Consider the following 138741-nt stretch of genomic DNA (forward strand, 5'->3'; position numbering starts at 1 on the left):
AATAGTAGAGTCACCTTTTTTCTAGTATTCAGATATTGGACAGAAACTGAAACCATCATTAAAGCTGAAAAGGAACTCCTGGGTGATAGTAGTTTCCTTGAATACATTGAACGATGCTGAGTTACCTGTTGGACCAATATTTGGAACAAAAAAATTTTCATGATGTAAACGTTCCTGATCTAACACATCAAACATCCGATTGAAACATTCTTGAGATAGCTTCAATCTTATCCAGCTGTTTAACAAATAAAAAGTGAAAAAAATTAACACACCAATGGTGTTTAAAATTGAAAGAAACCAAACAATTTTTTCCATGAATATGGAAAAAAAAAAGCTGTGAAATTGCTGTAAAAAAAAATAAAAGATAAATACAACTCACATTCAGGTCCATCAGTATAAGGTGCCAACCCATCATCATTTTCCTAATACTGAGTTCCATAAACCAAAGTTACCTTTCACTCTCAACCTCCATGTTTCTCTCCAAGGCATAATGCACTTGATTGGATCAAATAAAGTATGCATCTTCTTTAATGTTCCCTCACAATGCTGAAGAAGTGAAATAAAATGAAGAGCAAAGCAGAGATGAACCTAAGTTGGCAATTTTTCCCTCTCTTGCTACATATATATAAAGCTTCTGCTATAAGTTTGCTTAGGGTATGACAAGACTTGACTTTCCCTTCTTGGGAAAGAACAAAAAACTTCAAGTATAATTCACCCACTAACCTGCAAAAAATACCAACTCTATATGTCATAATAAAAAAAAATTATTTTGACAAATTAATAAAAAGTTAACAAAAAAAAAACTGGTATGTTAACGCCTTTTTTTTCAAGCAAGAACTAACTTGAAGAAATTAAATTGAAAATTAAAAAGTTAATAACAAAAATAAATTATAAAAGAAATATTTGCTTAACAACTTTAAAAAAATTAAATCAAGAATAAATATAAGAAATGATCAGCCACAAGATAAAATCCTTTAAAATGAAAGAACTTATATGCTAAATAATATACTTTTGTATCGCTATTGATTGGTGAAGAATCACACGCGAAGGCTTTTTGTTAGTTCTCTCACTGACTAACCTGCAAAAATACCAACTCTACATGTCATATTGATAGTTAATTAAAAAATTATTTTGACAAATTAAAGAAAAGATTAAAAAAAATTGGTTCACTAAAATTTTATTTTTATTTCAAGATAGAACTAAACTGAAAAAACTAATTGAAAATTATTAGTTAATAATAAAATAAAGTATATAACTTAGTATATTAAAGAGTCCAATAATACTTAATATTTTGGACCCTCATTTCTTATATTAAAATAGAAAAGTGCATGAAATATATAATTAAGAATTATAAAATTAATAAGTATTCATATATTATAATCTATAACAAATAAATAAACATACCAAAAATTTTGTTGAAAACTTCTGTAAACACTATATTTTCAGTCAAGTCGTCTTCAGGTCTATTTTCATCACATAAGAGTATCTCAATCCCTTTTTATACTTAACACGTGATATAGCAACATACAATTGACCATGAGAAAACACAGGACGACGTAAGAATAACCCAACGGTTGATAAAGTTTGTCCTTGACTTTTGTTAATTGTCATAGCAAAGCAAAGCAATAAAGGAAACTGCCGACGTTGAAACTTAAAAGGTAACCCAGAATCACTTGGAATCAAATTCATTCGAGAAATGAAAACTCTATCACCGACGTTACTTCCAGAAACAATATCTGCAGTAATTACATTTCTTCCAAGGCTATGCACAATAAGTCGAGTTCCATTACATAAACCACCTGCTGGATCAATATTTCTCAATAAAATAACAGGAGCACCTACTTTCAACTTTAGAGAATGATTTGGCAATACTGAACATTTTATTTGATTTAGAAACTCAACATTAATCCAATTAAGATCAATGTCAACATTAGCATCGGTACCACATATACAATCTGAGCTCAAATACTCTTTCATCTCACCTGGTAGTAAATTCACAATATGATCATTGATCTCCTCAACAATTTCAATAGTTGCAGCGAGAATAGCCCTATCTTGAAAATATGTTGAATTATTCAAATTTTAGAAAGATTAGGATATATGACTGAAACAATATCAATAATTGGATCATCAGTGATAGGAATTAACAATTCTGAAGCAATTTTAACAAATACTCTATCATCAATTCTTGTACCACATTTACCTTCTCCAACTTGAAGAATCCACTCTGAGAATAATCTTAATTCATCCATGTCTGAATTTTGAGCTGCACTTTCTAAACGCATATTCCTAGTTAAATTAAAAACTTCACAATGCTTCCATAAATATGAAGAATTAATTGAAGCCATAACAATCTCAGCACGAGAGGCTTTTGGTATAACGGGTAAAACTTGTCTGAAATCACCTCCTAAAACAATAACTTTATCTCCAAAAGGCAAGTTTTGATTAGAAATAGAAGTAACTTTCATCAGATCTCAAATGTTCTATCACAGCCTCAAAAGCAACTTGTTGTCATTGGAGCTTCATCCCAATGATTAGATCTGCTTGACGAATTAAATCTGCCTTTTGCGAATTAACTCTAATTCTACAAACAGATTCTTCATTCAATTCAATAGGATATTAAACATGAATGTGCAGTTTTTCCACCCGGCAGCAACAAAGAAGCAATACCACTTGAAGCAACATTGATAACAATTTTCTCTCAGATCGCAACTTAGTTGACAATGTTTTATAGAGAAAAGTTTTACCTGTTCCACCAAAACCATATACAAAGAAGAAACCATGTTCTTTGTTGAGAACACGACTAATAATGGCATGGTATATACTCTCTTGTTCAGCTGTAAGTTGAGCAAAATAATCATCATGCTGAGCCAACATCTCTGATACATCATATTGCATTTCACGCACAACCATAGAATTAGAAAAAGCAGAAATCAGATCCACATTAGGTAGCGGCATCCCAGCATAATCTTTCAAAGATTTGCCATTATTTGCAAAAGTTTCTCGATCTCAATCAAACAAAAGGTTTGTAACTCCTCAAGTGTCATTGTTAACGCTATTAGAAAAAAGAAAAAACTAAAAGTTACAAAAACAAAGAAATAGTTCCAATGAGAAATTATGTTGTTAACATGTATGAAAATAATTGAAACAAATAAAGTAAATTCGTTTCTTTTAAAAAATACCTGGATATTGTAGCTGAATCCTTCTATGATAAAGAATGTCATTAGATAAATACACCCAAGTTTGATTCCAAACAGATAAAGGTCTACTGATTGAAGCTGACAATAATAATGTTACAAATAATCGTCTGAGTTGCAAGCCTGTTCCTAACAGAGCAGCTTCTTTAATAGCTTCAAACAAACTCATTATCATCAGTCAACAATCCTAATGCAGAACATGCTTCTTGAAATGTATCATAAGTAGTCCCATTAACTGTTCTAATGCTCTTAAAGCTAGTACACCCTCTTTGTACATTTAATAACAAACGCATATAAAACAATTCACCCGCAGTTGGGGAACAAAACTCAATCTACCGATTGAAAATCCCCTTTGTCTTGGTTTCCATTCCCTATTATCAACAATATAAACAAAATGCCGTGGGAACTCAACATATGTCAAATCTTTCCCTTCGGGATAGACCCTATTTGCTAACATCCAAGCTATAAACATGGTAACCAACTCCTTATTCCTCACAAGAATAGAACTTATAGTGTCACGATCATCAAAGATAATATGTTGCTGGTTTGGCAAATGGAAAGTTAACCTTTGAACAGATGGCCATCTATGATGAATATCATATGCAAAAATTCTCCATACAGACTCACATGGAGATAGATATCGACAATCAAAATACTCTTTAATTTCATCAAGAACACGAGTATTTTGGTTCCCAACATGAACATTGCTAACTGTGGCTGTAACACGATCAGGACCTTTGTTGACATATTTGAATAAATATTTAATCACATTTGACTTATTGCAAAACTCCAAATTGATGTGAGCACGATACTTCATTAAAAGCAAAGGATTATAAGGACAACAAATCTATTATCAATCTGAACACCATAAGCTTCATATGTAACACCAAGATCAGACGTCTGTAAATAGGATAACCTTCTTCATCAAAAGAAGTTTGTTCACTAAACCTCTTTGGATAAAATTTAGAACACCTACCACACGCATACACGGAGAATTAAACCTAAGTTGACCACAAGGACCATGAATCATACATTTTGTTACCACATCATAAAGCTGAGGATATCTTGTAGGATTAGGAAGCTCAGCACATATAAGTTCATCTATTATCTCAGTTGATTGTAATCTTGACCTTCCATCAAGCCAAAGTACAATATGTGCATGTGGTAGTCCCCTCTTTTGGAATTCAATCGTATACATACCTAAATTAAAATGATAAACCAAAATTTGTAAACAACATTCACAACTAAATTTTTAAAAATAATGTAAGTAACATTTATGCACCTGCATTAAGTGGCCCAAAGAAAACACCATCTTTTAAATCAGTGAGTAAACACTTCAATTTTGCATGGAAAACTCGACACGAAATATCCGGACGATCAGCAATAGGAATACCATCAATACTTGTATATCTTTGAAATTCAGGCCAATTTGGATTGCAAGTCATTGTCATAAATAAATCCGGATAACCAAAATGCTTACAAATAGCCATTGCATCTTGACAATTGTTAAACATGTATCTTTGCCACCAGTGAAAGAAGAAGGTAAAATAACTCTTGTACCTATTGATGAAGCTTCAATATCACCACGCTGCATAGCTTCTTCAATTCCGTTTAAAAATTCTCCGCGAATAGTATTTTGTTTTTGCCTTATCTCATAAAGCCTTTGTGACTCAACCATAGAGAAACTATCAACAATAAATTGTTGGAACAACCTTCTAGATTTGTGAATAATACTTTCTTCTATCTCTCTCATTTGCAAACGAAAACATATGAACTCACGCAATGAAACTTTTGTCCTTCTACCACGAATATTGATATTCTGAACACCTCTATAAGGTATGTTCTTTTCGAAACCATCTTCACCATAAGGAAAAAGTAAAGGATATTGCAATGACCAATATAAAGGGTGAGTTTCATAAATTCGTCTCAATTGACCATCTACAGATCGAAGGATTATATCCCTTCCTTGATCAGAACTATCAAAATCACCAACTATTAAAGCAGCTATTTCATCACATGATGGAAAATTATAGACTCTCCGATCAGATCTCCTTTGACAAAATAATCTAAGAGAGTAAACTTCTGAAGGATGATACTCATGGAATTCTCGAACTCTTCGAAATGACTTTGCAATAACATTATGTTCATCAATCATTTGTAGCAATCGAACAATCAATTCTGTATCTATATCAAATGTATGACTGGCATAAAAAGAACATAAGAATCATAACAACACACATACATCTTAATTTTTTTTAAATTCAAAGTTTAAATAAAAATTAACACATACCTAAAAATACTTTGCCGATTAGTAACCTCGTGTGCCGTGTCATAAACATATAGTTGTGCAAACTTAGGCTTTTCGCCAGCATTAGGCAGCAAACTACCAATTCTGTGATAATTTTGTCCAGTCACAATAAACTGTGGCGGACCACTCCCATCATTGATAGAATTAAGAATTTTACCCCCAAATGAGGTGAAAGCGAACATACTGTTGTATGAACGTATATTCTTTTGGAAATGTCGGCTTTTGGCATCAATTCCGTTAATTAGTTCAACTAATAAATCAGGTGCTCACTCCAAAAACGGTAATTGAACTTTATCTTTAGCACAGCAAATTGTAAAAACAGGTTGCCCTTGTCTTGAATCTTTCTCTAGTCGTTCTAAATACCAAAAAGAAGCTCCACACGTGGAACATGTGCAATCACAATCTCCAATATCAAGACAATCTAAAGAACCAATGTATGATGTAAGATTGGTTTATTTAAAAAAAGTTAAACTTAAAAAAAGTAAAAATGTCATACTAAAGCACTTACTACTTGTTATTATTACCCTTTATACTAAAAAAAAACTGCTTTTAAACAAAATTTACATTTAATAATTTTTAAAAATATAGTTAAATAGTTAGAAGTTGTTACTGTAACTTTATTTGCAAGAAGAAGTATATATTTATTTGTTAAAAAAGCTGTTTTAGAAAAGAAATTATCCAAAAAAATTTTATATTTTTCTAAAAGATATATTAAAGAAGAATTTGTTTTAAACAACTTATGATATAAGATTGGTTTATTTTTTTAAAAAAAATTAAGAGTCTAAAACACTTGTTGCTTGTTATAATTACCTAAAAAAACTGCCATTGAAAAAAAATTTACATTTACCCATTTTTAAGAGTACATAACTTTCTAAAAAAACTTCATATATTTTCCTAAAAGATATATTAAAGAAGAATTATTTTTAAAACAATTTAGATATAAGACTGATTTATTAAAAAAAATTAAAAAGAGTAATTAAAAATATAAGACTAAAACACTTGTTGCTTGTTATGATTACCCCTTATGCTTAAAAAAGTTGCTTTTTAAACTTTGTTTGCAAGAAAAACTTTTTCTTTCTTAAAAAAGTTGGTTTAAAAAAGAAATTCTCGAAATAGTTAGAAGTTGTAACTATAACTTTGTTTTTTAAGAGCCAAACTATAACTTTGTTTTTTAAGAGCCAATGAGTAATAGCTCAAATGGCATAGTTTCTCCATACTCAAATAAGATGTTGCAGGTTCGAGTCTCCTATCTTTAATAAAAAAAAAAACTTTGTTTTTTAAGAAAAACTTTGTCTTTCTTAAAAAGGTTGTTTTTGAAAAAAAATTCTCTAGAAAACTCCTTATATTTTCCTGAAAGATATATTAAAAAAGAATTTTTTTTAAAATGATTTATGATGTAAGATTGGTTTAATTTTTTCTTTTAAAAAAAGAAAAATTTTAAAAAGAATAAAAATATTAGACCAAAATACTTGCTACTTGTTATGATTACACTTTATGCCTTAAAAAATGCTTTTAAAAGAATTCCGTTTAAAATTTTAAAAATATAATTAAATAGTTAGAAGTTGTTACTATAACTTTGTTTTTAAGAAAACATTTTTTCTCCTTAAAAAAGTTGTTTTAGAAAAAAAAATTCTGTTGCAAAACTTCTTATATTTTTCTAAAAGATATATTAAAGTAAATTTTTTTTAACCAATTTATTATGTAAGACTGGTTTATTTAAGAAAAAAGAAAAACTTAAAAAAGGTTAAAAATGTAAAACTAAAACACTTGCTGCTTGTTATGATTATCCTTTATGCTAAGAAAAGCTGCTTTTAAAAGATAGTTTACATTTAATAATTTTTAAAAATATAATTGAATAGCTAGAAGTTGTTATTATAACTTTGTTTGCAAGAAAAATTATTCTTTCTTAAAAAGTTGGTTTAATAAAAAAATTATCTAAAAAAACATATATTTTTTTAAAAAATATATTAAAAAAGATTTTTTTAAAACAACTTAAGAGATAAGACTGGGTTATTTAAAAAAAATAAAAAATTTAAAACACTTGCTACTTGTTATGATTACCCAAAAAAAGCTGCTTTAAAAAAAATTACATTGTTAAAATTTTTAAAAATATATAACTTTGTAAAAAACTACTTATATTTTTCTAAGAAATATATTAAAGGTGATTTTTTTTAAAAAAATATATTAAAAAAAATTTTGTTGACACTGTTGAAAAAGATGTTAAAAAAAATAAATGGAAGAAAAGTTAGCTAGACTTATGTTAACATATGAATTAAAAATAATTTAAAGTTAACCATAATTAATTTAAAAAAAGATTGAACCTAAGCATAACTTAAAAAGATGAAAAAATTGAATAACCTAACCTTGCATTTCACTTTGTGCAAATAATGGATGATCAGCAGCAACATCATCAACAGGTGAAATACTGATAGAAGGATCTAAAATATCTAGTAATTCTTCTACAATTTCAAACCAAACAAAAATGAAATCAAATCACACAAATCAACACTATAAAATTATTTATCATTTCTTATAATAATACCGTGAATAATATTGAATATAGTTATGACAACTAAATAATTTATCTATATTGAAGTAACAATAAAGTTAACCAATAAACAGGAGAATTACAAACAACATATACTCATTAAAAGTAACACATTCTATGAAATAAACGTATAAATATTTACCATAATTAATTCCAGTAGCTTTATCTCCAAGTTTCCTTTTAGCAACTAAGAACGAACCAGCCATGGATAGAAGAAATAAATAGGAAATAAAAGTAAAACCAATCAACTTATATTAATAACTATGACCGACTCTAACCTAGTAAAAAGAAGGACAACACACCTTTTATATTCCCAGATTTCAATGCTTTCTTCCTTTTCAAAATGTTAATTCTTTTCAACCTCGAAGCCGCAGCATTGGAAGACATGATTTTAAAGAAAATAAAAGACAGCAATCTACAAAAAGACAGAATGACGCATCATTTTATACGTAATCGAGAAGACTGTTGAATCACACACACGCTTGCTCTGTATACTTATATACGTAACACAAAAAGGTTGAGATATAAATCAATAGGAACAAAAAATAGTATATAAGCACAAATACAAAAGGATAGTAGCAAATTTGCAATAGAAATGAAACATTCGATCAATTACAATACAATCAAATGAGACTATTACATTGAAATTTACTGTAACCATATGATATGTTGAATTAAAACACATGTTCAAAGACAATTATGGAGCATAACAACAACTAATCATGAACAACACAAATGAATAAAAGACAGCATACGAAAAATACAAAAGAATTAAGACTAATGAAGCTATTTCCTTCCATTAATATTATAAAATTCACTACACTTGCTTGCTTACATTCACAAAAGTGACATTATAATTCCACACTCTGACTATAACCTATGTCCTTCTAAATACATGACAATATGTCCAATCTTTAGCAAAGTACATTTGAAATTAACACATACCCTTCCTAATTCAAAAAAGCATAACAATACTTACAACAGACCAACCAAAACACAAAAACATGAAGGGATAAGGTGTGACTCTCCTAACAGTTGGACATGTCTCAAAAAAAAAGGACACACTTCAAATATAAGTCAGCATGAGAAATATGAAATCTAATTCGGAATTTAAGTCATATAACCCTAATAAAGCTGCTAACTTCAGCTAAATAACTATCCATCCAAATTATCTTCAATCTTGATCATCTTTGATGAAGGACCAACAGTTTCCTCCAAGGCTTTCTGAAAATCTGATTCAAGGTTTCTCTTTACTTTGGAACGCACAACATCATTGCAAATAAAAGAAACATCATTGTTGTCCGAATTATCCAGAAGATGAGATAGGAAGTCCTAGACAGATAAAAAAATAGAAAACAACACAACCAATGAATAAAAAGAGAAAATGGAATGCAATAATAAATTGAATAAGAGATTTGATTCAATAGAAAATTTAGACTGTGTGACCTGAGTTTCTTCAACACCTGAGTTGAGCAATGAGCCAACTTCATCACTAAAGACCTGATTCTCATCATTATCGCCAGAAACTTGAGGAACAACAGATTTCCTATTAGCGTCCATATCTATCGAAATGTCATTAAGACCAGGAACACTTTCATCCTTATCCAAGACTGAAAGCTTAACATCTTTTGAAGTAGGCTGTGTATAAGAGGGTTCACCTATGTCCAAACCAATCCCAGGAACATGTGCATCCTTCGATAAAGAATGAAAGAAGAAACACTCAAGCAAGAGCAATGTAATAAAAAAAATAAAAGAATCAAAGAATAAAGAAAAAGCAAAGAAGAATAAAAAAGAATAACCTTGACAGGTGTCACTTCGTTCTCATTCTCAGCAAGCTCAAACATAGAACTAATAGTTGGGTCATCACATATCCTTTTTACACGAAAGGTTCCAAAGTATTTGTCTATACCAAGGGACTTGGTATCTACTTTTAGTAAAACTTTTTTACCCTCTAAAGTTTTAAATGTAATAGGATAGCTATCTCCACACAGAACCTATAAGGATAAAATCAGAGAGGTCACCATCTACGTCATAATGAATAATATCATAAAAAATGATAACTATTTATAGCTCAACATTTAGATGGACGTAAAAAATTATACGTACAGTTGGCTCCTTTTGGACTTCATTAAAAAGGTCAGCACATGCTTTTTTAAGCAAATAAGCTGTTTCACGATCAAACAAAACGAATATGCCCTGTCCAGTATGATCAGAAACTGCTACTTTAAGTCTGAACCTATAACAATATCACGATAAAATAGAAAAATTAATAAAAAACCTTGTTAGAATTTAAGTAAACAAAAAGAGCAAGAAGTAATAATTTAAAAAGCTACAAATTATGAAAATAGAAACCTTGGAATCACATTTGTCACATGATGCATGCAAACATCACAGAAATAGACCCCAGACTCAAGATAAACTGCCTTTCCACACACACAAGTGGAATACCACCAACAGCCCTCTTCAACAATATCAGTGATAGTACCCATAATAACAAAACTCCCATCCTGCATACCATGCACAACAGAAGAGGGCAGAATTAAAAAAGTAAAAATTTATAAACATCTTTGTTATCATGTAATTGATCTATTGTGGATCGCCTAGTTAGGCGCATGAAGTCATCCTCCAATGAAACGGATTTTCCCTCATTCGCAATGAATAAAGGTTGAGTGCCATTAATTCCTTGTTCGACCATGCTAAGATTTAATAAATACTATTCAGTTTCACATCAACAGAATAAAAGAAAAACAAAGAAAGGACCGCAACATAGAGATAATTTGGGAGGGATAACACAAACCTTTTTCGAAAATCAATAACTTCTGACAAATCAGGATTAAAGTAAATTTTTGTTGCTTTCATAACATTCTGGAGACCAGGTTGACCTATGGGTAATAAAAGAATGTCAACAGATCTAAAGATCAGGATAACATAACCGTACACATAATAAGATAACATTCAGTTATAACACCTCGAAAAAGTTTAATCTTAGCAAGTTGAACAATGACAACCGGTTGCTCAACATAACCAGAAGCAAGAAAATCATTTAACTGGTCCACGTACTCTCCAAATAATGCGCATCGCAGCATCATCCTACACATGAAAAAAAGGAAAACTCAGTAGAAGCTTTTTTCAGAATGGAATCCAATACAAATAAATATAGAAACAAAAACAAAGGATGAGAGCAACTTACTTTTGTGAAGAAAGTTTGACAACAACCATCTTAACCGTTTTACCATCCCTGTCATAGTTTTTCTCTTCCCCAACCAATGTCAAAAGACCAATTACATCTACATTGATATGTTAATAGGAGTAAAAAAGATGTAAGAAAGAATTTTCAGAAGAAAAGAAATTGAAGAAGTAACTGAAAGACACGAGGCCAAGACTCACCAACTAAATAGTCATGATCCTGACTCATTTGCAATATGTCTTCAAAGGGATATATAGAAAAACAAGACTTGGGTATTATATCATCAGGAATTGTTGTCACTGTTGTACGAAATAGAAAAATGAGTTTGAACTCATGCTTTGTAGCTCTATAAGAGCCTTGGTTTGAAACAACAGCAAAATAACTCATCTTATAACAACTGCCTTCAAGAAGATGATCTTTAAACTTGTGTATTAGCTGCTTCCTTATAGTGCGCATCGCAGCATCATCCTACACATGAAAAAAAGGAAAACTCAGTAGAAGCTTTTTTCAGAATGGAATCCAATACAAATAAATATAGAAACAAAAACAAAGGATGAGAGCAACTTACTTTTGTGAAGAAAGTTTGACAACAACCATCTTAACCGTTTTACCATCCCTGTCATAGTTTTTCTCTTCCCCAACCAATGTCAAAAGACCAATTACATCTACATTGATATGTTAATAGGAGTAAAAAAGATGTAAGAAAGAATTTTCAGAAGAAAAGAAATTGAAGAAGTAACTGAAAGACACGAGGCCAAGACTCACCAACTAAATAGTCATGATCCTGACTCATTTGCAATATGTCTTCAAAGGGATATATAGAAAAACAAGACTTGGGTATTATATCATCAGGAATTGTTGTCACTGTTGTACGAAATAGAAAAATGAGTTTGAACTCATGCTTTGTAGCTCTATAAGAGCCTTGGTTTGAAACAACAGCAAAATAACTCATCTTATAACAACTGCCTTCAAGAAGATGATCTTTAAACTTGTGTATTAGTTGCTTCCTTATAGTGGCCTGGATTTTGGTAGACTATGAACATCCAAAAGAACAAAAACATACAACTCATCAAAAACGAAAACAAAAGCACAACAAAAAAATATTGGAAAAATTAATAAGAAGAAACTGAGTATATGAACACAACAAATAAAAAGAAAAGATCAACCGCTCACATTTTCATCAACCAGAATAAGTTCCATTGAATTTGGAACATCTGCATTACCAAAGCTAGGTACAGTCCAAGCCCTTAGTACCCTGACTTTGATCCTCCAGGCCTCACGTGGAGGAATGATCTTACTGATAGGATCAAAAGGAGGACTCATTGCAAATAATCAAATCTCAATATCACACTTACAAAAGGCAGAACAAACTCAACAAAGAACAAACAATAGAAAAGAGAGCAGAAAGTCAGAGAAGAGATGGGGGTTAGAGAATGATGTGCACAATATTGAAGAGAGGCAATAGCCTTTTATAGGCAAAAACTAAACAACAACTCAACATTTGAATTCAAAAATTTTGCGATAGTGGAGGGAAATCAGCATTGCTTACCATTTGAAATCTTCCTCATATCCAGGGATGATAACATCAACCACTCCACCCCTTCTCTCAAACATCAAATCAACCATCACCTTCACTCCTGTTCTCAACCTTACCTTTTATTAGTAGCTCTAGTTTTTAGTTTAGCTCTATAGGAAGAAAGAAAAGTAAAAAGATGAAAAGAACAAAGGAAGAGAATGTCGTAATCTATCTAAAAGAAGAATATATTGTAATATTATATACCAACTAACATGACATGAACAGCATTCCAACTGACATCAAGAAGAAAAAAAAAGTAAAAATGCATACCACACATCACAATCTCCTACCTAAACTATGAAATTAGCTCCAAATTCAAAAACATCACTATTCATCAGAATTCAATTAAATGAATGAACATAAACCCTAAAATGGGACAAGTTCAGTATAATTATACATAAACAATTTAATAGTAAGAAGAAGATATAAATAAACAAATAATCGAATACATGTATTATGGTTCATTACAAAAACATGGATACAAACAATTAAATAGTAAGAAAAACAAAATCTTACTTTGAATTGATGAAAGTAAGAAGATGACGGCTGTCACTATGTTGCCATGAGTCTCCATATCCAACAGCCACGCCAATTGCTTGCCCTAAGTAACATGTTTTGTATATAAATAATCAATTTAAGCTAAATGTTATCCTGAACCTTCTATTGGGCTTATAACAAGTGTTGGATACCCACAAAAAAATTTTGAAAAGTGGCCCAAAAATAAATACATTGAATACAGGTTCTCATTGACTAAGAATATACATTGAATTCTTTAACTTACTGAACCCCTTATATATTAGGTGAAGAATTAGTTTCAAGGTAATAGATAGAGTTATAGCTCTCAAATCAAACAGTGGAATAAAAGCATGTGATTCATTCTTGCTTTTTATTTTTAGTCTGCAGTTTTGCCCCAAAAAAAGTAAAGAAAAGAAAAGGTGGATTGGAATTTGGAAGCAGCAATAATGATAAATACCTACCCCCTTAATCAGAATTTAAAAGTATTTTATTTTTTATAAAAATCAAAATTTTGAGAAAACGCCATGTAAGCACTAACTCTTCCAAGTTTACTAGTATAGAAAGATTGCACATAAAATTACTTAGGAAAAATTTGCCATTCCTACCAATTACATTCGAGAAAATACTCAATTTGGTCCCTGAAGTTACACTCGAGCCTCAATTTAGTCCTTGACATTTCAATTGTCTCTATTTAGTCCCTAAACTTTATAAATTTTAATCAATTTAGTCCCTGCGGTGGTTTCTGCCACAGAGTCATTATCGGAGAGATGATGTGTACAACAGACTGCTACACTGGACGTCTAACGGATATATTACGTGGCATTTGAAATTTTTGCATCAATTTAGTCCCTGTGAACTATTTAAATCCCTAATCCCCAAATCCATTTGAAGTCCCTTAACTTCTTCGTCGATTCTTACTCCCCTTTTGGGAGACGTTTTTATGAAGTCCATGATAGGTAGCAGCAGTAAATCCGTTGGGAGTTCCAGCAATCAACGCTCTAATGGAGGTTGGAGAACCACTCGAAGCAGAGAAGAACTATTTCCAGAGTGGTGTGGGTGTGGGTTTAGACCCGTTTTGAGATGGTCAGGAACATATGTAAATCCAGGAAGACTCTTTTTTGGGTGTCCAAACTACAATGTAAGTGCAAGATTATTCTTAACTTTTTCTAACGCTTGTAGTGTCTGATTCTTTCTCCATCTCCGCTGAATCTGTTTGCAGAGTGTTGGCAAGAGGTGGTGTGTGGGTTGTTTGTTTGGGCTAATGAATTCTATAAAGAAGGAGAATCAAGAGGCAGAGTAGTACCAAAAAATGAAAATGATGAAGAATGGAGGATGAACTTTGCTTGGAAGATTGGAAGTTTGGAATCTGATGTTAGGGCTTTGAAATTAGGAGGGACTTTATTGGTTTTAATAAATTTGCTTGTAGTTGCTATGTTATTATGGAAATGGTGAAGATTGGCCTTATGTTTTTTGATAAATAGCCAAATTTTGATGGTTTTGATTCAGATTGCAGGAATATTTTGAAGAAAAATTAACGTATGTTGTTATATGTATTGTTGTATCTGTTTTTATTTTAAGTCTCAATGAATAAAAATTGTACCTGTGTTAATATGAATCAAACAACACAAAATAAAATATAACAATGTCAGATAAAAAATATCATCCAAATTCTTTATAATTCATTAATAAAACATTCACATTGATACTGAATTCAAACACAACTAGCTAGTTTAGTGTGATGCAACACACAAACAAAACAAAGTAAATTATCCAAAAGGAACCATTCCAAATATAACTAACCAAAAGTCATCATTACAAAGTTATCCAAACTTAGAGAAACAAGATAACTAATCCAAAAGATAACTAATCCAAAAGTATAATCCCCTATTACATATAAAGCTCCTAAAGACAGAATGATCAACAATTCAATTCTTTTTTCTTGGAGGTTTGACTCCGGGAGTAGGGACAAATTTCATGAAACTAGCTAGTCGTGTGGCTGTCCCTGAAGATGCACCTTGCATTGGATCAACTGGTACATTGGTTGCTGGTGGAGTACTAGATGGTTGGGACACCATTCTTTTGGTTGCACTAAACTAGTCTTCATCTATAAAAAGTGTGAAGTTAGTGAAATTTGAACAAAAAATAAATTTGCATATGATTAAAGTTAATGTATAATTTAAAATATACCATTACCGGTAGAGAATCTTCATTTTGAGACATAATTGGTTGACTCATGCCAAGTTCAACCTCAGCCTGACCTTCATTCTGAATTTTTTGATGTACACCAACTTGAGATGGTACAGCAGCAGGTGGAATAGCATGAGTAGGGTTCACAACTGGAATAGCAATGGTATGAACAGCAGGGTTGGAATTACCACTTTTAGCTGCTATAGCAGCTGCCATTTCTTCAGCTTTTCTTTTTGGGCAGTTTCTCTTGGTGTGGGCTTTTTCCCCACAATAGCGACAAGAACCTTCTTTATAAGACCTCTTCATCTTGGTCTTTTGCTTGTTGCTTCCATCGTAGGAGTACATACAGAGTATATAATGAGTACATAAAGCCCTCAAAATATTTTTTCTCTCTTTGGTTAGACTTGCTAAAACATAAATTGCATTGTTGTTATGAGACAACAACAGACCAAAACAAGTTCATTTAGAAAATTAGATCAATTACTCCATGTTACAAGATGCAATAAGCAATTGACTTAATGAGATTAAGACTTTGATGAAAATGCACCTCTCTTTTAAATAAAACAGAGCAAGAATCAAATGTAACATATTGCATATGACAATTTGATTCCATCTTTTTATTTCTTAATCCATTGATTATCAGACAAACACTGGAATGCATAAAAAAGAAAAAAGTGGAGGAACCAAAAGTGAAGCAAAAAACCAAAGCATCATCACGGGTATAGAAGTTTTTTTATTCAATATTTTGCTTACCTCGAACTTAGTCAACGTTGGTGAAGAAAAGACGACCGGTGCAATGTGAAGTGATTGAAGAGAAGAGAATCGCGACTTCAACGAATCTGATAAGTCAGACTCGCAGCGCCATTGAAGAGAAGAGAAAGAAGAAGAACAGTTCTATTATGGGGGAGAATACGGTGTGACTTGTTTAACTAAAACGTTTTCCATCTCTATAACATGATACAACGTCGTTTTGGGCTATTTGAGCGCCAAACAAAAACGACGCCGTTTTAGTGGAGTCCAGCGTGGCAGTCCGTTGTACACATCATCTCTCCGGTAATGACTCTGTGGCAGAAACCACCGCAGGGACTAAATTGATTAAAATTTATAAAGTTTAGGGACTAAATAGAGGCAATTGAAATGTCAAAGACTAAATTGAGACTCGAGTGTAACTTCAGGGACCAAATTGAGTATTTTCTCAATTACATTCCTATCGAACACACTTGAAGGAGTAAGTTTTGTGAATAATTGTGGACATTAAACTTTATCAAATTAACCGTTTAATTAAGGTAATCAATACTTCATAAGTTTTATAAATTTAAAATTGATTTTTTTTTCCTACAATGGAGGCCAAACACAAGTAAGTAAATATACAAATGGGTCATGACCAGAAACACACAAAAAATATCCAAATGGGTAAAAATAATACTATTTTGATCTTTAATATTTATGTTAAGTTTTAATTTAGTTTATAGTGTTTTAAACGTTCAATTTTAGTTCTAAAAAATTTTAAATGAGTTTAATATTGTTCCATTGTTAGTTTATTTAAAGAGTTAATAATATTTGATATTATAAAGTAAGTAAAATCGACCATTATCAATATAAAAGCTTTTTTTTATTATGGAGCATTGATGATTGATTGCTAAGATTTGAGATTCTGTAAAAGAAGAACGAGAATAAGAAGTGTTACAAAAAATTTTTTGTTATGTTTCTTTAACACACGGAAATAAAAAGATAATTAACTTAACTAATAACATTGTTAATATCTATGTCATTCATTCGGTTAACTATTCATATTAAATTTAACAGGAGGATAATATTAAACTTGTTTAAATTTCTTTAGGATAAAAATAAAATGTTTAAAATGTTAAGAATCAATTAACATTTAACCAAAACATTAGAAATCAAAATAATACTTTACCTCATTCAAAGTGAACATCAAAGAATTTTAGATCGGCTAGTTTGATTTTTAGAAGAGAAGAACTTATTTTTAAACTTTTTTGCTAAATAAAGAGTTACTCTTTTTGTTAATTAAACAAATTTTAATTCTCTATTTATTATAGTTTATATCATCAATGGTTTAGATTTAGGATTAAATTTACAATTTATGATTTTTTTTTAACCTTTAATATAGCAAGTTAATTTTTAAAGTACTTGTATTCTTCACTTTCTCACATTTAGCATTCCCATCAAGATTGATTGGTTCCACTTTTAAGAGGACTAATATATCTTACAATGTATATATTTTTTGAACTTAATTGTCTTTTAGTAAAATTTGATAGAATATTTGCTTTATATATATTAAAAATTTAATTTAATTTTAATGTATTGTTAGTATAAATTAATTTTATACTTACATACAATTAGGTAATGCATATTAACAAAACTAATTACTTTTAACATTAATTGAATAAATAATTATTTAAAAAATGGATATAATTGCATAAGTGTGTAAAATGCATCAGAATTAAACTCTTAAAAACTTTATTAAAAGCTATGTAAACATGTATGAGAGTAAATCTAAAATTCACTTAGACCAATCTGATGTTTACTTTTAACTTTTTATCTTTATTTTGCCACTCATGTGAGAATCTTTGTTGAGAAAAAGGTTTAACTGTATTAAGAGTGAATGTTAAGATTATTATTAATAATATTTTTTTGATATTTTGTTTTAACAAATACATCACAAACATATATATCTCTTAAACTTTACGTATTTTTTATAAAAAAACTTAATTAATAACACAGAAGATTTAGTTAAACTCAATAAAACTCGAAGATTTATTGATGATGATAATGATAATTATCATAATAATGACACATTGTTTTTTGGTGCAATGAGATACATTTGTTGAGAAAGAAGTTTGCATGCTGTAATTGCTTGGAAACTATAACGAAATTATCGATCTCTCTCTGAGCAAAATAAATCTAATAAACTTGAGAGCAAAGCGACATTAATACCAATCTCATCGATGTTAGAACATATTATGACATTGCTTCAACACTTTTTAATTTTCTTTTGGTGTTGGAAATGGAAAAGACTGAATCTCAAATCTCAATTGCGTCATTGATATGGAAGCAAATGCAATCAAGTGGCTCTCTTCATTACTATTCACTAGCTAGGAGAAGAAGAAGGGGACCACCTCCCTCCATATTCATTATTCATTGCATTTCACCAAAAGAACTTCGTAGGACCCCCACAAAAGAGAAAAAAATTGTGGCAGTAATTAATTGATGCATGCATTAACTTAGGCCTATACTATATACCATACACTATACAGTAATAGTAGCAAGGTGCCCTTGTTTAAGTGGTTATAGCCTTGTCCACATTTTGGTCTTAATCAGCACATAAATTTGAAATATACATCAATCACATACACTTCTCTTATCCTCTTAGAAGATGAGGTGAATCTCTAGTGTTGGATTTCTTGAGCTATTTTGGCCCTTCACTATAGATATGTGTGGATAACACCATACAGTACTCATTTGTCTCTTTTCTAATATATATATATTATAATAAGAGCAATTCAAACCTCACAAAATATCTTCATGCATCCCTCCTTGTACTTTTTTTTTCTTTTTATATTATTTGTGTTTGTTTGCTTTCCTCTATTCATTCCTTTTCTAATTTGTTCTCTTTGATAATTTGTCCAAACTCCAAACATACAATTTTTTTCCCTTTTTTCTTCTCTTGCAATAGCACACAGTACAATAATATAATAATATGTATCACAGTCACCAGTATCCTCTTCCTTGTTTGTATTGCCACCCACACAGCTATATCAGGATGGTATATATAGATGTGTTCCTTATTCTATTTTTTCCCTTCTTTCTATTTGTGTACATTTTGGACATTTGTTCTAATTTAGTACTAGTTATTATTTTATATTGACATGCATGGAAAATAATAATAATGCAGGTTCAGAATCTTATAGAGAGATGCTTGCTATTTCATATGAGTCAAGATCAGTGCATAAAGGCACTAGCTGAACATGCAGGAATCAAGCCACTTGTTACACTTACAGGTCCATATATATTATATGAACCATATTATTATTAATGAGTTTTCAATTTCATCACTATGTATTTATTTGCATGTTGTGAAATTAAGTCTATGTTACAAATTTGTGCAGTGTGGAAAGAACTGCAAAAGGAGAATAAGGAATTCTTTAGGGACTATTTTCAAGTTACTACTCCCACCAGAAGGCCATTCTTCAGTAAGAGATCTGATCTAATTAAATAACCTCCCATTATATAAATTTAAAAAAAAATGTATAGAGATTTATATATGCAGGCTATAACTGAGGTTTTCTAATTCTTATCATTATTAGTGATATGAGAATTGGAAGATATATATAATGATCTGATGGTGCGTTGTCTAAATTTTACATTTCAGGCAGATATTGTAAAAGGGGACCAAGTTCAGCAAGAAGGAAAAATTGGAAATAATAATGTATAATTAATAATCACCGGATAATTATAATTAATCCAAAAAGGGAATGAAGGAATAGTGATTTATATATAGCTGATGATGATGAATGGTAAAAATTAATTAGTTAATGATGGTTTGATTATGTGCACTATTGCTGCTTAAGTAAACAGCTATATATATAGTTAGTATCCAATTGAATATTGATTGATGATGATGTATTATTATTTGTAGCAAGAAATTAAAAATGATGAATAAGATATCTATATACCCTACTACTTTGTGAAATTACCACGTAATATGGAGAAATTTTTGAGAATTTTTGACATTATCAGAACTCAGAAGAGAATTTGTGTGATCCTAAGACAAGTGAGATTGGGCGTACTAGTACTATAGGAAAAATTACATAGCATTTTCTAAACTCAAAATTTCTAATAATTTCCTTTTCCATTTTTTTTTTTAAAGAATGATTCGGAAAACATCTTTTTATTTCTTCACTTGAACGGTGCATTTATCATAGAATTCTCTAGATTCTTTCTTCCACGTCGATCTTCACCTTCTTCAATATTCACCTGTCAAATTAACATTTAATTCAAAATAACTAAATTAAAAGTACTATTATAAATTCATAATTAATTAATAATGACTCTATATGATGATACCGTGTAAAAAAATTCATACAATCATATAATTATATTTGAGTTTAGATAATTCTTTAAAAAAAATCTTTTAAAATAAAAAATTGATAAAATAATGGATTAAAATGAGAAGTTAATTATTATTGAATTTATAATTTTTATTATATATAAATTTTATTATCTTAATTTAAAATAATTAACTAAATTCTATTATTTTACCAATTTTTTTATTTTAAAAAGGTTTAATCTAATTTTTAAAAGTGAATTTAAAAATTGACTTTTTTGTTAATACAATAATATCTAATTGATTTTTGTAAATTTATTAATAGTAGATTAAAATTAAAAGTGAGATTCGAATTCGAAATCTAAATGAAAATAAAATGACTATAGCATTTGAGTTATAATTTGTTGCCTAAATTACCAAAGATTTGATATATACCAAGTTTCAACTCATATTTCAAATTCTGCTTTTAATCGTACCTTATTATTATTAGCAAGTTGGGGTGTGTGGGTAGAGCGCTCTTCGTCAATTTCATCATCTCCTCTTCTATACTCAGATGGGGGAAAATTGGCCCACTGAAAAAAATCATCATCACCATCACCAAATTCATCTTTCAAAATAATCTATATATATACTCCAATTTAAAATGCCTGTCATGCTTGTCTCAAATCATTTTTTTGAAAAAAATAAAATGATTTATTTAAATTCAAAGCATGGAAGGTAATTTAAGAGTGATGAGTACATTTTTTGCAGCAGTACTGAAAGCTTCCTTGTGAGCCATTTCAGGGTTTTCAGCTTTAAGCCTCTTAATCTCTTCTCTGCATTATTAATGAAACTAATAAGTTTCAATTCGACAGAATTAGTGAATGATAATTCACAAGAAAATCTCTGTATATTTAAATTAAAGACTATAAACATTACTTGATGAAACAGTTATAAGCCGACGGTGTTCGCTGTTTCTTTTCTGGCGCTGTAGATCCAAAAATCATCTCGTCATATAAAAAAAACAGTGCAACTAGGTATTTTTTAAGGTGAAAACTCAAATGCAGTCAGACACGTGAAGTTGATAGCTGAGAGTCGTAAAATGAAAATTTAGTCAAATTAGTAAAACCATTTAACAGCTCTCACCTATCAACTTTACCATCCTTTAAATTACGAAATTATATTCATGTTTACTCACGTTTATTGGGAGCAGAATCAGTTGTGAATGGAGTAGTTACATTATTATTGGCTTCCTCACAATCATTATAATTATTATGAGCGTTCAAAGTGCTAATCTTGTTGCCATCCTCAATATTTAGCTGCATTATTAAGAATTCATGAATTAATGAGCATATGATGATGACAAACAATGCAATTGTATGTACCTGATTGGAAGGGGTTACCAGAGAAGGAAGAAAGGAAGGTTTGATCATGTTGACAGAGAGAATGGTTGAGCAGTGGCCGCATCTGACACTGAGAACCGCCATTGACATGCTGGTGCATGGCACACACACCACTAAAATGGATGAACACAATCCACATTGCACGTAACATATCTCTTCAGGAACATCAAACACATGCCTCACTAGTGTTCTACTTGATGACATGCTTAATATTAATTAATTATATCAGAGTGATGAGGAGATAGAAAAGTAATGGAAACGAATTGAAGCATTTATATACTGCATATAGATAGATATAGTTGAAGAAGCTAATTAATAGTTTAATTTGAAAATGGACAATAATAATCATATATCATGTGCATCTTCTTCCTTTTTGTATGCTGCTTTAATTTCCACTGCCGCACTCAACTCCAACATTCATCCTAACAATCAGGAGTCAGGACACACTTTCTTTTTCCCTTCTACTTCTTTAAATGGATATAATTTTACAAATCATTTTTAGCTGGTAATTAATTAATATTCATGTGTAAACAATTGAAAACCTCCATTAATTAATTATTTTACTTGTTTAATTTGAGAAGCTTAATTAATAATATAATCTGCAGCTAATCAATTTCATCAGTATAACAATAATTAGGGTATATACAACATTAATAAATTTATTTACAAAATTAATTTATTTAAGACAAGATGACACGTTAATGTACGCAAGAAATGTAGATACAAAAAATATTATTTATGGCAAAGGGAAATGCTAGGGAGATAATGATTTTATTGAACAATATGAACAACCTCAATCAAATAAAAACACACTACACCTCTAAATTAACCTTCTAAATTTTAATATTAAAATAACCATCTGTTCATTAGAAAAATAAACATCCGATATATTTATTATTTATATTGTTTAATATTTTCATTGTTCACCTATACTTTTCTTATGGCAAAATGTTAAATTTTAGTCACTGTGACAATATTTCGTGATAAGTAAAAAATACGCTTATTTATTTTTACCACGATTTAATATTTGTAGTTAAAATTTGGTAACTAAATTCCGTTTTTGTAGTAGTGATGGTTCTTAACTCGTGATATTCCCATAAAAGGTTGAATATTCATTAGTATTATAAAAAAATTTGAAGATATCTTAAAATTGATGAAGATAATATGATTAGTAGAATTTATTATTTTTTATCGGTAGATAATCATCAATATTAAAAAACGTAGAGTAAAAATACGTTATTAAATTATTAAATTAAAGAAATTAGATTGATGAATAAAAATAATGGTAAAAAACAATAACTTCTATTTATTCTTTAATATTGTTTTATTGAAAATATCTTTGGAATTGACATAGGAACTTTTTCACGGGCTTCCAACATATGCATTATTTACAAGCTGAGGAGGGAGACTTTAATAGTAAATGAAAACTGGGCATGTTAGCATCATTGGAGACAAGTAACATCGTTAATATTGTTGCAATAATAAGCTTAATTAGCCATAGCTACGATCTAGCTGTGTATGTGCATGTGTATGTGAATGGGAGGGCCAGCTGTTAGCACTAAGCATGTGAATAAGAAACTAACAAAATGAATAATGATATTGTGTAGTGTTTAGGGTTCAAGAACCGCATAAACATGTCAAGTAGTAGTGACACATACACATGCATAATACAAGTACCCTTTATTTCAAAATTTCTTCAAATTTGACGATTTGGCTTTATCCTAAATCATGCTGTCTGTTTATTTATTACGCGTCCCCAACCTAGTAAGCATAAGACATGCAAGTCTCATTCAACTTTTTTGGTTCATTAGCTAGTGTCTTTGAATTTTGGAACAATAATTCTTGTATGGAAATCAATTCAATATATAATTCCAAGTTTCGGGTCGGGATTCCATTTTCCAAAACAAGTAGCAATAGTGAAGTAATTTCGACATAGTGAACTGTTCTCAACAAATCTCGTTGGTATTTAGTTACTATACTAATTAATTAAGTGACTAATAAACAATAGTCAGATATATATGATGAGTTCTATATATCCTAATAAATAATAAGACTAATAATGCAGTTTGAATTATTATTTAATTGGACAAAAATAAAAGTGCAACAATCCGGAAGCTTCTTTCCACATTTACACGCATACACAGCAACAAATGATATACCCAAGGTATTTATTAATTATTAGGCCTTGGAACCTTTTGAGTTTTGACTCGATCAAACTTTTGCAATTTACATAAAGTTATGAGAAAAAGTGTTAAGTGGACCCATTTTATGACACTTAAACTGCGTTTTGTTTACAGATACAACAAGACACTAAAATAAAAACACTGAAATATATGATTATGTTTGGTAGAAGAGATATAAACAGAAATAATATATTTAGAAATGTTAAATTAGTGTATTTTATATTTATTCTGATAGAAAAGATACAAAAATATTAATAAAAGATATAATTTATTTTTTATTTTTTTATTATTTTTATTAATTTTTTATAATTATATTTTTTATTATTATATTTTTTATCTCAAATTTTTTGAATGAAAAAAAAATAAATTAAATTTTTATAATTTATTCTAGTTTATTACTAAATATAATACAAAAATATACATTTTTATGTCTCTATTTATTAGTATCTTGTTTTATTCTATTTTCAATCTTGTCCTGTACTGATATAAAAATCAAAGGCAGCCTTAGTTATGAAGAAAATATTTTGATATTTTAAGAATATTTTGATGGAGGAAGGAATCCGTTTTGTAAGTGAAACAAGGAACGTCGATGCATCTTCCTCGGCTGTTCGCACTTCGCAGCCTCAACTCTCTCCCTCTCACAGTCTCACCTAAAAGCCTTCTGTTTTATGGGTTTGGCAAAATAGAAATGGGGCAACTATTTTTTTTCCCTTAAAGCCCAAAGTTTGTAAACCGTCCAAAAATCGAAACTCTATTGTGCACTAAGACTGCGTTTGTTTAGTATTATGTTTATTAACGCAAGACTAGGATTAAAATTTCAATTCCTTCAATATTTTCAAACAAATAGAGATACAGAAAATTAAAATTTTTTAAAATAAAAACTAAAATTTTATTAATAATTTACTCCAAAAACACTTTCATTCCAAATTTCTAATTTTAAATTTATCCTTTCTTCTTTTATTACAATTTTAGGTCAATAAATATAATACTAAATCTCAATTCTTTAATTTTAGTCTCACTAATATCTTAAAATAAATACGGTTTTAAAGAATTATTTTTTAAAATTTTTTTAATTTTAAAATTTAAATCATAAATTATAAATGGTATCTTAAATACTAATTCTTTAAATAATGAGTTAAAAATATAATTTTCTAATAAAAAATTTAATATATATCGATTAATTAAAAATTAATTTTTATATTTTTATTGTAGTAAATATAGATTTTTTTTGGTAGATGAATTCTTTAATTGTGGATTGTCAATATTGTATGTTAACGTAAGAATAATAGGCTAATCACGTCATATTTTCTATACTAACCTCTTAATAAGTCTTTGGATAAATTACTATTTATATTTATAAAAAATACAGATGCTGACAAATGTACCTATATAAGAATAAAACGATAATTATAACTACAAAAGATAGCTTCTGTGTGTCAAGAATACCCAAACATTGATTACACAATTAATCGATTAGGATATTTTTGGCAAACAAAAACTATCTTCTGTAAATACAATTGTCATTATATTCTTATATAGATACATTTATCAGCGTTTATATCTTTTATAGAAACAAATGGTAATTTATTCTAAGTCTTAATTAAAGGATCAAGCGATGAGATACATATCAAATTATTAATCACGGTAACTAAAGTCTATAACTATTTTCAATAACATGGCAACTTCGTTTTGTTGAGAATTATGATTAAAAAAATCACAAAATTTTATATTTATTTTAATTCTAAGGTACGATAAAATTATTGTTTTAGAAAAATATTTATTTTTATATTTAATTATTATAAAATTGATGATAATATTTTTGTAAAATATAATAAAATTTATAAATTTTTTAATTAATAATAATAAAAAAATTTAAACTCTCTTAAACTAAAAAAAGGAAAAAAATAAGATTTGACAAATAATTTTTTTACTTAACTTGTTTTGAGTGAAAAGAATATATATATATATATATATATATATATATATATATATATATGTTCCATGAATAATCCAAAGTCAAGTACGACATTAAATGGTTATGACTTTATGTTATTGTGTGAATAGGTACAATGTATCATTATACATACCAATCATCATATATGTAAATATACAATTATTAACAATTAATTAACTCAAAATCGGTTAAAATTTAACCATTCGCTTAAATATTAATATTAATAAAATTAATATAATAAATAAAAATTTGTAAATATTCTTTATATTTAACGTAGTTGCATCGTGCTACCAACAAAGCTAACTTGGCTTAGATGATCAAACATATTATGAGAAAAACGCTGAATAATATTAAGTTTGTCGTCGAAAATTATAAAAAAAAAAATTGAATTATCGTTGGATTTACCGTCCAAAATAATCAGACGATATAAATTTCGTCGGTAAATATTTATCGTTAGATTTTCTTTATCTGACAGTAATTACTGTCGGATTTTGTGATAGAATATAGTTAGTATGAAAATAGATCGTATTGGATATTACTGTCAGAAATTTCTGACGGAAACATTAGCGTCACATCGTTCGTTTTCCCGCTATATTACCAAGGGATCATCCGACGGTAACGCCGACGGAAATATTTTTTGAAATTTTTTTAAAATTATGTTACTATCAAAAAGTTTCGACGGTAGCATTTTCACTTTTTTTTAATTATCTTTTTCTGTCCATCTCTAGTGTACTGGAATAATTAACAATTGAAATAGTGCTTCAAACTTGATGTGAAGTACGAAAAATATAACTTACAAATACCGAATGATGGTAACTGAAATATCTAAACATTCACAGAACTATGTTTACAGTTACTAAAATATATATTACAAATACAATTAGGTTTTTAAAAAAATACATATTACAGAACTATGCTTACACTAACCTTAATCCGATTCATCATCTTCTACCTCTGGTTCACCATCCTCCTATTCCGATGTAGTTTCCTGATTATCATCGAACTCATCTTCTTCTTCTTCGTCGCCATCGACCTCGTCTTCTTCTTGAAGATCGTCGTCCTTTGGTGGAAGTGCGTCGGCATCTAATTCAATGTCAATGATATCATCATCCATAACAATAGACCTAAGGAAGATTGCCTCACCAGTATCAAGCACCATTTTCGAAGGAGTTGGGTTTGTCATGCACATTTTGGGACTCAGGTTATAAGATGTCACGACTACGGGCCAATAAGAGTACGTATTATCGAAATTGAAATTTGGTGCGAACTTGTCAGAGCACAAACCTAGTCTAACATTCTTGGGCTCACTCGCAGATATAGGATGGACCCGATCAAAATGCTTTCAAACTTCTCAGTGTGACAAATGCGTCATGATTCCATCGTCTCTCTTGTTGCTACTATGCCAAGTCATGTGAGGGGTCAAATTCATCGATGGATACAATCATTTCAACCTAGGGACTAAGGGCAAGTGATACATCTGTTAAGTGGAATTCTCTTTAATCGACGTTTACCAATCTGTTCTCTCTCGACTTGAAACCTCGGTGATCTACAAAATCTGCATTTATTAAGGTTTGCATCCGTCTTGTAGTATAGCATACAATCATTCAAACAACAATCAATTTTTATCGCATTTAGATCCAATTTTGAAATTAGCTTCTTTGCTTCATAGTGGTTTCGGAGGATGCTAGATGACTCTATAGATACCAATTCGTTGCAAAGGGTGGCTCACTTACCAAAAGACTCTTAGGTATGATTTGACTCTAACTTAATACTTATCATTTTAACACACGCAGATAACTTCGAATGAACGAATCTATCGCACAAAGGTTTCGCAGCAGCTTCTAGCAGATGATAAAATCTCTTCGCTTCCAGGTTAGGCTCTTCTTCAACCTCGTCCAATTCCATCACACTTGTTGTATCTCTCTTGGTTAGCCTCCCAAGTCATTTCATCCATGTTTAGGTCTCTCATCACCCGAACCCTCGTTGATTGACAACTGGACCTATTCAAATTAGAGGCAGACCGGTTAATTTCCTACTCATCCACTTCTCCGTGTTCCATCTACATCCAATACCCATCCTTAAACTCATTATGATAGAGGTGAAGCATTATATCCGTAGGTCCTAATCACTTAGTCAGCCGACACTTTTGACACGCATATCTAGAAATCCCTTCAAACATAAACGGTTCCATGCTTAAAATATGCACGACAAACATGTTAATCCCCTCAAAGATTTCGGGTTTCAAACCCCTCGGCCATTGTTATCCCTCTCATACATCTATAGATGACAACTAAGAATCATATCGAAACACACACCCTAAAATTCAACGAACAATATAAATTACTAATTTTTTTTAGAAATTTCGGCAGAGTGTCCCCTATAATTAGAATCTCCCACCGAATACAGTTATCATGTTCTGCAAACCAAACACATTTTAAACAATTTAAACGATAATTCAACAGAACTTCTCCTTAATTCAGCGACATCCATCGAACCAATACAACAATTTTCATATAGGAAATAGCTGTAGGCATAAATCAATAACATACAGGCATTTAATAAAATATCACATCCTAACCGTTCTAGTGCGCAACCTCTTATAACTCCATAATTTTTCAGCAAACAAGGGTTTTGAGAAGGCGTCACTATGCGACCTTCTCTCACTTCCGTCCCAAAACTCTATCCTAAGAAAAGCAAGTCCAACATAAAATTTAAACAATTTATTGTATTTAGAGATAGAAAATCGACCTGAAATATTATTGCGACAAAAAAAGAAGGAAACTCCAACTGAGCTCAGTGGAAATAACATCGTCCTAATAAAAAGGATTACTTATTAAATTCACAAGTTCAAACTAATTCGAAAAATAATTTAAAAGAATAGGTAAAACTCATTATTCTAATTAATTAAAATCTAATATTCTTATTTCAACCAAACCAACAAGAGACATGACAAATTTATCTTTTACTTACATTAAATTAACACAACAATTCCTAATAACATACTTTATTAAACAAATTTAACCACTAATTTAATAACAATCTTGACAAAATGTTAAACTCAAAATAATATAAAAAAATATAATAACTATACCAACAAACCAATATGATGATAATGGCTGCGGTCTCTCTTTAATATCGTGGTGACAGAGGCAGCCGTGAGAACGACGTGAGCAGCAACTGCGGCGGAGGATGCGACAGAGACAGCAACAGCAGATTCGATGAGCACGTGCAGTAGCGGTAACAACGGGTGCTCTAGGCGCGGTGGCGGAAAGCTTCGACAATAACCACGGTGATTGTTGTTTTCAGAGGTGTGAGCAGATATGAGAGAGAGAGAGAGAGAGAGAGAGAGAGAGAGAGAGAGAGAGAAGAGAGAGAACGGCGTCGGACAATTGAGGGAAAAGGACTTTGCATTTGAATTTAGCCCCAAATTTACCGTCAAATTTTTTGTCAGATTGATCTGACAGTAACATTTTCTGTGTGATAAAAATGCAACGTTTTACTAAACAACGTTACCATCGGATCTACCTACCGATAAGTCCAACAGTAGTAAATACGTCAAGTTTTTTTTTTCTCTCTAAATATTACCATCAACGTTGCCGTTGGAATTGCTGTTTCGACGGTAATATTTTAAGGTGATGAATTTACTGCCAAATTCAACGGTAAATCTGACAGAAAATTCGTCGTTAATGTCCGACGCTAAATCCAACAATACTCAACGTTTTTCTTGTAATCACATACACTAACTAGATTAAGATCAACTACGCATAATTTCATTACGTTAATTAATTAATCAGAAATAATCCATGATGAAGATTCTTAATTAATAAATACATGTATGTATTGATAAGATAAGCCTAAATGTAGTTCCTAAAGTTGCACTCGAGCCTTAGGGTAGTCCCTGAACTTAAAAGTTACACATATTCATCCATGAAGTTGCACTCCGGAACTCAGACTTGTCCTTCTGGCACATTCTGTCCATCTGGCGCTACCGGAAAGCTGAGTTGGCATCCTTCGTGACACGTGGGCATTACAGAAATGATGCCATATTGGCTGTGGTGCCAAAATGACATGAAACAACATCGTTTCACGCTGAAAACCTCCCTCCCTCAACGTTACACTAACGTATTGTCTCCCCCATCTCAAAACACAAAACAAACACAACACAAACTAAGGTTTCTTTTTCTCCGATACACTCACCAATGGTGCCTGTGTGATTGGATTAACCGCACCGATTTTAATCGAAAACTTAGGCTCTAGAGCATTGCTTTTGTCATCTCCTTCATACACAGAGTTATGAAGCCTGGTTTCTCTGAAACAAGTAAGGCAAAAATGAAAAAATATGTTATTTCTCTATTTTTTGATATTGTTGTTAATTTAATATTAAAAAAAGTTTAGTCCATCTTTTTCGATTGTAATCTGTGGGAATGAACGTCTCTGTTTTGTGCTTTGTGTAGGGGTGGAAAAAGGTCAGGCGGCCTGCCAGGGGCCTGCAGCCTGACCTGTGTTTGACCTGGCCTGGCCTGGCCTGTTATAAAATAGGTACAGGCCCAGGCTCTTTTAAAAGCCTTAATACATTAATAGGCCAGGCCCATGCTTACTAATTAGCCTTATAGGCCTGTCAGGCCTGCCTGGGCCTATTAAAATATAATTAAATATATAAATAATTATTTATTATTAATAAAATTATGAGATATTTTAAATTTATTATATTTTATTATAAATATTTTTGTATATTTTAAATATGTTAGAAGTTTAAAATTTTTTATAAATATTAAATATATGACATATTATATATAACAATTTTTATTAAAAAATAAATTTTTTAAATAATATTTTTATTTTTGTAAAAAAAATTATCAGGCCTTTTAACAGGCTTCAGGCCAGGCCAGACTGAATAACAGGCCAGGCCTAGTACATTATAAAGAGCCTATAACAGGCTGCAGGCCAGGCTCAGGCCAATCAACTGTATGACAGGTCAAGCCTGTTAAGAGCAAAGCCTGGCCTGTCCTGGCCTGTTTCCAACCCTAGCTTTATGTTAGGGTTTGATCAAAACTAGGTTTCTTAGTGGTTTGGCCAACAAAATTATAAACTGGGAGTGTTTCTTGTGTTTTGTTGATATGAAAACTTGTTCTTTATGTGTTAGGGTTTACTGCAGTTAGTTATGGAGTTTCCAAATTATTAATGTGTTTCAGAACATGACTCTGATCAATGATTTTTTTTTTAAATTGCAGATGGGTGATCCGTTGATTACCATCATATTTTACCATGGAGAGTCGTTTATCACAGAGGCTGATGAAAGTATGTCTTACAACGGTGGAGGGATTTGTGAGTTGTCGGACGTTGATACAGACACATTGGATGTATTTTTCTTCCGAGACTATCACAAGAATATTGGGTATGACAAGGTTAGTCAAACTTAGTGGCTGGTGCCTCATAGACCTTTGTAAACTGGTTTAAGAGTAATAACAAATGATAAGGAGCTCATAGAGATGTGTTACCTGGCTCAGGAGAACAAGGGGGTTATTCATGTGTACTACGAATATGGAGTATCTGAACCTGTATATATTGAGGAAGCAGAACCAGTGGCATCTAAAGGCAAGGAGCTGATGGTGCCAAAAACTTGGTGCGAAATTTATAACCCACAAACTAATCAGCAAGTGCACCAGGTCGTACCAAGTAATACCTCAGGTGAGTGAGGGTCGATCTCACGAGGATTGATGGCCTAAGCAGCAATGATTGGATGAATTACTTAGTTAGACAAACAGAAAATGGTGTTTTGAGAGTTCAAAAGCATTAACAGTAAATTCAGAAAATCAGACAGCAAGCAGTAAATTGAGGTGAAATATATATGGAAAAAACAGTTAAGACTTCAGAGATATCTATCTTCCGGATTGACTTTTCTTACTAACTATTTTAATCATGCAAGATTCAATTCATGGCAAACTATATGTGACTAAACCCTAATTCGTTAAACCTTTTTAGTCTCCTCTAACCATTATCAACTGCCAATTCCTTGGTCACTTGATTCCAATTAGAGGTTTAAGTTCAAATCTAGTTTATGTGCCACAAAAATCCTAATTAATATAAGAGGATTATATGTCATGTATTTTGTTAAGTCCAGATAATTAAAAATTTAGGAGAAATTATTTTCAAGCTGTTGTTCAAGTAAAGAGCATTTCCAAGTTATACAAGAACTCAATTAGAACAATGGTCATACTTCCGTTCCACACAGATTCATAAGATAAAGAACAAAAATAATTCTTGAAAGTGAAATCAGTACATGAATTAAAATAGAAAAATAATAGAATCAATCCATACAATAGACAGAGCTCCTAACCTTAACAGTGGAGGTTTAGTTGCTCATGGTTCAGAGAAAAAAAACAAGGATTCTGAAAAAAATGTAAAGTACGGAATGAGGTAGAAGAGAAGAGATGAGAATAGCCTGAAGGGCTGATTTTTTTCCCTTTTATATCTAATCCTAATTAATGTAAAATATATTTTCTAACCTAAATAATATCTTTTCCTATTTGTAATTAAAATAAAGTTTAATCAAAATTAATAAAAGATTGTGTGCTGGCTTCTTGAAGAAGTAGGACCACATGAATTTGTTAAACCTGGCGCCACTCAACCCGCTTGTAATTGTTGCTCTTTCTTCATCTTGGCCACCAAGGCAGCGCAAAAAAGGAGCTTTATAGTGATGGCGCCAAACTTGGGATTTCTCAAGTTTGGCGCCACCAAGGCAGTAATTTTATATGAAAGGTGTAGACTATTATATATCGTTGGAAAGCTCTGAAAGTTGGCTTTCCAGTGCCGCTAAAATCATGGAAATTGGATCTCTGTAGCTCAAGTTATTATTGTTTGAGTGCAAGGAGGTCAAGGTTGACAGCATCATCTACTTTCTTCTTCTTCTTCTACAGAAACTCCATCAAATCTATCCGAATGCTACCTGAAATAAATAGAATTTAACACAACTCAAAGTAGCATTCATAGTGGCTAAAAGATAATTAAATCTTGATTAAATTTAACAATTTGAATGCAAATTCATTATGAAAAGATAGAAAAGATGCTCATACGTCAATACTAACCATTTTTCCCACCTCAAACCCCACCACCAATGCCACAATCGAACTAATTCCCACCACAACACCATGAACTCCAACTTCTGAACCAAAAAAGCCTACTAATACAACAAAACCAAAGGAGCCATCTTCTTCAATTTCTGCTGGTAACCGAAACATACCAGAAAAAATATCCCCCTAACCCACTGCAAGTCTTGGATCTAAGCCCAATCCACCTCCAAAAACAATGGCCCAACCCAGGAAAACCAAGCCCAAAATCCCACCCAAAAAATGGCCCAACCCATTGCAATTCCTAAACCATGGTCCAAAGTGAAAGAAACCAAGAAGGTCGTACCAAAGAGAGGCTATAAGAATGTAAAAATAGCAGCAGCATCATATGGAAGGAGGCCACTGACAAGAGCTGCTACTGCTGGAAATATTGCAAGAACAATTCGTAAGGGAAAACAACCCAAAATAGCCTTTGTTGCTTTGTCTAGCTCAGATGAATCCTTAGACAGCCATAACAGTTATGATAGTGCAGAGGATGAACCATATAGGCCTGGTGGTGACGAGGTGTTCAGTGAAGAAGACTTGCCTCTGGATAGATGAGCAGCAAAGACTAATGTAAAACTGAGAACTAGGACAGACAAGAAATTTACAAAACTAAAGAAGGCTGTTATGGTTGAAGATGATGGTCCTGTTTGTGTAAACTCAGATTCTGAGGATGATGAAATTTTTTTTGGACCGATTCCTAAGTTTGGATCATCAGTTGCTCCTTATAATGATGTGCAGGATGAAGCTTATAATGATTCTGATGGTGGAGACTCATGGCATTGGGAAGAAATGAAGACTCCTTCGAACTCTGAGGATGAGTTAGAAGAAGTTAATTCATATGACGTTTTCCCTGTGTTCAGAGAAGGAGGGAGGTTTGGAGAGCTTAGACTTGAGATTGGAATGACATTCACTACAAAGATGGAGTTCAAAGAGGATGTGCATGAATATTGTATACAAGATGGTAGAAGGATTTGGTTTAAGAACAATAACGTGAGGATGAGAGCTGTGGGTAAGGATGAGAGCTGTGGCTAGCTTTTGTATGCTTCTAATAATACTGAGAACAATTGCTGGCAGATCAAGATGTTCATAGATGACCACACCTGTGCAAGAGAGACCAAAAACATACTAGCTAATAGGAAGTGGCTAGCGTGCAAATTGGTGAAGAAGCTAAGAAAATATCCGAATTTGAGACACTTCAAGGCTGCACAATATTTTAAGACAAAATGTGATTTAGATTTAAACAAGTCTTCACTGACCAGGGCCTTAGGAGATGCTAGATCTATTATGTACGGTGATGCTGCTGCCCAATATAGCATGGCGAGGGATTATGGGCTAACACTGCTAAAGAGCAATCCAGACTCCACTGTCACAGTTGATGTTATACCTCAGCCCAACCCTGATGATGATCCAATATTTGAGAAGATGTATGTTTGTTTGGAGGGATGTAAAAAAGGATTTCTGGCTGGTTGTAGACCCCTCATAGGCTTGGATGGAGCTTTTCAGAAGACACGACATGGTGGTCAGATCCCGTCTGCTATTGGCCAAGATGCAAACAACCATATATATGTGATTGCCTATGCAATTGTCCTTGTTGAGAACATTGAGAACTGGAGGTGGTTCTTGGAATTACTTCATCAAGACTTGGGGGATTATAAGAAGAACAAGCTGTGTTTTATCTTAGATATGCAGAAGGTATGCAATATTTGTTGTCTTTATTGGTTGTTACTTATTAGTTATTACTTATCAAGTGTGAATCTATTGTTACTTATTAGTTGTTACCATAGGTTGTGCTTGAACACGTCGTTTATAAACTGGGCTGCTGTTTATACATGCTAAATAATGTCCTGGGCTGATGTTTATACATGCTGCATAATGTCCTGTTTGTATGTAACAGTGCTGTTTAGGGACTAGTTTGATGTCACTTACATAAGTTTAGGGACTAGTTTGATGTCACTTATAAAAGTGTAGGGACTATTTTGGTACTCGAAAACAAGTGTCTAAAAACTTTTTTTTTACCTCAAATAGGGCCTTATAAATGCAGTTAAGGAGGTTTTTTCAGATATCCATCACAGATTCTGTGTTTGGCATTCGTGGAAGAACTTTAATAAGTAATGGAAGGATCTCCAGCTTAGAGGGTTACTGTGGGATTGTGCAAGGTGTACTAGCCAAGATGGATTCCTTGAAATCATAAAAAAGATTGAGAGGGTTAATAAGGAGGCCTGTGAGCATTTGAACAAGTGGCCTAGAGACTCTTGGAGCCGGGCATTCTTCAGTAATGCACTTAAAATAGACAACATCTGCAACAATGCGTGTGAAGTCTTCAACTCCAGGATCAAGGATACTAGAGCTAAGCCTATTATCACGCTCTTGGAAGAAGTCAAGATGTATGCAATGAGGTCGATAGCTAGGAACAAGGTCAAGCTTAATTCAAAGACTGGAATTCTACCTCCTATACAGCGCAACAGGTTAGAAAAGATACAGAAGGAATAAAAAATTGGGTCCCGATGTAGTCTGGTGACGCAGACTATGAGAAGTTCGAAGTTCATGGGTGGCCAACCAACATGGTTGTGGACTTGGGAAAGAGGCTCTGCACATGTGATTTCTGGCAATTGAGTGGTAATATTTTTTAAATTCTTTGTTTTAATCTTATTATCATTATCAGCCTTTGTTGTTAGCTTACTGCTGTTTAGGGATGCCATATATGCATGCGTGTGCTGCACTGGTAAGGGCTGGTAAGAGACCGAAGGAGTTTTGTCATGAGTGGTTGACCATGGAAGCATATAATAACACATATGCCTTCCATATCAATCCAATTCCAGGTCAAGCACTATGGAAAAAGTCACCATATAACATACCACAAGCGCCAAAATTTAGAAACAAGCCAGGACCACTTAAGAAAAAAAGAAGAAAGGATGCAGATGAGGAGCCAAGTGGGAGTAAAAAGCAGAAGACCAAGATGAAAAGAATTTATAAAAAAGGTCGATGTCGTTATTGTGGCGAAGCAGGACACATAGAAAGAAACTGTCCAAAGAGAGCTGCTGATGAAGAGGCTGTTGCAGCTGCAGAGGTTGCCGCTGCACAACCCACTGCTGCTAATGGTGGTGAAGGTCAGGCCAACTCTGCTGCCCCTGTCCCACAAGCCCCAACTGAAATCAATCTTGACCTAAGTGAACCACCTTTGTCAGCAACTGATGACTCTCAACAGGTTCACAAACTTAGATGACTTTGAATTTATTATATTCATATCCTTACCTAGTTTACTAACTATCTTACATGTTTTCGCTGATAGGTTTTACCCTCGCCGGTTAGGCCACCAAAGCTCCCTTTAAAAAAAAGTTCTCCAAGCATCATGAAAAAATAACTTCAAGGAGTAGCAATCCACCAGCAATCACCCCACCTGCTACTACCCCACCAGGAAGCAGTCAACCAGCAAGGAATTCCCCACCTAACTCTATGAAAGTTGCAACACAGGGGATTGCTACTAGGCTTGCAAAGTTTATGAAGTTTGTGCCCAACCCTGGATTCAAGGCACCCAGACACAAAAAATAAAGATTAGGATGATTGTGTTTAGGGACACATGGTGTCTTTGTGTATCTATTTTACTAAAGTTTTTTACCATGTATGCTTTCTTAAACGTTGTCCTATTGTTGGGGATTTTAGTATTTGAAACTTATGAGGTCAATATGTTAACAACTTTGATATACTTGGTGTTTTGGCTCTATAAGGCCTTTTTTGGATGAAACATTACCAATATGAATTATGACTTTCTTGAATTGAGTTTTGTCAGCTTTTTGGCTATATTTTGTCCTTTGTTACATAATTAAGAGTAATTCAAACCCTGTCCATTTCCATTTCCATTTCATTGAACAGAAGTGCAGGAACAGAAGTATGCATACAATCAAACACTTTAATTTGCATTTCTTTCAAACAAAAGGACAGGAACAAGTACATGAACAACATATGCATATAACATGTATGTCATTTATTTTTTGCTAGATACAGTTGACCATATTGTCTATCCAACTTTAACACAAGAACACCAACTACAATCAGCAGCATGAACACAAACATCAAATCCCCCCATTTTTAGAACCATAATTTCAGCCTCTAATCTACCAAATTTCCAAGCAATCTTCATCTTTCACTCTTCATTATCAACTGAATGTCTTGTTCTATCATCACATGATATGACATCTTCTTCCAAATCTTTATCAACCCACAAAAACAATCCATACCATTTCTTACCTACAGTCTGCACAGCCAAGAAAATTGAATCAACAAATTTTATATCCATAAATACAGCAATCAACAACAATAATACTTACATTGTAGTTTGGGCAACCCAAGAACGGTCTCCTTCGATTAGAATCTGTCCCTGACCACCGCAGCACTGGTCTCGACCCGCAACCACACCATTCTGGCAAACGCGATTCTCTATTTCTATTCATTCTCCTCATGATGCTTCCAAATGATCGTGGATTGTTCGAGCTCCCAGCTGCATTGCTTGCGCTTGCCATAACCGTCGGGCTTCAAAGATGGAGAAGACAAGAACAGAAAACCGAAGAGAAAAGAAGAGAGTGAGCACTTTGGGCTTCAAAATTGGGGATTAGGGTTTTAAGTTGAATTAAGGGAACAAATTGATTCGGGACAGTTTACTCTGCCACAGCAGCTAGCCGTAGTAATGCCCACGTGTCACGAAGGATGCCAACTCAGCTTTCTGGTAGCGCTAGATGGACAGAATGTGCCGGAAGGACAAGTCTGAGTCCCGGAATGCAACTTCAGAGATGAATACGGGTAACTTTTAAATTAAGGGACTACTATAAGGTTTGAGTGCAACTTCAGGTGATGAATTTACTGTCAATGTTACCCTCGGAATTGTTGTTTCGACGGTAATATTTTAAGGTGATGAATTTACTGCCAAATTTGACGATAAATCCGACAGAAAATTCGCCGTTAATGTCTGACACTAAATTCAACAATCTCAACCTTTTTCTTGTAATCACATACACTAACTAGATTAAGATCAACTATGCCATAATTTCATTACGTTAATTAATTAATCAGAAATAATCCATGATGAAGATTCTTAATTAATACATACATGTATGGATTGATGGATGTATACTATAAAGTGAAGTTCATGAAACCAAGTTCCATAATGTACGCTGAAATACATAATAAATATATTATAGGAAAAGTTTAGGGGTCAGCAGCTTTATTAAATTTTGGCCAACATGTAATCAGCAAAGAAAAGTGAGCTATTGGATGAAATCTCACATCAATCTCACACCATTAGAATCATCATTGATGGCTACTTGATGGCTACAAATCACAAAAATTGTTGGCCCCTAACACCCATCTATATTATATTCTCTATGTGCTGATGGGCAAACAATTTTTCAAACCGAATAAAAATGGTCATATATATCAAGCGTCATGGATGAAATTAAAATTTCTAAAAGGGTTAAGTATTTTTTTCATCCCTAAGGTCTGAGGCTATAATCAAAATCATCCCCGACTTTTTTTTGTTATTAAAATCATCCTCAACGTTACAAAACGTTATAAAATTGTCTTTTTGTCCATAAACAATATTTTTTGGACAAATTTATCCTTAAACAAAAATGGAAAAACCCTCCCTACCCTTACCACTAACCTCCATCATTATCACCATTGCTACACATCTCATCCTCCCTTTCTTTATTACCATCACCTCTGCCACCATAACCATCACCACTTCCACCATAACCACCATATCTATGATTTTAAAATCATTCTTACTGCTAAACATACACAAGTCTAGATCTCTTGGAGTACAAATAATATATCTAAATTTGGCTAACGGATGATTTTAGTAAACTATTACAAGAATTTTCATCTCTAAAATCTTTAACAACACATTAGAAAAGAAATTTATAAAACTACTAACCAAAAAACAATATAAAAATTAAAAATAGAAGTAATAAAAGAAAGTTATTATGGTTTTGCTGTCTCTTATGTTGAGAAGTGATTTTTTTGTGCCTCAGGACCAGCAGAGCGCTTTAAAAGCAAAAGGGCCAAACTTCCAATTCCCAAATAGATGAAACATCTATAACAATGCGTCACATAAGAACCAAAATCTATTCCTACAATGCATTGCCACCCACTTCCATGACTCTTGTCAAATTCCTACAACATACAACATCATATAAAAATCATAAATGTCAAAAACATTATTATTAAGCTAATAACAAGGTAATAATTGTAATTAATTTCACCAAATGATTCAAATTCAAATCGAATTTTTCTGGGCACAAACCAATCCTCCACATGCATCGCTATAGGTTGATTCCAACACCAATTTCTCAAGAACAGAGCACCCATCAAAAAGCATCACTATATACTCATGGCACCCAAACAAAAACCTATTCCCAACATGCAGCACCTTCAGCGAAGGGAGCCCCGAATTCCGTCGACTAAGTGTCGCACGTTCTCCGGACCTCATCGCCGGCGACGATGACAACCACCACAACGAACGGAATTTCGAGCACCTCGTTATCCTGCGCAATCTAAGCGCCCGACTCCGACCTGTTGCCATCCCCCTGATGAAGCAACTCTGACATCTACTCGTAGTAGAAGGCCGCCCTCTTCTTCGCCGTCACCTCCCTCTTCCTTTCCTTTTCTTTTTTCTCCCTCTTTTATTTTTTTTCATTTCAATTTGTCAGTTTTAGGTGCAGTGGGAAGGGGTGGGGTAATGGGTGGGTGGGATTGAGGTAATTAGTAATAATAGGAAAATGATATTTATGTCATTTCAAAAATTATTATGTTCAAAAGAATGATTTTATAACGTTTTGTAACGTTGATGATGATTTTAATAACAAAAAAAGATTGAAGACAATTTTAATTTTAGTCTCAGACTTTAGGGACGAAAAAAATACTTAATCCTTTTTAAAATGCATTTATATACATGGTTGTGCAAGGGCCATGGCCATGGATGACTCGGTCCTTAACATTTTGCTTTAATTGGTGATTAGCTAGCAGCCTCAACACAAAAGTTAAGCAAGAAATAAGTGAGCAATTTTCTTGGCATTCAACAATAGAATAAAATATTTTTTAAGTTTTAACTGAAAATCCCATATGTTGAATGCACAAATAATGGATCATGAATCATCATTTTTTCAATACATGGTTTTGGAGTAATACACGACTTTTTTAAGGTCAACATTCAACATGACAACATTTCAAATTAGCTATAATCTTATTAGCAAAATAATTAAAAAAAAATTAATTATACACAACCCATTTAAGTATGAAGAGAGAGAGAGAAAAAAAAAAAAAGCGCGCACACACATTTATTGCTCTGTTTTATCTGATTTTGCATATAAAATAAGGTGGAGACGTGGAGTGGTGGTGTAAATAATAATAAAGTAAATTCACATTTTTAGTTAAAATATGAAAAAATTATAATATGATATAAAAAATATATATTAAAAATATGTAAAAGATATATAATTAATTTAGCAACTAATTCTTTATATGCAGATAGTATTTTTGGTAATCTTATTAGTATTGTGATATCGAATTTATAAATGAAAAGAAATATAAAAGAAGAGTAATAATATTGGTGTGAGTAGTTGGTGCGTTATTATGGAATGCGTTAGGTGTTGGACCTAAAATTGTGCGAACCAATGCTAATGGCCGATGCCCAATGGGGCCTCCATGGTTACCCGCCAAAATCATCCAGCAAAACGACAAACCACTACACAACACAGTAAATGTGGGGCCCACCATAATTCTCACTTTCTTCACCGTAAATACGGTTATTGAGTCTGTTACGATTTTTTCAAAATCCTGAGCATGGTTTGTTTCAAATAAATACAATGAGTACTTTTATGTAGTATTTAATTTTACTGTTATATTTTTTTTGGATGACTATTTTACTGTTATATTTAAATTGAAAAAAGCTTACTCTATGAAAGTTATATGAAATAATTAAAAATATATCACTGATTGATATCTTGAAATCAAAATTCAGTAGCAAATTAGAAAGCAGTTTGCGTAAGCATTTGAATAAGCATAATAATAATAATAATAATTTTGTAGATTTTGCAGTATCAGATTGTGTTCTCTTGCGTCCACTCCCACCCCACTTAGCTTTATTCTCTCTATTCCCCTTCTTATTCTCATCATCATCATCTTCTTCATCTTCATCTCTCTCTCCTTGTCACTAGTCACTACTGCAGGGTTCTTATCTGATGCTCTGGAACTTACCAACTCCATACTTAACTTAATTAATTAATTTATTTTCATCTTCTAATTTTTCGTGGCTTCTCTTATTACAAGGCATTTAAGGTATTATTTCTTTTATTCCAATGCTTGTTGATTCTTCTTTATCGATTTTGTGATTCAAGCGTCTTATCTTGTGTTACAGCTGTTAGCTACTAGCATTGTGTTTTCGTCGGAGACATCCAAGGTAACCTTCTATTTTGCTCTTCATGCGTGTTTTTTTTTGTGTCTTCGTTCATCAATTGCTTGTGGATCATCATAGAACTGGGTCAAACTTTGCTAGATTAACTTGATCCTCATGAACCTTTTGGTTTTGGAAGATTCTAGAACAGTTTTATTATTATTATTATTGTTATGAAAAAAGATGATGGTCTACTTTTGAATGGTTCAGGAGTTCTCTATATTTTGTAGAGTAAACATCACCACTTTAGAGGAAATTGTGTACATTCTTTTATTTTTGTTTGAACAAATAGATTCACTGCTTTTGTTATATGTAGGCATGAATTATCATCAGAACTTGCTCCCTAAACCTAGAGTCCCTTGTGACAAAACTGATAAAATTATACTTCATTAGAACCACCAGTTCCCTTAACCCTCTTAACTTTCAAGCATTTATATCTTAAATTGTTGTGCTCATTTTTTTCTTAAAATTGTTGATGATGGTGTGTTTCATCATGTTAGCTTTGCATATTTTGCGACTTTGATGTTAATTGATCTTCTTTCTTACATGTAGATATTTCTTACTAGTTCAGGATACACAAGTGCTTTTCCAAGGATAATGTTGGGGCGCAAAAATGTCTTGGATGAGGCTCGATTTCAGTATCAAACCAATGAAGCAAATCAACTGCAGTTGTTTGGGAATAGTGAGTTTTCGCCTTCCTTTTGTCACGGAATAATGGAATTTCACATTGAATGCTTTATCATTTTAGATATGGTTGTTACATAGGGAGCTCTTTCTTGTTTGTTGGAGTTTGTTTGCCAGCTGCCACTGCTTGTTCACTAGTAATGGTGATGTTACTTGTTATAACTTTTTATTTGCCTGGAATTGGATTCTTTTACATGTGCTGTGTAACAACCGGCATTGAGAGTAAAATAGAAGAATGAAAGAGTAATCAGTAATAGAAGACAAAACTGCGCTCCTTTTGCCTGATATTTGTGGACATGACGGGGCCATCTTTTTTTCTGGAAAAGGGATGGAGTGACAGATTCTGGGTTATGACGTTTTTCTGTGTTGAATGTTTTTGCTTATGTGCATTTCATATGGATCTTGATGCTCTGGGAGATGGACCATATATCATATAGTACACACCAATTTCTGCACCTTTCATGCATTCTTATAGAACTGGTTCAGACGATAGCAAGAAACCAAAGAAAATATGTACAATTGCTGAAGGAATTCATAGAGTCAGGATATCAGAGATCCCTCGGTATCCTTAGTTCCCAAGTTCCTATATACTCAACATATGCCCTCTGCTCCGTATAACTTCTTATGTACATTTATCTTACCAATAATCTAACCTAGTCCCTATGTACAAAGTCCCATTTGTCAGGGCTCCATCCTTTTCACATCCTTTCCCTTTTCATAACATTTGAATTGGCCTCACTTGAATGATTTTACATCTTACTGGCAAAGATAAAAATTACCATTTTTTGTACATCATGTTACTTGCTGTGTAGTTCCTTTAATTCATTTTTCATAGTCTCAAACCGATGAATATGTGACATATCTTGCAGTACAAGCTGGATGCAATATTGACCCTGTTAGTTACGTTGGAAATGAGTATCTCAGCTCCATGTTTCGATCTAATAAACGAAGCAGAGCAGCAGAAGATATATCAAAGCAGCAAAAGCTTCAGATTTCCTTAAATTACAATGTCTGTCAGGACAAAGCTGATCGATTGGCAAATAGTCCAAATCCAAATCAAGTGTCAACAGGATTGAGGCTTTCTTATGATGATGATGAGCGCAATTCTTCTGTTACTTCTGCTAGTGGTAGCATGACTGCCGCATCTTCAATCATATTATCCCTTGGTGACAATTTCAGAACCGAGCTTGATAGGCAGCAAGAAGAGCTGGACCAGTATATTCAGCTACAGGTAGAGTGTCACTATAGCTCTTCATTATGTTATTTTGCCCTATAAAAATGCTGAAGAGCCTGAAATATTTAAATTGCAAGAATGATGAGGCATGTGGTTCGTTCTCGGAAGATTGAGTCAGTCCTACATCTATATTTCAACCAACAACCACCATGAAGTTTTTCTGGTCAAGTAGCATTTCTCTTTGTAATATTGTTTGTGAGAGGTCTAGCTTCTATTATTGGTGCTACTTCTGTATGTCCATGCTTTCATCTTATGGTGGATACTTTTCCATTTTGCTTTATCATTTTTCTTCTGCTTTTCAGATAAACCATTATGCAGACTTCCTGGTAGAAATTTCTCCTTTTTATTGGTAGGCCTTTCATTGAGTAATTTATGAGTAGTTATTCTCCTTGTGAATTATTGCTTGTTGAACACCTCTCAAATGTTTAAATCATGGAGTAAGTCGTGGAAATTTTTTGAATGATTGCTTATGGGTTTTATCAATTTTATGTTTTCCTATTGCACTAAGATACAAAGACATATGTTTCACTTTGATTGTGAATCATGGATTTGAGTCTAGTGCACTTTATAATGTTCTCTATGCAGAAGGACCAATTGTCAAAAGCAGTGAGAGATATGAAACAAAAACACATGACCAGTGTCTTTAATGCCATTGAGAAAGGTGTTAGCAAGAAGCTAAGGGAAAAAGATGCAGAGATAGAGAACATTAACCAGAAAAACAGGGAACTAGCAGAGAGAATAAAACAAGTATCCATCGAAGCACAGAGCTGGCACTACAAAGCAAAGTATAATGAACAAGTTGTCAATGTATTAAGGAACAATCTCCAGCAAGCAATTACACAAGGAGAGGAACAAGGAAAGGAAGGGTTCGGAGACAGTAGCGAAGTTGACGATGCCACCTCATATATCGATTTGAATAGCTTGATCAGCAATCCAGGTGCACGAATGAAATCTACTTTGAAGGAGCACCAAGGCATAGAGAATCTGATGTGCAGAGCATGCAGGGCGAAGGAGGTTTCCATGTTGTTGATGCCTTGCAGACACTTATGCTTGTGTGACAACTGTGATAGATATATCAATGTTTGTCCTGTATGCCAATTGATGAAAACTCAAAGTGTCCAGGTGTATCTGTCTTAACTTGCAAAGGGTAAGTATTTAAAAGGGAAAAAAATTGGAATATGCATGGCTGTTCTTGTGTGACTTGTTTACCTAAGATGAATTATAAGTGAAGTTATTGCAAAATTTACATCCATAGAATATCAATATTCTCTTTTGAGATTTCCTTGTGTTAACAGCTTTCCTCCTTTTCCTGTAAACTTTTCTATGGAGCATCTTTCCCCAGTGTGTTAATAATTGATGCATCATGAACACATGAAGATTGGGTGTAAATATTCTTTAAGCCCTGTTGTTGGTTGTATAAGAAGGAACATTTGCTGCTCTATGTTAATAACTATACCGACTTTTGCATCATATTTGGCAAAATGGTTTTGATGAACTAGCTCTTGCCTACACTTTTCTTATTGGAAGGATCCATTTCTCATGTTGTTTTTGTTATCTATTTTTCTTTTTTCCTTTTTTGGTCTCATGTTTTATTTAATACCGGTAGGTCTTATCCCATGTACCAAACAAGACCTTAGTGTTATCACAATTTTCTTTTATTACACTATTCTGTTAACAAATACTTTTTTTTTGGTGACTACACTATTCTGTTAACATACAGTAAAACTCTCTTGATAATAATGGATGTAAAGTGAAAGGTCACTATGTCAAAGTTTGAGAGTGGTTTATAGGCACTAGGCATGATTATGCATGGATTCAAGAAATTACTAGGGGTATTCCAGATGAAACTACACCGGCCACAATTCAAATAATAAGCATGTTGTATCATTATTACAAGCTTTCTTCTAAGATGCCTTGCTTGAAAAAAGAACACACCATCAAAACAATTGTCACCAGTTGGTGACTGATAATTTGGTGAAGTTCTTGCTAACCGTTACCAATCTTCAATTCTTTATACATAGTATATAATTGGATTTGGATGATCCTTGCAAGATTGAATAGATCTAAGTGCCTCAAATTCTGACTGTGGAAGGGAACTTGAATATAAGATTACACTTTCGGAACTGAACATTTAACGGCCAGCTCTTCAAATATTTTATTTTGATTTTTATTTAAATAAATTCTCATAGAAAAAATACACCTGGGCTAAAAACATAGTGGGCTACTGTTCACTGGGCCTGATGGGTTCCAAATGTAACCAAATCATGAATCACGGTGGGCTACCAAAAAATCGACACACACACGAATGGCGGTTCATCTTCTAGTAGGTAGTCCTAAAAATTCCAGAACAGTTAACAGTTAACATAGCATAGGTTCTATCTTCAATTTGTGCCATAAGCACAAAAGAAAGCTTGGAGATCGAAATCGATCATCATAATCCCCATCATCATCTTCCCTCATTCGATTTTCCCAAAAATACCTAACCATGGTGTTCATCGTGCCACCCAATCACAGAACCCTAGCATTAGACGTAAACCCTAACTCCACCACACTCCATCGCCTCAAGCTTGCAATTGAAGATAATTATGGCATCTCCGTTTCTCAGCAGCGTTTGTTTATCTCCAACAGCCTCCGATTGCTTGGGAATGACGATTCTGCACTTATAGCCGACCTCGGCGTCGGACCTTACTCAACTCTAACCCTTCACGTTCCTTTCCTTGGTGGCACGCAGCCTCCGGCGGTTCCCAAGCCACGGTTCGACTTTCTCAACTCGAAGCCGCCGCCGAACTATGTCGCCGGTCTCGGTCGTGGTGCCACAGGATTCACCACTCGATCTGATATCGGTCCTGCCCGCGCCGCGCCCGATCTTCCCGACAGATCCGCCACAACTATTGGCGGTGCAGCTGCTGCCCCCGCTGGAAGAGGAAGAGGGAAAGGCGGCGAGGAAGAGGAAGAAGATGAAGGAGAAGATAAAGGCTATGACGAGAATCAGAAATTTGATGAATTCGAAGGGAACGATGTTGGTTTGTTCGCATCTGCGGAGTATGATGAGGATGATAAAGAAGCTGATGCTGTTTGGGAAGCTATTGATAAGAGAATGGATTCGAGGAGGAAGGATAGGAGGGAAGCGAGGTTGAAGCAGGAGATTGAAAAGTACCGTGCTTCGAATCCGAAGATCACAGAACAGTTTGCAGATTTGAAGAGGAAGTTGTATACTTTATCTGCTGATGAGTGGGAGAATATACCCGAAATTGGGGATTATTCATTGAGGAACAAGAAAAAGAGGTTTGAAAGCTTTGTGCCCGTACCTGATACATTACTTGAGAAGGCAAGGCAGGAGCAGGAGCATGTCACGGCATTGGACCCTAAGACCAGGGCTGCTGGAGGGACCGAGACTCCTTGGGCGCAGACTCCGGTGACGGACTTGACTGCCGTTGGTGAGGGCAGGGGTACTGTGTTGTCCCTGAAGTTAGATAGGTTGTCGGATTCAGTTTCTGGTTTAACTAATGTGGATCCTAAGGGTTATTTGACTACTTTGAAGAGCATGAAGATTACCAGTGATGCTGAGATTTCGGATATTAAGAAGGCTAGGTTGTTGCTCAAGAGTGTTACTCAGACGAATCCAAAGCATCCTCCTGGCTGGATTGCCGCTGCTAGGTTGGAGGAGCTGGCGGGGAAGATTCAGGCAGCGAGACAATTGATACAGAGAGGGTGCGAGGAGTGTCCTAAGAATGAGGATGTGTGGCTGGAAGCTTGTAGGTTGGCAAATCCTGAGGAGGCAAAGGCGGTTATAGCTCGGGGTGTGAAGTCGATTCCAACTTCTGTGAAGTTGTGGATGCAGGCCTCGAAGTTGGAGCAGGATGATGCAAACAAGAGTAGGGTGTTGAGGAAAGGGTTGGAGCACATTCCGGATTCGGTTAGGCTGTGGAAGGCTGTTGTGGAGCTTGCCAATGAAGAAGATGCCAGGCTCTTGCTTCACAGAGCCGTGGAATGCTGTCCTTTGCATGTTGAGCTTTGGCTTGCACTTGCAAGGTTGGAGACTTATGATAATGCTAAGAAGGTTCTTAACAGGGCAAGGGAGAGGCTGCCCAAGGAGCCTGCCATATGGATAACAGCTGCAAAGTTGGAAGAAGCTAATGGGAACACTTCCATGGTTGGCAAGATTATTGAGAGGGGTATAAGGAGTCTCCAGAGAGAAGCTGTGGTAATTGATAGAGAGGCTTGGATGAGGGAAGCGGAGGCTGCAGAGCGTGCTGGATCTGTCGCTACTTGCCAAGCTATAATCCATCATACAATTGGAGTTGGAGTGGAAGAAGAAGATAGGAAGAGGACATGGGTTGCTGATGCAGAGGAATGCAAGAAGAGAGGTTCTATTGAGACTGCCAGAGCTATATATTCTCATGCATTGACTGTCTTTTTAACTAAGAAGAGCATATGGCTCAAAGCAGCACAACTTGAAAAGACTCATGGAACCAGGGAATCTCTGGATGCATTACTTCGAAAAGCAGTTACCTATAGACCACAGGCTGAAGTTCTATGGCTTATGGGTGCCAAAGAGAAGTGGCTTGCTGGTGATGTCCCTGCAGCTCGAGCCATCCTCCAAGAAGCTTATGCTGCCATTCCTAATTCCGAGGAAATATGGCTTGCGGCTTTCAAGCTAGAATTTGAAAACCATGAACCTGAGAGAGCCAGGATGTTGTTGGCTAAAGCCAGAGAGAGGGGAGGCACAGAGAGAGTCTGGATGAAATCAGCAATTGTTGAGAGAGAGTTGGGAAACATCGAAGAGGAGCGGAGGTTGCTAGATGAAGGACTGAAGAAATTCCCTTCATTCTTCAAACTGTGGTTGATGCTTGGCCAGCTTGAAGAGCGGCTTGCTGAGAATGCGAAGAGACAAGATCAGCCTGAAAGCCACCAACATCATATGAGGGAAGCTAAGAAGGTCTATGAATCTGGACTGAAGAACTGTCCTAATTGTGTACCTCTTTGGCTTTCTCTTGCTAATCTTGAGGAGACAATGAATGGACTGAGTAAAGCTCGTGCAGTTCTCACAATGGCTAGAAAGAAGAATCCTCAAAATCCTGAACTCTGGCTAGCTGCTGTAAGAGCAGAATTGAAGCATGGATTCAAGAAAGAAGCTGATATCTTGATGGCAAAAGCATTGCAGGAGTGTCCCAACAGTGGTATTCTTTGGGCTGCATCAATCGAGATGGTTCCCCGTCCTCAGCGCAAAACCAAGAGTATGGATGCTCTCAAGAAATGCGATCATGATCCCCATGTTATCGCAGCTGTGGCCAAATTGTTCTGGCACGATAGGAAGGTTGACAAAGCTAGGACCTGGTTGAACAGGGCAGTAACATTAGCCCCTGACATTGGGGATTTCTGGGCATTGTGCTACAAATTTGAACTTCAGCATGGAACTGAGGACAGCCAGAAGGATGTTTTGAAGAGGTGCGTTAGTGCAGAACCAAAACATGGAGAAAAATGGCAAGCTATCTCAAAGGCAGTTGAGAACTCCCACCAGCCTACCGAAGCCATCTTGAAAAAAGTGGTGGTTGCACTTGGGAAGGAGGAGAATGCAGCTGAGAATAATAAACATTGACGTCGCATAGTTATAGGCCTATAATATTTCTGTTGTTTAGATTTGTAGTATGATTTATTAGTTTTCAAGAGAATTTTGATACTTACGATTATGAGTAGCTGAAAACAGATGTGTGTTTTATAGATATTTGGAAGCATTCGTTGTTGTTTCAGAATCTAAATTTGTTGCATATTTAATGCTCAAACTATTTAATGCTATTAATTGAATCACAATCAAGCAATTCATATAAGTAGTTCTGCAAGGTTAGCTAGGTAAGGTTTTTGAGATGTCGTGTGTTTCGGGTCACTGCAGAGGTAGAATTGCTTCATGAGAATTCACATAATATTCATGAGAAAAAGCTAAACACATTTTATTGTTCAATTTGAGCAGTTAAAAAGTACCAGCTATAATATAAAACCAGTATATTCATTCGTTTATTTCCGGTTTCTTCACACCAAAGAAAAGTTTGCTATAGCTGAATTAGTACAGAGTCGATAGTTGATTAGAATGAAAAATAATGCAAAACAGATAAGAACGCAGAGCTACTTGACAACATATAACTTTTTTGAAAGGAGGCATCGTCATTCCCTAGATGCTGCTGAAACGCTTGTTCTCCAAGCAAACAAATCCTCAACTCACTCTACTCGCTTTCGTTAGATCCACAACAACGGCAATAATACCTTCCAACAATTCCCACGTGCCATTTCGCCCCAACACCGTTGACCCTATCTACCTCAAGAACCGCCAAATCAACGCTTTCATCAAATCTAGGAACCTAAACTCAGCACTCGCAGTGTTCCACAGCACTTCCCTTCGTGATGCCGTCACCTACAACTTACTCATTTCAGGGCATGCCACGTGTCATGATGGCTCACCGCCACGTGCTCTTCATCTCTACGCCGAAATGGGTTTGCTTGGAATAACGGAAACCCCAACCACGTTCACATCTGTTATATATCTCTGTGCTAATCATGGGTTTTTCGGAGAAGGCCTTCAGGTTCATTGCAAGGTTGTCAAGTTTGGTTTCTTGTCGAACGTGTTCGTTGGTGGCGCCCTTGTTGGGTTCTATATGAATTTGGGGTTATGTGGGGCTGCACTGGAGCTGTTTGACGAATTGCCAGAGAGAAATTTAGCTCTGTGGAATGTGGTGCTGCGCGGGTTGTGTGAATTGGGTTGTGTTGATGAGTTGGTTGGGTTTTATTACTCTTGGATGTGGTTTGAAGGTGTGGAGCCGAATGGGGTCACTTTTTGTTATTTGCTTAGGGGGTGTGGTGTTGAGAGAAGGTTGCATGAAGGGATGAAGATTCAAGGAAGAATTTTGAAGATGGGTTTGGTAGAATCTAATGTCTTTGTTGCTAATGCTTTGGTGGATTTTTACTCTGCTTGTGGGTGCTGGGTTGGTGCAAGGAAGTGTTTTGAGGCTATACTAGTTGAGGATGTCATATCTTGGAACTCCTTGGTTTGTGTTTATGCAGAAAATGAGTTGGTGTTTGAAGCTTTGAAACTGTTTAGTGTTATGCAATTCTGGGGGAAGAGGCCATCTGTGCGTTCTATGGTGGGGTTTTTGAATTTATGCAGTAGAAATAAAGATGTTGTATTGGGGAAGCAGGTTCACTGTTGTGTTTTGAAATTGGGTCTTGATGAAATAAGTGTGCATGTTCAATCTGCATTGATTGATATGTATGGAAAATGTAGTGATCTTGAGAGTTCTGTAGCTGTGTTTGAATGTCTCCCTGAGAGAACTTTGGAGTGTTGTAATTCGTTGATGACTTCCCTTTCTTACTGCGGTGCAATTGAAGATGTGGTGGAGTTGTTTTGTTTGATGATTGATGAAGGTATTAGGCCAGATGAAGTAACCTTCTCTTCAACGCTGAAGGCGTTGTCGGTCTCTGCTTCAGCTAGCTTCACAATATCTCAGTTATTGCATTGCTTTGCATTAAAATACGGACTCGAAGGAGATGCTGCAGTGGCATGCTCCCTAATGGATGCATATTCAAGATGTGGCCATGTGGAACATTCTTGTGAGATCTTTGAGGGTCTTAGTTCTCCAAATGCTATTTGTTTCACATCTATGATCAATGGATATGCCCGAAATGGAATGGGGGAAGAAGGACTTGCAGTGCTTCAAGCTATGATTGAGAAGGGCCTAAAACCAGATAAAGTTACCTTTTTATGTGCATTAACAGGATGCAATCATAAAGGGCTAGTTGAGGAGGGCAAAATAGTTTTTGACTCCATGAAATCTCTTCATGGGATTCACCCCAATCGCCAGCATTTTTCATGCATTGTAGATCTTTTATGCCGTGCCGGGCTCCTATATGAAGCTGAAGAGTTGCTGCTACTCTCACCAGAAAAAAGAGATTGTGTTATGTGGAGCTCGTTGCTGCGAAGTTGCAGGGTCCATGGGAATGAAGAGGTTGGAACAAGAGCAGCACAGGCTTTAGTCGAGCTAGGCTCCAATAACCCTGCAGTGTTGTTGCAAGCTTCAAATTTCTATGCTGAGATTGGGAAGTCTGATGCCTCAAGGGAAATCAGAGAGGTTGCTCTAGCAAGGAAGATGATAAGGGAGATTGGACATAGTTTAATTGAGATAAAATATTGATTGTTGAAATATACAACTAAAAGAAAAGAGTTCGTGAATTGGGGAAGCATCTTGCCATTATTCACACAAGAGAAACCAATCATGGCAGAAATTACTGTGTGGGTGAAGATGTTTACTAAGATGTCCAGGTCTTGTGTCTTGTCTATTTGGGCAATCCTACATTCTAAGGGAAAGATTTCTTTTGGTAGGAGCTTCTGTTGGGCATGCCAAGAAATTGAAAGTCGGCATTTGTGTTTCCCTTGTTTGGTGTAACTAACTGACACTCCTAATAATAGAAAAATATATACTTTTTTCCCTTTTATGTACAGCATTGAGTTATGGCTACATAGTAATGCAATTTGAAATAACTTGAGAAATGTAACAAGGTCTTAGATTACATGTGACCTGATCCACTTCTCTTTCAGGTTGGAAAATTAGAGATTGTGCAACTGTTAACAGTACTCATGAGTTTTGTAATTGGTTGATGAGTAAAGCAAAATGCTACAAAAATATATTTTTCCTTGTACTTTAAGTGTGGGGCATGTAGAAAATGTAACACCTTCATACACTTTCAAGCCAAGCCATAAAAGCACTCCAAATCCTTCATTTTTCAGAGCTAATCTACACATATAAATTAAAACCAAGCATTCATTCATTCATTAATCAAATCAACAACCAATCCTTGCAGTACAGCCTACAACAGGAAAACATGGACAAATTCTTCTTGGTTTCCTTATTCTGTTTGCTGATAGCGGCTCATGGAGTCACAGGAACCCTGACATGTGACAACATTGCCATGCTTGATGAACTTGCAAATATGGATACAGAAGAAAATGAGATAGAGCTCTCTGACATTCCTTCATGGACAAGTGAGCGTGGTGGAAAGGTTCTTGTGAATGTTGATAGCTTTGGTGCTGCTGGAGATGGAGAATCTGATGATACTGAGGTAAGTTCTTTTGTTATCGACAAATGTCATTATTGATTTATACCTGGAATTGCCAATGTGGTCCATTGTTTTTGCTGAACATGCACTTCACAAATTTGACAATGTTGGATAAATGTTTTGTCCCTGTTTTTTTATCTAATGGTGTTATGCTCAGGCTTTCCGAAAAGCATGGAATGTTTCTTGCTCTACACCAAATTCTGTGTTCTTAGTTCCCCAAGGACGCCGCTACCTTGTCAATGCAACAAAATTCATAGGGCCTTGTAAAGGCACTCTAATCATCCAGGTGATCATGCACGGAAATATTTATATCTTTCATATTTTATAGTTTTGCGTTATCCATGAGCTCATGTTTATTGACATAGTATTAGCATTTATCAGATTGATGGAACAATAGTAGCACCAGATGAGCCTAAGAACTGGGATTCAAAATTAGCACGCGTTTGGCTTGATTTTTCAAAATTGGAGAAAGCTGTTTTCCAAGGTGCTGGAGTTATTGATGGCTCAGGCAAAAAATGGTGGGAAGCATCTTGCAAGAAGAACAAATCTAATGTATATTTTCTGAACTTGGTCTCATTGAATTTGCTATATTTTATAAAAACTTCAGCTGCAAGCAATAACTTATTTTTCTCTCTCTATTTATTTACTTTTATTTTTATTTTGCAGCCTTGCAAAGGTGCACCAACAGTAAGCACCATTCTCTTAACCACTAATTAAATTCTACTCTCTGTATTCGGTATATCTGTTATTCTCAAATTTCAATGTAATATTTATAAGTTTCATTTTTTTTTTCATATTTATTGTCAACACTATGTTAAACATAATAAACAATAAAATGTATGCACTATAAATTAAGTAGTTGTTAAATAAGAGTATTTAGGGTATTTAATTTGGTAATTCATTCTTTATTTTGAGTTCTTTGATTATTGTTCAAATATAGTAAACCAGAATCTAGGAGGAGTATGTTCCAACTAGAAGGTTTTACAATATGTGTTATATGAAGATTACCAAATGTTGCTCAACTTTGATGGAATTGATTGCAGGCATTGACCATTGATTCAAGCTCAGGTATAAAGGTGAAAGGACTAACTATACAGCATAGCCAACAGATTCATTTTACCATATCAAGGTGTAATTCTGTTAGGATTTATGGTGTCAAAGTGTCATCACCAGATGACAGCCCAAACACCGACGGAATTCATATTAGTGAATCAACTAATGTCATAATCCAAGACAGCAAAATTGGAGCAGGTTCTGAACTTTTTCACCCTTTTGTCAACTTAGTGATTCTTGCATGCACGCAAGTTTAACAACTCATTTAGATATGTCTTCACAATAAAAGTGGTTCCATTAACTTTATTTTAAGACAGATTTATTTGTACATGGATCTTACCAACTCCTTTTTTTTTTGTATTAAAAACATGATTTATGAGTTGTTAAACTTATGTCCTTTCAAAAAAATTTCAGAATTTCTTTATTTCATTTATAGTTCAACCTTTTAAATTGGTGAAGACATTGAATTGTGAGTTCAGACCCTTAGAAAAAAGAACACACTGAATTCTTAGTGGAATAAAATCACTTCAATGTTTCTAAAGTTTATACTATGATATTCAGGTGATGATTGCATATCAATTGTGAATGCCAGTTCCAATATCAAAATGAAAAGAATTTTTTGTGGACCAGGACATGGAATTAGGTATCATCTAATCTTCAAAACAGCATTTAATGAATTCTCGTGTCACTATTTTTAGTTGCTAGGTTAAAATGTTTACATTTTTAGGCTCAGATTTTCAGTTTATTCGCTTATAATCTTATATTTTAAATTGTTATCAATTTAATTCTCTGTGATAGTTTTGTTAGTCTAAAATTTCATGCCACTTTAACAAGCTAATTAATTGACATTTTAACCTTTTTTAATTTTTATTTATTACCCAAAAAATCTAAACTTTTTCAGCATTGGGAGCCTTGGGAAAGACAATTCAACTGGCATAGTGACAAAAGTGATTTTAGATACAGCAGTTATTAAGGATACTACAAATGGTGTCAGGATTAAGACTTGGCAGGTACACCTCCTAATTGATATTTTTACTTTTTTATTTTATTTTAATTTTAAAAAATTTTGGAAGGTATTAATTCATTGCATATAGTTGAAAATTAAAAGTTTCAGTTTTTAATTAATAATTTTTACTATTGAAGTCTTAAACTAACAACTTAGTTGATTAGCCAAACCCTTAGATTTATAAAGGTTTCTACATGCACTGAAAACAATAACAAATGCATACAGTATAATAATAATAATCCATGAAAATTGATGTATATTGTATATGAGAATGACAATATTTTTCTTTCCATTGTTTTTCTCTGGAACATACACAGGGGGGTTCTGGGTATGTTCGTGGAGTACGCTTTCAGAATGTGAAGATGGAAAATGCCTCAAACCCCATTATTATTGATCAATTTTACTGTGATTCACCAACTACTTGTCAAAACCAGGTACATAATTAAAACTATAAAATGAAATTAATGAACACAGGATTGACTAAGAACTTGTATTTTTGTTTGATAGCATGCTTCACATTTTCTTGTACTTAATTTTGAAGTTTTAATGAATTAAGCTCAACACTAGGTTGATTTAGGTGATTTTGGCAGTTGATTTCCTTTAGTACGGTCTTAATTGAAGTCATGTAAATGAAAGAAATCACTTGAGGTATAATGATTTCTTTTTATACAAGTAATTTACATATAAAATTAAACGCAAACCTTTGAACGGATAATGTGTTATTTCGACCAAACTGGAATGTTTTGTAGATAAATTCTCTTGTTTTCCACCAATCACCTCTATTTGAATAATTTCAAATAAAATCTTTTCATATCATGCAGTAATAATAATGTTATGTTATGATGATCTCTTAGCCTGTGTTTGGTTTTGAAAACATGACAAGACAAGACACAAATGATAGAGACATAAAAATTAGTATTTTTGTATTTTGTTTGGTAGTAAACTGAACATAAGATAGAACATAGAACAAACAATAAAAAGTCTAACTTACCTTCATTTTTTGTCTTCACACAAAATTTAGAATAAAAAATAAAATGATAAAAAATTGATAGTGATAATAAAATAAAAAATAAAAAAGTAAATTGTATCTTCATGCAGTGTCTTTATATCCTTTATATAAAAAAGGACACAAAATATACTAATTCAGTGTTTTAAGACACAATATCTCTGTCCATGTCTCACTTACCAAACACGAGTTTGTGTTTCAGTATCCTGTCTTTATAAACAAACACAACCTTATGTACATGTGATTTTTTGGTCAGACATCAGCTGTGGAGATAAGCGAGATCATGTATCAGAACATTAGTGGGACAACAAGGAGTGCCAAGGCCATTCAATTTGCATGCAGTGACACAGTTCCATGCAGCAGCTTGGTTCTCAGCAATGTGGACTTGGAGAAGCAAGACGGCACTGTCGAAACTTACTGTCACTCCGCTCAAGGCTTCGGCTATGGTGTTGTGCACCCTTCTGCCGATTGCCTCAATTCCAGCGACAACACTTCGGAAGTTATTACAGAACCAATCACAGTCGAAGAGGAGGAGGATACTCATCACACTGAACTATAAGTTGGCTCTCTCTATTATCTCTATAGAAGCATTATTATACAGTAATGAGTAACCATTTGATTGCTATTATTATTATTTATATGAAACAAGGCAAATGAGAATGCAAGTAGGAATAGTTATGGTATGTTGGATGAGGTTTGAGGTGAGAGATCAGAGAGAAAAATCAAAGGATGTCTTGTTGACACTATACTATTAGGTATTACATTGAAACTGATTTCAGAAAAAAAAAAAAAAAACAGAGAAATGTACTAGCATTGATTGAAGAAAGAAAAAGAGACATGTATCTGATTTTATAATTTTGATTGAGATTTTATTTTAATCTTTAGTATTGTGTTCATGGATTTGATTCTTTCTGGTGATACTTTTAACATAAAGTACAATAAGATTGTGCAACAATTTTCCTTGTTATAAAATTGGTCTTTGGTTAATTTTCATCATATTATTAATTGCATGATCACTAACATATAGTAATAAATAATAGTAATGTTCTTATTTGGCCACCAGTAATTGCAAATGGACAAACACAGGACTCTTCAGGAACACTGCATTAATGTAATGTATTTGAAAACTGTGGTCCAAAGTGTCATATATTAGTTGATGAAGCCAATTGTTGGAACTGGTAGAATCCTAGAAAGGAGTTGTTTCTTTCAGTTGGTTTCTTTTACCAGACAACAAAAAAGGAGGACATAACAAAATGATGGTATTATCATTTTTATGTAACTTTAAAACAACTAGTTTATGGATCTTTTCAAACATAACCAAATTGGACTAAACTGCTAGTATTTAAAGATTCTAAAATTAATAACTGATCAAATAGGGAATTGAAGACTGCAGTGTCAATGGTCCAGTGTGGCACATGGGGTTGTAAAAAGGTGTGGATCAAGATGGGATTTTAGCATATTCACTTTAGGATTAGATTGGATAAAGATGAATACAAAGACAAAACAAATCAACAATCTTTATGTGGATACAAGGGTCCAGCATTTTGTGTAGTTTGTTATCTTACACGTGGCTCTTCTTTGGTTTTAAACCTATATGCACCAGAAAGAAATCTTCCCTAGTCTTCTAAAGCACATAAAGAAAAACTCATGATATCATATGTAACATTATGAAATCCTAAATCTTAATAGTGCCAACTAAGACCATGCATTTTAAAAAAATGCTCTTTAGTTATAAAATTTGCATGAAGTGCCAAATGGAGGTGGCCAACTTTGAGTAGTTACAAGCTTCCCTTTGACTAAGCTTATCAACTTTCATGGGGCATATATTTCCACCATATTCGAATTGGTATTAGCATATTTTAAATTGTCCATAAAAATTTGAAAGTATATTATTCTCATATTTGTTTGAAATTTTTAAATTTAATTTTTTAAAAAATAATCTTTTGTCTAAAATATAAAATTTTATTTCTCATCTGAGAAAAGATAGTAGTATTTGATACAAACATTTTTTTTAAAAATATTTGAATATAATATTTCCAACCACAATATTACAGAATATAATTATATTCTATCTTTGTTCCAAACTTTTTATGGGATTGTATATCCACTTTTTATTCTTTTATTTTTTAAATGGCTCTGGTTAGTAGTTACTATGTCACTATTATAATTATGATCTTCTGATTCTTTTGTTCCCTTGATGTATACAGCTAATAACAGCAAAAGTTATACCTGTGATAACTAAGTATGATTCTAAAGAAACTAATACGGTATAAGCAAGTGTCATATCTACAAGCTACGATATACACATGACACATTAATTATCATATTCATACGTTGTTTAATTAAAGGATAAGAATTAATAGTGTTTCCCTAAGACAAAGGAACAGATATACAATGATTAAGCTTACGACACCATTTTTATAAAATTGTCTTCTAAAAAACATACGGCGTTTCCTTTTTCCTCCTTCTCTAATCTTAAGACATTTTTTATTCGAGGAAGTATAGGGAGGTAATACATATATAATGGAGGTTAATTTTAAATTAAAATTAAAGTGTTGGATGTTTATTTAAAATTGTTTATATATATTTATTTTAGAATAGTAAAAGTATATTTGTGTGATCAGTTTTAAGTATTTTAAATTAGATGTTCGATTTAATAGAATATCATATGTTTATTATGTCTGATACTCAGATAGTTATTATAAATAGTATAAGTGTATTGTGTTTGATAAATTAGTAATATTTTATCCTAAATATTAATTTTTTAACTCATATTGGACTAAATAAATAATCTACATTGTATAAATATTCCATTAACTCTCTAGCGGAATTTTTTTTTTATACATCATATAGTAATTATTATGGAAGCTTTGATCTTTACAACAAAATGAACATTCTATAGTGGCCAAAAACCAAAAGGGTCACTTGGATGCACATGCTGAACATTAACCATAGACAAAATTATAGGCTTTTTTTTCATTTATTATTTTTTTTGGCTGTGTGTGAATATGTGTCTCATTTTCTGCCGTGGGATAAGGGTCAATGCTCCTGCCTTATAGGCCAAAAATTATCAGATAAAGGGTCTCCGAAAATTCTCCTCCAATGAAATTATTGTGATGGAGCAAAAATCTTTAGGGACTTATATATATAATCTAAAAAGAATTGTGTTCCTGTATATATCATTTTTTATAATTCTATTATATACACACAAAAAAAAATCAGTTATTCTATTCATATAAAATATATATTAAAATATATAAAATAATTATTAGTGACTATATAATTTGATTACTGTTTATATATTACATAATATTTTAGTTTTTATATTTGTATATTGTAGTTAATTTATTTTTCTCTAATATTAGATTAGACATGAAAATCGTTTAATATTTATTGGATAGATTTAGTATATAAGAAATAATTACTATACATAATATTTATCTTTAGTGAAAGTGACCCTTTATATAGGCTATGATCACAGGGAAGACCAATGGGAAACAAACAAGATATTGTCGACAAAATACACATTTGTCTTTAGTATTTATATATTTATATATTAACTTATAGAATAGGGAAATAAAAATTATGATCATTCACATTCACATGTAGACAAATGTAACTTCTAACTTCTTCCAACCGAAATTTCAAAATTCACATGCACCAAAAGTGTAACATATTAGCAACAGCTACAAGGAGAAATAATAATCTCCATTCTCCAATTGGAAAATTTCAACTCTGATTATTATTGCTCTATATATGTACATGCATGTACATCTTTTTTTTTTAAGAAAAAAGAAATTGCTCTATCACTGCTTCATCTTCAAATTCTAGAACAATCCGTGAACCAAAAGCATGTGAATCCATTGTTGAGGCCTTAATGAGGTTTCTAATTAATTATTGTTAAATGCCTGAATACTTGAATAGGTATTTAAGTTTTTGAAAATATTGCATATTTCAGTTTTGATTTCTATATATATTTTTAAAAAATATTTAGCTAAAGTCATTTGTATTATTTTTTAATCTCTACATTAAAGTAATAATACATGTATTTTAGCTTTTTATGTCTCTAAAATATTGTAATAATTTCATTATTTAAGTTACTTCAAATAATGGTTTATTTGTACTTTCTAAACCAATTTATCATACTTTTTCAGAGACAAAAATCAAATAGTTTATAAATTATTGGACCTAAGATTATATTTTTATAAAGATTAAATTATATTTTTATCAGGGTAATGTTTTGTTTTTTTGGTTCTTTTTTTTAGTCTATAAAAACATTTGTGTAATGTTCTAAAAAACGATAGATTTTAAGCAGCATGAAAACAAGGTTTTTGATAATTAAAGCCGCCAACAGTGTGTCATGTTTGGCATTTTCCGTCTCAATATATTTTCTCTTTATTTGAATTCTTAGGGAAAAAACAAAACAAAGTTGCTACGTGTGACGTATTTATGTAATTTATGTGGCGCAAATTAAATATTAAATGATTTTGTTGCCTTCTAAATTTCTTCAATAGATAATACGATAGTGCAATAAGATTATTAGAGAATGGCAAAGTGACCCTACATGAACGAGTTCCACAGTATATATATCTAATCAAATGTATTTAATATAAGAGAGATGTATAATTATTATTATTATTATTATTATTATTATTATTATTATTATTATTATTATTATTATCATTATTAAACCAACTTTTTGAAAAATCAAACAACAAGAGACATTTCACTCTTTTGGAGGTTGGTGCAAACTTGCAAAGGAATCTATTTATAGTATAAATGATTTTTATATATTTTCTTGATCACTAATTGTTTTAACAAAAGAGTGCAATTTTTGCCAATGAGTTATAGCTCAAATTACATATTTTTTTCATATTTATCTAAAAGATTGTAAGTTCGAGTTTTAAGAAAAAAAGAGTGCAATTTTCTTTTTTCTTTTTTTTAAGAAAAAAAGGCAATAAGTATGTATCTCTCTAGTTTTAAGAAAAAAAGAGTGCAAATAGGTTATGCTACTTGTACACCAAAATCAGCCACCCAAAGTCAGTCACTAGTATAAAATACATGTTAACTGATTTTGGTATACAAATAGTATTTTTCAAAAAAAAATAATTCCCTTGAATATCGTAGTAATTAGTTTTACTCTTCAAATTAGTATTCTTTAATTTTTACTAATATAAATTGTATGCTTGTTTTTTTTTCCTTTTTTCATTTTTATATATAAACATAAATAATGTACTAGCTGCTAGTAGTGGGGTAAGGAATAAATAATGTGCAAGTAACATACATTACTGTCTCAGTATGTCTCTAATTATTGGTTTGGTTCATATTTTGTTATGTATGTGGACGAACGTGTGAAGTGAAAGCATGAAGAAAATGAAATTGTTTATCATTAGTTTGTCGATGAATAATGAATCATATTCACAACAACTTAATAATAAATAAATAAATTATATATAAATCAGAATCGAAGAACCTAATCATCTTTGTGTGCATGAAGGTCACGAGAATACTTTAAAAGTTCACGAGCAATCTAATACAAATAGACCACTAAGTAACTTGTGTGGTGAACATTTTCTTCTTCCCATTCTCTATCTCTATATAAATTAATTTATCGTTATTAAAAAAATTGTTAAAAACCCTTATTAAAAATGTTACTTTTCTTTTGTACGAAGATAGAAAAACTCAAACTCGTGACCTTTTAAGTAAATACAAAAAAACTATGCTATTTGAGTTATAATTCATTGGCATTAAAAATGTTACTTTATATATAACATTTCTTGGACGCCATATAACTCATCATATATATTAGTTATGAAAATGAATTTTAAAGTTTAAACTATTTTTCTCTTTATTTTTCTAATTTTAAATAAAAGAAATTTTGGATATTTTAAACCTTTTTATTTTTAAAAAATAAATATACATTTGAATTATAGATAACTTTCGAAAACACTAACAACCCTAGAAAATCCTAAAAAATCTTAAAAGATTTTAGATAACCCTAGACAATCCTAGAAAATTTTAGTAAACTATAGAAAAGTCTAGAAAACCCTAAAAAAATCTTAAAAAATCCTAGAAAATTGTAGAAAATTCTAGAAAATCCTAGATAATCTTAGAAAGCCCTAGAAAAATTTAGATAACTTTAAAAAATCCTAGAAAACCTATTTAATTAAAATTCTTAATCATTCCTCTACATTATTATTGGATAGAATGTGAACTTCAATTATAACTATTATATAATTACTAGCTAGTACAAATATAACATATAGTGTAGGGGGAAATAAAAAAAAAAAAAGAATAAATAGTACACATGTGGTTTTAAATTTTAATGTCCTAGGGTTCAGGGGTGGGACATTATTATAAATGCATATATATATGTTGGATATAATTTTCTTTTCTTATTGACAAAAGGATATATCATATCATTGTAAATATGTGTGAGTTCATAATTACATGTATATATGCATTCTTTCAACCAAAAGTAAATAACGTTATTTATTTGTGAAATAAACTAGTCACCAATAATGAAACAGATAGAGTGACAGGTAAAAAGAAAGTACAAAATCTATTATAATCGTTGAACCAAATCAAATTGTTGTTTTAATTGAACTTCCTAACCGTACTACATACTATTGTTTATTTCTAGCTTCTATTTTATATCTTTGTTAATAAGATTTCACTCATTTAGAATCAATCTTAATTACTACATGCTATTATACCTGGAGGGAAAGGGACATGTGAAAGGGTATCTTTCAAGCTGAATAGATGAAGAAATTAACCTGCAGTGGCATTATCGTAAATATGTAGCCACCATGTTTCATGTTTCATCATATATCACCCCACCTCGTGCCTTTCTTTGTCATCCTAAACGCCAATAATAATATAAGTGTATTAAGTTTAATTAATTTCTTTATTTATTTTACTATGTATCAATCTTTTTGGTGACTTACTATGTTTCCATCAATTTATCCAATTATATTATTACCATGAAAATAAAAACAATTAACTTCCATGTTTATGTAATAATAAGCAACTCTATCTGCTATGTAAAATCTATGTTTCACTTTTTGTTGAAAGCACATCTATGTTTTGAATTTAACCATGTGGAAAGTTACTTTTTTTTAACTATTATTTTTTAAGAGAATTTAAGATTTAGAATTTATAATTTAAGGTTTAAAATTTAAAATAAAAAAATAATTTAAAGTTGATTGATTAAGTGAATGAAAAAGTGTTAAGGACAATATTTTTCATTAATATTAACCAACATTCTGGATCAACACCTTATTTCTATACCATTAAAATTTATAATTTAAAATTTAAAATTTATTAAATATTAACCTAAAATGATAAATTTATCGGTGATCTAACATTGCATGGTTGTTTATACATAATTCATAATTTTCTATGTCTAGTGAAAGAAATATGTCTATGACATCTTTTCTACTCTACAATGTGCTGACTTGCTGATTAAGTGAAATTCAAATTCTTAACTGAAATTCTTTGCCAATGCCACCTATAACATTCATTTATATTATTATTATTATTATTATTATTATTATTATTATTATTATTATTATTATTATTCACTTAGACTCTTAAAGTTACACCAAAAAATTTTCACTTTGTTGAATAAAGAAGAAAAGAAAGAAAAAGAGGGAGAATCATAAAAAGGTAAGATGGAAGGAATTAAATTATAAGTTAATAATAAGGCATGTCTGTGTCACAATAGAAATATTTGATAACAAAAAAAATTAATAAAAAATATTTATAATTTGTCTTATTTAATATTTATTAATTATTATGATAATTAATAAATATTAAATAAGATAAGTTTTTTTTTTCTTAACATTACGGATCTAACAATATAGGAATGGTTGATGGCTTAAGAAGACAAAATTAAAGTGAGAAAGAGTAGTAGTATTATAGACCCGTGAAGCTTGCATGTGACCGTATCTAAAAGATTTATAGACCCACTCACGTGGATTTCTTTTGCCATTTGCATCAAAATCTTGGTTTATTGCATTGCTAATTAATACAAGTTAATTCCTTTTTATATGCACAATTTGCATGGACCAATAAATTTGATGCACACCTCTCATAATTATTGGTAATTGACAAAAATGAATAACGAGTGACAATTTCTCTTGAACTAACAGTTCCTGTTTATTGCATCTACAAGAATCTTTTCTGAACTGATGACATGGTTTTATTCTGGTGATGCTGAAACATGCTTGCCCTTGAAGAAATCTCTGTCATTTTTCACATTTTAAGTTCTTTACAATTATTGTTACTAGGCAAACCAATATTATTGCTATACTTACTTTAAGCTAAGGAATAAAATTCAATGATACTAACTAATAAACTTGGACACTATTAATTGAGAAAGTATAGAGAACCAAAATTTAGTTAATTAATATTAGTCATCTTTTTTAATTCTAAAAATTCTATTTTTTTTGGGAATTTACGGTTTAAGAATTTATCATTTAAGAGATAGAATTAAAAATTATATAATTAAGAACTTAAAATTAAATATAAACAAAATAAATTTTAAAAATTAATTAATGTTAGCTAAAAAATGTGGTTCCTTAATAGGGTTGAGAAATTCTTTTAGGTTTAATATTGAACTAATTACTTCCTTACCAAAAATTATTCTATATATGTACAGAAATAAGAGAAAAAATTTTTAAAATTTATAATTCCTTTATAAATAAAAATAAGATAACTCATTTTTTTGTGTATTCAGTGAAGGCTTGTTAGTTATCAAGAGCATGTATGCATGGTTAAAAACTTAAAATGCAAATGGCAGTTCCCCAACTGTCACTTTGTTAGGTCACATGAAATGATGACTTTGGAGTTTGGATATGTGGCAAGCAGCCATACTGCTCATCAATTTAAACAAAAATTAAAATATAGTCCTTCTAACCAAAATTCACAAAAAGAAAAACCAATCAATTAATGAAATAGAAAAATAACAAATGGGAATGAATCATTAATGCCTGGCATTATCAAAGAATAAAATATTTTATACTTTTGGGTATGTATGTATTTGTGTGCCTGATGCACAATTATTATTATTAGGCGATTAATTTCACATGAAATTGATACTTGAGAATCGTTAAATAATTTAAATAATTTTTTATCTAACAGTTCTTAATTATCAACTTTACGTAAAATTAATTGTACAAAAATTTTTACCTTATTAATTATTATTATTAATAGTATTAGCCTTTAGGTGCTGCTTGCTTCCCTTTATATAAACTTAACCGTCACTTGTTTATTTGGCCACACAAAGAGCTACTTACTTATTCTTCTTTCTTTCTTTCTTTCTCACACTACATACGACGAAAAAATGATAGGTGGCTTTAGCTTAAAGAGCTTCACATACATTTTTGTAATTGCAATTCTTATTTGGTGTTCAAATTTTGAGTCATGCATTGCAAGGAGAGGGAGGCATTGGAGGCATAACAATAATAGAGCTTTCTCTTCTTCTCTTATGAAGAAAAAAGTCAAGAATTATGGTAATCATAATAATAATGGTGGAGGCTCAAACTCAAAACCAAAACCAAAGTCTCCATCATCACCAAAGTCTACTCCACCACCATATAAAATCACTCCTTCATTACCACCACGAATTCCCAACCCAGATTACCCTCCAAGTCCTCCAACAAAAGGTTACAACAATGGTGGCTCTTCTTCTACCACATTTAATGTGCTAGATTTTGGAGCTAAGGGTGATGGAAATTGTGATGATACCAAGGTAATTAACTTACTCACTAACTCTTCAATCTCATTACACTGAGCTAGTGCCTTTGTTACTAGTAAATTTTTATATCACTAAGTTTTTTCAGTTTGTCACATAATTCAATGCCCCCATGAGAATTCAGGGGAATGCATTATTGTTATGCCATGAAACTTGATGAGAATCTTTATGTTGCTTAAGGTTTTACGCATGCTATATATCATCCAATTATATATTACACGTTAACAGAAATAATTACTTTTCAAAAACAATAATGGTCGTCCAAAATTTTACTTTGTTAATAAATCAAAATTAAATTCTTAATTTAAACACTTAAATTTACATATTCTATATGGACATTTATTTTACTCCATCCAACTTTAGTGTGGTCCCGCTCAAATATTTAAACTCTTAGTTCTTTTACTATTAGATTGGTCCAATGTCTATAAACGCCTTCTGTTTTTGATATTCAATTAAAAAAATAGTGTGCACAATAAATAAAAATATTATTTTTATGTTAAAATTGACTATTAAAATTAATTATTATATATTTATATATAAATATATATAATTTAATTTATTTTTAATATATTTTTTATATTTTAAAATAATTAATTTTAATTTAATAACTAATTTTAATATATACCTAATATAGTTGTACATAAATACATTATTTAATATCATTCAACATTAGAAAGCAGGGGAGTTCACTCACGAGAGAACATTTGGTTAATGAAGACAATGTAAGAATCTTTTTTTTCTCTATAATAAATGTTAATGATTATGTGTGTGGTCTAATCAATTTGAACGGCAAAGTAATATTCCATTAGGAGCAACAAGAAAGGTTTGTCCTTCTGTCCTTTTTGTTTTGGGATGTTACTTTGGAGTTAACAATTTGCAAATAAAGAAACTAGAGAGTCATAACTCATAAGCTTGATTATAGATAGAAAGTTTAAGAAATGAAAAAGAATACACAAAGGTGGGACCTACTTCACAAATGATTCTCGTTAGACAGTTAGGTCACAGTCTCTTAATAAATAAAAATATGTTATTTATGTACTGTTTAACTTTTATATTTTAGATGTTTGATCTTGTTATTATATTAACAAAATTAAATATTTATCTCATTAACTATAGAAATTTAATCTTGAATAAAATAATTTTATACATTAATTTAATTATGTAACGTTACATCAATAAATCTAATTACTTTTTATACTAACTGTATAAATAATAATTAAAAAAATGAATTAGGAATGTGATTGACTGATTATATAAAATACTTTATTTAAAGTTTGATATCCTATTGCTAAATTTATGGTATCTAATTATTTTTTTCTTTTTTTTTTCAATGTATCAAATATGGAAAAGAACATTTTTTTTTTTGCCCCGGAAAATGAGTAATTTATATCACCAAATACTGACCACTTAATATAGTAAATTTTATCTTTAGTTGAACATATATATAGTTATGATATTCTACTATGGTTGTGGTTGGTGGCATTAAATAAAGTTGCTATGCATTGAAAATGCAATGCAGGCATTCGAAGCTGCGTGGGCAGCAGCATGTAAGGTAGAGGCATCAACCATGGTGGTACCAGCAGATTACACCTTCTACGTGGGGCCCATCTCATTCTCGGGCCCATACTGCAAGCCCAACATCGTTTTCCAGGTACACACAACCACCCCATCAGGAAAGGTAGCTCAGCCTGTGACTCAAACCACAACAAAATTACATTTGCATGTTCCAAAACAACCCTCACTAATTTAACATTTTAACATGTCTACTCATCATATACAAAATTACATTTACATGTAAATCTCATATTTTTGCAAATTTCAGAATAATTATATACCAAAGATTAGCAGTCAGCACCACCATCTCTTGGTATTTGTTATTCTATTATTATAGTTTAAAGGTTTATGATAGGATTAAAATAAAAAAATTCATAAATAGGATTAAAATTTTTTTCAATTAAACCCCTAAATTTTACATATTTTCAATAAAGTCCCTAAATTATATAAGAATTCTTATAGTTTAAAAATCTTATGATCAGACAACACTTTTGTATTAAGTGAGGCTAATGAAGTCATTATTTTGTTAGCTTGATGGCACCATTGTTGCTCCAACAAACTCCAAAGTTTGGGGTGGAGGAATGTTCCAGTGGCTGGAATTCTCAAAGCTAGTGGGAATCACCATTCAAGGAAATGGTGTCATTGATGGAAGAGGCTCAGTTTGGTGGAAAGACCAACCATATGATGACCCTATAGATGATGAAGAAAAGCTCATAGTCCCATTGAACCACACAATGGGGAAGCCACCACCAATGCCAGTAATTACCCTTCTTTAATTTAATTTGCTTTTGCACCTTAATATAGCATCATATCATTTCAATTAAATTCATTCTTCTAAAACTTAGGCTAATCAATTGATAATTTTACTTTGCAAATTCTACTAGGTTGAAAGTGAGCTTGGAGTAAAGATGCCAGGCATCAAGCCAACTGTGAGGACCATTCTATAATATTTCAATTTCGTTTCCATGTTTTGTTGCATTCCAAACACACTCATAATGATTGCAACCTCTCTGAATCAGGCATTAAGGTTCTACGGGAGTTTTTACCCAACTGTCACAGGCATAACTATTCAGAATAGTCCACAATGCCATCTCAAGTTTGACAGCTGCAATGGAGTCCTGGTCCATGATGTGACCATATCATCGCCGGGCGATAGCCCCAACACAGATGGAATTCACCTTCAGAACTCTAAAGATGTTCTCATCTATAGCAGCAACCTTGGATGTGGTAATATTAATAATGCATTTCAATGATTCAGGAGTTATTCCACTTTTCTCATTCATTTGAATAACAGATACTATAAGCTAAGTTTGAGGATATAGAAAAAGACTTGTGAGCAAAAATACCAGTATATTAAGATGGGTATGTAGTAGATACTACAAAGGAACAAAGTAGAGTGAAAACAAAGATTCCAAAAGGAAACAAAGAGTGAAAAAACAGAAGGAGAAAGCGTAGAGTAGATGCAAGTTATATGATCCTTAAAAAGAGCCTGACATTATCTTATCCTATCTACAGAAAAGTTGGACACTACTTAGCAACAAACAATCTCACAACTCATTGAAAATGAATAATCAGCCACATGGCACGTGTCAAGTTCAGAAGCCCAAACAGCATAATCCAAACATGAAAACTTAATACTATGTTTGTCTTATTAGAAAATAGAGCTTCAAAGATGGTTATGGTCCTGAGCCAAAGTTCTCACAGCATGTAAAACCTTGTTATAAATAATGAATGGACATGGTAAAAGAATAAAATGACAAAACACATTGATCTTCCTAATTACTAAATGATTGAATAAATTGATTGTTTTTTAAGATTTAAGATATTAGAAGTATCTATTTTATACTTCATAAAGCATTTAGGGAGATTACTAAGGTGATGTATCTTACTCTTCAAAAATTGGCTAAGTGTTGTTTCGAATTTGAACTGTTTCGCAGGAGATGATTGTATTTCCATACAAACTGGGTGCTCAAATGTATATGTACACAATGTCAATTGTGGACCAGGACATGGAATCAGCATTGGGGGCCTAGGAAAGGATAACACCAGAGCCTGTGTCTCAAACATTACTGTCAGAGATGTCAACATGCACAACACAATGAATGGTGTCAGAATCAAAACATGGCAGGTAAAATTGCATTAAAATATATAGTCATAATTCCCAAGATTCCTGAATTTAAGGTAAAGAAAAAACATCTGGAGTAACACTTCCAATGTGCAGTAAGCATTTATTTTGTTATAGCCTACTATCCAGTAGTATACCATTTCTGTGTTGTTATCAATTTTGAGTATGATTCAATCAAATCCTGCACAGTTCTCTCTCAATCCATGTACTGCATCACTTCCAAGATCTGAGCTTGATGAAAATGGTTAAAGTCATACTAATTAAGTGACATTTATGCAGGGTGGATCAGGTTCTGTGCAAGGAGTACAATTCTCAAACATTCAAGTTTCCGAAGTTCAGCTCCCTATTGTGATCGATCAATTCTACTGCGATAAAAAATCCTGCTCGAACCAAACAGCCGCTGTGGCGCTAGCAGGAATCAATTATGAAGAGATAAAGGGAACATACACAGTTAAGCCAGTACACTTTGCATGTAGTGATAGCCTGCCTTGCGTTGATGTTTCTTTGACCTCAATCGAGTTAAAACCAGTTCAAGAACAATACCACCTGTATGATCCATTCTGCTGGCAAACTTATGGTGAATTAAAAACTCCGACACTGCCACCAATTTCTTGCCTTCAGATTGGGAAGCCGCCGAACAATCGGATTCAGACAGATCGTGATTTATGTTGATTTATCTTAGATATTATTTCAAAATGGTTAGCAAGTTAGATAAAGCATGTATATTTTAGAAGTTCTATATAATAGGAAATTTTCTTCAATAGGTAATATTGATTTACTATTGTGAGAGAGTATACTGGCCCTGCTTTTAGCAAGAGGCCAATAATAGTGTGAAAAGCAGCTATGTAACTATGGCATATTGCCTATGTGTGAGCTATTATATTATATATACAAGTGTCAACATCTACAGATGCAACTAAAATATCATATTTTATATAAGTCAAATATTATGAAATTTTAATCCAAGGACAACAAGACCAGAACATAGTAAGCTGTAGAACATCAGTTTCCTGAACTATAGAAAAGAATGACTAACTATATATATATATATACACACACAAATGCTAAATAAACTAATAGAGTTTTGAATTTTAAACTACGCTAACAAACTATCAGAATTTTGAATTTTAAACTTAACGGAGAAAAATGCTCATGCATGACATGAACAAAGAAAGGAAGATGACACCAAGCATGAATAATGGAAAAAACGTCAAATTATATATCGGTGATTATGATGAGGATTTAATATAGAAAAAGCAAAAATATCAACTGCATACAGATGCACTCGTAAATGGAAGCTTCCAACACAAGCTCAAATATCAAGCTGCCAAAAGATTAAGGATAAACTCTTGGTTATAACCTTCTCAGAAATCATGTTTCTTGAAATACAATTTCAAATATTGAAATAAATGCCTCCTAAGAATTCATGTTCAAACAAAAGAAGAGAAGATACCTTCCTCTTTTGTAACTCAGCTCTATCAATGTACAATTTTAGTTAAAAACACAGCAATGCATCAACCAAGCGGTTCTAGTCTTTAGAGTAACTCAACCATGAACCTACTGTGCCTTGGCCCCATAATCAAGTACTGATGAAGCACAAGACTCCATCAACCAAAACTTTTCAGTCATGTATTGAAAAAGCTCTGTTAAAAATCAAGGAAGATTCTGTGTTACCACTTACCAGACATCCGCTTTTACTACCTGTCACATCAAAATATTAAATAACAGTGCTATCAAAGGAAGAACTTCCAAATTAATATTCTCAGTTACAGTGATGCAGATCATTTGCATTATTTAGGAAATAACCATAAAAAAGTACTTGCATGTTTTTTTTCCATTCAAAGGAAAGAAAGCATGACGAGAGAACAAAAACGGCTTACTTGCCAGAAATCAAATCAGAATCAGCAACTTTCACCAGAGTTGGATCTCTTCATGAAACAGAGGCTCCAAAATTATGAGTTAAAACGAAAGAAACTTGGTACTCGAATTGGACAGACTAAGTTCCCCTTTTGTAATACTCCGAAGTTAGGTCATATTCTTCTTGCACTAAAACTGTTCGATGAATTGCCTCACTCACCTGTCAAACAAAATTTCCGCTAACCTACGTGCTCACTCCCTAACAAGTTGCATATCAGAATAATTAATTAATAAACTGATGTGTTAATCTGAATCATTTCACATTAAACACCAAACTCATATGACATATATAATATATTGACTTAGAAATTATTTATTTATTGTTTTCACTTTTCAGAAGCACACACTCTTTTTTTGGCGCGAAGTCAACAGTAACTGTGCCGTTACAGTAACTCTCTTTCCCCTTATCAGCTTATCTTATCCAAAAATTCGGTATGAAATCTTCCAATCTACTCTCTCCCTTTAATTTCAATAAAAGTTAGGGGGGAAAAGAAAAAAAAGCACCAATGCTTTATGCTTCCCTTCATTCGTGCATAACTAAGTAACTAACCATAACTTTATCTCTCACAAAAAAGCTTCAATGGCAGAGAAGAAGAACCTGCTTGTACTTAACACCGTGATCAGGAGACTCACCTCCATAGTCAACCACCTTGGTGCCTCTTCTCAATCTGATCGCCCTTCTCTTCATCCCCACAATCAACTCCAACTTGGCCTCTGTGACTCTTCAACTTCCCGGAATGATAGCTACGAACGTGTTCACGGTGATGTTCCCTCCCACGACGTCGTTTGGAGGGTCATAGCTTCCGATGCTGACTCCGACAAGGAGTTCACTGACATCATCTACGAGAAGGCTGTTGGGGAAGGCATAGCCAAGGTTTGGGTTTCAGCTTTCAACTTTTTCAAGTTCAGTTTTATTTTGGATTTTTGTGATTGGGTGAGTGTGGTTGCAGATTAGTATTAATAGGCCTGAGAGAAGGAATGCCTTTCGACCCAATACAGTTAAGGAACTTATTCGTGCTTTCAATGATGCCAGGCATGATAGCTCTATTGGGGTTGTCATTCTTACTGGCAAGGTATGCCTCCTCCCTACTCCAGTGTTTTTTCAGAAATTTTGTAAATTGGTGCGTTGACCTCAAAAATTAAGGTTAATTGAGATGGATTCAGGCCAAATGATTGGGGTTGATGCCCCTTTTGACTAGAGTTTAATTTTGATACACTATTATCCAATCAATTCTACTCTCTTAGAGTCGGATGATCATCATTCAAGTGATTGGTGTTAAAATGAGTTTAATTGAATGTCAGTGTATTGCATCAAATTAAATCCTTCCTTGATTATTTTAAACATGATGCTTCCAGTGAAAAGGACATTTGGCCATGTTGTTGTCACTTTGACATGAATGGAATATTCACATTTTATGTGCAAACTAGTGTGAACTTGAGTGATGTTGATTTGCCAATTTATTTTGTAGGGGACCAAGGCATTTTGTAGTGGTGGTGACCAAGCTTTGAGGACAGCAGATGGTTATTCTGATAATGAAGATATTGGTAGCCTTAATGTGTTGGACTTGCAGGTTTATTGATTGTTGGCATTTTTTTGTTGAGGCAATTAGTAGTGTTATTATGCCAATTTGGAATACGATGATAGCTGCGTTCAAGGAACATTTGTTTGTGACAGTTATATATGCTGTATTTATCAAGTTACGTGAAAACCATTTGTCCCTCTCTTTCTCTGCTTTCTTCTTATCCATGCTTTTCTCCCTTTGCAGGCAGTGATTCGCCGCCTTCCAAAACCAGTAATCGCAATGGTACTCTCTGTATACCTACCTTTATGCTTGTACTGGCTTCCTTAATTATCATGTAGTCTTGATACCTTAAACTCATGGTTAATCATATCTTGAACAATAGTTTTTAGATGACTTTTTTTTTCTTTAAATTCCTGGAAAGAAAGAACAAGGTTACTTCAAGGGCCTACAATTCTAGGCCTAAAAAAAATTCAGTTAGTGATACATGTCTAGTTTTGGTTTTTTTTTTTTTTTTTTTCCCCTAGAGTCTAGTTATATGCAGACAATTTTCCTAATATTAAAAACAGGTAGCAGGTTATGCTGTTGGAGGAGGACATATATTGCACATGGTCTGCGATCTAACTATTGCAGCCGATAATGCCATCTTTGGCCAAACTGGTCCTAAGGTGCATTGCTAATTTCTTGAAGACACTAATATAAAAACGGAAGCAAACTTATATTGCTCTCCCCTGCACCTGTTTGTAATAATACTCCATCATGAATTTGTAATGTGTTCTATCCTTGTAATCGTGAAAGGTGGGAAGCTTTGATGCTGGTTATGGAAGTTCCATCATGTCCAGATTGGTAAGAAATAAGAATTACATGCTACTTGTTTTACTAACAATTCATCACATTGCATTAGTTGTTAAGGATTGAATGTTTTTTCATGCTAGTGTTTCTCATTTCAAAGGGATAAAAAGTGAACAATACTTAAACAGGTAGGTCCAAAAAAAGCACGTGAAATATGGTTTCTCACTAGATTCTATACAGCTGATGAAGCAGAGAAAATGGGCCTTGTTAATACTGTTGTGCCAGTAAGTTTATTTCAATCTACCCTATTCTAATTATAATAATGTTTATATATTTCAATGTTTAAGAAAAAAACAATTTGATATCATTCAAATATTTCTCATCTATATATTTCCTATGAAATTCATATATAACTAAAAACTCCCATGGACTTTTTAGAACTCACTAAAAAAAGCAATGATAGATAGACAGATACTCTAGCATCAGCACAGCGCATTTACGAAATGTAATGTTTTTGTTTGTCTAGCTTGAGAATCTAGAAAAAGAAACGATAAAATGGTGTCGGGAGATACTCAGGAACAGCCCAACTGCACTTCGAATTCTCAAGTCAGCGCTTAATGCAGTGGACGATGGGCATGCTGGACTTCAGGTATATCATGATTAATTTTTTCATCCATTAGTGTTATATGCTGTATGCAATTTCTAAAAGATGATTCTGAATGTACCAAGCCTCCAATGCTTTGCAATGATCTATATTTCCTTTAGCTGAATGTGAAGTTTCGCTACTTGGTATTTCTTTTCAGTTTTCACCCTTGGGGTACATATACATGCCTATTTTAATTTGTATTTTCATATCAAATTGTATTCATAGGAAATGGCTGGAAATGCAACCCTGATATTTTATGGCACTGAAGAAGCTATTGAGGGAAGGACTGCATTTATGCAACGCAGACGCCCTGATTTTTCCAAGTTTCATCGGCGACCTTGAATTCTAAACTGATTTGCTGTCTCTTATCTCTTGTCCTTAATTTAATTGGTCTTTGGGATACAAAGCTATTATCCCAAATCATTTACTTGTCCTGCTTGTTAAGAAGATGAACCACTCAAATAAATGAGAGCAAAGATCTCTAATCATTTTTTCTTAATGCCTATTCTTGATCCTTGATCTTCTGCATGCGAAATTTCTAACAACAAAAATAACTGTTACATGAACTACTTACTTTAATTTTTGTACTTCTTAATCTCTCACCAGAAGCTTAGAACAGACCCTTCATGCTTCTGTTGTTTAGGCTTTTAGTTGGGTTGTAAAAGCACCGTTTAATTTGTTTTGGGATAAATCTGTTTTATATGCAAATGCAACCATTACTCAAGAAGGGTTTATTAAGATAATAATTAATGTGCAATATCAATAATTATATAGTGTTCCTCTCCTCATATGGCTTTGTCCATTGAAAAAAGTGAAAAAAAAAACATTGATCTATACATTTATTTATTTAAGGAGACAATGTTCCTTCCATTTTATGCTTTCCAAATTTAACAGGCAATTTCAAATCACTAAACGGACACTTTTGATTGTGTATTTACTTTTATCTTTAACTAAGTTGGGTTAAAGAGGAGTAATAGCAAATAATAAATAGTAAAATCAATTAATAATTAGTGGTGTATCTACCAAAAAATAAAAAAGGAATAACCAGTGGTGTAATTTTCACTTTTGAGTTTTGACAAAGAATCTAAGTCCAATTTTTTAAGGTTGGTTAGTGAATGGAAGCTTCCAAAATCCAGAGTACAAACAGGTATCCAGCCATCGAAGGGTACCATGGTAATTTGACCCAAAACACGCAAATATGTCGGGTACCCTTCGCTCCGGTCTCCGCGCTATAAAAGCCACCCTTGCACCCTCCCAATTAGCGTTCTTCGAAAGCATTCTTCACCCTCCTTCTCTCTCTCTCTCTGTTTATCCTCTCTCATCGTTTCTCTCCCTTCCTTTTTCTGGTTCCAGATCCCTTAAGGTAAACTTCATTTTCTCAGATCGCGTTTCTTTTATCATTTCTGCGTTCTGTTACAATTCGATTTGAAACCTCCGTGACTTCATTTCATTTTCGATATTTTCCCTTGCTTTGGAGATTTGTTCTTGCATGAGAATTCTGAGCTGGTTTATCTTTCGCGAATCGCATCTGAATTTTGGCGATCCTTTTTATTTGTTTTTTTTTTCGTTTTTATATATTGTATGCTTTGGTTTGTTGTGGTTTGTTCTACATCGTTTGATCTCAGGGTTTCGGGATCGAGATGTTCAGATCCGATCAGGGATTTTCAAAAGTTTCATGTTTATTGCGTGATTTTGTTATGCGCAATCTGTTTTGATTCTCCCTTAATGGTTATCTGGTGCTTTTAATGGAAATGCATGTCGATGTGTTTCAATATTTGCTGTTTAGCTTGAGATCTGGCGGAATCCATTGGGATTAGTATGATTCTCTAGTCTGTTAGCGCATTTAGTCTCTTGATTAGTAGGTTTGCTGGAAATAACTCGATTCAATTGATTTTTCTTTTATTATTTATTCGGTTGATATAGTTTGGAATTCTACTCGGAGAATAAACAGAGGATGCTAATATTGATAGAAAATTTTGGAAATGTAGGGATCCACACGCTGAAGGAGAAATGGGGCTCACATTCACTAAGCTTTTCAGTCGGCTTTTTGCCAAGAAGGAAATGCGAATTCTGATGGTTGGTCTTGATGCAGCTGGTAAGACCACCATCCTCTACAAGCTCAAGCTTGGAGAGATCGTTACCACAATTCCTACCATTGGTAAGTTTTTTCTTGATTTGATCTTGTTACTGTTGGGATTTTGTATCTCATCATTCTTCACTATTGTGGTAATACTAATTTATATGATATCCATTCTCAGCTTAGTTATATAGGGACTCGCTCACATAATCACATGTTGTGATGTCAAATGGTTTAAGCCAAATCATGAATTGCTAATCCATAAATGAACCTTGAAAATGACGATGCAGTTGTCAGATTTCTTTGGTGTCTCCATGGTCATGCAATATATGTCGTGCATTTGAAATCTATGTTGCATCTTATTTTAACAATATCATCTTGTGTTACTTTTGAAAATCTTTTGTGCATAGATGTGGCATATTTCTGGATTTCTATGTCTGCTGCTGCTATATTTTTTTCTCTTATTTATTTCAGGGTTCAATGTGGAGACTGTGGAGTACAAGAACATTAGCTTCACTGTTTGGGATGTAGGTGGCCAAGACAAGGTGTGAAATTTGGTTCTCATGCATCTTATAATTTTTGTGATATATCCTTTATAGTTCTCTATTTTGTGTGTCTTGGAAAGCAATGCTGAAATGTTTTCATTCCAGATTCGTCCCTTGTGGAGGCACTACTTCCAGAACACACAGGGTCTTATATTTGTTGTTGACAGCAATGACAGAGACAGAGTTGTTGAGGCCAGAGATGAGTTGCACAGGATGTTGAATGAGGTACATAGTCAATTAATGAATTTAGTACGGCTTGTGTGCGAGTTTAATGTCAGACAAGTTTGGACCTTTTTTTCCTTTTCAAAATGTTGTATGTCAGATACTGAGATATTCATTTGACACGTAAGTTATAAAATTTCTTCCTCTATTATAGTTGATATTTTGAATAGTGGAGAGAACTATAACCCTATCAAAGATAAGAGTTCTGATTTATATCATAGTTTGTCTAATAAAATAAATATCCATCACTTATTTGACGCAACTATGATTGTTCATCATGTTTCTTTTGAAACTGGGAAGATAGCTTGATATAAATTAGCAGTGGTGTTCTTTTTGCCTCTTGTTCTCATATTCTGGAGATGAAATGATAGAATGTGTGACATGCCTTTGATTTAATATGCTTTCAGGATGAACTGAGAGATGCAGTATTGCTTGTATTTGCTAACAAGCAAGATCTTCCGAATGCAATGAATGCTGCCGAAATTACTGACAAGCTGGGTCTCCACTCTCTCAGACAGCGCCACTGGTAATTATCTTGATTGTGATGTCCTCTTGTCCGGGATTACGTATTTATAACTATATCCTGTTGGTTCTAACATCTTTTTGTGGTTTTTTCAGGTACATCCAGAGCACCTGTGCAACCTCTGGGGAGGGTCTTTATGAGGGTTTGGACTGGCTTTCCAACAACATAGCCAACAAGGTATCTATTGATTTCTTTCTGGCCCTCATTATTCTGCACGTTTTTATTGAAAAATGACACGTTACATGGATTTACGTTAAATGGGAAGAAAGCATCATGATAGAATATATAATATGATAAACAGGAAGTAATTGACTATTTGGGTATTATTATTAGTGATGAGAGGAATAGTATAATTAAGGGGAAACACCATTGTAATAGAGAAAGGAAATAGTAAAATTTGGTGAACGGTGGTTCATTAGGAGTTTTCTCTTTCACTTGAAGAGAATTGTTCTTAGTTCTTAACTATCTTCTTCATTGTCCTCAAAACACATTCAACATTCTTCTCAAATCTCAACTTAAATACGCTTACAATCATTTAAGTATGTGCTTGCATTGTCCATCTAGTTATGTGGATTTACACTGAAGTTATCTTTTTTGAACGATTATATTTTATTTCAGGCTTAATGCTTGTTGGGAGTCTTCTTCTGAACCGGTGATTCTGGATGCAGGGGTGAATATTATCTAGTTTGCGTTTTTGGTCGTCTTCCGAGACAAATTGGATTTGTGTTCATGTTTTTGTGGTTTAGGACATCTTGATCGCTAAAATTATAGTAGGAATTTGTTTCATGGGATGTCGAATACTTTTGACCTTTCTATTGGGTTTGGATTCAATGTTTATAAATGTAATGGATAACAAAGCAATTCAATGCGCCATCCCATTCTGAGTTTTATAGTTTATTTGTTTGTTATATACCCCATTTTACAAGTGTTAAGTTGGAGGATTCACAAAAGTAAAACATCTTGCTTTCCTTCCATCACTAGATTGTAGTTGTTCCTAAATGCCCTTGTTGCCATTAGGTAGTACTCGTATAGTTCCAGTTGCATCTTTGCATTTTCGCGTCATCTGTCTTTTCTTTTATTAGTTATTACTGTTAATTTTGGGTTAACGTACATTCTCCCCCAAATTAATAGCATCTATGATTCGGATGGGAAACGTAAATTTAAGTTAGTTGCATCCTAACGCGAACTAATACTGGACACTACTTTATGATCACTAACCTAAACGCTAAACCCAGAAGCAGAAGGGCCAAGGCCGACCGATAGCCCAATCTTGAATATAAATTATCTATGTTCTCGGGTACCCCCAAAAGATTTGTGCTAATTTTGTGTTGCATCATTGTGTCAAGGAAACAAATTAAATCAACAAGGAAAATTTATATCCGGTTGAAGGGTTAATGCGCAGTTCAGCGCACCAGATTTGTATGATATGTGCTCTTAAGTCTAAGTTGGTGGAATTAATTGCTGATTAGTTGATGAAAGACGTCATTGTTTTGGTTTCACATGGCAGTAGCAATAATAAGCTAGTATTTGATCAAACTGATCATGAAAATAAGCTATTGCTTAGTAGATTTTTTTTTATTTTGGGTTGCCCTCGAGTTGATTGCTTAAGAGCACATTTTTATCATGAAAAAGGGATAAGCTTTGGGAAGTGCAAGAGAACGCATCATGGTATCAGAGCCTGGTTAACCATGTGCTTGGAATGGGAATTGAACACAAGATCACTTGGTGAAGCAGGACCTGATACCACGAAAGCAGCCACTCGACCCAAGCATCTATTTTAATTTTGTGTCGCTGGATTAATATATACATCTGAAAAACAATCAAACGAGGACCCACAACGTCGTTTGGCCATAATATAAAATATGTACCTGAAATTCAAAGGATAATGAATATTGGTCTGAAATATGTCAAGGTTTCACGGCGACGCCGGTGTAAATAAAATAAAACTGCTATCCACTTGGTCACTTGGCTGTATTATATACATGTTGACCCTTCTATTAAATAAATTTTCTGTCTGCAACAGTGCAAAGTTGCATTGGCAAAATAAAGCAATCTTTTATTTGCACTTAAGATAAATAGGGGAAAACGATTGGTGATAAAATATATTAATTTATCATCCTTATTTAAATGATATGATGATGATTTATTTAAGATTAATTTATTAATTAAAAAATACTAAATGAATAATATTTTTTTATATTGGATTAATACTAATTAATTTTTCATTTTTTTAAAAAAAAATATTGATTCCTTAATATTTTTCATATTCAAAATCCTAGAAAGATAATTTTGTATAGGTGTATTATTTTAAGAGATAGATTAAAATTTAATCTAAACTAATTGCTGGTATTTGAATTATATCTTTCATAAAATACTAAAGAGAAGTGTAATGGAACAAAAAAATATATAAAATATATATTAAAATAAATATATTAAAAATATATAAAATAATACATGTATATATATAAATTTATAATAACTAATTTGTGTGTATACATAATATTTTAAAAGTATATTAAACAAAATTTGTTCACAAATTTACATTTACAGTACTCTTATAAAAAATAAATAATTTTTTAATTAAAAGTATTCTTAAAAATAATAAACTTTAATTAATTATTAATTACTACAGTTGAGAAAGGGGAAGCTCAACTACTTTTCCGTTCTTTCCCGAACGACATACATATGTTTCAATATTTGTATGCCATCATCATTCATATATATGCTGCCAGAGATGAACCCTTACGAATTATGATCACTCACGTAAAACCGAGGTATGCATCATTCACCTAACAATTTCAGAGCGTGAATCACAAAATCCCCCTGAAAACAAAATGGATCCCAGAAGGGCTGAAACTGGAAAAAATTCGGATCAGATTCAATCTGGTCATGTATATCATCTCGCTTTGGATATTGGGGGTAAGTTTATATTTTCTGTTTTCGAATTTTATTTTCAGAGTTGTTTTCATTGCAATTGAGCTTATTTGGTTTCCGCAATATTGTGGGGTGCACTCGTTTGGATAAAAGTTGCCATCTTTTCGGAAATTTTCTCTCTCTCTCTCTTTTTTTTTTTTTTTTTGGCTGCTGATCATGAATTGTAATGTTCCAATTATATGAACTTGAGTAGAAGATTACATGAGTTTCTTTTGGGAATTGGTGTTTTTATTAACTTGCAATCTAGCTTGCTGCTCAAATTCAAATGTATGAATTTAGTTTGTGAAGGGTGATGGTCATTCTTTACTCTCATGTTTTTCTGATTGATGAATTAGTAATTTCGCATTCTCGAGGGATCTTGATAGCGTAATTTTGGTGAAATTGTCCAAAAAATGTTCTGCTTCCACATGACCTGCATCTTGCCTTCAATAATTTTGTTTATCTTTTGACAGGATCTCTTGCCAAGCTAGTTTACTTCACCAAAAATGATGAGCATATTGTTGGTAGTGAAAAGAAAAAATCCCCGATGAAGGCTTCGGGGATCTCCAACAGCAGTAGAAACAGTCCTGTTCTTAATGGAAGGCTCAATTTCAAGAAGTTTGAAACAAGCAAGATTAATGATTGTTTAGAGTTTATCAACAGCATGAAACTTCACCTCGGAGGTGTGTACAAAATTGTTGTTCTTTGTTTTTTGAAACTCCGATGTTGTTTTGTTTAATTCTGGGTATTCAAAGTTTATGTGGCTTATAACCAATTCAATTAGCAATATTTATCAAGTCTTTTTGGGTTTTGATCAGCTAGAATGCTGAACTGAGCTTCCTCACTGGGAATTCCTCCTTCAGTCCTTCCTATTCTTGCTAAATTCTTTTCGTCCTTATTTTAATTTTTTTCCTTTACTTGCTTTCTGCATAATATGTCATAGAAGTCTTAACTGTCTGTCAATGGTACATCTTAACCTAAGGATAGCTAGTCTTTGATCAGGAAATTAATCTTGAGTTAAGCCTGCTAATGCTAAGGTGGTAGATATGCTTCATAAAATTCAAATTCAGTTTCACTTCAATGACTTACAAACTGATGGATACCCCTCTAGGGCACACGCACAAACACGCGCATGTGCGCGCTCTGATATAATTCTTACAGGGATTACTACCATACGTCTCAAGTTGTCTAAAAACCAATCTTGGGGTCATTCTGAAATTTTATTACTGCTTAGCTATATCTTTTCAGATGATTGCAATGGTGATGAATGCAGGTTGTCAGCAGCCAGAAAGTCCTGGAAGCCAGACGATAACTATTAAGGTAATCAAACAAATTAGTAGGATTGAAAGTTTATTAGTAGTTTCCAAAGGTAAACACATATGCCCAAGCTTAGGGAGATATTTCGCATAAAAATGTTTGGCTTGTACAAAATACTTGATTAGTCTTAAGGCACTTGAATTTACATTATCTAGTTCTTAAGAATGAAAAACTATTGGTGCAAAGGCCACAGGTGGTGGTGCATACAAATATGCAGACCTCTTCAAGGAAAAATTCAGGATCAGTCTTGACAAGGAAGATGAAATGGATTGTCTTGTTGCAGGAGCAAATTTTCTTCTTGAGGTAGGATCCTGTTATTTTGAATATTCTCTTATTTGCTATTTAGTCATCAAACAACTAGAAATTCATATTTAGTTTTCCTCCAAGTTAGCCACAATTATTGTATGACTGAATGATTTAATATTTATAATCTCTAAGCACTTCTTGTAGGAGTGAATATGATTTCTTGTGATTGCCATATTTGTTGATTTGTTATATTTTAATATTTTTTTCCTTCCAAGTTTATTTTATCTCCTTTTTGGAGCCTTGGGTATACAGTAGGCTTTCTTTACTTGTTTGGAGTATGGGTGTGCGACATTTCGGTTTTCCTTCATCAATGATTGTATGGAAATATATGAATTTTCTTGTGATGTTCATTTGGTTTGGGCGGGGCTCGTACGCTGTCTTTTTGGTGTGCTATAAATTAGTTATGTGGCCATGTTCTCTAAACAAAACTCTTGTCCCTCATTTTCTCTTCTTTCAATAGACCATCCACCAGGAAGCATTTACCTATATGGGCAATCAAAAGCAATTCGTGTGGATTGACAAGAATGATCTATATCCCTATCTTCTTGTTAATATTGGATCCGGTGTTGGCATGATCAAGGTAGTTAAATGCAAGCTACATTATTTTCCCTATTGCTTTCCAAATATTTACTGTTTTTTAAGCACTTCAAGTAGTCTTTACGATTTTCATATAGGTGGAAGGAGATGGGAAGTTTGAGCGAGTTAGTGGAACAAGTATAGGTGGAGGCACTTTCTGGGGTTTAGGAAAGCTTTTAACTAAGTGCAAGAGGTTAATTTTTTGTGGTTAAATTCATTATTGATCTACATATAGACTCATAGGATTAACATAAATCCATTAATTTGCATTTTGTTTCAGTTTTGATGAGTTGCTGGACTTAAGTTACCGGGGGAACAACAGAGCAGTGGATATGCTTGTTGGAGATATTTATGGTGGAATGGACTATTCAAAGGTATGACTAGGTGAAGTTTGCGCTTTTTCCTGTTTAAAACGATAAGATATCATTCTTCTGTTCCATTATTGAAGAGTTTTTGTAAACCATGACTGATTCAAATCAAGAACTGTCTACTTAATGTTTGCTTCCCCCCTCTGATTGATAACAGATAGGTCTTTCATCTACTACAATAGCATCTAGTTTCGGGAGGGCAATTTCTGAAAATAAGGAGCGTGATGATTACAAACCTGAAGATATTGCGCGATCTCTGCTAAGAATGATCTCAAATAATATTGGACAGGTATTCCCCCTTATAGAATTTCTTTTTTGTTTTAGTACTTGGGAAAAAACAATTGATCCTTGGACCATTGCTAGTGTCATTTCATTACAGATATGTTTGAGAAATATTTATTACACATACAAATGAACACAGTATAGTAGTGGGGAAAAAGGTCAGAAACATTGATGAATCTATCTATCTATTTCTTAACTGATATGTTGATAATGATTAAATGACATGTATTATAACAATTTAGCAATAATACCTCTTCCATTTTCTGCATTTGTATCTTCTAACCATTTTTTATCCTAATGTATGTATTATGCAAACTTTGAATGAAAATGTGGATATATTGGATTTATTGGTGCAAAATTGATCTGTGCGCATTTTAAATTATGCCTTTCGTAATTCATGCCTCCATTTATAAACAAGTTCATACCGTATTTATCTGAGGTTGCAGATGTGAAATGGAATTGAGCTATAACTGTTATTTGCTTGTAGATCTCTTACTTAACTGCACTTCGATTTGGACTGAAGAGGATTTTCTTTGGTGGATTTTTTATTCGGAGGCATCCTTTTACAATGGACACATTATCGGTTGCAGTTAATTTCTGGTAAGTGAGACAAAACTTAATGAGTGACATTGCCTTGTCATAACTGATACAGAGCTTCTATATATGAATCATCTTAAAGCTTGTTGCCTATAGTAACATATAAAGAATATAATCTCAAAGATTGTATCGAAAATTATCAAAGCGACTATGATTTCCATTATCCATAGAAGTTACGCAAATTTTCTCTGGTTATTTCATCAACAAAAGCCAATATTTAGCTAAATTGGTATGTTTCTCTGCACATGCAACAACATATAGTAATTTACAAATATTCATTCAATTTATTTTCTTGTTTTAAATTTTGTAGGTCCAAAGGAGAGGCAAAAGCAATGTTTTTGCAGCATGAAGGGTTCCTTGGAGCTGTTGGTGCCTTCATGAGTAGTGACAAACATGGCCTCAAGGAGTTATTGGCGAATCAAAAGGTGGAAAGACCTCCAAGTAAATTGTCCTTTTCATTGGATCAAACACAAGTTCCACAACAAGATGGGGAATTAAATGGAGATGAAAGTATAGAGTGTAGTGTCTATGGAGCTTAGATGAAGCAATTCTTCGTTGCTTGCATCACTTATTGTTGTGACTTTCTGTAATTTAATTCTGTAAAATGGTCAGAAGAAGCTGTAGTTATTGGAATTATACACACTGAAAATTAGAATAAGACAAGTAGAACAACTCATAATAGGTCATGTATCATTTTACACTTTCACTCACGGCATTGTTACTCATTCAGTGAGATCCTTTTCTACTATTTTTTCTCTTCATCTGTATTTTGGACAATTTTAGCTTGAGATCTTCAAACGAATTTTGCCATTTAATGTTGTTATTCAAAATTGTTTGATAATCTACAAACACATTACTTGTGTTTGTTGCCACGTCAACATTGCCATTAAGGGCATTAACCCCAAGTGTATAATAAGCCACAATGACTCATCTTATAAACACTTATGACATTAATTCATTAATTGATTATTGAATACATGATACATTGAATTTATCTTTTTCAAAAAGAATTTGGACATTGTTTTAAAAGCTAGTGTGATGATGCATCAAAATAGTTGTCTATCAAGACATGTAAACTAAACTAATATAGAGAAATCTAGATAGTAAAAAAAAAAAAAAAAGAAAGAATCTAATACATGGAAAATCATTTAGCAGCCAGCAGTCTCCTATTGTTTTGCTTTGCATTTTTTCTATGTAAAATCCATCTTTCTTTAATGTCTTTTGTGTCAGAAACAAGGTCTAGACTTTTCCCAGGTTTTCCCTTAGACTTTTTGGCCTCATTTCCTCTAATTCTCGCAGCTTCCACAAGAAGATCATGTATAAGCATCTCAGTCGTCCGGGTTGTGATTCCCCTCAGATACCATGATATAGGAGGTGGAGGAACAATGGCTGGTTGAAGTATTTGTTGCAGGGTCACTTTAGACCCTATTCTTCCTTTGCCTCTTGTGCATGATTTGTAGTCTTCTTTTGTCAGTGGTTTAAAGGGAAAACATATTTCTTCATCAACAAGTAATGGCTCTACTCTCCAACAGCCCTCAAATTTTTTCATGAATCCTGTTTTGATTTGCTTGAACTTCATCTGACACACAATTGAATGCAGCATGTAAGATAGTCATCCTTTGTTGGTTTAGAAAAATACAAAAAATACACTAAATTTTTTAATCATAGAAATTCAATTAAAAATTGTCTCTAAGATATATCTCTTATGTTGAAACACAGAAATTATCTTAAAAACTATACCAAAATAGGGAAAATTTTTAATTTTTTAATCTTCAATTTCTTCTCCATAAGATACTTTTATGCATAATATCTTTTGTTTCTCCTCTGTCTTGGGACAAACCAAACATTATTTCTGTAGAATCCATTTATCCAAGCAAGAGGTGTTAAACTCACACCACATCAAAACATATTTGGTTAAGAAAGAGTGCCCTGGAGAAGAGATAACAGCTAACTTCGGTAAGTCTCTACTTGCCGAAAACAGTTACAAACAACTGATATAGGATCCATCCATCCATTATCTAAAAGAGATGAAGATCCTTACAGAGTGGTCATTTCTGTTTTGATCTACCAAGACATTAATCGCAATGGTCCCGGACCACCACAGAAATCTCCATATGGCTGCTTGTTCTAGTTGAACCACTTGCCTATGACCCTCATCAACCAAAACTTCTCTGGATATCACTTCCTGACAAAGAAAGACAATGAAGTTAAAAATTTCAATTAATAAGAAACAGAATTTTCCAAAAATGGCAGCCTTCACTCTTCAATATTTTTTAAACTTAAAGCACTTTTTTTTTCCTATTCAGAAGTCAGTAGTAACCGATTACATTATGAGGAGAGGAATGGATTAGTGCAGTACTTTGATATTTTTGAAAACTCTCCTATTATCAGGATCTGTTACTATATTATACACTGCATCAGGTGGCAAACCGACATCAACTTCTACGTTGAGGTTGCAAAGAGAGCCTTTTGGAACAGTCACCTGCCAAAACAGAACATTAAATTCGTTATCTATACTTTGAATGAGAGACATGAACATTGCCATGTTTGTTTCAAACAGCTACTATGCTACATACTGGAATTTTTATACCAAGCTTGAGCCACACAAAAAAGATAACTATTTCGCCTTCTGAAATCTAATCGAATTAAGATACTAGACACTTAATTTATAGAATCTTAGATATATCTCAACAAAAATGTATCAACAAAGGAGAATAGCCTCTAAGAATAACAGTTAAACCTAATGATCACCTAAACTGTGAACCCAAGCATCATTTTTACTTCATGAAGAAATCAAAATTTTAGATAGAAAATAACAATTTCTCATTTAAACTCTGTTCACCTTTATCTCAGGTGCCCTATCAACCCAAGAAGGGTTTTCTCTCCACAATTGCAGTTGCTCATTCAGTTCAGCTTCAGAGGCACTAAAAGACTCGTACCCATTATTCTGGACAGATCTCGTCGAGTTCATTCCATCCCTCTTTGCTAATCTACTCAGCTGTGACTGTAGTTAAGAAATAATTATGAAACAGATATTGTTAATATTCATGTTCCTAATAAATAATTGATTGACCTACCTTAAGAACATTCTGAAGCTTGTTGGGGATCTGAACAAAAAAAGTAGATATTGCAGGATCCAGTGCCTTAGGGAACGCACTTTTTCCATTCTTGTTGATGTTTAGGCTGAATTTTTTCACCTCTGACTCACCCATCATAAAAACCTGAAATTTTTTTTATTAACATTTAATTAAGCTAGTTCATATTATAGATAACTTACTATAAATCATTAAAGTTCACTACTTGGTGTGGTGATACCAATTTGCATTCGCATAATTTTGCTCTGGATCAAACATAAATTATCACAGAAATTTTAAATGCCTTTCACATAGAGAGGAGGATGTTATCACAACACAAATTGGATTTAAGACCACAATCCCATAACCAAAGCATCATGATCAAATTTTGCAGGAAAACCCTTAGATATTGAACTCAACCCAAATTTTGGAGTAGCATGACCCATAAAAAAAAACTAAAAAAGGGTAAAACTAGCAATTACAAAGAGATAAACAGAAAAAGGATAACTGCTAATCTTATATGGCTAATAAAATGAAACTTAACAGTTATTGCTGAAAGTAATGAAATGAATAAAGTTGTGGAAAAGATTCAAAGCATTCTTACAGGGTATATTCCAAGGAGGAAAGCTCAGATCTTAGCTTGGAACTTGGCAATGAAATATGAAAAAAATGGTTTTTTTTTTTTTTGGAAAGGGTTAATCTTTATTCAATTTATATTTTCCTATTGTTTATATTTCTGAGAAGTAGAAGTCAGATTGTGGAGGATGAAAGAAAAAGGATAAGTAAGGAAGAACACGTGCAGAACATGTTGTCACCAAAAGTACACTTGGTCGTAAATGATTGGTCTGCTCTTCCGTGAAATATTGGGTTTGATGCGTGCTGTGGTTTTATTCCCCACAATATTTATATAATATAGGAAAGTTTTCACATGTGGCAGACCACTTTATTGACATATTAGCTATCAGCTACAAGCACAAACCAATGGAAAGATTGGGCCATTTATTTTTTGCGGGTAGCATTTCGGGCTATGGAGAATTTGAGAAAATAATAGGATCACTTTCATTAAAGATTAGACAAAATAATCAAGTTGGGTTGGTTTAATAGTTAGTTCATTAGTCTGCTTAAATAAGTGTTGAGGTTAAAATTCCGCCTTGTGTATGTAGCAACTAATTGACCAGCGATAAACTCTTAAATGGAGTTCAGTATCGCGACGGATTAATCATTGACCTGTCGGATTAGGATATACCGTAAAAAACAAAAAAAAAAGATCAGACAAAATATTATTGGGCAGGAGGATGAATTATTTAAATTATAATTATGCAACCGTAGAGGTTAAGGTAATTGATTAAAATTAAAATTGATAAAGGTTCTCTTATATAGAAAAAAGAATTAAAAGTTTAACTAAATTGTATTCTAAAAATATATGTTAAGATTATTTTTAATAAAAAATTTTAAATTTTTTACTTTAATAAATAAACAACAAATATATTAAAAAATAAATTATATATTTTTTTATATAAATTTTTAATTGGTAATCTTAAAATGTAATTTTAGAGTATAAGTTAGATAAAATTAAAAAATAATGGTTGAGTGTTTGGTGTTTTTCTTTGTTATTTTTGTCAATGTTATATTATTAATATATAATAATTTAATGAATGAAACTAGGTAGGTTTAACTTGAAAGTTAATTCATAAATATAGGTTCTATTAACATATATACAAAAATAAATGTTAAGTCATTGTTGCGGTTCTCTTTGATATTTTTGTTACGGTTAAAGACGAATAAAAAGTATATTAACAGATAATAATTTAATGAATAAAACAAAAAAAAATAATATTAAGTGAAAAGTAAAACTTGTAAATACTAAAAGTAGCCTGTAAAATATTTTTAAATTACATGTTGACTTATTAATATTCTTCATGTTCCTTTCTCAGTAGAAACACATCCTTAGTTACTCGTTAATGTTAGAATTATGTATATGACATTATCATATGTGAAATAAAAAGCTGCGTTAGAAAACGAATGAGTGATGTTGGAATTAACTCAGTTAGCCACATTGCATAAAGTAATGTTTATTTCGAACATATGAACATTGCAATGGCAAAAGAGAACACAACATGATGTGGCTGCAACGGCAGTTAACATTAAGAGCTTGTTGATTATAATTAAAGGGATGTTTTAAGAAGATTTTAAAGTACTGATCCCAAACTAAAAGACAACTCAAATAAAGAAAGTTTTATAATTACGACTAGTAGATTAGAGTTTTGCATTACATAAAATAGGAGCGGTAATAGAAAAGTAGTATGAATTTAATTTTTAATGAAAGGGAAAAGCTCTACATCTATGTAAAAAATACATGGATGTTATCCAAGTAATTTTTTTCACACACGTGTTTTTCCACCCTATAATCGTTTGTTATATACGCGCCTCATATAATGTATCGCATTTTCGTTCTTCTTCTTCTTTTCTGTTCGCGTTCTTCTTCTTCTTCTTCAACTTAATAAAATTCGTTGTTCTCCTCTATTCGCGTTTTTCTTCTCTGCTCGCATTCTTCATTATTGATTTGCATTGAATTCAACGTGATAAGCTCTATCGTTCTTCTCTTCTTCTTCGTTTTCTTCTTCGATCTACACTTCTGAACGGAAACAATGAATGATTCAACTTCAAATCAGTTGAATAAGGTTATTACATTGAGACAGCTAGGGAATGATTGCTGCATGCTATCACAATAATCTTAAACATTGAACAAAGTAAAAGGAGGCCACCGAATCGAACAACATTTATTTGGTGAACCGAAATTACAAAGACCACCGAACCGAACAATGTACATGTGGTAAATAAATGGTGATCAACTTTCAATCAATAAGAATAGTATTTCTCCTCCTCTTCCTCTTCCTCTTCCTCCTCCTCCCTCCTTCTTCTTCTTCTTCTACCTGATAAAATTCGTCGTTTTCCTCTGTTCACGTTTTTCTTCTCTGCACACATTTTTCATTATTGATCTGCATTGAATTCAACGTAATAAGCTCTGTCGTTCTTCTTCTTTTTCGTTTTTTTTTTCTTCGATCTATACTTCTGAATGAAAACAATGAATGATTCAATTTCAAATCAGTTGAATAAGGTTATTACGTTGAGACAGCTAGGGAATGATTGCTGCATGCTATCACAATAATCTTAAACATTGAACAAAGTAAAAGGAGGCCATCGAACCGAACAACATTCATTTGGTGAACCGAAATTACAAAGGCCACCAAACCGAACAATGTACATGTGGTGAATAAATGGTTATCAACTTTCAATAAAAAAGAATAGTATTTCTCCTCCTCTTCCTCCTCCTCCTCCTTCTCCCCCTCCTTCTTCTTTTAAATTTGCGCTCGTAGGTTCTTCTTCTTTTTTCAGTTTAGTGGATAGTGTAACTAGGGATTTGAAATTGGTTGTTACTCTGTTCAATACTTCTTTTACATGGAGAAATACTATTCTTACTGATTGAAAGTTGATCACCATTTATTCACTACATGTACATTATTCAGTTCGGTGGCCTTTGTGATTTCGGTTCACCAAATGAGTGTTGTTCGGTTCAATGACCTCTTTTTACTTTGTTCAATGTTTAAGATTATTATTTTTATTTTTAGTGTGTCTTTTTACAGATAAATTTAAACGTGTAAAATATAATAATATACTTTTATTTAGTTTTTTTTTTATTGAATGTTTTTTTATCTCTTCTTTGATTTAAAATTTTAAAAGAATGTGGTTTAATTCAATTGTAGAGATATCAACAATTTAACAATGTGTAACATATTAATTTATCAAAATTATATTATATAAATACATAATGATTAATTTTAGTAATTAATTTTAATATGTAAATAATATTTTTTGTTTTTCAAAGATTAATAACTTGTACATCAAAAACGAAAATAAAAATTGACCCAACTAATAGCCCATTATTTGGCCAACATTTCAACCCACGACGCGCCCCAACAGCTTCCACTCTTCCAACTTTCAGCTTGGCTACATTTATCAATATTGCTATAGTCGTATCCTCTGTTAGCCACTATTACGTCTGACTTTTTTTGTCTTTTACTACTACATTTTAGGGATTGTTTTGTAATTCCACTAATAGCTACAAGACAAAATATAAACATGCTATTGGACTGTACGTGATATAGGAGTGTGCCAGTAAAGTTGGCTGGTATAGGTGAAAACTTTCCATATAATATAAGATCTTTCAATAAGTTTGAGATTTAATTTTGACGATAAGATCATAAAATTACTCATTTTTTGTTTTAAGTTATAATTAATTAATTAGAGAGAAATATGTAAATTTATTCAATTCATATTTTAATTTTACAAATTTGTTCCTTATAATTTTATAATTTAAAAAAAATAAATATAGTATTAATTGAAACATGCTCTATAATTAATTTTAAGGTAAAATATGTTTTTTATTTTTAAAGTTACAATTTCTTTTTAAAAATAATTTTTAATATTTAATTTTATTCAATTTTTCTTCTAATGCTTTTGATTTGTGTCAAAATTACACCTAAAATTTTTAATTTTATCTTTAAAATTTTACATGAAAATTAATATATATCTACAGATAATTTTGATACAAATTGAAAATGTTAGAGACAAAATTAAATGAAACCAAATGTTAGTGGTATTTTTGAAACTAGCCTCCATATATGATATATACATACACGTTTCAAACATTAAGACATCCTACTTTAAAATTTTCATTTTGGTGTTTTCATCAAATCTAATAATTCATGAAAGTGTGAGTGTGTGATGATAATTTTCTAGAGAATTTTTCGTTCCTCTTTTTTTAAAAAAAAAAGATCGTGATTTAGCCATCCATGTTATGGTTGATTTATACAAGAATTTCTTTCCACCCACACAATATAAAGATAGTTGCCCAAGAAAATAAAACAAAAGGTTTGTGAGCTTTCATTTGTTCCAACTTCCAAAAAATATAAAATTGAAGATTATGCATTTGATCAAGATGTATATAGACACGGCTTGCTTTTTAACATGTATTCAAGATTAGCATTCAAATCTCCAAAAAATGGCATACATGCATGCACATGAATCACTTAATCACTATATATATGTTTGCTGCTGCATGCAGTAGGAGGGTTCTTCAGTGCTATCCGATCGATCTTGGCTAATTCAATTCCTTAATTACTAGTCAGCCATTAATGCACATTTTGGATGCATATCAAAGTCACACTTTTCACAGCAATAAGACCATTTACGCCCCTCATCATCACAAACATCACAATAATAAATCATACGGACGGTCAATGAAATCTCATGCTTGTGTTTCTCATGGTCCAGCTTCTCCGGCCACCCCTTTGCAGCCTCATCCTCTTCTTCCTGAACCTCTTTGATCCTCTCCTCCGTGAAAGGATAAGTCCGTGCCCCATGATAGTTTATCAGAAATCTCGCGTCTTTTGTGATGGTTTGCCCGTTTGGTCCAATTGCAACAAGCATGGGGACTTCATACACCCTGAACTTCCGGCTGAGGTATGACTTCCTTGGATCCCCATAAGGGATAGCCAGCCATGGCATCACTGCAAAGGATTCGTCAAATGATGCTTGGTCGTGGTCGCTTGAGATGAAAATCACTTCGAATTCCTCCTCCTTTTCCTTAATCTCATGATATGCTTCTATTAGTTTTGGATGGAATACATGGCATGCAGCACACCACCCTCCTGAAAAGTAGAGCAGGATGTTCTTTCCCACTAATTCTGACACTAGAACCTGAAACATGAACAACTCCTAATTATTTTATTATCCAAATTACTAATGATGGTTGGTTAAAGAATAGTTAATTCCCTAGTAAAGTTGTTTCTATAACATGAGTCCTATGCAAGAAAGAAACACCTTCTAGTACTAAAAGTGATTAATAAGAAGTAAGAAAAGATAAAAAAAAATTGTTTTTTATACCATAAGAAAGTGATACAAATATCATTTCTCTTTGTGGCTAAGTTTGTTCTTTTTACCTTGGTACCATCTTTTCGAATGACAAAATCTTGATCTCCAGAGACCAACAAGGACTCGAGGGTCTGTGATGCAGCCTTGGCCTTCTCGATCTCACTTAGCTCAGCAAACTTTTCAGGGGAGAAAGGGTATGCAATAGCTCCGTGTTCCTCAACAGCCTCAACAACACTAGAATGAAGAGTTTTCCCATTTTCATCAATAATAACCAAACGGGGGAGAGTTAAGACCTCAAAGTATCTTATCAACTTTCCACAGTTCTTGTCCTCAAAAGGCAATGACAACCAAGGCATACTTTCCAATCCTTTCTTAAAGGATTCTTCTTCCTCATCAAGAGGTATCATCACAATCTCAAAGCTCTCCCCATCTGCCTTTAACTTGTCATAAAACTCCACAAGGCGGGAAGTAAATTCAGTGCATCTTTCGTATGAACTCGATGAGAAATAAAGCCCAACCATCTTGCCCTCGAGTTCAGAAACAGCTATCTGAATGAATGAATGAATAAATACACACACAATCACATTTGGAAACTGCTCTTTACAAAGTTAGTTAATTAGTAGCTTACTTTATTTCCATGGGAAGAAATGACAAAGTCACGAGAAGGAGATAGCAAGAGAGATTTCAAGGATTGGTTCCTCTTAGCTTCCTCTTCAAGATCCTTCAATTCTTGAATCTTTGCTAATGTAAAAGGGTAGCCTTCAACTCCATATTCACGAATAACATCAACTCCGCTATCAGTAACAACCTCACCAGTTTCATCAAGTAACACAAGATTAGGAATCCCTTCCACCTCGAAGAGTTCATCAAGGCGGTTGCGTGCCTCCGAATCGGAAAACGGAATAGCAAGCCATGGCATCTGAGAGAAGTACTCCATAAAAGTGGCATCATTTTCATCAGCAGAGATAAACACTACTTCGAAGTCACCTTTGGGGGCGAGTTCATTGTACACCTCCACCAAAGCAGGGGTGAATCTTTGGCATGGAGGACACCACGATGCTGAAAAATACAAACCGAGTTTCTTATGCTTCAAGGTGTCTACTTTAACCTGCAATTCGCAACTAACCCTTTTATACAATGTTCCATTTCATCACGTTTAAAACAAACGTATCATACTCCAAATTAGCATCTAAATTTCTATAGGTTTAATTAGCAGAGTCAGTGAACATGAGATCAATTGAATCAAATCTAAAATGAGAATAGATCAATTGAATTGAATGAATTACCTGATCGCCATTGTTGTTGATTAAAAAGTCCCTGTCAGGAGAAGAGAAGAGGTCTTGGAATTCGTCGGGGGCATCATCTTCAGATTCTGCCATGAAAACAGATGTGGATGCGTTGTAAGCTGCGAGTTGCGAGTGAAAGTAGTGACTTTTTCGGTTAATGCCATGTGCGCGAATGAAGGGGCCTATTTATACATTCGGGTTAACATATACCAATCAAACCCAATATCTCTTCTATCTTCTCTAATCAATTTTTAATTACGAGTATTTATCAAATTTGTTTCTCAAAGAATTTTAGACGATATACTTTGTTCTTTAACTAAAATTAGTTACTCAATTAACTCCTAATAATTAACTTTGTCAGTCACTTAAGTCCTTTGTTCCGTCAACTCTAATGGGTGACAAAATAGTCTCTAACAACTCTAATATGGGACAAAATAGTCCTTGACCACCTATTTAAAAATGATACTGTTCTCCTCCAATTTCCATCGTATCTCGCATAACATTAACAGTTTAACATTGTAACTTCAAGTTACACAATGCACACTTTGCAACTTCAATATTCACAAGTAGAAAAATCATCAACTTGTTCTCAACTAATTAATACTCAAGAAACTAATGACTATATCTCTCAAGTATGTATTTATTGTCTTCGATAGATTCCATGAATCTAAACAGTCTGATTTATTAAGACCCATAGTCATCATTACCATCTCCCTCCTCCTCTACCCTATCATCTCCATGACCACATTGTCCACCACTCCAATCACTTCATTCGGCTTCTTTTCTGAACCAATTTTCAATAATCGCTTCAGTTTTCATACAAGCGGCAACGACAATATTGCTCGTTGTACTAATAGCTTAGATGCGAGGTCGAAGCTGTCTGCCAACTTGGACTCTGAAAAAGAATGAATGAAACATTCAATGTCCATTCCAAATGAGAATTTGCATATGATGTCGAAGGAGAATCTTCTGATGATGTCCTAATGTCTAACAATCTATATTGCTTGTCGAAAAGTGGAGAAAGATGTGTCCTTGGGGCAGTTATAGAATTTGGTTTTGAGGATGTGGTGGACGTTGTCGAGGTTGGAGGTGATACTGTTATCGAGGACATGGAGGTGGATGCTTCTGGTGGGTGAAGTGCGGAGGAGGTAGGTGCACCAGTCAAAGAGATTTAGGAAGTGTGTAGTTCATGACATGTTGAGGTAGGTGCGACACGCGTGACAGTTATACTATGGCTTGATCTTGGAGTTGAAGAGGAGGAAAGAAAAGATGGAAAAGAAGACTGTGAAGGTGAAGAAGAAGAGTATGAATGTTAGAATTATGCGAGATATGATGAAAATTGGGGAAGAACACAATCGTTTTCGAACAAATGGGTCATGAATCATTTTGTCTCCTGTTAGAGTTGTCAGGGACCATTTTGTCTTCTGTTAGAGTTAACAGAGTCAAGGACCTATGTGACTGACGGAATTGATTGTTAGAGACCAATCGAATAATTAATTTTAGTTGGGAACTAAAGTGTCTGATCTGAAATTCTTTGAGGACCAAAATGGGTAAATACTCTTTAATTACAATTCAACTACACATTCAAGTCTTTTTGAAAATTAAGTCAAACTAAATTGGCTAAAACTCAACAAAAACTACTTTCATTACACTAGCGTGTACACACGTGCTTCACTAACGCTAACATATCCTTCTTCGTCTTCGCGTTCCTTCTTCTTCTTCTTCATGTTATTCCTTCTTCTTCGCATTCCTCATTCTTCGTCTTCGCATTCCTTCTTCTTCTTCGCGTTCTTCCTTCTGCTTCTTCGCATTCTCCCTTCTTCTTCGTTGCATTCCTTCTTCTTCTTCGCGTGTTTTCTTTCAATCGTTGTTCTTTTATTGCTGTTATTGTTGTTGCATTTTTTCTTTTCCTTCTTAGTTTAATTGATATTCATATGGATTCAGAAATAAATTCGATGTATTTTTGTTGATGATCGAGTCTTTTTTATTGCTTGTTCAAAACCGAACTAATTTCGGTTCATTTGTATGTTAATTGAGGTTCACCTTATGCTGTTGATAAGTATTAACCAAATTTTTTATTTCTTAAGTAATTTCAGTTAATTTCTTAATTTAGTTGAAGTTCATTTAGATCCAGAAATAAATTGGATGTGTTTTGTTGATAATTGAGTCTTTTTTACTATTTATTCAAAACTGAACAAATTTCGGTTCATTTGTGTATTAATTGAAGTTCATCTGATACTGTTGATAAGTATTGACTAAGTTTTTTATTCCTTAAATAATTTTGGTTTATTTCTTAGTTTAATTGAAGTTCATTTGGTTCCAGAAATGGATTGGATGTGTTTTTATTAATTATTAAGTCTTTTTCACTACTTGTTCAAAATTGAACTAATTTTGATTCATTTGTGTGTTAATTGAGGTTCACTTGATGCTGCTGTTAAATATTGACCAAGTTTTTTATTACTTGAGTATTTTCGGTTCATTTCTTAGTTTATTTAAAGTTCATTTAGATCCAAAAATGAATTCGATGAGTTTTTATTGATGATTGAATCTTTTTTACTGCTTATTTAAAAATGAACTAATTGAATGGAATGGAGTGAAATCTAATACAATTGAATAAAGTGATAATAAATAACTTCATTCTTTTTTGCTAAAAAAATTGGTCAATACTTACCAGCAGCATCAAGTGTACCTCAATTAACACACAAATGAATCAAAATTAGTTCAATTTTGAATAAGTAGTCAAAAAGACTCAATCATCAACAAAACACACATTAAATTTATTTCTGGATCTAAATGAACTTCAATTAAACTAAGAAATAAACTGAAATTACTTAAGGAATAAAAAATTTGGTCAATACTTATCAGCAGCATCAAGTGGACCTCAATTAATACATAAATAAACAGAAATTATTTAATGATGACACTCGAAAAAATCAGAACCAATAAAGATGTTAGCAAAATGTTAGTATTGTTGGTGATGACAATAACAAAGAAGAAAAAACTGCGTGCACGAAGAAAAAGAAGAAGGAGGAGGAGGAATGAAGAAGAAGAACTTACATGCGTGAATTTGAAAGAAGAAAGAGGAGGAGGAGGAGGAAATGGAGAAGAAGGTGTGTGATTTAAAAAGCGGTTATAACAACTTAGTTAGACTTAATTAAATATTTTGCTTAAATATAGAGATTTATTCTTTTAATTAATTAATATCTATTAGTTTTTTAAAATTATTTTTTAAAATTTTTTATATTTTTTAAGATTTAAAATTTAGAATTTAAAATTTAAAATTTAAAATAAAATATAATTTTAAAAAATAAATGATATTTAATGAAAAAAATTGACTCTTTAATTATTATTTTTTTTAAATATAAGTGTATTTATAGCTTAATTTAATTTATGGTGTTTTGATTAAAAAAAAACTTAGTTTTTGAGGCATTACCACGCACCTAAGATAGGATATACATCTTACTGTTTTTATGACACATGTTAAATTCATTCTAATTAATTTGATTTTGATAGAGATATAGCAATTGCTATCATTTTGTTAGAAAAATGTTCAAAGACCAAATTTATTGTTCTCAACTATCATTTTTAGGCCTAAGTATAATTCATTTAATCTAATAATTTAACAATATATTTTTTCTCACATTTTTAAATATTAATAGTTAATTATTAGTAAAAAATAATAAATTTCGATGAGCTTCTAATCTTATTTTTTTTATTAAACAAGCCAATTTTGATTAAAATCTAACTAATGTAAAAAAAAAATTCTTACTTTGAAGATTATCAATGAAAGTTATGTTCTTCTTCATTTAATTTTATAGGGAAAAAAAAAGAAAAAAAGAATGCGTCAAGTAACCTATCCACAAGTGCAAATACATAAAAGTTGTTTCCACTCTGTTTTCCTACACTTTGGTATATTATGGTAGATGACATTGTGGCACAAATTTTGAGAATGTACCAATGTTGAGTAACTGTTATTAATGGAGAATGACTGAAGTGATCAATTGAGTTCTTTAACTTAAGCACCTTTTCCAAGCAAATAGCCAAAATAAGACAAAGGAAGATGCAGAATAGGAGAAAAAACTCAAAAAAGATCAAACCATAGTTTCATTAAACATTCACATAATCACATCACATTATATAGCATCCAAATTATTCCACACAACTCACAAGACATAATATATATAATATAAAGGCCTGAAAATGTAACATGTAAGGAGATTTCAAGCTTTAGTGCAAACTTCTCCATCACAAACCCAACCATGTTTAGACTTGTCTTCATCGTTGGCCTCATCATGTTTGCTTTCTTTCTTCTCCAATGCACACTTTGGATGCAGATCAAAGTCGCATTCGGCACAATAGAAGGACCAAACACGGCGCGTCAGCACAAGCTCATGCTCATGTGATTCATGCTTCAACTTCTGAGGCCACCCTTTTGCAATCTCTTCCTCTGCTGCCTCTAACTCCTTAATCCTCTCCTCGGTGAAAGGATAAGCATCTGCACCGTGAAGGTCAACGAGATCCCTGGCCTCTTTTGTGACGGTCCTGCCGCTTGATCCAATGGCCACAAGCTTTGGGATGCCGGATACCTTAAACTTGCGGCTCAAGAAAGCCTTTCTTGAGTCTCCAAAGGGAAGCGCCAACCATGGCATTCCTCCAAAGAATGCCTCAAACGAGTCTTGGTCCCGGTCACTTGAGATGAAAATTACCTCTAATGCATTATTGTCCTTTTCCTTAATCTTCTGGTATGCATCAATGAGTTTTGGAAGGAATGCGCGGCATGGAGGACACCAATGGGCTGAGAAGTATAAGAGGATGGTCTTTCCTACTAGCTCTGAAACCGGAACCTGAAATGTGAATTAAAAGGTAAAAACTCAGGTGTAGTTAACTTCATGTGAAACTAATAACTGAGAATCGTTAAATGATTTGACATATTTGATTAAATTATCATCTAATAACTCTTAGCTATTAACTTCTTATAAAACTCTAGGAAACCAACTATATCGTAAACCAACTCTAGAAAATAGAGATGGTAAGGAATTGTTCTATTTTTTTTATGTAACTAGCATATTTTTCAACTAGTTAGCTATAATTGGCTATATCCGAAGTTGGTTCCCTTGCGGAATCCTAAAATTTATACTTTGTTAATATCAACCACAAGTGAAGGAAATTAATAGAAAAAAGTTTAGATTTGAAAAAAGTTTTCAAGAAATAGTGTGTATACCTTCACCCCATCTTTTGCTATGACAAAATCTTGATCTCCAGACACCAAAATTGACTCGAGTGTTTGAGAGGCCTCCTTGGCCTTGTCGATCTCACTGAGCTCAGCAAACTTGTCAGGAGTGAAAGGGTATGCAGCAATACCATGCTCCTCAACAACCTCAGCAACATTGGAATGAAGAGTTTTGCCATCTTCTCCAATAATAACCAAAGTTGGGAGACCTGAGAGCTCAAAGTACCTTGCCAACTTATTAATGCTCTTGTCATTGAAAGGCAAGGATAGCCAAGCCACACTTTCAAGTCCTTTCTTGTATGCTTCTTCATCACTATCTAAGGGTATTCCCACAACCTCAAACTTCTCACCCTTTTCCCTCAGCTTCTTGTATACCTCCAATAGCTTTGGAGTAAAATCTGCCGATGCATTGTATACAACAGAGTAGAAATACAGACCAACTATCTTGCCCTCAAGTTCAGATACAAGTACCTGCAGGGTATACACCAAAATTAAGCTCAAACTGTTCAAGTTATGGTCATCATCAAGCCAAAAGTATGAATTTATTTGCTTACTTTTTTCCCATCAGAAGATATGACAAAATCACGAGAGCGAGAGACCAAAATTGATGTTAAGGTCTGGTTCCTCCGGGCTTCCTGTTCTTGATCCTTGAGCTCATGGATCCTTTGTGATGTAAAAGGGTATGCTTCAGCCCCATGTTCATTGATAAGCATAACCCCACTGTTAGTGACAAGCTTACCAGCTTCATCAAGCAGAACAAGACTGGGAATCCCCCTCACTTCAAACAGCTTCTTGAGGCTACTAATGGTCTCGGAATCCGAGAAGGGAATAGCAAGCCATGGCATCTTGGAAAAGTAACCCTTGAAGGAATCTTCATCTCTATCAGAAGATACAAAAACGATCTCAAATTCACCTTTGGAAACTGTCTCATCGTACACCTCCACCAAAGTTGGGGTGAACCTTCTACATGGACCACACCATGATGCTGAAAAATACAAACCAATCTTCTTTCCCTTCAAGCTCTCAATTTTAACCTGTAAAATAAAATTAACAGAAACTGGTCTACTACATTATTATCCAGAGTTGGCTTCAAAATCAATCATAAATGAGGAATTCAGTGATGAATAGTTTACCTGATCAGCGTTGTTGCGAATAAGAAAGTCCCTGTGAGGAGAAGAGAGGAGTGATAGAACATTGTGTGCAACTGCAACATCTTCCATGGTAAACCAAACACGGAATATTCACAGATTCAAATTGATTTGGGTACCGTCATCAAGCGGTACGTGATATATATTGACGAGAAAGTATAAGAAAATGTGGAAATTCTAGTAGATTTTAGGTGAAGTTGATAACTGATAAAATAGAGTCAGTTAAATTATCTAACAATTTTTAAATATTAATTTTATGTAAAGTCGACTCTACCTAAATTTTCACCATAAGAAAATAACTTTTTTTTTACAATGTAAATAATAAATTAAAAAAAATTAATTTTGATTTTAAATTTAAAATATTTATTGCTCACAACTCACATCTTCACAATTTCCATTGCCTATTTAAGGATTGTAGATAGACTTGGGCAACGTCAAGTGGAAAACCGTGTATTCGTCACTCTTGCTTACGTCATAAACCGTCTACTCTTGGCTCTTGCTTACGTCATCTTATCTGAAGCTATTTATATATTAATTATATTAGAATATAAAAATATACTAAAAATATATTAAAAATAATATAAATATTTATAAACATAAATACTAACAATTAATTTTAAAAATTAATTTTAACATATAAATAATATTTTTTATTTTAATTATCATTCTCACCGCATAATTAAATACAAAAAAGAAAAATTCAATTAGTCAAAATTTATGGCATTATTGTTTTCTGTGCTTGTGCAGTTGTGAGTTGTCACTTGTGTTTTCATTGTTTCAAGATTCATTGATGATAACTAACTATGAAAGAGAGAATTCTAGAATTTAGAGTCCTCGTTGACTTAGAGTCAATTTTAGAAAATAATTTTTATATTTTTTTATCAGCACTTAACTATTAAAAAAATAAACGATTTTTTATTATTAAATATAATTTCACATCATTAAAAATATTATTAATAATTAATTGATAACTACAAAATATTAAAATTGCTGTCCTCTAACATTATTCATTTTAAAATATATAATACCTTAACCTATGCCTCATTGGACCGTCCTTCTGATTGATTTTGAGCATTCATCAGAGAACAAAAACAAAAACAAAAACGAAAGCAAAACAAAACAAAGAATACCCACTTCATTTGTTAATCCATTTATAAAAAATATTTTAATATGTATAATTAAATGATTTTAACATAGTATATATTTATATCTTAATTATTATTTTTAATGAACTCACAAAAGCATTTTTATATTAATAATTATGTAATTAAAAATTTTATATAATAAATTAATAACATACATCTCGAAATTTATTTACAAAGAATAAAAAATTGTTCGATATATAACACGCCAAGATTTTAAAGATGTGGAAGTCACCCAAAAAAAAGACGTGGTTAACTTAGGAGGGAAGGATATGGCACGAATTTTCCTAGTTCTTTCCTTTCCTTGTAAAATAATATTATCCTAATAAAATAAAATTTTCACGCGTGATAATGCTCATATCTAATAATAAAAAATAAATAGAACATTGATTTGGTACCTATAACTCAATACAACTATATTTATAAATCAAAATTTAAATACAATAATAAATACGACTTATTTTTAATTAGAGAAAATTTTGTTAATAATAATCTACTTAAAAACAAACTAAAGTGATTATCAAAAGATCAAATAAATATCTCAATTTTTCTACTGAAAATTACAATTCTATAAATACCAAGTCCTAACAATGTAAAAGAGATGCAACTCATTCTGAATAACATTATATTCATCTTCTACTCTTATTAATTTAAGCGTCTGAGTGTATTTGCAAGTGTCCACAGCCACCATTTCTCTTAAAGCCAACGTATACCTCTCGTCCTCTTCCACTTCAGACGAACGAGAGTCCAATCGCTGAACAGGACGAGCTATCTTCTTCCTAATATTGATACTCTAGTAGATTCATCTTCAGGATATCAGTACTTATCTTTTATGGATACATACTCGGAATATAATCAAATTTCGATGTTCAAGTCGAATCAGAAGAAAACGTTGTTCACACTCCAATAGCAAATTACTGTTATATGGTCATGCCCCTTGATTTAAAAAATGCAGGAGTCACATATCAAAGATTGATGAACAAAATGTTTGCACCTCACCTCGGAAATTTAATAGAAGCATATGTAGATGACATGTTGGTAAAAACTAAGGAAAAAGCAAATATCCTATCCAATCTCTCTCAAGTATTTGATACCATAAGGAAGCACGGGTTAAGATTAAATTCCACAAAGTGCACCTTTGTGGTGGAAGCAAGAAAAGTTTTGGGGTTCATGCTCACACAAAGGAGAATTGAAGCTAATCTCGATAAGTGCAGAGCTCTCTTTGATATGAGGAGTCCGACCTGTCTGAAAGAAGTCAAACAGTTGAATGGCCAGCTGGCGACACTATCCAGATTTTTTGCAGGGTCAGCTTTAAGGTCATTGCCCCTTTTCTCGCTACTCAAAAAAAGGATGCCAATTTGAATGGACTCCAGAATGTGTAACACCCAGTCACACGGAGCCTTAAGCTTAAGTCGTAAAGCAGAAGTAGTGAGGTATTACGACCTCTAAAAGTAAAATACGTACATAATAGTTGAAATAATTCATATCTAGGAGTCTTGAAAAATAAGTTAAACAAAAGTGAAAAATCGTGTCACACTCGCACGAATAAGCGTAAAACAAAATAGACAAGATCAAAAGAAGGCTAAAAACATAATATACATATCAGAGTTCCAAAACACAGATATCAAGCTCCTATATATATATACAACCCAAAAACTCAAACTATAGAATAAACACCTGTTTTTCCAAGTCAATCTCTAGAAGGGACAAAATACAAAATATACATGCAGAGATTATATAAACATATATACATGGCCTAAAACAAAATATGACAGTCCAAAAGATAGTTATTCGCTTGAAAGGAAGGTGTCCAGACGCTTAACGAGGTGCCTCTCGACCTGCATCTGAAAAACAATAAAATATATATGGAATGAGAATCGAAGGTTCTCAGCATGATAAAGGTGCCCGCATAGTTAATATAAAAGGTCCCGCGAAAGTTAGAGGCACTCCTATAACTCTGACACTCAGATTTCATCTTAAAGATTCAACTAAACCAGAAATTATATAAGTTATCTAAGATATTCAAGTCCTAAATCTAATTTTAACTTCACACTTTATTTTCTGTCTCTTCCAATCCCCCGAACACCAGTGGAACACCCCCCTTCACACCTCCACCAAGAGGGGTCTCTCAAAAACATACACATATAATTCAAACAAGGAAAACATAGATAGAGGAGCAATTACAGCAAGTAGAACAAATAGCAGATAAGCAGAGTTAAACAGTTTAGCAAACCAAAACCATGCACACTCAAGCAAAACATATAGATGTATATGATGCATGCCTGTCCTATGGCTAATGAGCTCATCTGTCGGTTATACAACCAATCTGACATGTCTTGGTAGCTAACCATTAGACAATCCCTCTATATGTGCTTCCCCAAGGTCAATAATATCCATTAGAAAAATCCCAAGCTTATCCATTGGGAGAGACAAAATCTCAAGCTCAAATTCATATAATATGCATGCCCATCGGGGAACCACTTACGTACAGAGGGTCAACAATTTGTCTCAGTTTTTGTGAGTCTCATATGCTCTTAAATAGTTAAATTCATTATCATCATCATTTCATATCTCATTTAATCTCAAATTCATCATTATTACTATCATCATTCCTCATAATCACATCTCTATTTTCGTTCATCTATAATTTAAATTCAAAACATAATTCTTTCTTTTCTAAATAAATCAAACTTAAAACATATAATCCTTAAAACCAATTCTTTCTAAATAATCACTTCAAATGAAGATTCTAATTTTTTATAAAAAATTTTGCAGCATCTCCTCTAAAACTCAAATTTTTGCCACCCTTCAAAGGTCCCAACCACCAAACCAAATATCTCTCAGTCATTTAAATCATTTTTAATATCGAATTATTTCAAAATCAAATTAATTTTTAATATTAAATCTTCCTTAAAAATCAACCAACTCCAATAACAAACCGTTCACAAAATCAAATCACACATCATATACCATTGTCACAATCTATCAATAATTCATTCAGTTCATTCCTATCTTAAGGTCTTCTAGCCTAAATTTTCACGTGACATTAAACATTAACTACGAGAAACCAAAATCATACCTTGGCCGATTCCTCCTTAAGCTCGGAATACCACAAAAATCTCTCTTTTCACAAGCTCCAAGCTTCCAAATGTCAATTTCTCAAACTTAATCACCCGGATTTCGTTTCAAACTGCCAATTGAACTCTAAATCAACAAGAATACAATCTAATTCAAACAATATCACTATAATCATAATAGAATTCACTAATTCAACAATTTCAATGATTCACAAGGGTTTAATAGTTTCTTACCATATCTATGGACCTATCGGACAAAACTCAGTGATTATCCGTTGCTAGAATTCACCTAAACCATCAAAATCATTCAATTTCTCAATACCCAAACCCTAAAATCATGAAATTAAGGAGAGAGAGAACTGGGAGAGAAATACTAATTTCTTACCACTTTGTTCAAATATAATTGAAGAGAATTTTAAGACGAATATGTGGCCGCTGACGGCTCATCAATTAGAGCTCCGGGTTAAAAGTTACGTGGAATTGAAATTTTTAACAAGGGTTTAGTTTTCTTTTTGGTGTTGAATCCCTCTCTCTGCGTGCTTTCATGAGGCAATGGGGGAAGAAAGGATTTGGAATGGTTTATATAAGTGGGCCTTGGGCCCGATTTGGGATCGGTTTGACCGGTTCGATCTGTTGATCTGGTTGTTGGGGCAAAATCTTTAAAATGAGTGTCAAAATTCGTATTTTTAATATTTCTACTCCTCCAAATTATAAAAATTGATTTTTCTAATTTATTTCAATAATAATTAATTTATTGACTAATTATTTATTAATTTTGTGGGGTTTACAGAATGCAAATAAGCTTTTCAATAGTTCAAAACCTTTTTAAGCCAACCACCCATCCTTACTCGGCCAAAAATAGGGGAGAAACGGGTACTATACTTAGTCGTCAATGACAAGTCTTCGATACAGAAAGATGAAGACGGACAACACCCCATCTATTTCACCAGCAAGGTCTTACAGGGACTAGAATTGAGGTACTAAAAAATAAAAAAAATTGCATATGGCTTAATCCTGGCGTTTAGAAGGCTTCGACCTTACTTCCAAGCACACACTGTAAAGGTCCAAATTAATCAATCTATGAAGCAGATCATCCAGAAAACAGACATAGCAGGTCGAATGGTACAATGGGTCATAGAATTGTCCGAGTTCAACGTAAAATATGAAACTTGGACAGCCATTAAAATCTAATGTCTCATCGATTTTTCAGCAGAATACACTGGTGACAAGGCTGAAACCTCCACGACTTGGAGCCTATGTGTGGATGGATCTTTCAATAAAGTCGGGAGCGGTGTTGGCATCATCTTGGTCAGCGCAGAAGGGACTCAAACAGAGTTCTCCCTAAAATTTGAATTCTCTGCGTCTAACAACCAGGTCGAGTATGAAGCCATGATTGCAGGCTTAAAACTTGCCAAAGAAGTCAAAACAACCAAGGTTGTAGTCTTTAGTGACTCTCAGATAATAACCTCTCAAATTAAAGGAGAATATCAAATGAAGGACCCCAACATGAAAAGATACTTAGAGAAAACACTTGAACAATCCAACAATTTCTTTATACGGAGGTTTGACATATAGTTTGAGAGCTTAACAGCAGAGCCAACATCCTTTTCAAACTGGCAAGCACTAAGAGAAGAGGAAATAACAGGAGTTTGATTCAAGAAACTCTCAAAGAGCCATCAGTCAGCAAAACAGACCACAAGTCAGATGTATTACCCATCTGCAGCATGAACCTCAGTTGGATGACACCCCTTATCGAATATTTAAAATTCGACATCATCCCCAAAGAACAGAAAGAAACCAAAAAAATATTGTATATAAAATATTAACTAAATACTGATATTTGATTATGTATATGACTACCCACAATTCTACCTACAATTTTTCACTTACTGTCCAATTAGAAACTAGAACTAAATGTAATAAGAAGATTTACTCTTTTGATCGTGCATTGGAGTTGACTTTGAAAGTTTAAATTATGTTTGGGGATCAATATAATGCAAATATAAGTTGTAAACTTGTGGTATAATTGAGACAAAGAATTCATCTTGCTTTAATTCAATGTCAAAAATTCAAACCTTACTTTAGACATGAAAAAACTAAAAATTTTGGATCAGTTATCTCATCTCTCGAAATGCCTTAATCATATATATAGCTAGTAGATTCATTATTGTAATTTTAAAACTTTTTTTTTCTAGTATATAAAAATAATAAGTTATGCTACGTGTACATCAAAATCAGCTACCAAAGTCAGCCACTAGTATAAAATACATGCTGGAATACAATACACTATGAAAATATATTGGTGGCTGATTTTAGTATCTGATTTTAGTGTACAAATAGTATTTCTCAAAAATAATTATATATACAATAATCTATTTAATATATAAAGGTCAAGCAGTTCAGTAAACGAATGTCCACAATATTCCCTCCAAAACTAAACTCTCTCCAGACCGACATGTCACAGGCAACAAACAGTGTTCCCTCCATTCTCATAATTAAACCGCTCTCTTCCGTTTTACTTTTAGTGACTGAAAATTAAAAAGCAACAAAAGAAAAGAAACTGTTTCAAGTCATCAGGATCGGCTGGGCAGTCCCGTTCATCAAAATAGAGCTGGAAGTTGCAAATGTCTTCGTCTATGGCAGCAAGGGAAAGTCGTGTGTCGAAGGAGAAAAAACTGAGTGAACCCAGATGAAGAAGAAGGTTTAGCAGTAGAGACTATGAGCACAAGGTGAAGAGAGCAGCAGAGGGTATCCCAGCAACCAATAGGGTTGAGATTGTTCCTAAAGATTTAAAGTTTATCTTAAAAGTCAGACTAAATGGAAAGGGAGATTTCGGAATCCAGAGAAGTAGGGGCGACCTAGAGATGGAGGAAGCACGATGGGGAAGAACAAGGATATTCAAGAATGTTCCACCGCATCAATAAATAGATGATTGGAGAAGTGGCTATTGGAAAACTAGAACGGCGTTGGAATCTGCTGCACGTCACGCGCTTGAAAGCATGAAAAGATTCTTGCATACTTCTTCTTCTTCCTCCAAATGCATACTGTTTCTACTGTTAGCTATTTATTCCAAAGTGGGGTTAACACTATTGGGCTTCAGGTTTCAATATTTGAGTTCTTTTCTTTTGTTGACTTTTTCAAGTATTCATTTTTTTTGTTTTGTTTTTGTTTTCCAGTTTAGGGTTTCAGACATATTCAAACGAATTGCCAGTTAAAGTGTTGTTGGAAATGGTTCTATAATTCATGGGTAAGCATAGGATTCTTGCAAAATTCAAGCGCCTCGTTCATTACATCAAATTCCTTTAAGTTCTTTCTTTCTTTCTTATAATTTTGATTTGCTTACTAGGAAAGTGTAATAAATAAATAAATAAATCCAACTAAAATTTTCATATGCAATGTATTAATTTTTCTTATCTTGTGTTAACAAATGAATATTATATTTGAGGGGAATTGCTATTGTAGTTACAATTGGATATTATAGAGGTCCCTTTTTATGTTAGAATGTATTTCATCTCAGGCTATTCAAGAATCGACAATTAGGATTCATAATACGGAGCCATATCTCACATTCTTCTTTATGCCTTATTTCATTACTTTCCGACGATTCAATCGCGGGTTCGGTAATCTTCAGCAGCTTTATGTGATCTTCTCTGTGAAGCATACTCTGCTACCTCCGCAACGCAGAATCACTCATCTCTCCTCAAAGATATCATCCTGTACAGTATTCAAGTAAATTTTTTCCCAATTGCTACTTTTTCACACTTTTTTTTTACTTTTTTTTTTCTTTATGTTGATCTGAAGAAACCATTTTAGTGCCTCGAACATGGGCTTCCACGCAGGTTAGTAATGTATTTCAAATAATAGTCTCTTAATTGTTTTACTTTTTTTTTGCAATTTACCAAATCATTTGTAAATGTGGTTTCTATTATTCATAATCTACTTGAAGAATCTTTATGTCAACACTTTTTATTGGATGAAAATTTCTTTTGTCAACACATTGATATTATTTTTGTAATTTGTTACTCATCACTAACAAATCAGTATATTGCTATTTCTTTAATCATATTAATATGTGGATGAATTCTCTCGCAGGAAACAACAAATTTTGTCAGAAGCTGTGTTTTTTGTTCAATGGGGTCATCCTTTTCAGTAAGTTGTGTTTTTTTATTTGTTTTATATTGCTAACTTTCAATTATTTAAAATTTAAATTTTAAATTCGAAATTGAAATTGAAAAGAAGAGATTCATTTTTACCTCTTATAAAATTATGAAAGATGAATTTTTTTCCTCTTGTTTTTTCAATTCTTCTCCTCACTCTTGCTCTTTCCCAATTCCCATTTTTTCATTTTTCATTTCATCCCTTTCCATCTTATAATGTTTCTTCTTTTTTTTTTTAGTTTCCCACGGTATCTCCTAACCCGGCAGGCCAAGGACTAATCCGCCGCGGTACTGAGCTCCATTTAAGGGTTTGCCGCTGGCCAATGGGTTGCTGCATGCACAAGGCGGGATTCGAACTCCCGACACTTGCTTAAGCGGACTAGTGAGCTAACCACTAGACCAACCCAACTTGGTTCATAATGTTTCTTCTTTATTAAACCATTCTTCTACCTTAACCCATGACAACAATAAAGAAGTCTCACGACCCACAAATTCAGCCCAACAGAATTCATAAATTCAGTTTTAATTTTAACCTTTTATCATCTTATCTTATCTTTATGTTACCATCTTATCTTATCCTTACTTTTCTCTTTCGTAGACAATACTCTATAATATTTAGTTTTACTCTTATAATTCAATCAATCAACAATCAATAAAAGTTCTTCATCTTTTCTTTTCCTATTCTTTCATAGTTTTATTATGGTATCAGAGCTTGAGATCTGCTGATATCCATGGATAAATCAACCGATTCAGATCCTAAAACTCTTTCAATTCTTCCGCCTACCATGAATAATCAACCTTCCAATTTAACTCAGGATACAACCAATCCCTATTATATTCATCTAAGCGAAAATCCTACCTCAGTCTTGGTGACCCCTGTTCTCAAAGGAAACAATTACCATTCTGGAATAGATCCTTCACTATGGCTATTATTTCCAAAAACAAATATGAATTTTTTACCGGTTCTATCTCCTCTCCTCTACCTGAGGATCCTCTTTTCTCGGCTTGGGAACATTGCAACAACTTGGTCTTATCTTGGTTATTCCATTCTTTGTCCCCTTCCATAACTCAAAGTGTCTTCTATTTTGCCACTGCCTCCTCTATCTGGACCGATTTGAAAGAACGATTTGCTCATAGCGATCTTCTCCGAATTGCTGAGTTGCAAGAAGAAATATATGCACTTAAGCAGGGCATTCTGTCTGTCACCGAGTTCTACACATCACTGAAGTCTCTTTGGGAGGAACTCGACAGTTCTCACCCTCTCCCGGTCTGTTCATGTCCAGCAACATCTCACAGATCACAAGATTTCATAGTTTGCTTTCTTAAGGGATTGGATGAACGATTTTTGGTGGTGCGATCTCAAATACTTCTCCTAGACCAATTACCTCCAGCAACCAAAGTTTTTTGCATTGGTCATCCAACATGAACGACAGCTACAAGTTACCGCTAGGATTTTAGATGATCCATGTTCCATCATTGCTGCCGTCGATTTGCGGCACCCCTCACAAGGTCGCGGTCGCGGTTGCAGTGGCTTTTCCTCCGGCAAGGGTCGCGATGGTTTCCCCTCCAGTGCGGGACGTGGTAGTTCCTCTAAGTTCTACACACATTGCGATCGTAGTGGCCACACGATTGAAGTCTGTTATTCGAAACACGAGTACCCGCCACGGCATCCACGTCACCCTGGTAGTCCACATCACTCTGCTGCTGTTGCCGCCACCACTCCTCCTTCAATCGCCCCTCCAGTTTATAATGAGAGGGCAGCCCTAAGTCATGTTGAAGGGCATACCCAACAGCTGAATCCAAACCTAATTTTGGACCTCTCACTAGCCCAACAACAAGCTCTCATAGCACTTCTCAAAAAGATCGAGTCTCCCTCTTCAGAATATAGAGATAATGGTTCATCAAATCAAAATGAGGTTTTGCCTAATCCAAGTATTCATTATCTTTGTTCTTTAAACACATTTTCTATTTTAAATAATTTTTCCAACAAAAATACCTTTTTAAATTCTTGGATTATTGATTCGGTGCCACATACCATATTACATCAAACTTATCCTGGTTTATTTCATATTACAAAGTCTCTCCCATTATCATTCACTTACCAAATAACACTAAAGTCACTGCTTCCTATAAGGGTATTGTGCAATTTTCTTCATCCTTAATCCTTCATGATGTTCTTTATCTTCCTTACTTTAATTTTAACATTATTTTCATATCCAAAATTACTTTCAATCTTCAATGTCAACTCACTTTTTCATCTTCTTCTTGCACTTTACAGGCCAACACTTTGAGAATGATTGGTTTTGGTAGAACGAGAGAAGGCTTGTTTGTTGTTGAAAGTACTCTCACTCACACTCCATCAACTTCACATTCCATTCATACTATCAAAACAAAATCAGCCATTACACCATCTGAGCTATGGCATTTTCGTTTGAGTCATCTTTTTGAACAACAACTTAATTATTTACGTAAGCAATTTCCTTTTATTTCTATGCATTATGATAAAACTTGTGTTATTTGTCATTTTTCTAAATAGAAGAAACTTTCATTTTCTCAAAACTTTAATAAAGCTAATGCAATTTTTTATTTATTACATTTTGACATTTGGGGCCCGTTTCGACAAAATTCTATTCATAATCATAAATATTTCTTAACTGTCGTTGATGATTTTAGTCGCTTTATATGGGTTATTTTGTTAAAATAAAAAAAGAAGTGCAAAATCATGTAAAGAATTTTATTACTTTAGTTGAAACACAATTCAACTCTAAAGTCAAAATTGTCCGTTCCGATAATGGACCAGAATTTATTTTACATGATTTTTATGCTTCCAAGGGCATTATTCATCAACGTAGTTGTGTTGAAATTCCTTAACAAAATGGACGGGTAGAACGCAAGCATCAACATATTTTAAATATAGCTCGTGCTCTTATGTTTCAATCCAATTTACCATTATCTTTTTGGTTTAAAATGTTGTTTATTTGCTTAATAGAGTTCCATCCTTTGCAATTAATTTTCAAACACCATTTGAGATTTTATTTAATCATCCACCAAATTATCATGACCTTAAAATTTTTGGATGTTTATGTTTTGTGTCTACCCTAATAACAAATAGATCAAAATTTGATCCAAGAGCCAAAAAGGGTGTTTTCATTGATTTTCAAAATGGTTTTAAAGGATTTATCATTTATCTTTTAGATGACAAAAGGATTGAAATTTCTCGAAATGTTATATTTTATGAATTAGTCTTTCCTTTGGTCCACACAAATGACCCAATTTCTCCCTCCAACCCAACAACAAATTCTGAACCAAATAATTTTTCTATCAACCCACATAACCCAAAAATACCAACCCTTCCAGTTGAACCCTCACCCATACCCATTGACCAAACTCCATTTAATTCTTTATTTTCTCCAACAACCTCTCCTTCTTCCTCATTGTCGTGTCCTAACCAACTTGAATCCATGACAACCGAATCTCTTTCGAGGCCCACACCCTCCTCTTCTTCCGCACTAGACACTAGTCCACCATCACCTCCTCATCCCCCGTCACCTTCCTCACCACCTGAGCAACCCCATCCTCGTCATTCTGATCATCCTCACCGACCTCTAGCATATCTCTCTGATTACTTGTGCAATTCCTCTCTCACCTTTACAAATCAATCTCCCTCAAAGTGAAGGTATCCTTTATCTTCAGTCATGTCTTTTTCTTCTCTTTCATCTTCACATAAAAGGTTTCTATTATATCTACATTCTGACGTTTAGACAAAGTTCTTTAAAGATGCCAATCAACATCCCAATTGGCGTAGTGCTAAGAAATATGAGCTGGATGCTCTTGAGCTGAACAAAACTTGGCGTCTTGTTGATTGTCCTGAAGTTGTTAAGCCAGTTGGCTATAAATGGGTCTATCGCATCAAACGCAAGACTGATGGTTCAGTTGATCGATATAAGGCTCGCCTTGTGGCAAAAGGATTCACCCAGACTGAAGGTGTTGATTTCCTGGAAACCTTCTCTCCTATTGTCAAGCCTGCCACCATCAGATTAATTTTGGCATTGGCCTTTATGAAGCATTGGCCCATACATCAGTTAGATGTCAATAATGCTTTCTTACATGGAGATCTTTCTGAAGATGTTTACATGACTTTGCCACCCGGGTTCACATCTCCTCGCCCAAATCAATGCTGCAAGTTACTAAAGTCATTGTATGGTTTACGACAATCTAGTCGTATGTGGTATGACAAACTTTCTCATCTTTTGCTATCTCATGGATATCAACAGACCTTATCTGATTATAGTCTATTTGTTAAATTTACTGGTGCTCAAATTTCTATACTTCTAGTCTATGTTGATGACATCGTTCTCACCGGCAATTCTATTTCTGAACTTGCTTCCATTAAATCTATTTTTCACCAACACTTCCGAATTAAAGATTTGGGCCCTTTAAAATATTTTTTGGGTATTGAAGTAGCTCAATCAGCAAAGAAAATTTGCTTATCTCAGAAAAAATATTGTCTTGATCTTTTGGAGGATTCTGGTTTATTAGGTGCTAAACCTGCCTTTGTTCTAATGGATAGTTCCACAAGATTATATCAAGACAAAAGTCCCTTGCTATCTAACCCTTCTGTGTATCGCCGTTTGGTTGGGCGTCTTATCTACCTTACCACTACTCGACCAGACATTATGTATGCCACTCAACAATTAAGTCAGTTTATGGCAACTCCTACTGAATCTCATATTCAATCTGCCAAGCATGTGTTACGATATCTGAAAATTAGCCCCGGCAAAGGACTTTTTTTTCCAAGAGAATCAGTAATTCAGCTTCTCGGCTTCAGTGACTTTGATTGGGCCGGATGTCCTGACACTCGGCGATCTTTAACAGGCTATTGTTTCTTCTTAGGCAACTCTTTAGTCTCTTGGAAGACCAAGAAATAAACCACCGTTAACCGCTCATCCACTGAAGCAGAATATCGTGCACTTGCCAACACAACTTGTGAACTCCAATGGATACTAAATCTGTTACAATTTTTACGCATTTCTCCTATCCGTCCACCAGTTTTATATTGTGATAATCAAAGTACTCTTCATATTGCCGCTAATCCAGTTTTTCATGAACGGACCAAACATTTAGAGGTCGATTGTCACTTAGTTCGACAAAAAGCTCAAGCTGGAGTGATGAAACTTCTCTCCATTCCTTCTTCTGAGTAATTAGCTGACATCTTCATAAAATCTTTGTCTCCTCAACCCTTCCATCTTAATCTCAATAAGCTTGGAGTTCTTGATATCTTTCATCCTCCAGCTTGCGGGGGCGTATTAAACCATTCTTCTACCTTAGCCTATAACAACAATAAAGAAGTCTCACGACCCACAAATTCAACCCAAAAGAATTCATAAATCTACTTTTAATTTTAGCCTTTATCATCTTATATTATCTTATATTTGTGTTTCTCTTTCGTAGACAATACTCCATATATATTTAGTTTTACTCTTATAATTCAATCAATCAATAATCAATAAAAGTTCTTCATCTTTTCTTTTCCTATTCTTTCATAGTTTTATTATTCTTCCTTTTGATTTCGCACAAAAATACAGAACCAAACCTTGAGTTTCAGTTCAGTTTCGATTCCGCAGAAGGCTAAACCATAGAAGAAATAAACTGGTACGTATATACTAACTCCTCTTCTTTGGATCTCTCTTTTAAGTTGGTGATAGTTAATGGAGTATTCTTCGAGATTTATTCATTATTTTTATTTTTTTGTTCGAATTAGTTTTGAGACAGATTTCCATACCAGATAATTTTGATTCCCTCACCTTTCTCTTTGAAATTCCCACACCCAGAAGGTATATGTATAACAGGTGTAGATTTGGTTCAGTATAATTTAGTCTCAATGCAAAAATCATATTCTCTATTTTTCTGCTTCCTTTGCTTATTCAACTTTTTGATCGACTCATTCCTTGGTTTCATTTTCTGATTTTCGCTCTTCCCAAATAATGTTGAAATTGTGTTCTTTCACGTGTTTATTGTTAAAATAAGGTGAGATTTCATTTGGATTTTGTTTAGGATAATCAAGAATGCAGGGTCGAAGGACTAGAACACGATACCGTTGCTCTTTGTTCTGGATTCTTGATGCACTCATTTAAATTTTTTTGTTCTCTATTTATTTTTGTTATCGTTTTTCTTCTTTTCTCTGAGATTTCAAATTTTCAATGCTGTTTAATGTTTTGATCGGCTTATGTTTCCTTGAAATCCGATTAGGTTGGAAAAGCTGGTGGTGCTAGGTAGAAGTCCATGTCCGATGTTGTGAGCAAAGCAAACATATTCTCTGATTCTCTTTTATTATTCTTCTTTCTTCAGATAACAATTATTTCTAATTTTGTTGTTGTTGTTTTACGATTTACTCTCTAATTCATTATATTATCATCTTTCAGGAAAAAAGCTTCATACCAAGCAAATGCTAGAGGACAGACTAGCATATGAGGAGGATATAAGGGCCTACAACAAAGGATTGGTAATTGCTTTAACTCAATATTTTTATTCTCTCTTATATTGTGATTCATACTAATCCTATGGTTGAGTTCTTAATGTTTAGAATGAGGGTGGAGATTCTAATAAATCAAAATTTGTGGTGAACGACGATTATGTGATGAAGCTTTGTAATTTATTTTCAATTGTGAAATAGATTCTTACAGTAGTTGTTATTGTTTGTTAACGAGTTTGAAATGTTCTTATTTTTTTAGACGATAAGTGAAATAGCTGCTATGGTGAAGGAAGAGGCCTTGGAATGGGAGAAAATAATTTCATTCATCATCAATCTTCATATAATTTTAGGAGTTGATTGACAATATAGTTTGATCATCTTAATTTTCTGCTTACTTTTATGTGTGAAGATCAAGAAATTTGAGGTTTAGTAGGGTTTGTAATTACTATTTATGTTTGAACAAGTTCTTTATTAATTTTCTTCATTCAAAAGTTTAGAATCCTCAATTATATTACATTTTTATCTCTCCTCAACTTTATTTATTTTTAACATTGAAAGAGATTTAGTTTATAGCTTTGTCAAACAATGTTTATAATTCATATGGACAAAGTTTAATTGTTATACTTAGGAGTACTAAATCTCCTTAAGATACTATTGAAAGAAATTTTTGGCAATCTAAATTTACTAATTATTTTTTTTATTCAGTCCTCTTCTTGATGAAACTTTTCACTTATATGTTTATTCTGTTTTTGGATTTGAAGAGTCAAAAAAAGGCTTTGTACCAATGCCTCATGATTATTTTATTTTTGGGACATGTGATTAACTGTTAAAGCTTATATTTGATTGTTAAAATGAAAAGAATAAGTTGATTAGTATTGGAGATTAAGAGAAACGAATTTTAAAATTCAAAAGAATGATTTTAGGATCGATGTAAAAGAGTAAAAAAAATATTTAGTTGTTTCTCAAACATGAAAAAGGCATATTTATAATGTTAATAATATATGTGATGAAACACTGTATATGCAATTGATAGTTTTCAACTCTATATCCAGAGAATTGAATAAATTATCATAATGGGATGATAAACATTTGATGAGATAAATTGTCTTGTTTATTTTGTGATAAATTTTTTAGTTTCTATTTTTTTTACAATTTTCTTTTTATTATAGTAATTAACTATGAACATAACTTACATTATGTGTTTCATAATTAAATATATTTATTTATAAATATATTATTCTTTCTATTATTATATTATATATGATATATCATCTCGATCCTTAATAAACTATTATTGGTCTAACAAATAATGTGAACATTATTTATTGTTATATTTTTTCTGTCCAAAATCAAATCTAAGAAAAGACTGTCTAAAGAGTAATACTATACTTTGTTATCTTCAAAAAAGTTGTTAATAATGTTTTATGATTTTATGTTCTTTATATTTTAATGATAAAGGTAATTCTTGCACTGTATAATTCCAAGATTGTTACGCCATAAAATACAATTTTTTGTTTAAAATTAGATCATTTATATTCATCAATTAGCTGAAAATAATTACATGTGGTTATTTTATTCATGCTCGTGCTACTCCCTGCTCTAGTTTAAAATAGAAAAGTTGGAGAGTCCAAGTAAGTATTTTCTCTAAAAAGTTACGGTAACAATCTCTGATAGAACAACATCTGGCATCCAAGTTATGATAATCTAATGATAATAGAAAATAAATAAACCATATCATTCTGAAATCAAATGAAACATAAAATATAATAGTTTTAGTTCTTATTCTTATTTTTGGTATTTTCAAATAAATATGACAATTAATTAACTTAAAATATAGAAAAACAATAATAAATTAAAACTAAAATTAAAAAAAGAAATTAAAAGTGTTATTCCATGGAATTTAGAAAGGAAAGGACTATTACTATTCTCTTTCGTATTTACGAAACAAATTAATATTTATCATTAAAAATATTTAATATTCTTATAAAAAATTGTGATGATATGCTTTAGAATATAATTGTTAAAATTAGATCAAACTGACTGATTCGATTGACAAACTTAGAAACCAAATTTTAAATTGATTCATTCTAACATTCAAAAAAATTTAACATACCAATCTAACCGACTGATTCTATTGATAAATTTACGAACCAGATGTTACGTTGATTCGTTCTAATATTCAAAAAAATTTTAACATACCAGTAGTTGGTTTGAGGTAGGCGTCTGATAAGAATGATCTGACTATTCCAAAAATAAACGAACTACTTGATTTTCAAATTAATCCTTGAATCAAATGAAAAAAATAAATATAATAGTTTTAGTTCTTATTCTTATATCAAAATAAATTATTTAAAAAAATATCATATAATATAAAAAATATTAATTGAAGTAAAAAAATATAATATAATATTAATAATTTCACTCTAAAATATATTTTTATTATAAAAGGTCACTCAAAAATATTACCAACAAAACAGTTTTTATATAATTTAAAAATACAACAAAAACAATTCATAAATATTATATTTATTTAAGTAATAAAAAAATTTTATATTTAACAAATAGATTATCTATTAAATATAAATTTTTTTGACAATATTTAAATAAATATTTTAAAAAATATAAAAAAATTCAAAACTCTAAATTTTTTTACTTTTTAAAAAAATATAATCATTCATAAAATTATCAAATTTTAATAATAAAAAAATATTTTTTAAATTTATGCATTGTAGTATAAAGAACGTCACTTACATAGTCACTCACTTGATACAGCATATCAGAGATCTACGACCAGAGAAAAATAAAAAATGCAGCTTACACAATATGTACTGGGTTTGTTTATCCTAGTCCACCGACTTCAGTGTCTTCGAAACCAGTATTCTATCTTTTTAGACGCAATGTGAAGACGGCAGTCCCCTTGGTCTAGTATAGGGTCTTTGGTTCTGAGGCTAGAGTTCCTAGTAATAAATTAAAACTTAGGAAACTTTATAATTTTTTTTTACACTACATACTCACACACAGTTATTGTACTTGGACTGACAATCAATCTAATCGAGATACTAGATCATTGAATCAGTAATTTAACCCATGAGTTATTAATAAATCTGTTATAAATTCAATTTATCGATTTTTTAATCCTAGTGCAGCTTGACGGAAAACCGACAAATCCATCCTTCATATGTGACTAACTTTTCCTTCTTTTTTTTCTTTTTTGGGAGGGGACAGTTCCAAACTATTTTCCCCCTCTAGATCAGGAAAAAACTGTATATTTTCTTTTTGGTCTAAACAAACCTTGTATTGACTATTGACCTAATGACCTATTCCGTTCTTTGCAATTATTTTTTTGGTCAATTTCCTAGTTTGAAAATTTGAATTTCCCACCATAAACTTACAAGCCCAGCGGCCTAACAAATCAATATGTATTTACGGCCTTACAAAAAGGCTCCTAACAATCAAGCCCAGCCGAATTGTCTCTTAGCTTACTGGATTTCATATGCTTAATATAATTATTTTTAGTTAAAATAATTTGATCTCTGTATACCAAAAAACATAATTTGATCTCTTCCAAGCTAAGTAAACCACATATACCATAACCAAGTTGGGTTGGTATAGTGGTTAGCTCACTAGGCCACTTAAGCAAGGTCGGGGATTCGAATCTCGCCTTGTGCATGCAGCGACGGATTAGTCCTTGGCCTGTCGGGCCGAAGGATACCGTGGGAAACCAAAAAAAAAAAAACCAGATATACCGTAAGTCTTTTACAGTTTTACTTAGATTTTAGTTCTACTAGTGTAATAATCCATGCAACAGGAAAATTAAATACTAGATAATGTTGAACGCACTTATTAAAATTTTAATCTGTTTATCAATCCTGAAACCATTTAAGATTATTCAGATTTTATGGAACTTGTTTTGTTATACATTAAAAAGGGTTAATTTTATGAAGAAGAAGCAGAAAACAAAGGGTTAACTTTTTCCTTAAAGTTTTCCTAAAAGAAAGGGGAAAAAATCTTTAAAATTTTTTGTTGAAAAATGAAATAATTACACCTTTTAAAAAAAATTAAAAATTGATTGGGTATCTATAACAATTGTATTGTCCTCTTAGGATCAAAAGTTGTAAAAAAGACACTGGTAGAAGAGTCTCTTATTTAATTTCAGAATAATGCAACTGAGGCTATTCTAAAACAAAAGGAGCAACAAACACATCATTCAAAAAGAGATCATAATGAAAAAGTATTAAATGTGTATCTAATGATAATATATAAGTAAATATACATTTTCTATCTTTTTTTGTCCATAAACCTGTGTATATTTATCCCAACTTTAAATAGATTTGACTTATGGTGAATCATCTTTAAATAGAGAATTGCAATGTAAGAAATTCAATTCTAATATTACTATTTAAAAAATGGTCTAATTTTATCATGAAGAACGATCCAACTCAAATATCATGTCAAGCATATTCCCTTTTTTTATACAATTTTTTCTCATATAACATATAAGTATGCTGCTCCAGTGTTCCTCGCTTTACCCAAATCCCAGTACTATCTTCATATTTATTACCTGCATGGGATACAATCTGGACCAATGATTAGATTGGAAAACAAATCCATGTAATAAACAATGACCTCAATTCCTTTCTCTACCGTATAAAGCAATGAAAAGGAAGCCAATGCGTAAAGAACACAAGGAGAATATCTTTATTTAGTTGTCTCTTTATTAAAGAAAGTTCCCATCTTCCCCTCCTCCAATATCATTTTTCAAACCAACTAAATAACTTTAATATATTAAAATTTGTTTTCAAATTCAGTAAGCACTTGTAAAAATCCTTATATATCATTCATTAAAAGAGCTTTTTTATAATAATAGAAAAAATATATATATACATTATTTTATAAAATCCTTTCATTTAACGTATAAACCTTGTTAGAATATAATTAAGATCAATTAGAATTATTTAGTATATCTGAGTTACGTTTTTATTATTACGATTCTTTTAGTCCCTATAAATATCCTTTTATATTGTATCATTCCAAACAACTTAAATAGACACTTTGAATAGACAACTTAAATACACTCAATAATACACAAATCTTTTTTTCAATTTAGTCTCTTTTTTCTAACAAACCTTATACATAACCTATTGTAGTAGGTTTTCTACAATTGCATGATTGCTTGAAGAGTTCATCCAAATCCAAAATAAACCTTGTGATGCACTCAAAGAACAATAAAACCTTGCAAAACGATTAATATCTCCAAACCCTTCAAACCCAATTCATCGTAGCTCTTTCTTCTAGTAAATTAAACATGTCTCTTCAAGCTCAACCACAACAACCTGCACAGGTTTACCCAGCAAATAGTGTCACAAATAACCAACCTTCATCACACCAATCAAATGGGTCTTTTGGGACGGTTTTCATTGTGCTTGCAATAATACTTGTAATTTCTGTGGTGGCTTGTGTTCTTGGAAGGCTATGCAACAAACGCTACAACAATCGCCACAGCCACAGCCACAATCCAAGACATAGTAGTCATCATGTGAAGCCGAATCGGCAGCAGATCCATAACATCCATCCAAGAGAAGTAGAAGAAGAAGAAGAAGACATTGAATATGGTTTTGAGAAAAGGATGCCACCAACACTTGCAAGGCCTAATGGTAATAATGGACATGGTGTAGGAGGCACAGGACCCCATCATCATCAACCACCTCCTAATGGTGGTAACATCATGAAAGGCTTTGAAATTAAACATCCCCATCATGAAGGAGATCTTAGAGAAGTTGCATGATATATATGGTTTCTCTTCTAATAAGATTATATTAATTGTGTTCATAGTTCACACTATTTATAGCCATATATCTTGTGCTGATGACTATTAATTCTTATACTATATATTATATATCCCTTGTCCTGCCCTTTTCTATAATTTTATTTACTTTGATTTTTCAGCCTTTGGTTGAAATTTTCAACTGCTTAATGAAAATTAAATGTAATATTTTCTAATATTTCACTCCTTATATTTACATTTAGTAAAGTGTAATATTGTATTCAGATTTTCCTTGCATAATCTCACATGTAATGATGTAAATATTGGTTATATACATAATATGTATGTCATTTAATTTTCCTGTACTAGTTCAGAAATAGTAGCTTACTTTTAAATTTGTTTATTTTTTCTAAAAAAGAAACAAGGTTAATTAGTTTCATTCACAGAAAAGGCCAGGGTTTGATATCATGGTATTTAAACATGGATCAATAAAGTGTGTAATCAAGTTCATCACTTGGCTTTTTAATACTTTCGTACAACTGAAAGATCCCTAATATCTTAAAATATGTTCGAAAACACTCACCAAGTTAATTGAGACATGTCTCAGAAGGTTTAATTTATAATTTCATTGATATATACTTTGATTCCCTTGCTAGGTTAGGCTAGGCATCTATCTGTGTTACGCTTACCATGCATGCACATGAACATTCAGGCTTCTTTATTAGCATTTGAAACTTTTATTGTGTTTCTAAAACAGTGCAATAGTGACAGAGTTCGTTAGAGTTACAAAATCATGTATATAACTTTATATAGTACACATTTCATTATTGGTTAGGACATGGTATCAGTGCAATTATTTAGGACAGAAGAATATATGTACGGATTTACCCTTGACCCAGGTCATATTCAACAGGAAAAATGATCAGAAAATAATAACAAGAATCAAACCAAGATATGCATGGTCTCTGTTTTGTGATTTGTTTGTGGCGGTTAGTTGATGTTAATATTCAATGTGAATTAAAATAACAGAAGTAGGATTTTTGAGTAAAATTTATCATTAGGACAAAAAAGCAAAATGAAACAACATATGACCCCACAGAAAGTTAGTTACAACATTGCACTGCTTAAGGGCTAAGGACAAATATCCAACCCACAAAAATAGATGAAATAAACAAACAAGTAATTTTGTCTCCAAAATACAAACATAATAATAAACATGTTCTTTATTTTTGTGTTTCTTATAAAAAAGAATTGTCTAATAAAAGATGAATTTTGTAATTCTTAAGTTTTGAGGGACCACTTTTCTGAAATTTTGTGAGATTTGAGGGTTTCAATTGTGCAGTTGTGGGTTGCTCTCACTGCAACTTCTGGAAACTTTGTACCCACTTGCCATGACATGTCAGTCAAAAACAACTTCTTTCTTTTTCTGTGCTCCGATTTTCTTGCAGGTGCATGATTCACACTATATATATACATATCAGAGATATATTTTGTACTGAATAGAATGATACACTTGTCCCACCCAATTATTTGGTCTGGAAAATTGTCGTGCACACCATGTGCTTGTGAAATTGTGAAACCGTTAAAACTTGTATCTACTTACTATATATATAATAATAAGTGGCACAAAGACTGCATTATATTCATAGGAAGAAAGAAACAATGAGTGATTCTACAGTTTTAGAGTGGCTTAGGCCCTTTGTTGAGGCCAAAGCTTGGGACTTTGTGGTTGTTTGGAAATATGGGGATGACCCTACTAGGTTGTGGTTCTGCTATTGTTTGTATATTTGTCATTCATTTTGTGCAATTGAGTTTAGTTTTTTGAGGTATTTATAATACTCTGATTATGCTTTTTTTTTTCCTCTGGGTTGTGTTGTGCAGCTTCTTTGAGTGGTTGGGTTGTTGCTGTAGTGGGAGCTGTGGTGAAAGCATTGAGGATGCAAAGAAGCTCAAAGATGAAGAAACGGATGAAAAACAGAACGACATAGATTCTTCTTCCATTTGCAAGGATGCACATTTTCAGCATCCAATTAGAACCAAGGCTTGTAAGGCTCTTTATCAGCTTCCTTTTGCAATGTCTCTCTATTCTGGGTACCTATCTCTCTCTCTCTCATTCTCTCATTGTTGCACTCTTTTGCTTTCTCAATTTTCAATGGAAAAGAAACACTAATGAAAGTAAAATTATGTGACAACTCATAATAGTGTCCATGGAGAGGTTGCAATATCGCAGCAACCAAAATGGCTTACTCATGGAGAGGTAATATTTTTGGCTTAGATTATGACACCCTACTGGTCTGAAACTAATTTGAAACAAGCCAATATATTATAATTTATAGGTTTCTTATCCAAGTGAAATTTTTTATAATTTGATAGGAAATTGGAACACAAGTTTTGATCCCTGTTGTTGGTGGTCTTGTTGAGCTCTTCACGACAAAGCTTGTAAGAAATAGAACTCTTTAATATCGTTGACATCACCTTCGATTGAAAATTTCTGTTACTTAGAAAGTAGTCATCTTTTTTCAGGTTCCAAAAGACAATAACATCTTAGAGTTCATAAGAGCACATTGCTATGTTTCATTGAAGCAAGAAGCTATATGTGCACAGCACCACACCGATGTGAACTTCAGTGAAAATCTGTCATCAGAAGAACAATACACACAGAGCTCGCCACAACTTGCGTCAACTTTAACTGACGGTGTCCATCTTCTTGCAGCAAATTGGTGCAAATCGGATCCTTACATTGAAGAACCTTCCAGTGGATCTAATCCTTCAAGCGAATACACATCATTTGATTCGAAATTTGTCTGCTTGACTCACCATGAATATCTGGGTGAGTCGGTTAAATTATCACCTACCTGCAAAACCGAAAGGCCTAAGTACAATGAAACTTCAGGGAAGCAGCAAGGAACTTTGAGTTCCTATTGTGGCAATGGCAAAAGAAATAAAACAAAATCAGTCAGGGTGCCTCCGAAGGAAGGTTACCATGCTAAAAATCTTGCCACAGAGAGGAGAAGAAGAAACAAGATTAAAAATGGCCTTTTCACTTTAAGGTCTCTAGTCCCAAAGATAACCAAGGTCGATCTAACAATTTAGCTCTAATGCATGCATATCATAGTTTTCATTCTTGATTTTTCTTAGTATCTAATCTGCTGAACCTTTTTTGGCAGATGGATAGAGCATCAATTCTAGCAGATGCAATTGACTACATTAAGGAACTGCATGGACAAGTAGAAGATCTAAAAGATGAGGTCAGGAATTTGGAAGTAGAAGACTGCGAAAAGAACACACCGCAATCAATTATGCCAACAAGTAAAGAACAAGGAGAAAACAGAACTCTCCTTGCTGAGCTCAATCAAAGTTCTTCTAATTCCACTAAACAGATAGAGATGAAGGTACAAAGAGTTGGTATTTCTTTGGTACTTGTTTATTCATCATAGACCTATTATGACGTTTTTAACATGTTCACCAGATGCAAACCGAAGTGAATCATATAAGCAGGACAGAGTTCTTGCTTAAGGTATGCTGGGAGCAGAAGCCAGGTGGGTTTTCAAGGTTGATGGAAGTTATAAATTCATTTGGATTTCAGGTGGAAACTGCCAATATGACCACAATTGACGGAAAGGCTCAGATCATTCTAACAGTTGAGGTAAATATGTAATATTATTTCAATAGCATACTGCATTACTTTGCTAAATATTTGATGCACTCTAAAGAAATCATGAACTGATTTGCTGTTATTAGCTTAGTATGCCAACACCAAACACTTCATCACATTCCACTTTGGCTATGTGAATTATCCATGGTATCCACTTACCCTTTTCCAATAAAAGAGGGAAAAAATCTTGAAAACATTTCATTAATGGAAAATAATTGTAACCTGTATGAAAGCATTCATTCTTCTATTCAGCCCACCTACTTTTAGTTTAGTTGATATTATTACTCATTTTGATACAAACAAGATTTGTTCCACAGGCAGCCAAGGAGGGAATTCACCCAACTAAGCTGAAGGATTTTTTGACAGAGCAAACAGGTTGATGGCAGAAAACAGTAGCCAAAAGGTTTAGGAAAGTAGTGGTGATCTTGTGAAATCCAGAAAGTAATAGCTTAACGCTAGGAAATTCCAGTTACAAGTTAGAAATACAGAACTAGAATTACATGGTTTCAGTAAAGGTGTCATCCCAAGTTGAAGGGTCACAAATTAGCTAACAACTTGGTTATGGCTAGGTTTTCTCCCAAGTGGTCTACAAAGATCAAAGGATGTCATAATTCATATCCTAAACTACATCCGTACTTAAAACGTGATTGCTACATGTAAATAAACAAGAACAAATGTAGACAATCATCTTACTATCGAAACTAATTTTTATTTTCGATCATCGTATCATTGTTTAACAACCTGGATCAAGAAAAAAATATTTCTAGATTATAATGTTAAAAAGTAACCTTAACAATCTGATCCTTTTACAAGCTTTCAACACCCCCAATGGAGGGGAAAAAAAAAAGAGGAAGAGGAGAAGAAGAAGAAAAAAAAAACAAAATTTAGTGAAAGAAAGAAGAATTAAGTAATGGTTTTATACGTGATTAGGTAGAGGTTATAGTTTTAAGTCCTTATGAAACCAGACGTTTATGACTCCTTGTTAAGACGATGCAATCTCAACACATAATGGAATTTTGGTTAAGTTAGTTGGCCTTTAGTAAGCTCGGTTGTGGCTATGCTGATATGCTCGTTAATCACTTCTGCGGTACTATATGCATGTTCCCTCAACCCCTACGAAGAACTTCTACTATGCTTGGTGAGTGCTATGGATTCTAAGTCGCTGCTAGAACTACTTGTCCCGGATCCATTTTGGGATCCACAAGTTGACATTTCTCTTGAGAGACTGCTTTCTTTACTGTACTTATCGGAATCAGAGTCACCACCATAGCTGCCGTTGGCCATTCTCCTGAACATCCTAATGTCTTTATCATACTGGTTAGAATCATAGTTGGTACTGTGACCATATTTCACCCCATTAGATAGATCAGATATTTCAGCTCCACTATCTAAGGCTCTTACAACCTGTTATAAACCAAGTGTGAGATGATTAGTAAATGGTTTTGAATGAATAAGATTGCAATGTTTGAAATGACCATTTTCATTACTAAAGAAAACAAGCATGAACATTTAATGAACCACTTGAAATCTGTTCTATTTAAACGTCACCTGAACCATTCGAGGCCGTTTAGGAGCAGAGTGGCGAACACAAGCCACGGCCGCCTCAATCATCCTGAGCATTTCAGCCTCCGCGAATTGATTTTGAAGTCTTGGATCTACTAGCACACTATAGTCATGTGTCTCCATTGCATGGAGGAGATGCGGACGAGCCTATGGAGAGAGCAAGAACAACATTAGTAGTGAATGTTGACTACTATCATACAGAAAGAATGACCTGAGTCATCAATTGAACATGTTTGATATGTCATATGATGGGCATGATTACAATAATTTGGAACAAACTTTTAAAACTGAGTAACTTTATGCAGAAACTTGATGTTTATCTTATACTGTTGTCCCTAGTTATCAAGATGGTAGTTAAAGTAAAAAAGAAGAAAATTCAAGTTGACAATTCATACCCATTCAACCAAACTCTCATCTCCTAAAGGCTGAGAGTCATCAACTGGTTTCCTTCCTGTTAGAAGCTCAAGGAGGACAACCCCAAATGAGAAAACATCTGATCTATCAGTTAATTTCCCACTTGTTGCATACTCTGGAGCCATGTACCTGCAAATTGAAGCTACAGCGTATTAGGCTTGTAGTTTATTTAAAGCATTAGTGAAAGTTAGGTTTTTGGCCAATGTATCTATTATTAATTGAAGAGTGTCTTCAAAACTTAGGCCAAGGTGCATTACTAAAGTTGCAATCTCCATTGTTTATGGGCAACCTACCCAAAGGTTCCCATAACCCTAGTTGATACATGACTTTTGGTAGTGTCAGTTAGCCTTGCAAGTCCAAAATCTGCAACCTGTATTAAAATCAACTGTGAATTAGAATTTAGACTTTCCGTTTAGATAGATTATGGGTTATAGCTAGTTTTATTAAAAAATGAAAAATAAATAAAAACAAAAATGCAGACCTGAGCCTCGAAAGTATCATCCAAAAGTATGTTTGCTGATTTAATATCTCTGTGAATAATCTTTTGGCTGCCTAGAGATATAGTGGGTTAGGGCCAGTAGTATTAGTAAATTTCATCAAACTTCTAGTGATAAGTCAGAGAAACAGAAAATTTATGAAGGTAAAAGGCAAATCAAATTGCTATTCTTGCACCTAATAACACATACACATGATGGAATGAGTTTGAACTAAACCAAATTAAACCTTTATGATCCTACCAAAAAAAGCTGCTGAGATTTTCTACACATGATGCAAACTAATAGCGTCAGTCTTAACTATAAGAATCTATAATTAAAAAACAAAATACAAAGATATACATACATTCCTCATGCAGATATGCCAAACCCTTTGCAGCACCAATAGCGATCTTGCACCTCTTGTCCCATGTCAACACTGGCATTCCACTTCCTGCAACATTTCCATATGACAAGCAAATCACACAAGAGGAGAAATCAATGAGCTCATTAACTTTGTCCAAGAAAAATCAAGCGAAACTCACGTTACCATGCAAGTGATGATGGAGTGTCCCATTAGGAACATACTCATAGACGAGCAATCTTTGATCCTCACATATGCAATAACCAACTAAAGATACCAAATGCCTGTGATGGACACGGCTGATGATCTCCACTTCTGCCCTGAATTCCCTTTCCCCCTGGCCGCTGCCAACCTTTAGCTTCTTAACCGCGACCACCTTTCCGTCCGGCAGTGTCCCTTTGTAAACATGCCCAAACCCTCCTTCACCTATGACGTTTTCATCAGAGAATGAATTGGTTACCTGCAAGATGTCTTCATAGCTAAAGGCTACTGGAGCATTCACCTGTTGCCCTATGTCTGAAGGTGCTAAAAGTCTGCTTCCAGGATTTCTTGCACTTCCATGGTTGCTTCTATTGGGAGACAATATTGGTCCATTTCCAACGCCAGCCTTCTGTCCATAGTAAATTCTATTAACACCTGATTCCCAATACCATTAGACATGGGAAATCAGATGCCCAAGGCAATAATTAATTAAGTAACCACTAATATCAAAGAAAAAATTACATGCATGAACTTGTTTTTTTTCCTTCAAAATGAGCAAGTTAAAATAAAATAAAATTTGCAGAGAGAATAGAATACCTGGTCTAACGTGAAAGTGAAGATTATGGCGAGGTATACCATAGACATCTCCTCTTGATTTCTTCTTCCTGAACATGAAGAAAGTTACAGCCACCAAGGCCAAGAAGAAAACCGCAGCAAGGGTATAGCCGGCAAATTTTCCTATATCAGTATTGCCTGTGGCTTTACCAAAGCTCGGTGGTGAATCCGTGGCAAGGTCTGCCTTCGGTTGCGAGTTAGCGGAGGCGGGTCGGACGGGAGTAGAAGGAGGAGGAGGTGGAGAAGGAGAATAAGGAGGAGGAGGAGGAGAAGGTGGTGCTGTATATGGTGGAGGAGGAGGAGGAGTAGAAGAGACTTCGTTTTGTATCTGTGCCGGTGGTGGTGGAAACGACGGCGGTGGAGGCGACACTTCTGGTGGTGGTGGTGGTGGAGGCGACACTTCTGGTGGTGGTGGTGACGGCGGCGGCAATGCCTCTGGCGGTGGTGGTGAGCGCTCCGGTGGAGTCAAATCTTCAGACGGCGGTGGAGGATTCCGGGACGATGGCGGCGAGCGAGTATCCTCCTTCGCCGGAGAAGTCGGTGAGGAATCGGAAGCATCAGAAATTGGTGGCGGCGGCGGTTTAACTTTACGCTGATTCTTGTTTTGGCGGTTGCTGGCGTTAGAATCGGATGAAGATGAAGATGAAGATGAAGAAGAAGAGGAAGTGTCCTTATTATCATCATTGTCTTGACGACGAGTAGAAAGAGAATTATTAGTAGAAGACGGAGAAGAAGAATCAGAAGAATCAGAAGAAGAAGAAGAATCGCTGTCTTTCTTCTTTTTCTGAGCCATGAATATTATGATGATGAAGATTGATTCTCAGAATAATGGCATAAACATCTCCTTTTCCCCAGTCGGGGAATGGAAATTCAAGAGAGGTTTAGGCCAAAAAAAAATAAAAGAATAAAAAATAAAAAGCAAAACACAAAAGATAGAGTTAGTTGTTTATGTTTGAAGTGCGCAAGTTCTGCAAACGGAATTGCCAGCTGGGTGCCAAAAGAGATGAGGTGGATACTTTTCATAGATTCTTGGGTAAGAGAAGAAGCCAGATGTAGTTTCCCATTATTCCATTTCCAATAAGGTTGTTACCTTCAATATCGCCTTACCATGCAAACATTCCATCTTAACGCGCCTTCCAACTTAACTATAACAACCACCGCTACGCTTCTCTCTCCATACACTCACTTTCAACCTCCCTCTTACAACAAATATTCATGTGCTACACTAATTTAGGTATCTTCTAAAATACTAGACATGGTATAGTGGAAAACTGATTTACCATAATATGTTGCTTATCATGTGTTATAAATTCAAGTCTCATTTACCAATATACTACGAGTGTGCTTCAACTCCCTAATAATTGGAATTTATTTGATAATGTTAATTGAACTAAAGAATGATATGGATGAGAAAGTTATAAATCCATGTTCTTAAAAGTTCATTTTGAAAACATATTTCATGACAAAAAAAAAATCTCCTGTTGCGGTGGTTCCTTTCAATTCTTTTGCTTGAATTATAGCTAGTGTGTGCCTCGGTTTTGAATTATTCAGAACCGCCGAACCAATAATCACAACGTAATTAATTTAATTAAATCAGAGATTAACTTTATAAGTTGGAGTATATCTAGCAAATTAGCAATCAATTACCACATATATTCATTAGTACTACTTTTTTGTCCCCTGTACAACTAATCTAATTGCTATCGTGAGGCTGCTTTGCAGAACTTGTCTGTACGAAACAACACTGAAAGGTTGAATTATATTTAGTATTTACATTATAAATAATATTAATACATTTAAATCTTTTTATTAATTAAATCTAACTTGTTAGTCTAACATAATAAAAATCAATTATAACTAATATTATTTTAAATTTTTATTGTTTAACTTAGTTAAATTTAATTCATAAATAGATTTAAATGTGTAGCATTACTCTTAAATTATTTAAGTATGTTGAATTGGCAATCCCGACAGGGCTGCCTCCACTCTTGAATTCCAGCCACCTTTTACTGCCGTGTTCTGCAGGGAGATACCATCTTTTATTACAAACGCATGTTTCTTCAATTCAATGACAGCTTTATAAATTTAAAGGGTTATTTGGACCATACATAATTACTGAATTTTTATTTATTAATGTGCATGTTAGTAGTTTTTCAAAAAATTTTAAAATATGCAATGCAATTTGAACTTTTTTGTTTTTTTTTTTTTATGTGCTATATGTTTACCTAAAATAAATGCATTATAATACTGGTATACTACTCTTCAAACTTTATTTGGTTAGTTTTCAAAATTTTTCCATGGATATTATATATATACTCAAAAATTTTAATTAATGTATTTTTGTTATAATTGATAAAAAAATTACCGAAGCAACCCATTTGAAATTTAGATAAGAGAGTATGTAAATTAAGATATTTGAATTAAATAATTTAGTTAAATATATATATTAAATCATATAATAATCTTTAACTATTATTTTTATATAAAAGCATCTTTAACGTGAATAGGTTTTTTTTCATGCTTGCTGTGTTTCAGTCTATGAGCACGAGTGAATCAGCTCCTGAACTACAATAAGTGTACAAATTTTCAAATTTAATATTTTAAGATTTAATTATTAACGTGTACAATCAATAAATTGTAGTGAAGACTTATATGCATATGTTTTTTTCTAAAATTGATAGTTAAGAGTTATTAGACAATAATTTAATTAAATTTATTAAATTATCTAATAACTTTTAAATATGAAGAGACATCTCTATGTGAGTTTATATTATAAAATAATAGAATCACCAAAAAAAATACTATAAAATAATATGTATATGAAAATATATTTTAGAATGTGAAATATAAATAAAAAAGAGTATAAAATTACATACACATACATAAAAAAATGTTACGAGCTAGTAATTTTTGTAATTTGTATCGAATAATAATCAATAATGTTTTCTCATCTGTATTACTATATAAATATATATATTGACGAAATAAGTATTGATTCCCCCTTGTTCCACAAAAGAAATAGCAATAACCATGCAAGCCCTTTCACTTCTCCCTCTGCTTCACACCTTCCCTAAATTCACCGAACTCTCTTCTGTCTCCGGAAACTTGGATCCCAATTTCACTCTCACCAGCTTCTGTCGCGATCTCAGCTTCAGACTCAAAATCGATGACAGCGATGAAAATCTCCATCAACAAAAACCGCAAGAGGAAGCCAAACACCAACAGCAACAGGAATTTACTTTTCCGTGTGCTCATCCTCCTCAAGGATCGCTCCTTGCCGCCGACGAAATCTTCGATAACGGAATGATCCGAACAATTTCCCCTGTTTCCGACCAATCCAAGCTCTTCTCCGCCGCCGACGGCCACGGTGGCCAAGGGTTGCCGCTCCTTCCACCGCCGACGAAGCTCTTCGTGCCACAGAAGTGCGACGATATTCCCTGGCACGGCGATTTGTTTCGTGAAACGGCGACGTTGGAGACATGGCAGACGAAGTGCAATTCCACGGGATTCTCGAAGCTCTATCGGTACCGGCGGGACGTTAAACATAGGAGGAACAGCGAAGGAACAGGCGCGTTTGTTTTCCTGAACCCTCCGCCGGGGCCGGAAAAGGTTGAGAAGCAGAAGGAGGTGAAAAACGACGTGGTAAAGTGTGGGAAGCGCAAAACGGCACCGTCGTCTTGGGCACACGAGAAGCTTTACTTGATGAATAGGAAGAGATCGGAGAATAATAAACGGCGGTCGTTTTTGCCTTACAAGAAACAGATTTTTGGACTCTTCTCCAACATGAACCTTCACCCTTTCTGAACATTGTATGACGTGGACAGATAAAAAAGACAAGATTCCAATATTGCATGTCTTTTTGAGTTTGAGGCGTATTACAAGTCCAGCAAATCAAGCATTAGAAACTCCTTCTCTTCACTTAGATCTATTCAATTCTAAAATAATAATATTGGTTACAATAAATTAGAATTGAATTAGATTTTTTTTTTCAATTCTAATAAAATGTAGGTGTTGGCTAATTTGTTTTCCCAATTTGGGAAAATTTGTACGATTATGATTATTCTTGCAATTTTTTAAAATATCTTAATACTTACTCAGCATCATTGTGTGAGGCGAGAAGGTATTTCATGATGAAAGGGTACATTTGAATTTTGAAATAAACCAAGGCTATATGGTTTAATGCAGCCAACCAACTACACAGTATAAGAGAGCATTCAAGTTTTTACCCTTAATTGTTCTGTTCAAATGTAAGCATAACTCTATATGAAATTGGTAAGTTAATGGCTCAAGGTGAGTGAGCAACAATGTTGTCAAACACTTGGCGAGTTAAACCCCAAAGTAGTCTCTGAGATTCACAAAATGTACCGATTTAGTCTCTGACTTTTCAATTGCACTATTTTAATCCTCGACTTTGGAAAAAATGTACCTAGTGAGTCCCTTCTCCCTTTTCCGTCGAATCTCCTTCCTGGCAGCAATGATGTGGTATTTTTTTGCCATGCTGGAGCAACTAACGGTTATCTGACGTGGCCCATGGAAAGTTTGTAACCCAATGTGATCCCTGAGCTCCTTTTTAACCCTAACTGCTGATGGAGTAGCGTACGACTTCTTCTTCTTCTTCTTCCCTGTTCGATTCATTCGTCGTTGCTGTGTTGGGTTTAACCATGATTGGACGTGCAAATGAGGGAGACGGGAGTTCTATTCGATCGACCACAAGGACGCCTAGTCGCAGCAGAGCCTCACGAGTTTTAGATCGCTGTGGGTGTGGAAAACGCCCTGTGCTCCGATGGTCTGGAACGGATGCCCACCCAGACAAACCCTTCTTCGAATGTCCGAATTACAATGTGAGTTTGAGTCTAAGAGATGTTGTTTCTGTTTTTTAATGTTCAACTCCTGAATCCCTAAATTTACTAGTGACAGTGTAGTGGAAAACGGTGGTGTGAATTTTTCCGATGGACAAACATTGTAGAAGATGATAATGACAATTTTGAAGAAACTGCAGCATATAAGAATGAAGAAATTAGCGTGAGTGTTGCAGTGAGGATTGGCAATTTGGAAGCTGAATTAAGGAGCCAGAAATATGTAATACAAATATTAGAATTGTTGATTTTTTTTTCCTGTTAGTTGTTGTAGTGGTTGTGATTGTTAAAATGTAACAGTTGTGTATTGTTTATGAATGAATGAACAATCTTTGGATTATTGGTGTGATATGTCTAAATAGTTTACAAAGATAATAACAAAACTGAATAAATAGAACAGAACAAGTAAATTGATAAAACCATATTTTGATTATAACTAAGATATTGTCAAACATTATCAATAGAGTAGCAGCTGATAAACACCAAAATACAGCACCAAAAAGGAATACAATAAGAGCTCCAAGTTTAAAGGTTTATAACTACCAAAAATAAAAGTTAACCATTACAGTGTGGTTATGTGCTACTCCTAAATAAAAATAACCAAAATAAGAAAACAACTAGTGCCTAAATTTCATATGTGATCAATCAGACTTCAGCAGCCACAGCATCCAATTACTTAGTATTTTTCTTTCTTGGTAGTTTAAACCCTGGATTTGGAACAAACTTCAAAAAATTTGCCAACCTAAAAAACGTTACTGCGCTTGCTCCTTGCATGGGATCAACAGAAGCAGATACTGGTGGTGGTGAGTTCTTCCTTTTTGTTGGTAATTTATCTGGCCTTGTTGTTTGTGGTGGTGGTGGTGGGGCCTGATGAGGAAAGTTAGAAAACTAGTGAGATGATAGGAGCAATTAAAAAAATGTCAGAAGACTATATATACCATACATGTACCTCATCTTGTGTTCCACCATAATTTGGTTGGGATAAGTCAACTACCTTGTCATACCCCAACTCCTTGAAATAGTTTCTCATGAAAAAAATATCTAGGGTATCCTCATCTAAATCTCCTAAACAACTTTCATTGTCAGGTGAGTAAACCAATTTTCCATCATCATTCTTCTTAAATGTCCCACCATCGTGGAACATGATATCCAGCAATTTTTTCATCTACAGTAAAAAACAAGTATAACAATTTATCTAATGTATGCTACTGATAATATAATCAACAAACCACAGTACAACATAATCCAATATTATTTAAAAATAGATACTTCATCACATTGCCATTGTAGAAACACTCTCATTCCCTGTGTGAAAACAGAGCATTCACAAAATTCAAACCCACACCACCCAGTACCCTAAACCCTACCTAATACTATAACATTCAATAATTTTTCATCAACCAACACAAAATTTCCAACTCAAATTCACAACAATGAATACCTTAACTCTATAAAAGATAAATAAAAAATAGTTTATTCACTGCATGCCTACCTCTGTGTCACGGGATTCACGAGGAAGCTTTGCTCCTTCCTTCCCCGATTTTGAACGACCGACGAGCACGTTTCGATCCTCTCCAATTTGTCTCACCACAGAAAATTTCGAAGGACTACCAGAATCCAGGGTATGGAGCTTTCAGTTCAAACGTGATGAAGAAGATGAAGTGACGAAGTCTTTGAATATGGGGGTTATAAGTTTTGGTAACTCCTTCGTGAATGAAGCAGCGTCGTTTTTATTTTTTAGCGCCAAATACTAATACGACGCCGTTCTCCATAGTCCAGCATGGCAAAAAATTTGCCACATCATTGCCGCCGGGAACAAATTTGGACGGAAAAAGGGGAAGGGACCAACTAGGTGCATTTTTTTCAAAGTCGAGGACTAAAATAGTGAAATTAGGAAGTCAGGGACTAAATCAAAATATTTTTATATTTTTATTTTTAAAATTATAAATTTAGGATTCTTCGGATCTAGCACTCTAATACCATGTCATGATACCACTCATCCCAAAAACTTCAACTGATGAGAAAAGGCAACACTAATGGTTATATCTCTAATACTCCATAAACCTTCATTGTACACATTGTGCAAATATTCCATTGGCTCCTCATATTTTTCCATAAATTTAATATCAATAATTAAAAAATAAATTATAAAAAATAAAATATTTTAAGTTATTTAATATATATAAACAATATAAAGTAAATAAATTTAAATTAAAAAATTAAGAAAAAAAGTTTGTTATTATTATGTATAATAAAATCAAGATAAAAATTTATTAATATTATTTATAAGTTAATTATTTATATATTAAATTTATTTATTTTTTCAATTCTATTTAATTTAAAATAAATTTTTAAAAATTTATATTCATATTTAAAACATTCTTTTTTTTATACATAATTCTAATAGATAAAAAATTATTTCTTTAATCTTATATTGAACATATTTAACTATCTTTAATTTTATTATTATTTTTAAATTATTAATTTTTATTTTGATTATATCATCTCATCATATTATACACTATTATTTTCTCTAATTATTTTTTTATATATATAACTATTATTGTCTCCCTGTCATTATTATGTTATCTTATTTTATTTTCCTTTTTTGTTTTATTCTTCTATTAACTCGGACCGCAATCAATTAATTACCACCGTATCATATTACTATGATCGCAGCTCTCATTCTTATTTATCACTTTGATCCATACATATCTATTGTGTTAACTTTTGAGTTGTTAAAGATTTGTTAAAAAAATTATTTTTTTGTTTGATTTAGATATCTAGATGTATAACTATTATAAAGATACTTATTTTTCATACTTACTTGTTAAGTTATATTTTATCATTTTAAAAAAACTAAGATATCAAGTATTCAAAATTTTGTATAAAATAATTAAATAAAAAATAAAAGAATTTATTAGTTATTTAATTTATTTAATATATAGAATAATTGAATTTAAATTAATTTAGGTATAATACTAAAATCATTATGTTATTACTATGTGTAACAATGAAGATAAAAATTTATAAATATTTGTAAATTTATTTATTTCTCAATTATATTTAATTTGAAGCAGAAATAAAAATTTATATTTAAATAACTCTTTCTCTCATATAATTTTAATAGCTAAAAAAATTTTATTTTTTATAATTTTATATGTAACATTTTAAATTATCTTTAGTCTTATTATTCTTTTAGAATTTTTAATTTTTGTTTTCATTATTCTTTTTTTTATCATTATCTATCTACGTATGCCTTACTACCACTCTTATATTAGCTTGTTCTCTCTTCCTTGTTCGATTTTTATTCTCTTTCTATCTTCTCTTCAATCGCAATTAGTTGCCAACATATATTAGTTTATAATTATTACACTCAAAAGTGAATACTACTTTAATAATAAAAGTTCAAAAAAATCCCGTAACTCTTATTTGAATCATCTACACTCCTATAAATGTAACGAATGAGTAAATTTAACTTTTTTTATTATGAGTTTTTTTATTATTTAATACATTCAAAGTCACATATTTTTATTTATGATAAAAATTAAAAATTAAAGTTAGATGACATTAATAATTTTTTGTTTAATAAAATTAAAATAGAGTACAAAAATAAGGATAAAAATTAAAAATAGATGGCTCTAGAAAAGAATAATATTAAATTTTATGTCATTATGTATGAGATCAATGATTTATTTTATTATATTATTTTTGTACTAAATAACAAAAAAAATAAATTTTATGTCCGTTTTTTATTACTTATGTTACTTATCTATAGTTATTTAAATTATACTCTATAGTCATTGAGTCATGTTTTATTCCAATAAAAAATAATTATGAAGTCATTTTCATTTTTTTTATGGGAATACATCCATTATATTATGATTTTAATAATTAATATAAAATTTAAAAAATTAAATAAATATATATTTATTTTGATTACATTTAAGAAAGAATTATATATATTCCTATAGTCAAAAAATAAATTTAACTTATTATATAATAAATAGTTTTTTAATCATTAAATTTATAAAAAAAATCCCATTTTTTTATTTATCCTAAAAGTTAACATTAAAACTAATGTTAATACTTTTTTATTAACAGAACTAAAATAAAACGTAAAAATAAAATTTGACTAAAAATAAAAATACAAAATTTTGAAACCTAAAATATAAAATGGTTATAATATAAAAAAATTACTTAAATATAAATTTTATAATGTACTCTATGAATGAACTCAGATGAATGAATATTATATGTAAAATGAATCTTGATAAATTGGTACAAAAATTATTCTGTGTAAATTTTTTTAAAGAAATATTATCCTTTTAAATTATTTTATTTTTATTCTTTTAAAATCATATCCATAATAGAAAAAAATTTGCATGAATAATTTATATCCAATAGAAAATTCTTGATAAAGTTGCTGTAAAAAATATGTGAACATTTTTTTTATTTAACGTAACTAACAGATGTACGAAAAAAATTTTTTAATAATAAACTTCTCTAGGATAATATTGAAACTTAAATTTAGATGCCAACTGATATTATATATTGAGTAGGTATTTAAAGTATTTTAGAAGAGTATGATAAGAGAAAAATTATTCTGTATAAATTTTTTTTTTTTAAATTATTCCTATTGAACTATTTTATTTTTATTCTTTAAAAATATATCTAAATAAAAAAAATTGCAACAATAATTTATATCCAATACAAAAATCTTAATCAGATTACTGCAAAAAAATGGATAAAAAAATTTTTATTTAATATTTTTTAATAATAATTTTTTTTGAACAATATTGAAACTTAAATTTAGATATAAATTATTTTTTATATTAGGTTTTATGTTATATCTAAGTAAAGTGAGAAGGATGCAAGAAAAGATGAATAAGAAAAGGAAAAGGTTTTTCTATTATGTATAAACAGTAATCTGAGATGATAGATAGTAAGAGAGGAAAGAGATAATTATAGAAATTCCATGACTGTGAATTAATGAGATAAGAGAGAATGTGAATATAGTGGGACAGATTATTAGAAAGTGTAAAATTGAAAAAAAAATTTGGACGCCAAACCCATGTATTGGCATTATATATTGTTATAGATATTAAAAAATTTCATTATACATATAATATTTTTTTATATGAACATTATTTAAATATTAGGTGATATGAAAATATTTGTATTATATCGTCTCACTATATCAAATACTATTCTTTTTCTTACTATATATTATTCTCTATACACATACCTGTCATTGTTTCACTACCACTATTATATTACTTTGTTCTCCTTTCTTATTTTTTTCTTCCCCTTCTACATTATCTTCATTCGATCGTTATTAATTATTACCAAGTATCATCATCGCAACTTTTACTCTTGTCTATCACTTTGATTTGTAACCATCTATTGTGTTAACTTTTATGAGTTGTTAAAATTTTGCTAAAAGAATTAAGACATAAAACATTTAAAATTTTTTAAAATTATCAAAATTTGATGTTAGTAATCCTAAAAAAAATCTCAAAATATATTATTT

The 138741-nt window shown here is 32.8% G+C and overlaps 20 protein-coding genes and 3 long non-coding RNA genes across 29 annotated transcripts; 13 read left to right on the top strand and 10 right to left on the bottom strand.

Moving 5' to 3' along the window:
• Window positions 1-1446: 1446 nt before the first annotated feature.
• LOC140183622 (uncharacterized) lies at window positions 1447-4642 on the bottom strand. The gene is made up of 6 exons (XM_072232085.1): window positions 4480-4642; window positions 4240-4397; window positions 3534-4008; window positions 2748-2969; window positions 2204-2275; window positions 1447-2054 (listed from the first exon to the last, which is right to left on the bottom strand). Exons 1-6 carry the CDS (start codon window positions 4640-4642, stop codon window positions 1447-1449), a joined length of 1698 nt encoding a protein of 565 aa, XP_072088186.1.
• A 4743-nt stretch (window positions 4643-9385) lies between these two features.
• On the bottom strand, window positions 9386-10671 carry LOC112791774 (uncharacterized). Its single transcript, XM_029297235.2, has 4 exons — window positions 10406-10671; window positions 10160-10289; window positions 9853-10047; window positions 9386-9745 (listed from the first exon to the last, which is right to left on the bottom strand). The coding sequence occupies exons 1-4, from the start codon at window positions 10564-10566 to the stop codon at window positions 9386-9388; spliced, it is 846 nt and encodes a 281-aa protein (XP_029153068.2). The 5' UTR covers window positions 10567-10671.
• A 63-nt stretch (window positions 10672-10734) lies between these two features.
• On the bottom strand, window positions 10735-11651 carry LOC140182799 (uncharacterized). The gene is made up of 4 exons (XM_072230226.1): window positions 11441-11651; window positions 11244-11340; window positions 11022-11143; window positions 10735-10935 (listed from the first exon to the last, which is right to left on the bottom strand). Exons 1-4 carry the CDS (start codon window positions 11625-11627, stop codon window positions 10757-10759), a joined length of 585 nt encoding a protein of 194 aa, XP_072086327.1. The 5' UTR covers window positions 11628-11651; the 3' UTR covers window positions 10735-10756.
• A 186-nt stretch (window positions 11652-11837) lies between these two features.
• Window positions 11838-12510, bottom strand: LOC140182801 (uncharacterized). The gene is made up of 3 exons (XR_011878940.1): window positions 12414-12510; window positions 12006-12273; window positions 11838-11905 (listed from the first exon to the last, which is right to left on the bottom strand). It is a non-coding gene; the product is annotated as an uncharacterized lncRNA (long non-coding RNA).
• A 6491-nt stretch (window positions 12511-19001) lies between these two features.
• LOC112791779 (uncharacterized) lies at window positions 19002-20233 on the top strand. Its single transcript, XM_025834741.3, has 4 exons — window positions 19002-19306; window positions 19436-19541; window positions 19650-19733; window positions 19913-20233. The coding sequence occupies exons 1-4, from the start codon at window positions 19241-19243 to the stop codon at window positions 19963-19965; spliced, it is 309 nt and encodes a 102-aa protein (XP_025690526.1). The 5' UTR covers window positions 19002-19240; the 3' UTR covers window positions 19966-20233.
• Window positions 20214-22432, bottom strand: LOC112791778 (axial regulator YABBY 4). 3 transcript variants are annotated; one of them, XM_025834740.3, is made up of 6 exons: window positions 21970-22432; window positions 21765-21885; window positions 21506-21554; window positions 21327-21402; window positions 21064-21159; window positions 20214-20517 (listed from the first exon to the last, which is right to left on the bottom strand). In XM_025834740.3, exons 1-6 carry the CDS (start codon window positions 22171-22173, stop codon window positions 20440-20442), a joined length of 624 nt encoding a protein of 207 aa, XP_025690525.1. In that variant the 5' UTR covers window positions 22174-22432; the 3' UTR covers window positions 20214-20439. The 3 variants fall into 3 exon arrangements, with proteins under 3 accessions (XP_025690525.1, XP_025690524.1, XP_072089680.1); XM_025834739.3 differs by having other exon boundaries at window positions 21952-22414; XM_072233579.1 differs by having other exon boundaries at window positions 21765-22399.
• An 11410-nt stretch (window positions 22433-33842) lies between these two features.
• Window positions 33843-35708, top strand: LOC140183623 (uncharacterized). Its single transcript, XM_072232086.1, has 3 exons — window positions 33843-34208; window positions 34293-34910; window positions 35346-35708. The coding sequence occupies exons 1-3, from the start codon at window positions 33843-33845 to the stop codon at window positions 35706-35708; spliced, it is 1347 nt and encodes a 448-aa protein (XP_072088187.1).
• A 5544-nt stretch (window positions 35709-41252) lies between these two features.
• Window positions 41253-45074, top strand: LOC112791783 (probable BOI-related E3 ubiquitin-protein ligase 3). Of its 2 annotated transcripts, none has more exons than XM_025834745.3 (5): window positions 41253-41546; window positions 41626-41667; window positions 42214-42343; window positions 43215-43576; window positions 44165-45074. In XM_025834745.3, exons 3-5 carry the CDS (start codon window positions 42259-42261, stop codon window positions 44714-44716), a joined length of 999 nt encoding a protein of 332 aa, XP_025690530.1. In that variant the 5' UTR covers window positions 41253-41546; window positions 41626-41667; window positions 42214-42258; the 3' UTR covers window positions 44717-45074. The 2 variants fall into 2 exon arrangements, with proteins under 2 accessions (XP_025690530.1, XP_025690531.1); XM_025834746.3 differs by having other exon boundaries at window positions 41265-41546; window positions 42233-42343.
• Window positions 43643-43912, top strand: LOC140181922 (uncharacterized). Its single transcript, XR_011877577.1, has 2 exons — window positions 43643-43742; window positions 43882-43912. It is a non-coding gene; the product is annotated as an uncharacterized lncRNA (long non-coding RNA).
• A 137-nt stretch (window positions 45075-45211) lies between the features above and the next one.
• On the top strand, window positions 45212-49338 carry LOC112791780 (protein STABILIZED1). Its single transcript, XM_025834742.3, has one exon. It carries the CDS (start codon window positions 46065-46067, stop codon window positions 49176-49178), a length of 3114 nt encoding a protein of 1037 aa, XP_025690527.1. The 5' UTR covers window positions 45212-46064; the 3' UTR covers window positions 49179-49338.
• Window positions 49339-49749: 411 nt separating this feature from the next.
• On the top strand, window positions 49750-51759 carry LOC112791781 (putative pentatricopeptide repeat-containing protein At3g05240). Its single transcript, XM_025834743.2, has one exon. The coding sequence runs from the start codon at window positions 49750-49752 to the stop codon at window positions 51757-51759; it is 2010 nt and encodes a 669-aa protein (XP_025690528.1).
• Window positions 51760-52263: 504 nt separating this feature from the next.
• Window positions 52264-56624, top strand: LOC112791782 (probable polygalacturonase At1g80170). The gene is made up of 9 exons (XM_025834744.3): window positions 52264-52684; window positions 52839-52967; window positions 53063-53233; window positions 53348-53368; window positions 53725-53932; window positions 54296-54377; window positions 54636-54744; window positions 55058-55174; window positions 56003-56624. The coding sequence occupies exons 1-9, from the start codon at window positions 52448-52450 to the stop codon at window positions 56303-56305; spliced, it is 1377 nt and encodes a 458-aa protein (XP_025690529.1). The 5' UTR covers window positions 52264-52447; the 3' UTR covers window positions 56306-56624.
• An 8126-nt stretch (window positions 56625-64750) lies between these two features.
• On the top strand, window positions 64751-70104 carry LOC112791784 (polygalacturonase At1g48100). Of its 2 annotated transcripts, none has more exons than XM_025834748.3 (7): window positions 64751-65500; window positions 67023-67154; window positions 67588-67815; window positions 67942-67986; window positions 68077-68284; window positions 68995-69185; window positions 69462-70104. In XM_025834748.3, the coding sequence occupies exons 1-7, from the start codon at window positions 65093-65095 to the stop codon at window positions 69852-69854; spliced, it is 1605 nt and encodes a 534-aa protein (XP_025690533.1). In that variant the 5' UTR covers window positions 64751-65092; the 3' UTR covers window positions 69855-70104. The 2 variants fall into 2 exon arrangements, with proteins under 2 accessions (XP_025690533.1, XP_072083730.1); XM_072227629.1 differs by having other exon boundaries at window positions 64991-65500; window positions 67023-67181.
• Window positions 70105-70499: 395 nt separating this feature from the next.
• On the bottom strand, window positions 70500-71200 carry LOC140181927 (uncharacterized). Its single transcript, XR_011877589.1, has 2 exons — window positions 71063-71200; window positions 70500-70883 (listed from the first exon to the last, which is right to left on the bottom strand). It is a non-coding gene; the product is annotated as an uncharacterized lncRNA (long non-coding RNA).
• Window positions 71201-71440: 240 nt separating this feature from the next.
• On the top strand, window positions 71441-74556 carry LOC112791785 (1,4-dihydroxy-2-naphthoyl-CoA synthase, peroxisomal). Of its 2 annotated transcripts, XM_025834749.3 has the most exons (9): window positions 71441-71973; window positions 72050-72172; window positions 72569-72670; window positions 72866-72904; window positions 73189-73287; window positions 73418-73465; window positions 73600-73695; window positions 73938-74060; window positions 74283-74556. In XM_025834749.3, the coding sequence occupies exons 1-9, from the start codon at window positions 71680-71682 to the stop codon at window positions 74397-74399; spliced, it is 1041 nt and encodes a 346-aa protein (XP_025690534.1). In that variant the 5' UTR covers window positions 71441-71679; the 3' UTR covers window positions 74400-74556. The 2 variants fall into 2 exon arrangements, with proteins under 2 accessions (XP_025690534.1, XP_072083737.1); XM_072227636.1 differs by lacking the exon at window positions 73189-73287.
• A 671-nt stretch (window positions 74557-75227) lies between these two features.
• On the top strand, window positions 75228-78297 carry LOC112791787 (ADP-ribosylation factor 2). The gene is made up of 7 exons (XM_025834750.3): window positions 75228-75420; window positions 76046-76215; window positions 76609-76679; window positions 76785-76904; window positions 77309-77427; window positions 77520-77601; window positions 78043-78297. Exons 2-7 carry the CDS (start codon window positions 76068-76070, stop codon window positions 78046-78048), a joined length of 546 nt encoding a protein of 181 aa, XP_025690535.1. The 5' UTR covers window positions 75228-75420; window positions 76046-76067; the 3' UTR covers window positions 78049-78297.
• A 1761-nt stretch (window positions 78298-80058) lies between these two features.
• On the top strand, window positions 80059-84531 carry LOC112791788 (pantothenate kinase 1). Of its 2 annotated transcripts, none has more exons than XM_025834752.2 (10): window positions 80059-80343; window positions 80811-81020; window positions 81611-81657; window positions 81841-81957; window positions 82421-82540; window positions 82635-82729; window positions 82817-82910; window positions 83062-83193; window positions 83674-83786; window positions 84094-84531. In XM_025834752.2, the coding sequence occupies exons 1-10, from the start codon at window positions 80259-80261 to the stop codon at window positions 84320-84322; spliced, it is 1242 nt and encodes a 413-aa protein (XP_025690537.1). In that variant the 5' UTR covers window positions 80059-80258; the 3' UTR covers window positions 84323-84531. The 2 variants fall into 2 exon arrangements, with proteins under 2 accessions (XP_025690537.1, XP_025690536.1); XM_025834751.2 differs by having other exon boundaries at window positions 80110-80343; window positions 81572-81657.
• A 182-nt stretch (window positions 84532-84713) lies between these two features.
• On the bottom strand, window positions 84714-87729 carry LOC112791789 (uncharacterized). The gene is made up of 6 exons (XM_025834753.3): window positions 87462-87729; window positions 86861-87004; window positions 86626-86787; window positions 86143-86265; window positions 85825-85968; window positions 84714-85362 (listed from the first exon to the last, which is right to left on the bottom strand). The coding sequence occupies exons 2-6, from the start codon at window positions 86996-86998 to the stop codon at window positions 84928-84930; spliced, it is 1002 nt and encodes a 333-aa protein (XP_025690538.1). The 5' UTR covers window positions 86999-87004; window positions 87462-87729; the 3' UTR covers window positions 84714-84927.
• Window positions 87730-91778: 4049 nt separating this feature from the next.
• On the bottom strand, window positions 91779-94233 carry LOC112791790 (probable nucleoredoxin 1). The gene is made up of 4 exons (XM_025834754.3): window positions 94078-94233; window positions 93420-93899; window positions 92860-93339; window positions 91779-92617 (listed from the first exon to the last, which is right to left on the bottom strand). Exons 1-4 carry the CDS (start codon window positions 94168-94170, stop codon window positions 92039-92041), a joined length of 1632 nt encoding a protein of 543 aa, XP_025690539.1. The 5' UTR covers window positions 94171-94233; the 3' UTR covers window positions 91779-92038.
• Window positions 94234-98165: 3932 nt separating this feature from the next.
• Window positions 98166-101218, bottom strand: LOC112791791 (probable nucleoredoxin 1). Its single transcript, XM_025834755.3, has 4 exons — window positions 100441-101218; window positions 99862-100341; window positions 99299-99778; window positions 98166-98921 (listed from the first exon to the last, which is right to left on the bottom strand). Exons 1-4 carry the CDS (start codon window positions 100525-100527, stop codon window positions 98298-98300), a joined length of 1671 nt encoding a protein of 556 aa, XP_025690540.1. The 5' UTR covers window positions 100528-101218; the 3' UTR covers window positions 98166-98297.
• A 20966-nt stretch (window positions 101219-122184) lies between these two features.
• LOC112791793 (transcription factor bHLH90) lies at window positions 122185-125443 on the top strand. The gene is made up of 8 exons (XM_025834758.3): window positions 122185-122827; window positions 122949-123158; window positions 123270-123324; window positions 123441-123506; window positions 123591-124142; window positions 124235-124459; window positions 124537-124713; window positions 125040-125443. The coding sequence occupies exons 1-8, from the start codon at window positions 122730-122732 to the stop codon at window positions 125100-125102; spliced, it is 1446 nt and encodes a 481-aa protein (XP_025690543.1). The 5' UTR covers window positions 122185-122729; the 3' UTR covers window positions 125103-125443.
• Window positions 125444-125468: 25 nt separating this feature from the next.
• Window positions 125469-129863, bottom strand: LOC112791792 (proline-rich receptor-like protein kinase PERK12). The gene is made up of 8 exons (XM_025834757.3): window positions 128335-129863; window positions 127723-128172; window positions 127540-127626; window positions 127181-127251; window positions 126993-127069; window positions 126681-126828; window positions 126271-126432; window positions 125469-126126 (listed from the first exon to the last, which is right to left on the bottom strand). Exons 1-8 carry the CDS (start codon window positions 129143-129145, stop codon window positions 125836-125838), a joined length of 2097 nt encoding a protein of 698 aa, XP_025690542.1. The 5' UTR covers window positions 129146-129863; the 3' UTR covers window positions 125469-125835.
• Window positions 129864-131382: 1519 nt separating this feature from the next.
• LOC112783002 (uncharacterized) lies at window positions 131383-132156 on the top strand. Its single transcript, XM_025825722.1, has one exon. It carries the CDS (start codon window positions 131383-131385, stop codon window positions 132154-132156), a length of 774 nt encoding a protein of 257 aa, XP_025681507.1.
• Window positions 132157-138741: the final 6585 nt, after the last annotated feature.

The sequence above is a fragment of the Arachis hypogaea genome, chromosome 3 (assembly GCF_003086295.3).
Source record: "Arachis hypogaea cultivar Tifrunner chromosome 3, arahy.Tifrunner.gnm2.J5K5, whole genome shotgun sequence".
Lineage (NCBI taxonomy): Eukaryota > Viridiplantae > Streptophyta > Magnoliopsida > Fabales > Fabaceae > Arachis > Arachis hypogaea.

What these genes read in the sequence shown, in the direction of transcription:
- LOC112791778 (XM_072233579.1), bottom strand. Translation starts at nt 22,173, where the DNA reads ATGTCATCAAGTAGAACACTAGTGAGGCATGTGTTTGATGTTCCTGAA. An exon ending in TGATTCTGCTCCCAATAAAC is followed by an intron (nt 21,555 to 21,764) that starts GTGAGTAAACAT and finishes TTGGATCTACAG; the next exon opens with CGCCAGAAAAGAAACAGCGA. An exon ending in TCAGTACTGCTGCAAAAAAT is followed by an intron (nt 21,160 to 21,326) that starts GTACTCATCACT and finishes GATTTTTTTCAG; the next exon opens with TGGGCCAATTTTCCCCCATC.
- LOC112791787 (XM_025834750.3), top strand. Translation starts at nt 76,068, where the DNA reads ATGGGGCTCACATTCACTAAGCTTTTCAGTCGGCTTTTTGCCAAGAAG. An exon ending in TACCACAATTCCTACCATTG is followed by an intron (nt 76,216 to 76,608) that starts GTAAGTTTTTTC and finishes TATTTATTTCAG; the next exon opens with GGTTCAATGTGGAGACTGTG. An exon ending in TCTCTCAGACAGCGCCACTG is followed by an intron (nt 77,428 to 77,519) that starts GTAATTATCTTG and finishes TGGTTTTTTCAG; the next exon opens with GTACATCCAGAGCACCTGTG.
- LOC112791784 (XM_072227629.1), top strand. Translation starts at nt 65,093, where the DNA reads ATGATAGGTGGCTTTAGCTTAAAGAGCTTCACATACATTTTTGTAATT. An exon ending in CAACCACCCCATCAGGAAAG is followed by an intron (nt 67,182 to 67,587) that starts GTAGCTCAGCCT and finishes TTATTTTGTTAG; the next exon opens with CTTGATGGCACCATTGTTGC. An exon ending in GGAAGCCACCACCAATGCCA is followed by an intron (nt 67,816 to 67,941) that starts GTAATTACCCTT and finishes AAATTCTACTAG; the next exon opens with GTTGAAAGTGAGCTTGGAGT.
- LOC112791789 (XM_025834753.3), bottom strand. Translation starts at nt 86,998, where the DNA reads ATGATGGGTGAGTCAGAGGTGAAAAAATTCAGCCTAAACATCAACAAG. An exon ending in ATAGGGCACCTGAGATAAAG is followed by an intron (nt 86,266 to 86,625) that starts GTGAACAGAGTT and finishes CTGTTTTGGCAG; the next exon opens with GTGACTGTTCCAAAAGGCTC. An exon ending in AAAACAGAAATGACCACTCT is followed by an intron (nt 85,363 to 85,824) that starts GTAAGGATCTTC and finishes ATTGTGTGTCAG; the next exon opens with ATGAAGTTCAAGCAAATCAA.
- LOC112791779 (XM_025834741.3), top strand. Translation starts at nt 19,241, where the DNA reads ATGTATCACAGTCACCAGTATCCTCTTCCTTGTTTGTATTGCCACCCA. An exon ending in CACACAGCTATATCAGGATG is followed by an intron (nt 19,307 to 19,435) that starts GTATATATAGAT and finishes ATAATAATGCAG; the next exon opens with GTTCAGAATCTTATAGAGAG. An exon ending in GCCACTTGTTACACTTACAG is followed by an intron (nt 19,542 to 19,649) that starts GTCCATATATAT and finishes AAATTTGTGCAG; the next exon opens with TGTGGAAAGAACTGCAAAAG.
- LOC112791774 (XM_029297235.2), bottom strand. Translation starts at nt 10,566, where the DNA reads ATGCAGGATGGGAGTTTTGTTATTATGGGTACTATCACTGATATTGTT. An exon ending in GTGACAAATGTGATTCCAAG is followed by an intron (nt 10,290 to 10,405) that starts GTTTCTATTTTC and finishes ATATTGTTATAG; the next exon opens with GTTCAGACTTAAAGTAGCAG. An exon ending in ACGAAGTGACACCTGTCAAG is followed by an intron (nt 9,746 to 9,852) that starts GTTATTCTTTTT and finishes TCTTTATCGAAG; the next exon opens with GATGCACATGTTCCTGGGAT.
- LOC140182799 (XM_072230226.1), bottom strand. Translation starts at nt 11,627, where the DNA reads ATGAGTTATTTTGCTGTTGTTTCAAACCAAGGCTCTTATAGAGCTACA. An exon ending in GTCAAACTTTCTTCACAAAA is followed by an intron (nt 11,144 to 11,243) that starts GTAAGTTGCTCT and finishes TTTCATGTGTAG; the next exon opens with GATGATGCTGCGATGCGCAT. An exon ending in TAAGATTAAACTTTTTCGAG is followed by an intron (nt 10,936 to 11,021) that starts GTGTTATAACTG and finishes TATTACCCATAG; the next exon opens with GTCAACCTGGTCTCCAGAAT.
- LOC112791782 (XM_025834744.3), top strand. Translation starts at nt 52,448, where the DNA reads ATGGACAAATTCTTCTTGGTTTCCTTATTCTGTTTGCTGATAGCGGCT. An exon ending in AAGGCACTCTAATCATCCAG is followed by an intron (nt 52,968 to 53,062) that starts GTGATCATGCAC and finishes AGCATTTATCAG; the next exon opens with ATTGATGGAACAATAGTAGC. An exon ending in CTTGCAAAGGTGCACCAACA is followed by an intron (nt 53,369 to 53,724) that starts GTAAGCACCATT and finishes AATTGATTGCAG; the next exon opens with GCATTGACCATTGATTCAAG.
- LOC140183623 (XM_072232086.1), top strand. Translation starts at nt 33,843, where the DNA reads ATGGTTGAAGATGATGGTCCTGTTTGTGTAAACTCAGATTCTGAGGAT. An exon ending in TTTGGTTTAAGAACAATAAC is followed by an intron (nt 34,209 to 34,292) that starts GTGAGGATGAGA and finishes AATTGCTGGCAG; the next exon opens with ATCAAGATGTTCATAGATGA. An exon ending in TTATCTTAGATATGCAGAAG is followed by an intron (nt 34,911 to 35,345) that starts GTATGCAATATT and finishes AAGGATCTCCAG; the next exon opens with CTTAGAGGGTTACTGTGGGA.
- LOC112783002 (XM_025825722.1), top strand. Translation starts at nt 131,383, where the DNA reads ATGCAAGCCCTTTCACTTCTCCCTCTGCTTCACACCTTCCCTAAATTC.
- LOC112791785 (XM_025834749.3), top strand. Translation starts at nt 71,680, where the DNA reads ATGGCAGAGAAGAAGAACCTGCTTGTACTTAACACCGTGATCAGGAGA. An exon ending in CAAAACCAGTAATCGCAATG is followed by an intron (nt 72,905 to 73,188) that starts GTACTCTCTGTA and finishes TATTAAAAACAG; the next exon opens with GTAGCAGGTTATGCTGTTGG. An exon ending in ATGGGCATGCTGGACTTCAG is followed by an intron (nt 74,061 to 74,282) that starts GTATATCATGAT and finishes TTGTATTCATAG; the next exon opens with GAAATGGCTGGAAATGCAAC.
- LOC112791793 (XM_025834758.3), top strand. Translation starts at nt 122,730, where the DNA reads ATGAGTGATTCTACAGTTTTAGAGTGGCTTAGGCCCTTTGTTGAGGCC. An exon ending in TAGTCCCAAAGATAACCAAG is followed by an intron (nt 124,143 to 124,234) that starts GTCGATCTAACA and finishes CTTTTTTGGCAG; the next exon opens with ATGGATAGAGCATCAATTCT. An exon ending in AGATCATTCTAACAGTTGAG is followed by an intron (nt 124,714 to 125,039) that starts GTAAATATGTAA and finishes TTTGTTCCACAG; the next exon opens with GCAGCCAAGGAGGGAATTCA.
- LOC112791781 (XM_025834743.2), top strand. Translation starts at nt 49,750, where the DNA reads ATGCTGCTGAAACGCTTGTTCTCCAAGCAAACAAATCCTCAACTCACT.
- LOC112791791 (XM_025834755.3), bottom strand. Translation starts at nt 100,527, where the DNA reads ATGGAAGATGTTGCAGTTGCACACAATGTTCTATCACTCCTCTCTTCT. An exon ending in TTCGCAACAACGCTGATCAG is followed by an intron (nt 100,342 to 100,440) that starts GTAAACTATTCA and finishes TTTATTTTACAG; the next exon opens with GTTAAAATTGAGAGCTTGAA. An exon ending in TATCTTCTGATGGGAAAAAA is followed by an intron (nt 99,779 to 99,861) that starts GTAAGCAAATAA and finishes TATACCCTGCAG; the next exon opens with GTACTTGTATCTGAACTTGA.
- LOC112791783 (XM_025834745.3), top strand. Translation starts at nt 42,259, where the DNA reads ATGTTGGGGCGCAAAAATGTCTTGGATGAGGCTCGATTTCAGTATCAA. An exon ending in ACTGCAGTTGTTTGGGAATA is followed by an intron (nt 42,344 to 43,214) that starts GTGAGTTTTCGC and finishes CATATCTTGCAG; the next exon opens with TACAAGCTGGATGCAATATT. An exon ending in ACCAGTATATTCAGCTACAG is followed by an intron (nt 43,577 to 44,164) that starts GTAGAGTGTCAC and finishes TTCTCTATGCAG; the next exon opens with AAGGACCAATTGTCAAAAGC.
- LOC112791788 (XM_025834751.2), top strand. Translation starts at nt 80,259, where the DNA reads ATGGATCCCAGAAGGGCTGAAACTGGAAAAAATTCGGATCAGATTCAA. An exon ending in CCGGTGTTGGCATGATCAAG is followed by an intron (nt 82,541 to 82,634) that starts GTAGTTAAATGC and finishes ATTTTCATATAG; the next exon opens with GTGGAAGGAGATGGGAAGTT. An exon ending in CTTTTAACTAAGTGCAAGAG is followed by an intron (nt 82,730 to 82,816) that starts GTTAATTTTTTG and finishes ATTTTGTTTCAG; the next exon opens with TTTTGATGAGTTGCTGGACT.
- LOC140183622 (XM_072232085.1), bottom strand. Translation starts at nt 4,642, where the DNA reads ATGACTTGCAATCCAAATTGGCCTGAATTTCAAAGATATACAAGTATT. An exon ending in ATCCTCAGCTTTATGATGTG is followed by an intron (nt 4,009 to 4,239) that starts GTAACAAAATGT and finishes CTTTTAATGAAG; the next exon opens with TATCGTGCTCACATCAATTT. An exon ending in ACAAAGGGGATTTTCAATCG is followed by an intron (nt 2,970 to 3,533) that starts GTAGATTGAGTT and finishes AATCTTTGAAAG; the next exon opens with ATTATGCTGGGATGCCGCTA.
- LOC112791790 (XM_025834754.3), bottom strand. Translation starts at nt 94,170, where the DNA reads ATGGCAGAATCTGAAGATGATGCCCCCGACGAATTCCAAGACCTCTTC. An exon ending in TCAACAACAATGGCGATCAG is followed by an intron (nt 93,900 to 94,077) that starts GTAATTCATTCA and finishes TGCGAATTGCAG; the next exon opens with GTTAAAGTAGACACCTTGAA. An exon ending in TTTCTTCCCATGGAAATAAA is followed by an intron (nt 93,340 to 93,419) that starts GTAAGCTACTAA and finishes TCATTCATTCAG; the next exon opens with ATAGCTGTTTCTGAACTCGA.
- LOC112791792 (XM_025834757.3), bottom strand. Translation starts at nt 129,145, where the DNA reads ATGGCTCAGAAAAAGAAGAAAGACAGCGATTCTTCTTCTTCTTCTGAT. An exon ending in AGGGTTATGGGAACCTTTGG is followed by an intron (nt 126,829 to 126,992) that starts GTAGGTTGCCCA and finishes TTCAATTTGCAG; the next exon opens with GTACATGGCTCCAGAGTATG. An exon ending in AACGGCCTCGAATGGTTCAG is followed by an intron (nt 126,127 to 126,270) that starts GTGACGTTTAAA and finishes GGTTTATAACAG; the next exon opens with GTTGTAAGAGCCTTAGATAG.
- LOC112791780 (XM_025834742.3), top strand. Translation starts at nt 46,065, where the DNA reads ATGGTGTTCATCGTGCCACCCAATCACAGAACCCTAGCATTAGACGTA.